Source organism: Schistosoma haematobium, chromosome 2 (genome assembly GCF_000699445.3).
Source record: "Schistosoma haematobium chromosome 2, whole genome shotgun sequence".
NCBI classification, from domain to species: Eukaryota; Metazoa; Platyhelminthes; class Trematoda; order Strigeidida; family Schistosomatidae; genus Schistosoma; species Schistosoma haematobium.
Genome location: NC_067197.1, coordinates 16,219,796 through 16,363,974, shown reverse-complemented (window position 1 = coordinate 16,363,974; position 144,179 = coordinate 16,219,796). Strand labels below are relative to the sequence as shown.

General features: G+C 37.2%; 7 protein-coding genes across 14 annotated transcripts; 4 read left to right on the top strand and 3 right to left on the bottom strand.

Annotated features, from left to right (window-relative positions):
* The first annotated feature begins 4,964 nt into the window (after positions 1 to 4,964).
* On the top strand, positions 4,965 to 17,310 carry MS3_00006329 (uncharacterized protein). The gene is made up of 7 exons (XM_051214458.1): positions 4,965 to 5,398; positions 6,390 to 6,611; positions 6,969 to 7,148; positions 8,536 to 8,757; positions 9,676 to 9,762; positions 11,369 to 15,036; positions 16,598 to 17,310. The coding sequence occupies exons 1-6, from the start codon at positions 5,393 to 5,395 to the stop codon at positions 11,774 to 11,776; spliced, it is 1,125 nt and encodes a 374-aa protein (XP_051067635.1). The 5' UTR covers positions 4,965 to 5,392; the 3' UTR covers positions 11,777 to 15,036; positions 16,598 to 17,310.
* A 4,693-nt stretch (positions 17,311 to 22,003) lies between these two features.
* On the top strand, positions 22,004 to 28,846 carry MS3_00006327 (uncharacterized protein). Its single transcript, XM_035732306.2, has 6 exons — positions 22,004 to 22,437; positions 23,429 to 23,650; positions 24,007 to 24,186; positions 25,575 to 25,796; positions 26,715 to 26,801; positions 28,408 to 28,846. The coding sequence occupies exons 1-6, from the start codon at positions 22,432 to 22,434 to the stop codon at positions 28,492 to 28,494; spliced, it is 804 nt and encodes a 267-aa protein (XP_035587614.2). The 5' UTR covers positions 22,004 to 22,431; the 3' UTR covers positions 28,495 to 28,846.
* A 5,422-nt stretch (positions 28,847 to 34,268) lies between these two features.
* Positions 34,269 to 69,616, bottom strand: MS3_00006326 (uncharacterized protein). Of its 2 annotated transcripts, XM_035732307.2 has the most exons (21): positions 69,357 to 69,615; positions 64,756 to 64,877; positions 63,722 to 63,924; positions 62,390 to 62,657; positions 60,814 to 61,049; positions 60,525 to 60,617; positions 59,762 to 59,817; positions 57,410 to 57,488; positions 57,275 to 57,354; positions 51,820 to 51,989; positions 50,984 to 51,192; positions 49,502 to 49,597; positions 48,829 to 48,920; positions 44,400 to 44,499; positions 42,340 to 42,448; positions 41,349 to 41,454; positions 39,068 to 39,161; positions 38,343 to 38,456; positions 37,685 to 37,740; positions 36,756 to 36,831; positions 34,269 to 35,248 (listed from the first exon to the last, which is right to left on the bottom strand). In XM_035732307.2, the coding sequence occupies exons 3-21, from the start codon at positions 63,914 to 63,916 to the stop codon at positions 34,895 to 34,897; spliced, it is 2,583 nt and encodes an 860-aa protein (XP_035587615.2). In that variant the 5' UTR covers positions 63,917 to 63,924; positions 64,756 to 64,877; positions 69,357 to 69,615; the 3' UTR covers positions 34,269 to 34,894. The 2 variants fall into 2 exon arrangements, with proteins under 2 accessions (XP_035587615.2, XP_051067634.1); XM_051214455.1 differs by having other exon boundaries at positions 62,390 to 63,924; positions 69,357 to 69,616.
* An 11,079-nt stretch (positions 69,617 to 80,695) lies between these two features.
* On the top strand, positions 80,696 to 104,911 carry BRMS1L (Breast cancer metastasis-suppressor 1-like protein). Its single transcript, XM_051214454.1, has 5 exons — positions 80,696 to 80,852; positions 96,648 to 97,126; positions 98,760 to 98,949; positions 101,461 to 101,636; positions 103,385 to 104,911. Exons 2-5 carry the CDS (start codon positions 96,800 to 96,802, stop codon positions 103,436 to 103,438), a joined length of 747 nt encoding a protein of 248 aa, XP_051067633.1. The 5' UTR covers positions 80,696 to 80,852; positions 96,648 to 96,799; the 3' UTR covers positions 103,439 to 104,911.
* A 3,390-nt stretch (positions 104,912 to 108,301) lies between these two features.
* Positions 108,302 to 113,633, bottom strand: ESCO1_1 (Establishment of cohesion 1). Of its 2 annotated transcripts, XM_051214453.1 has the most exons (5): positions 113,392 to 113,633; positions 113,309 to 113,354; positions 113,185 to 113,269; positions 111,942 to 112,146; positions 108,302 to 109,407 (listed from the first exon to the last, which is right to left on the bottom strand). In XM_051214453.1, exons 4-5 carry the CDS (start codon positions 112,110 to 112,112, stop codon positions 108,775 to 108,777), a joined length of 804 nt encoding a protein of 267 aa, XP_051067632.1. In that variant the 5' UTR covers positions 112,113 to 112,146; positions 113,185 to 113,269; positions 113,309 to 113,354; positions 113,392 to 113,633; the 3' UTR covers positions 108,302 to 108,774. The 2 variants fall into 2 exon arrangements, with proteins under 2 accessions (XP_051067632.1, XP_051067631.1); XM_051214452.1 differs by lacking the exons at positions 113,185 to 113,269; positions 113,309 to 113,354 and having other exon boundaries at positions 108,302 to 112,146; positions 113,400 to 113,633.
* A 13,638-nt stretch (positions 113,634 to 127,271) lies between these two features.
* On the top strand, positions 127,272 to 134,277 carry MS3_00010769 (uncharacterized protein). 6 transcript variants are annotated; one of them, XM_051219168.1, is made up of 6 exons: positions 127,272 to 127,338; positions 130,471 to 130,621; positions 130,664 to 130,840; positions 130,883 to 131,103; positions 132,244 to 132,333; positions 133,891 to 134,277. In XM_051219168.1, the coding sequence occupies exons 2-6, from the start codon at positions 130,570 to 130,572 to the stop codon at positions 134,191 to 134,193; spliced, it is 843 nt and encodes a 280-aa protein (XP_051067627.1). In that variant the 5' UTR covers positions 127,272 to 127,338; positions 130,471 to 130,569; the 3' UTR covers positions 134,194 to 134,277. The 6 variants fall into 6 exon arrangements, with proteins under 6 accessions (XP_051067627.1, XP_051067628.1, XP_051067630.1 ...); XM_051219165.1 differs by adding an exon at positions 129,465 to 129,605 and having other exon boundaries at positions 130,471 to 130,840; XM_051219169.1 differs by having other exon boundaries at positions 130,471 to 130,840.
* A 284-nt stretch (positions 134,278 to 134,561) lies between these two features.
* LRRC51 (Leucine-rich repeat-containing protein 51) lies at positions 134,562 to 139,286 on the bottom strand. Its single transcript, XM_051214451.1, has 5 exons — positions 138,935 to 139,286; positions 138,790 to 138,881; positions 138,661 to 138,755; positions 138,408 to 138,622; positions 134,562 to 138,368 (listed from the first exon to the last, which is right to left on the bottom strand). Exons 2-5 carry the CDS (start codon positions 138,798 to 138,800, stop codon positions 138,096 to 138,098), a joined length of 594 nt encoding a protein of 197 aa, XP_051067624.1. The 5' UTR covers positions 138,801 to 138,881; positions 138,935 to 139,286; the 3' UTR covers positions 134,562 to 138,095.
* Between the last annotated feature and the right edge of the window lie 4,893 nt (positions 139,287 to 144,179).

The window sequence follows — 144,179 nt, the reverse complement described above, 5'->3', positions numbered from 1 at the left end:
GCTGGATTCCGTAAGGATCGGTCGTGCACAGACCAAATTGCGACACCACGGATCATCGTCGAACAATCACTTGAGTGGAACTCATCATCATACATCAACTTCATTGACTTTGAGAAGGCGTTTGACAGTGTAGATAGGAGAACGTTATGGAAACTTCTTCGACACTACAGAGTTCCTGGGAAGATTGTCAACATTATCCAGGACTCATACGACGGACTACAGTGCAAAGTCGTGCATGGAGGACAGCTGGCAGATGCATTCCAAGTAAGGACCGGAGTCAGACAAGGCTGTTTACTCTCTCCCTCCCTCTTTCTTCTGGTGGTCGACTGGATTATGAAGACCTCGACATCTGAGGGAAAACACAACATACAATGGACAGCTTAGAATCAATTAGACGATTTGGACTTCGCAGATGACCTAGCCATCCTATCCCATACACACGAACAAATGCAGGTGAAGATAACTAGTGTAGCAGCAGTCTCTTCATCAGTGGGCCTCAACATACACAAAGGAAAAACCAAGGTTCTCAAATACAACACCGAGAACACTAACCCAACCACACTTAGTGGTGAAATTCTGCAAGACGTGGAATCCTTCACGTACCTGGGAAGCATCATCGATGAACAATGGGGATCGGATGCAGACGTAAAGGCGAGGATTGGCAAAGCAAGGGCCGCATCCCTACAATTGAAGAACATATGGAACTCAAAACAACTTTCAACCAATATCAAAGTGAGAATTTTCAATACGAACGTCAAGGCAGTCCTACTGTATGGAGCTGAAACCTGGAGGACTACTACAGCCATCATCAAGAAAGTACAAGTATTTACAAATAGTTGTCTACGCAAGATACTCAACATCCATTGGCTGGATACTATCAGCAACAGCCTTCTGTGGAGAGAACAAACCAGCTTCCAGCTGAAGAGGAAATTAGGAAAAGACGATGGAAATGGATAGGACATACACTACGGAAATCACCAATCTGCATCACGAGGCAAGCCCTAACTTGGAATCCTAAAGGGAAGCGGAAAAGAGGAAGGCCAAAGAACACATTACGTCGGGAAACAGAAACAGATATGAAAAGGATAAATAGGAACTGGAAAGAGCTCGAAAGGATCGCCCAGGACAGGGTTTGATGGAGAATGCTGGTGAGCGGCCTATGCTCCTTCACGAGGGGTAACAGACGTAAGTAAGTATGTTAGTAAGTATTTCGGCTTAGAGAATTTGAGGATATAAAGCGGTGTTGCCAAGATTGAAGCTGCTTTCATTAGTATAGCAAGATGGACCATATCGGGAGCAGGAGATGTGTCCTTGTGTTGAGTGCTGCAGTTTCTGATACACGAAGTCGGAACTCAGGTTCTTTTTGAGTGTGCTGTCGAGTTGCAACAGGAAATCTTGTCGATTTAGTTAGTACGGAACGGCTGGAATGTCAAAAATAATGTTCTGAGTCACACTCGCTTATCGTTGGGCCATTATGACTTAACAACTTTGAAACTCAGAGTTGAGTTGTTGAAGTGACTCTGCATGATGGAATAAGCTTTCTCGATCGGGGACGAATTTATTGACTAACTTTACTTGACACTGAACCCTGTATTCCTTCACTGAATTTGTGTATTGGCTCTTCGCTTGTTTGCACTACATATTTGTATTATTCTTACCAGTTCGTTTACATTCCGCCCACTAGTGCACTTCGCGTCTTGGCAACCGAAGGGTGTGATCATTGATGACTGTATGTTCGTTGCAACTTTCAGGGACTGCTTTCTGGACAAACCGTTCTGTAGCACATAGGATCCTATGATGTAAGAAGTCTCAATGAACGTCCATATCATGTTGAGGGTGGACTTCCCAGTCCACATGTTGTAGGTTGATCTGTGCAGCTGACACATCCAACTGATTGTGACTCCAAAGTTGTTGTTAGTATTAGGTTTTAGCTCATTTTTACTGATGAACCTGTATTTCCTTGTCCAACTATTGCTCTTTCAAAACAAATCTATGATGGTTACAGTGACCAAGAAATGTACACTTACGTATCTTCGGCATGTGTGACTACATGGCTAAAATTCGGATTGATAGTTGTCATATTTAGACCTAAAGCATAAATTCATTTGAAATGGAGCATAGAAAATTGACTGAAGTCGTCTTCTTAGTCTAGATCATGGTGGTGATCTAGGTGTGTGGTTTCCGGAAAAATATTGGCCACTAATATTGAAATCTCGAAGGCAAGCGTCTGATTCCGATGCACTGCATTTTATGAGCGGGAAGTTTGTTTCTAACGTGACTCGCATTTCTTAGACTTTTGCTATGTCCTACCGCAACAAAAGAACCATCTTTGATACAAAGAATCTGTTCTAAGCCTTATGTTAGGCAGATTACTTTTCTTCTTGAGCGTTATCCGATTAACAGTAAACTGTGGTTTTGACTAAGTTCACTAATCGGTCTTTATAGTTCTCACTTCTAGGCTAGTCTTAGTACATCCTCACTTTTTGTACCACCTATTTTCATCTGTCTCGAGTGCATTGTTTTTTGTTTTACTGTCGTAAACTTTTGCTAGTATTTGTGGATTTATAGTCTTATTCGGTGTTAGTACTAATCTAATAATAGACCGCATCTCAAAATTTTAGATTTGTAATGGTATGACTACCTGATCTATAAGATCTTACATGGAAGTCACATCATTGTTTACACTGACTCATCGTATCGTGACATTTAACAACATGATACTTAGTACTTCTGATGAACACACTTGTGCTGAAGATAGAATAAAATATTTAATGTGAATAAAGACAAGTTATGCAGAATGACCATGTCTGTGGAGCTAAGGCCGTGTGGTGGGGAACCAATACCACTACAGATCTATCTAGCAATTCATACATCACTATAGCCATGAAAACCTACTGTAAGTAATCTGGATGCCGTTTCACTCTTACCAGTGGTATGCATTGTGGCAAATGCAAAGGTTGGTTTCACGGGGCATGCTGAAATCTTATAGCGACTGCCTACAACAGATCTTGTAGGTCAGATCACAGGTGAGTGTGAGGTACATACAATACAAATACTCAGGATTCACTAAGCAACATCACCGTTCTATTAAAATTTCTGAGAAAATAATTGTCAGCAACCTTGAAAAAGGCAGCCCTGTAACGGATGAATAAGGACGAGCAATGAAGTATAGAAGAGTGTCTTCGACAATATTAGCATCAGTGGAACACGTATCGACACTAGTGAGAATATGTCACAACATAACGCCGCCATAACATCGACGGTGTTAGACTCTCGACAAACTTGTGTCTCCCAGCACAGGATCCATAGATGCAACCGTGTTTCCCGAAAATTCTGCAGGCTACTATATCCCCGTCATTAGGGTTAAAAAGTGAGGCCAAGTCATGTGAGAAAATCAACTAGTGAATTGGTGAAACTGAGCACGCAAAGGAATAATCAAATAAACGTAAGGTTTATTACACTGTAGTTATTATTTACAACAATATGAAAATAAACTCCATATTGAGTATGCAGATTTTGGATACGTAATAATGTTTTGTGATAACATTACAATTTTTCGTTAAGTAAACGGAACTAACTTCATGAAGTTACCAAGAGTCTGCTATAAAGGTTAAAAACGGTTAGTTAAATAATTTAATGAACATGCAAATGAAAGTGGACACACGATTCCTGTTTCCTTGACTGATATTTACTTCATAAACCCTTGTATTACAGAGAAGAAGGTGTTCACAAGTCTAATATTTTATAGGGATTTCAATGGTGAAGCGGTGACCTTTGATTTGTTCATGATTAGTTCATACAACTGAAATCCATATCTGACAATCAATCTGATTGTATACCTAATAGCGTTTCCTCCAAGCGTCATTCTCAATGCGCTTAGTGTTTTCATGTCAAAACTCATTTATTCTTGAGCTTTTAATTTTAACAAACACCTTTGAAGTCTGTTTTTCCTCCATTGGTTCATGCTAGCAAATCAACCTTGAGCTTACCTGGGATGAATGCACATCAATTTGTGTGTCGAGGGGGCGAGCACCGGTTGGTACCTCTCTAGTATACTTGAAGATAAAACAGATATTCGAAGCTTGATAACGCTTTTACACTTAACACCTTTGCAGTTGGAGTATTCCAACGCAGTCAAGTCAGAAACGAAAGAATTCAAAGATATATTTGAAAGGCTATCAATATATCGGGAAGCATTTGAACCACGATGGCTAGTTGTAGCAAGGGATGTGTTACGTATCGTACTCATGATCTTATGTGGATGCGTGACTGAGTCCTTTTAGCTAGGTGTGTGCAGTAAAACCAATAAGGTCAGCATCAAGTGTCGAAGACTTACAGAACTATTCATTTCGCGGATTTATTCACAACTACACGCTTGTTATTATAACTTTTAGAATCGCTTGTCATTGCAATAGTTTCGGATAGCAAGCTGTTTGCGTCTCAACAGCATTGCTGACATAATTACGCGCATCCATTTTATTAAACCTTTTGAAACCCGCTAGCTTCAGATTTGTGCATAATTCATGGTACAGCCTATTGCACTCATCGCACTACATGATCCTTTCCAAAGGGTGTTGACAGCCCGGTCGTTGAATTTCTTTTTTCCACTGAAGATGTCACAGGTATTTGTAGTTTGACAACACTTCAATCAGTAACACCTAATATGAATCGCACCCACCAAGTGAGATCAAAAGACAGAAGCGAGGAGGTTCGTAGATATATTTGATAGTCTGTCGCTATATCGAGGATCGTCTGATCTAATCTGGCTAGCGATTGCAGGGGATGTTGAGCACGGCGTTCCCACTCGTGATCTGGTGCAGATGCATGACCGAGCGCCTTCAGCTAGGTGAGTTCATTAAAACTAATGTGGTCAGTATCCAATGTCGAAGACTTTATCTTGAAGATTTATTTGCCGCTACACAAAAAGTGAAACCGCGAAGTGTCAGGTTCACAAGTGCAACAGACAAAAAGCGAATGTACTAAAAAAGTACATGAACTTTCATAAGAAAAGGCGGTACTCTTGATGTTACTCCAACTGAAGTAACCTTAGTCAAAGCTAGAAACAGTGGTCTAGACTCTTGATAAACAATCAAAACCTTAAATTTGACTCAGAGAGGAAAAATACCACTATCCTTTTAAGTGGCGCTCGAGATTTAGCATCTTGTTTGCTACTCAAACAGCGGAGGGTATCAGACATAATGCGTCTGAACTCAAATCAAATTTCAGTTTGTCTTGACCCAGTTGCTTCTGGAAAAGCTTACAAACTATCAAGGTGACTCACCAATCGTATTACGACAGTTTGACCTTCAAGTGCTCAGAGGTATTCAGCGGCGGACGATGCTAATAAATCGTTACCGGACCACGGGTATCCGATGCTGTGGCTACCTTGAGGATGGAAGTATGTTTCATATTGTATCCCGAGTAATTGATATTAGCGTTTCAATCAGGGAATCCACCTTATTCATTTTATGAAACCATTTACTATACAGGTTATACTGACGTGATACTAAATACATACTAAATATGAGTAGTTACGCGTCTAACTATAGTATGATTCTTAAACTCAAGTATTATATTAATTTCGGCAAAAATATAAGCTACTTGCGAACTTGAACTACTTATCTGCTCGAAAAGATGTTTACTTAAATGAGGATTAATAAAGCGTTATAAATTCTGAGGATCCTCAGAGCTGTCTTTTCGAGTCGACGATCATTTAGCCTTCGGCTGAAATTTGTGAGTGATAGTTGTGGTTTGTAATTGAATTTTAAGAGTTAGCATTAAGGTCTTAATCATCAACTGAGATCAGCTGTAACTCAAGGATTCTCTAAAACCATATATATGGTTCACATGAAACGAGTTTCCTAATGGTTGCAAGAAGTATTTGTTAAATTTGTCCGTAAATTTTAGTTCCCTTACACAAACACTACTAAGCCCTGCAGAACAACAAGTGTGCTGAATGACATGAAGGGACAGAAAAGCATTCCGCCTCACCAAGGAAACTGGCATTGAAAAGAACAGCTGTTAGTAAAGGTCTCTCAGAAAATGATAGAATCGTTATCCTCCTCATCTAGAGGGTTATTTCAATGTATAGAACACTAAGGAATAGCTCAACTTTCCCTGAGTTACCCCTTATCTTCCTAGATGTGAAATTAACATAAGTACTCCAACTATTGATGAGATCGAAAAGAGTATAGCTGATATAAAGAAATGGAAGGTGGTGGACACATAGGTTAACACTAGTAATCTGGTTTGGATGGTACTTTAGTATACCCCAAATTTATACTCCATGTGTGCTTCAATCTACTTTGTAAATATATGTATATATGTTTTAAGTTAAAATACTAGATTTGTTGCTTATTCATTTGCTTTTTCTCATCACCTTGTTTCAGGAAAAGAATCACTCTCAGGTTTATTGTCATGATGACCGACCTCCTGGTTTCGTAGACGCTGTTCTTAAACCATGTACTAGTTTGCCAGAAGGTGTTCATCTTCAAGTAAAGGGATATGATTTTAACGCTGGTCTAAATTACGATGCTTTGTTCTCATCTTTTGAATGTATTGGATTTCAGGCAACTCATTTTGCAAAGGCTGAACATGTTCTGAATGAAATGGTAGATATTTCGAAGTTTTTATAGTTAGTTTCATTGTATATTAAGTACAATACTTTGTGAGATATTTAAAATTCATAAAAATAATTATGTGTAGTGGTGTCTATTGTCTTTTGACAAATAATAAAATTTCTACTGAAACCAATATTCATGTTTAATTATCACAAACCTCTTTATGCTTTTAATTGTGCTTATATATTGTTTGTTGATGTTTAACACATAATTTTTCTAAATTATACATACCTTTCCTTTTCATTCACTTAGTCTTTTGATTTGTCAACTAGTCTGAACTTTTTTCAAATGTTTTCCTAAATATGCCCATTTATTATGATAAAGTTACTTTCCAATCATTTTCAACAGATTAATAAACGGAATTTAAAACCTACTTCACGCGAAGAAATTGAATTAGCTCAAGTTTTACAAGACTTTCATCCTTTAAATAGACCTTTATCAGAATGTACTATATTTTTGGCTTATACATCAAATATGGTGAGCTCTGGTGTTCGAGAAGTTATACGTTTTCTGGCCGAACATAACATGGTAAGATTTAGTAAATTCTACCAAAGTCTCATTTTGTCTTTCAAATTTTATCTTTAACCAAAGTAAAGATATGTTTTACTCTTATTTGGATTAAATATATCATTATTGGTGTCTTTTGTCTTAATTCATGTGTTATGGGGTGGAATTGTCAGTCTAGATCTTTCCGTGAAGTGTATCAAATAGGAGGACATGGTTTCAATGTAGTAAAAAATTGTCGAATTGATTAGACTATGAAGGTCCATGATATACTAATTAGTTTTCTGTCCACCTGACTGTACTTTTATGGTTTAACGAAGTGGTTTACTGATAGTTTGACAACTTGAAATATCTGTCTGTCTATAATTTCATTTGATTCAAGGCTGATAAGTTCACACACTGTAATGTTAATGGACTATTTACAGAAGTAGTATCATCCGACCCCATTTAATAAACTTCTAGTTGCAACTTGAAACCTCGCTTCCATTTGCCAAACAAAAATGAGTATTGGGGAACATGAGTTGAGATTAATTAGTGAAGTGAATTGAATTTGACCAAATCATCAAAACAAGGTTTATTATTTTTATTTAACTTATTAAGATCACTCATACATGAATTAACTTGCATGTATGCAAAATGCTTTTCCATTTTGTTTGCTAAATTAGAGCTACCGCTTACGAACTGTTATCACAATACGTCGTTTGAATGAATAATTCAAAATATGTTTTGAATTTGTTGTCGGATATTAGATTTTGTTTTTCATATCATGAGACTCACGAAATTCATGTCATTTTCGTCTGCCCCACCGTTACAAATGTGGAAAGGTTGGAGGTATACGTGAGTCTTGTGAAATCAATTCTTTCGTCACTAAGGTGTCTAATGGTTTGGAGTAGAAATCAAGTGATTTGATCTAGGAAGTGCATTCAGTATCACTTAGTACTGCCTGAAACTATACTTCAAATCTGACCTATAAGTTAATTACTAGCTCGGGCAAATCTCACAGATTTGCTGTTGGAACTGGTAGCATTGGGTCTAATATTTTTCTTTATTAGAATGAACAGCTAAAACTGCATAGAATCCTTGACCTGTAACGTGTAAATCGTAGCAACGTGCTCATGTCTATTATTGTGACCGATTTTTAGACTCGCATTATGCTTTAGTTATTATTTGCTCATATTCCAGATGCCCATAATAAATAATTAAATGTGGTCTTAGTTTTCTCAGAGAAAAGACGCATTGAGCGCCATGCTGCAAACACCACAAATTTTAGGTATTTTTCCGTCAGCCCTTAATAAAGCTACAATGAGAGTATCTCTAATCAAGTAACTCAAACGGATTTATTATAGTATCATTCGTCATATCGGCTGGTTTTTGTGTCAATATTTTTCAACGAACATTTTTCCATCAACAGGTTGATGTGATAGTCACTTCTGCTGGTGGTGTAGAAGAAGACTTTATCAAATGTCTGGCTCCTTCATATATAGGAGATTTTGAAAGATGGCGTGGTCATGAATTAAGAGAAATCGGTGTAAATCGTATTGGCAATCTACTTGTGCCAAATAATAATTACGTTAAATTTGAACAATGGCTTCTACCCATTCTAGATGAAGTTTTAGAAGAGCAAAATTCCCAGGTATGTTTATTTTGAAATTCAATTATTATGAGTGTTGATATTATGTGTATCCGGCGTATGATACTTCATGGTGTATAATTTTCTCATTTATAGATTTATGTATTTTAGCTTGTGGATTTAAGGATACTAACTTCGAAATGTCTATTCGATTTCCTTATCAGTTAGCTTGTTTCCAATTTTTCTAAAGTAATTTCTTGTTCATAGAGACAGTTTCAACTTTCTGATAAGGCTTACAAACAGAACCAATTTCAAACTAATGTAAATTGTTGGTTTTTATAAAAGATTCCTGAATTCTGAGTATCTTTTCAGTCTTCGTATTCATTATTCTATATTTGAGTCAGACTTTTATATTATCCAACACACAGCAACGTAAGCTTCGCAATTTAGCAATCGTGGCCATAGAACCCTATATCAATAATATCTATGCCTTGCTTAGTAGTCAGATAGTTGGAAACAATATATCCCACTGTCCTATTCAACACAATCAAAGTAGTAATGACAGTTGTGCTTCCTGTATTTTAGAATAGAACTATTGAATCAACATTTATTAAGATAATACAAATGTTCACTAATAACTTGAATGAACACATGATACCGAAAATCTAATTTGATCCACACAACCGACTACAATCTCATTTTCTCGACTCATGGTGGTTATATTTAATATCCTTGAAACAGGACAAATATTTTGTTCATGCAACTCGAGGTCAGTTTACTTGGTGTTAACGTCACCCATAGAGAGGAAGAAAAACTAGTACTGTCTTATCTGTTTAGTTTTGAAAGGGTATCTTGGTTACAGTTATTTTACACATAATAATGAATAGGTTTTTATAAGGATTTTCATCACTCAGTAGATAAAAGTATTTCCGTTATTCAGTAGTACATATAAAACTCACACTGTTTTCGTATGTTATTTAGAATATAAATTGGACCCCGTCTAAGTTGATCAATCGTCTAGGTAAAGAAATCAACCATAAAGACTCCATATATTATTGGTGCTATAAAGTAAGTGATTGTATTCTTTTGACACTACACCTATTCTCATCGATAACAAGTTTGGGCTTTGTTTGCCATTTTGTAAAGAGTATTACGTTTCCATTCTCAAACTGCTAGTTAAAATTAGTGTGTTAGGTGACTGAACCCACACGAATGAATATGGTATTTATTGAAATGATTCTGTTAGAACCGTTTGATTTTCATCATCTCACATTAAAGTGCGACTCAGTTTCTGAATGCCATCCTTGAAAGCATGTGGATTCATACTATCAGATTCTTTCAAACAGTCACACTTTTTCAGTTTACGTAAGGGGTGGTGAAGCAATATCAATGTCCCATTCAGACTACAGACGGGTTGTAGCTGACGAAATATTTCATCCAACTTTCGAACTAAATCCTCCAAACTGTTATCAATAGCCTACCTTGTGCTATATCCTCACTATTCATTTTTTCCCGGCATCTTCAATAAAGTTGCAGAATTACTGAGTTACCCACTTTTAGTGTCTTTTCTATTCTGCAACATACTTCGTCTGTTTTCTGCGACTTGTAACTGCTGTAAACCATTGTGTAAACTCTTAGGTAGTTGGGTGTTCACCTGCTTTTACTCCACATTGCGTGAGGATATAATCAGAATGTGTTTATTATTAAGCATAATATGGCAATCGCCAAGTTAAGCAGTCTCTTTCGATATGTTCAAAGTTAGCATCAGAGTAAGTTGGAGCAACGTTACAAATGATCACTGTTATTGATTTGTCGAAATAGCGTTTCTTGAGATACTTGGTAGTGATGTGTTCTGTGGTAATTATGAATAGTTTTGTATGCGTGACATTTTTGAGTAATGTTCTCGACAAAACTATTCCTTGATGCCGTCTCTCTATTGGTGTAAAGACAATTATTTCAAGTCCTTGAAAAACTTTTTGGATGACTATCAGATCGTATTCACTCAAGAAGTATGTTGTTCGTTCTATAATTTCATGCCACATCTACATTTGGAAGTCCATAAAATTCAGTATCTGAGTCTCTAAGAATCCTTGAAACCAATTACTCTAACTTAGAGTAAGCTTAATTCCTCAACCGTCCTCCATAACAAATTAATTTAGAGAACAAGCGTTCCAGTTTGTGTAAAATTGACCGGATTCTCACTATGGACAAACCAGACCATCACTTTGATCTTAAAGTTTTTTATCAGAGAGCCATAAATCCAAGATATGTCCCATTAGCCATGGATATTATTGTTTACTATCACAAAATGGTTGAGACTTACTTGTATTGATATACTGTTTGGAGTCAATTTGTAGATTACCATGTTATTTATTGGATCACAGGTATTCGGAGTACGGTTTGTTGTTTCTAAGTAATACTATGTTGAGATGAAATGAAAGCCAACTTCTTTCTGGTTAAGTACAACGGGTTGATTCGTTTTCTTGATGGGGTCGGCAATTCAGTCCGATTCCTCGATTTTAATTACTATACTCCCGGAAATTCATGTGCTTAAAACACATCTGTAAACAGTATCACTGATTGTCTATCAGCCTATCATTATATTGTTGTTCCATTAATTGCATGTTCATTCTTTCTAACTTTCATTCTGTTCATCCTATTAATTTTACATCAGAATAAAATTCCGGTATTTTGTCCCGGTTTAACCGATGGTTCGCTGGGTGATGTCCTTTTTAGTCACACTTATCGATCCCCTGGTTTAAAAATAGATCTAGTTGAAGATATTCGAAATATCAATTTACTGGCAATTAATGCTCGTGCTACAGGAATGATAGTACTAGGTGGTGGTCTTATAAAACATCACACATTCAATGCAAATTTGATGCGAAATGGAGCTGATTATTGTGTACTTATCAACACAGGACAAGAATTTGATGGTAGTGACGCCGGTGCTAGACCAGATGAAGCTGTAAGTTGGGGAAAAATTAAAGGTTTAGCTGAACCGGTTAAGATTAATGCCGATGCATCTTTAATATTCCCAATTTTAGTTGCACGGACATTTGTTAAACAAGTTCAGACATAATCTTTTGAAATAAACAGATTTCGTTATGAAAATGACTAGTTTTTTTAACTGTTGCAATTTTTTTAGAACTTAAACGTTAAAATTCCGTCAAAAGTAAAATCAGGAAGGGGTTTTGTAGAGATTTTAGTAATTTAATATTTGAATTCATGAGTCAATTAAAGCTAGACCATCATGGAAAAACTCCGCCTGTAGCTCTTCTAGAGTTACTGCCGGTCCCAAGCCTGGGCAAAGGAGGAGGGTTGGGCATGGGGTTAGGGAGCTCATCCCGTAGAAAATTAACTCGCTAAATAAACGCTAACCAGAAAAATTAATTCAAACCATTTAAACTCTGCCCTGGGAGTTAGAAGTTCTTCGCTTAGAAGAGTTATGACGCGTCATGGTGAAAGCCGAGCTCCTTCGGAAATCACGAGGTCGATGCCTCTTCTAACAACCAGAGCAACAATTTTTATAGATACACGGAACGTCCGGACAATGGGAAACCGAGAAGACCAGACAAATACCAACGGAAATGAGGAGATACAATTTGGCAGCGAAACTCATTGGACCTAAGTTGAACAGAAAAAGCTAGATGCGGGAGAGATGCCGCTCTACTCCGGTCACGAAGAAGAAAATGCTCCACACACTCAGGGAGTTGCTCTAATGCTGTCCAAGGAAGCACGAAATGCACTTGCAGGATGGGAATCTCACGGATCCAAAATCATCAAAGCCTCATTAAAAACAAAGATGGAGGAAATTACAATGAATGTTATCCAGTGTTATGCACCCACCGATGATAGCAACGACGACATTAAAGACCAATTCTACGAGCGGCTGCAATCAATCATAGAGAAGTGCCCAAGAAACAACCTCACCATTTTGATGGGAGATCTAAACGCCAATGTCGGAATAGACAACACCGGACATGAAGATATCATGGGACGACATGGACTGGGAGAGAGAAACGAAAATGGGGAGAGATTTGCAAATCTGTGTGCATTCAACAAATTGGTCATAGGAGGCACAATATTTCCACACAAAGCTACATGGATCTCACCGAAACACACTACAGAGAACCAGATAGATCATATTTGGATCCATAAAAATTCCGAAGGACAATGGAAGATGTGAGAACCAGGAGAGGAGCTGACGTAGCTTCGAATCATCACTTGGTTGTGGCCAATTTAAAACTGAAGCTAAAGAAGAATTGGACAACTGGACAAACAGCAATACAAATGTTCAATACAGCCTTCCTTTGAGATACTGACAAACTCGATGAATTCAAGATAGCTCTCAGCAACAGGTTCCAAGCCTCACAAGATCTACTGAAGGAAGAATAAACTACTATGGAGGACAACTAGAAAGGTATCAAAGAAGCATTAACTTCAACGTGTCAAGAGGTTCTGGGTTTCAAGAAGCATCATCATAAGGAATGGATCTTCATAGAAACACTGGACAAGATCAAAGAAAGGAAGAACAAGAATACAGCAATTAACAACAGCCGAACACGAACAGAGAAAGTCCAAGCACAAGCTGAATACACAGAAGCAAACAAGCAAGTGAAGAGGAGCATTAGAGCCAACAAGAAGGAATATGTGGAAGAACTAGCAACGACGGTGAAAAAGCTGCAAGGGGAGGGAATATGAAACGACTTTACAATACAATGAAGAAACTAGCAGGGAAATACAGTAAACCAGAGAGACCGGTCAAAGACAAAGAAGGCGGCCCAATCAGGAACAGAGGAGCAGGTGGGTAGAATAATTCGAGGAATTCTTGAATAGACCAGCTCCATTGAATCTACCGGACAATGAAGCAGCACACACAGATCTCCCTTTAGATGTCGATCCACCAACGACGGAAGAAATCAGAATGGCCATCAGACAAATCAAGAGCGGGAAAGCAGCAGGACCTGACAGTATACCAGCTGAAGCACTGAATTCAGACATCGAGCCACAAACATGCTTTACCTTTTATTCAAGAAGAATAAGGAAGAAGGACTAGTGCTGACGGACTGGAAAGAAGGACACCTCATCAAAATTCCAAAGGAGATCTGAGCAAATATGAAAACTACAGAGGCATCACACTACTGTCAATACCAGGGAAAGTCTTTAACAGAGTGTTGCTGAACTAGATGAAAGACGCCCAATTTCGAGATCAACAGGCTGGATTCCGTAAGGATCGGTCGTGCACAGACCAAATTGCGACACCACGGATCATCGTCGAACAATCACTTGAGTGGAACTCATCATCATACATCAACTTCATTGACTTTGAGAAGGCGTTTGACAGTGTAGATAGGAGAATGTTATGGCAACTTCTTCGACTGAGCTTAAGTAAATATTTAAGGGAATGACTAGAGGTGCTTAGGACTCTATATGTCATTAGAAAGTCACCTCTACGACTTCTGTACTCTAGATAGTGAATGTTCAGTGAAGCTCTTTATAAGACTTAAATTTCGGTCCCTCAACTGATTTCGTGGCTCACTGTTGAATATGTTCCAATGTGTCTTTATCCCTTTGGAATGAGGGAGGAAACACTTTGTTTCCATATGTAGACGGTGTCGAACAAAACTGCTGAAGATTAGGTGGAAATTTTTTGAGTTAAAATAATCGAAAATGCGGCCCAACGTTATCACTGCAATGTTTGCTCGAGAAAGCATTTTTGTCGCAGTTAGCGTAAGATTCGAGATCATAGGGTACCAATATTCCTAGATCATTTTTTAACATGAGATACCTCCGGTAACGAGTTACCTACGTTGTATGCGTAATCTGCAACATGTTTCAGGTGGACTACTTTGCACTTTGAAGTGTTAAATGTAAGCGCGTTATTGTTTGCTCAGCTTTGAAGTCAAGTCAGATCCTCCAGAAGTCCCAGATCCTTTACGCAAGTTGAGAAAAGAAGGGGTTCTAGTACCGAACCTTTGGGGACCCCACTAAGAGATTCCATGGCCTGAAAGAAAGTGAAGTTAACCCTGACTTTTAAGTGTCGATGTTCTAGATACAAAGTAAGCTAATCAATTAGAGGTGATTTGATACCTAATCGTTTAAGCATATTGATAAGACATATTTTGTTGGCCCTATTAAAAGCTTATGATAATTCGAGATATATGAAATCAACTTTGACATTTAGATCAAGAATGACTGCCCATTTTTCCACTGAGGTCAGTAGGTTAGTTATACGAGAATGACTTTTTCTGAAACCACGCTGTTTGGGTGAAAAAGAGTTTATGGGGAATAAATAGTCGTGTTTACCATCGCGTAACATGAAATCAAAAATCTCTGAAGGTCGTTGGAGGAGTGCCACCATTGGTTAGCTTGAACGTTCGCTGCGTCGACTCACTCCGAAAACTGGTGCAATGCGGTCTAGCTTCCAACTTTTTGCAAGCGTATCTCCCTATAGATGTTAATCCACCAACGACGGAAGAAATCAGAATGGCCATCAGACAAATCAAGAGCGGGAAAGCAGCAGGACCTGACAGTATACCAGCTGAAGCACTGAATTCAGACATCGAGCCACAAACATGCTTTACCTTTTATTCAAGAAGAATAAGGAAGAAGGACTAGTGCTGACGGACTGGAAAGAAGGACACCTCATCAAAATTCCAAAGGAGATCTGAGCAAATATGAAAACTACAGAGGCATCACACTACTGTCAATACCAGGGAAAGTCTTTAACAGAGTGTTGCTGAACTAGATGAAAGACGCCCAATTTCGAGATCAACAGGCTGGATTCCGTAAGGATCGGTCGTGCACAGACCAAATTGCGACACCACGGATCATCGTCGAACAATCACTTGAGTGGAACTCATCATCATACATCAACTTCATTGACTTTGAGAAGGCGTTTGACAGTGTAGATAGGAGAATGTTATGGCAACTTCTTCGACTGAGCTTAAGTAAATATTTAAGGGAATGACTAGAGGTGCTTAGGACTCTATATGTCATTAGAAAGTCACCTCTACGACTTCTGTACTCTAGATAGTGAATGTTCAGTGAAGCTCTTTATAAGACTTAAATTTCGGTCCCTCAACTGATTTCGTGGCTCACTGTTGAATATGTTCCAATGTGTCTTTATCCCTTTGGAATGAGGGAGGAAACACTTTGTTTCCATATGTAGACGGTGTCGAACAAAACTGCTGAAGATTAGGTGGAAATTTTTGAGTTAAAATAATCGAAAATGCGGCCCAACGTTATCACTGCAATGTTTGCTCGAGAAAGCATTTTTGTCGCAGTTAGCGTAAGATTCGAGATCATAGGGTACCAATATTCCTAGATCATTTTTTAACATGAGATACCTCCGGTAACGAGTTACCTACGTTGTATGCGTAATCTGCAACATGTTTCAGGTGGACTACTTTGCACTTTGAAGTGTTAAATGTAAGCGCGTTATTGTTTGCTCAGCTTTGAAGTCAAGTCAGATCCTCCAGAAGTCCCAGATCCTTTACGCAAGTTGAGAAAAGAAGGGGTTCTAGTACCGAACCTTTGGGGACCCCACTAAGAGATTCCATGGCCTGAAAGAAAGTGAAGTTAACCCTGACTTTTAAGTGTCGATGTTCTAGATACAAAGTAAGCTAATCAATTAGAGGTGATTTGATACCTAATCGTTTAAGCATATTGATAAGACATATTTTGTTGGCCCTATTAAAAGCTTATGATAATTCGAGATATATGAAATCAACTTTGACATTTAGATCAAGAATGACTGCCCATTTTTCCACTGAGGTCAGTAGGTTAGTTATACGAGAATGACTTTTTCTGAAACCACGCTGTTTGGGTGAAAAAGAGTTTATGGGGAATAAATAGTCGTGTTTACCATCGCGTAACATGAAATCAAAAATCTCTGAAGGTCGTTGGAGGAGTGCCACCATTGGTTAGCTTGAACGTTCGCTGCGTCGACTCACTCCGAAAACTGGTGCAATGCGGTCTAGCTTCCAACTTTTTGCAAGCGTATCTCCCTATAGATGTTAATCCACCAACGACGGAAGAAATCAGAATGGCCATCAGACAAATCAAGAGCGGGAAAGCAGCAGGACCTGACAGTATACCAGCTGAAGCACTGAATTCAGACATCGAGCCACAAACATGCTTTACCTTTTATTCAAGAAGAATAAGGAAGAAGGACTAGTGCTGACGGACTGGAAAGAAGGACACCTCATCAAAATTCCAAAGGAGATCTGAGCAAATATGAAAACTACAGAGGCATCACACTACTGTCAATACCAGGGAAAGTCTTTAACAGAGTGTTGCTGAACTAGATGAAAGACGCCCAATTTCGAGATCAACAGGCTGGATTCCGTAAGGATCGGTCGTGCACAGACCAAATTGCGACACCACGGATCATCGTCGAACAATCACTTGAGTGGAACTCATCATCATACATCAACTTCATTGACTTTGAGAAGGCGTTTGACAGTGTAGATAGGAGAACGTTATGGAAACTTCTTCGACACTACAGAGTTCCTGGGAAGATTGTCAACATTATCCAGGACTCATACGACGGACTACAGTGCAAAGTCGTGCATGGAGGACAGCTGGCAGATGCATTCCAAGTAAGGACCGGAGTCAGACAAGGCTGTTTACTCTCTCCCTCCCTCTTTCTTCTGGTGGTCGACTGGATTATGAAGACCTCGACATCTGAGGGAAAACACAACATACAATGGACAGCTTAGAATCAATTAGACGATTTGGACTTCGCAGATGACCTAGCCATCCTATCCCATACACACGAACAAATGCAGGTGAAGATAACTAGTGTAGCAGCAGTCTCTTCATCAGTGGGCCTCAACATACACAAAGGAAAAACCAAGGTTCTCAAATACAACACCGAGAACACTAACCCAACCACACTTAGTGGTGAAATTCTGCAAGACGTGGAATCCTTCACGTACCTGGGAAGCATCATCGATGAACAATGGGGATCGGATGCAGACGTAAAGGCGAGGATTGGCAAAGCAAGGGCCGCATCCCTACAATTGAAGAACATATGGAACTCAAAACAACTTTCAACCAATATCAAAGTGAGAATTTTCAATACGAACGTCAAGGCAGTCCTACTGTATGGAGCTGAAACCTGGAGGACTACTACAGCCATCATCAAGAAAGTACAAGTATTTACAAATAGTTGTCTACGCAAGATACTCAACATCCATTGGCTGGATACTATCAGCAACAGCCTTCTGTGGGAGAGAACAAACCAGCTTCCAGCTGAAGAGGAAATTAGGAAAAGACGATGGAAATGGATAGGACATACACTACGGAAATCACCAATCTGCATCACGAGGCAAGCCCTAACTTGGAATCCTAAAGGGAAGCGGAAAAGAGGAAGGCCAAAGAACACATTACGTCGGGAAACAGAAACAGATATGAAAAGGATAAATAGGAACTGGAAAGAGCTCGAAAGGATCGCCCAGGACAGGGTTTGATGGAGAATGCTGGTGAGCGGCCTATGCTCCTTCACGAGGGGTAACAGACGTAAGTAAGTATGTTAGTAAGTATTTCGGCTTAGAGAATTTGAGGATATAAAGCGGTGTTGCCAAGATTGAAGCTGCTTTCATTAGTATAGCAAGATGGACCATATCGGGAGCAGGAGATGTGTCCTTGTGTTGAGTGCTGCAGTTTCTGATACACGAAGTCGGAACTCAGGTTCTTTTTGAGTGTGCTGTCGAGTTGCAACAGGAAATCTTGTCGATTTAGTTAGTACGGAACGGCTGGAATGTCAAAAATAATGTTCTGAGTCACACTCGCTTATCGTTGGGCCATTATGACTTAACAACTTTGAAACTCAGAGTTGAGTTGTTGAAGTGACTCTGCATGATGGAATAAGCTTTCTCGATCGGGGACGAATTTATTGACTAACTTTACTTGACACTGAACCCTGTATTCCTTCACTGAATTTGTGTATTGGCTCTTCGCTTGTTTGCACTACATATTTGTATTATTCTTACCAGTTCGTTTACATTCCGCCCACTAGTGCACTTCGCGTCTTGGCAACCGAAGGGTGTGATCATTGATGACTGTATGTTCGTTGCAACTTTCAGGGACTGCTTTCTGGACAAACCGTTCTGTAGCACATAGGATCCTATGATGTAAGAAGTCTCAATGAACGTCCATATCATGTTGAGGGTGGACTTCCCAGTCCACATGTTGTAGGTTGATCTGTGCAGCTGACACATCCAACTGATTGTGACTCCAAAGTTGTTGTTAGTATTAGGTTTTAGCTCATTTTTACTGATGAACCTGTATTTCCTTGTCCAACTATTGCTCTTTCAAAACAAATCTATGATGGTTACAGTGACCAAGAAATGTACACTTACGTATCTTCGGCATGTGTGACTACATGGCTAAAATTCGGATTGATAGTTGTCATATTTAGACCTAAAGCATAAATTCATTTGAAATGGAGCATAGAAAATTGACTGAAGTCGTCTTCTTAGTCTAGATCATGGTGGTGATCTAGGTGTGTGGTTTCCGGAAAAATATTGGCCACTAATATTGAAATCTCGAAGGCAAGCGTCTGATTCCGATGCACTGCATTTTATGAGCGGGAAGTTTGTTTCTAACGTGACTCGCATTTCTTAGACTTTTGCTATGTCCTACCGCAACAAAAGAACCATCTTTGATACAAAGAATCTGTTCTAAGCCTTATGTTAGGCAGATTACTTTTCTTCTTGAGCGTTATCCGATTAACAGTAAACTGTGGTTTTGACTAAGTTCACTAATCGGTCTTTATAGTTCTCACTTCTAGGCTAGTCTTAGTACATCCTCACTTTTTGTACCACCTATTTTCATCTGTCTCGAGTGCATTGTTTTTTGTTTTACTGTCGTAAACTTTTGCTAGTATTTGTGGATTTATAGTCTTATTCGGTGTTAGTACTAATCTAATAATAGACCGCATCTCAAAATTTTAGATTTGTAATGGTATGACTACCTGATCTATAAGATCTTACATGGAAGTCACATCATTGTTTACACTGACTCATCGTATCGTGACATTTAACAACATGATACTTAGTACTTCTGATGAACACACTTGTGCTGAAGATAGAATAAAATATTTAATGTGAATAAAGACAAGTTATGCAGAATGACCATGTCTGTGGAGCTAAGGCCGTGTGGTGGGGAACCAATACCACTACAGATCTATCTAGCAATTCATACATCACTATAGCCATGAAAACCTACTGTAAGTAATCTGGATGCCGTTTCACTCTTACCAGTGGTATGCATTGTGGCAAATGCAAAGGTTGGTTTCACGGGGCATGCTGAAATCTTATAGCGACTGCCTACAACAGATCTTGTAGGTCAGATCACAGGTGAGTGTGAGGTACATACAATACAAATACTCAGGATTCACTAAGCAACATCACCGTTCTATTAAAATTTCTGAGAAAATAATTGTCAGCAACCTTGAAAAAAGGCAGCCCTGTAACGGATGAATAAGGACGAGCAATGAAGTATAGAAGAGTGTCTTCGACAATATTAGCATCAGTGGAACACGTATCGACACTAGTGAGAATATGTCACAACATAACGCCGCCATAACATCGACGGTGTTAGACTCTCGACAAACTTGTGTCTCCCAGCACAGGATCCATAGATGCAACCGTGTTTCCCGAAAATTCTGCAGGCTACTATATCCCCGTCATTAGGGTTAAAAAGTGAGGCCAAGTCATGTGAGAAAATCAACTAGTGAATTGGTGAAACTGAGCACGCAAAGGAATAATCAAATAAACGTAAGGTTTATTACACTGTAGTTATTATTTACAACAATATGAAAATAAACTCCATATTGAGTATGCAGATTTTGGATACGTAATAATGTTTTGTGATAACATTACAATTTTTCGTTAAGTAAACGGAACTAACTTCATGAAGTTACCAAGAGTCTGCTATAAAGGTTAAAAACGGTTAGTTAAATAATTTAATGAACATGCAAATGAAAGTGGACACACGATTCCTGTTTCCTTGACTGATATTTACTTCATAAACCCTTGTATTACAGAGAAGAAGGTGTTCACAAGTCTAATATTTTATAGGGATTTCAATGGTGAAGCGGTGACCTTTGATTTGTTCATGATTAGTTCATACAACTGAAATCCATATCTGACAATCAATCTGATTGTATACCTAATAGCGTTTCCTCCAAGCGTCATTCTCAATGCGCTTAGTGTTTTCATGTCAAAACTCATTTATTCTTGAGCTTTTAATTTTAACAAACACCTTTGAAGTCTGTTTTTCCTCCATTGGTTCATGCTAGCAAATCAACCTTGAGCTTACCTGGGATGAATGCACATCAATTTGTGTGTCGAGGGGGCGAGCACCGGTTGGTACCTCTCTAGTATACTTGAAGATAAAACAGATATTCGAAGCTTGATAACGCTTTTACACTTAACACCTTTGCAGTTGGAGTATTCCAACGCAGTCAAGTCAGAAACGAAAGAATTCAAAGATATATTTGAAAGGCTATCAATATATCGGGAAGCATTTGAACCACGATGGCTAGTTGTAGCAAGGGATGTGTTACGTATCGTACTCATGATCTTATGTGGATGCGTGACTGAGTCCTTTTAGCTAGGTGTGTGCAGTAAAACCAATAAGGTCAGCATCAAGTGTCGAAGACTTACAGAACTATTCATTTCGCGGATTTATTCACAACTACACGCTTGTTATTATAACTTTTAGAATCGCTTGTCATTGCAATAGTTTCGGATAGCAAGCTGTTTGCGTCTCAACAGCATTGCTGACATAATTACGCGCATCCATTTTATTAAACCTTTTGAAACCCGCTAGCTTCAGATTTGTGCATAATTCATGGTACAGCCTATTGCACTCATCGCACTACATGATCCTTTCCAAAGGGTGTTGACAGCCCGGTCGTTGAATTTCTTTTTTCCACTGAAGATGTCACAGGTATTTGTAGTTTGACAACACTTCAATCAGTAACACCTAATATGAATCGCACCCACCAAGTGAGATCAAAAGACAGAAGCGAGGAGGTTCGTAGATATATTTGATAGTCTGTCGCTATATCGAGGATCGTCTGATCTAATCTGGCTAGCGATTGCAGGGGATGTTGAGCACGGCGTTCCCACTCGTGATCTGGTGCAGATGCATGACCGAGCGCCTTCAGCTAGGTGAGTTCATTAAAACTAATGTGGTCAGTATCCAATGTCGAAGACTTTATCTTGAAGATTTATTTGCCGCTACACAAAAAAGTGAAACCGCGAAGTGTCAGGTTCACAAGTGCAACAGACAAAAAGCGAATGTACTAAAAAAGTACATGAACTTTCATAAGAAAAGGCGGTACTCTTGATGTTACTCCAACTGAAGTAACCTTAGTCAAAGCTAGAAACAGTGGTCTAGACTCTTGATAAACAATCAAAACCTTAAATTTGACTCAGAGAGGAAAAATACCACTATCCTTTTAAGTGGCGCTCGAGATTTAGCATCTTGTTTGCTACTCAAACAGCGGAGGGTATCAGACATAATGCGTCTGAACTCAAATCAAATTTCAGTTTGTCTTGACCCAGTTGCTTCTGGAAAAGCTTACAAACTATCAAGGTGACTCACCAATCGTATTACGACAGTTTGACCTTCAAGTGCTCAGAGGTATTCAGCGGCGGACGATGCTAATAAATCGTTACCGGACCACGGGTATCCGATGCTGTGGCTACCTTGAGGATGGAAGTATGTTTCATATTGTATCCCGAGTAATTGATATTAGCGTTTCAATCAGGGAATCCACCTTATTCATTTTATGAAACCATTTACTATACAGGTTATACTGACGTGATACTAAATACATACTAAATATGAGTAGTTACGCGTCTAACTATAGTATGATTCTTAAACTCAAGTATTATATTAATTTCGGCAAAAATATAAGCTACTTGCGAACTTGAACTACTTATCTGCTCGAAAAGATGTTTACTTAAATGAGGATTAATAAAGCGTTATAAATTCTGAGGATCCTCAGAGCTGTCTTTTCGAGTCGACGATCATTTAGCCTTCGGCTGAAATTTGTGAGTGATAGTTGTGGTTTGTAATTGAATTTTAAGAGTTAGCATTAAGGTCTTAATCATCAACTGAGATCAGCTGTAACTCAAGGATTCTCTAAAACCATATATATGGTTCACATGAAACGAGTTTCCTAATGGTTGCAAGAAGTATTTGTTAAATTTGTCCGTAAATTTTAGTTCCCTTACACAAACACTACTAAGCCCTGCAGAACAACAAGTGTGCTGAATGACATGAAGGGACAGAAAAGCATTCCGCCTCACCAAGGAAACTGGCATTGAAAAGAACAGCTGTTAGTAAAGGTCTCTCAGAAAATGATAGAATCGTTATCCTCCTCATCTAGAGGGTTATTTCAATGTATAGAACACTAAGGAATAGCTCAACTTTCCCTGAGTTACCCCTTATCTTCCTAGATGTGAAATTAACATAAGTACTCCAACTATTGATGAGATCGAAAAGAGTATAGCTGATATAAAGAAATGGAAGGTGGTGGACACATAGGTTAACACTAGTAATCTGGTTTGGATGGTACTTTAGTATACCCCAAATTTATACTCCATGTGTGCTTCAATCTACTTTGTAAATATATGTATATATGTTTTAAGTTAAAATACTAGATTTGTTGCTTATTCATTTGCTTTTTCTCATCACCTTGTTTCAGGAAAAGAATCACTCTCAGGTTTATTGTCATGATGACCGACCTCCTGGTTTCGTAGACGCTGTTCTTAAACCATGTACTAGTTTGCCAGAAGGTGTTCATCTTCAAGTAAAGGGATATGATTTTAACGCTGGTCTAAATTACGATGCTTTGTTCTCATCTTTTGAATGTATTGGATTTCAGGCAACTCATTTTGCAAAGGCTGAACATGTTCTGAATGAAATGGTAGATATTTCGAAGTTTTTATAGTTAGTTTCATTGTATATTAAGTACAATACTTTGTGAGATATTTAAAATTCATAAAAATAATTATGTGTAGTGGTGTCTATTGTCTTTTGACAAATAATAAAATTTCTACTGAAACCAATATTCATGTTTAATTATCACAAACCTCTTTATGCTTTTAATTGTGCTTATATATTGTTTGTTGATGTTTAACACATAATTTTTCTAAATTATACATACCTTTCCTTTTCATTCACTTAGTCTTTTGATTTGTCAACTAGTCTGAACTTTTTCAAATGTTTTCCTAAATATGCCCATTTATTATGATAAAGTTACTTTCCAATCATTTTCAACAGATTAATAAACGGAATTTAAAACCTACTTCACGCGAAGAAATTGAATTAGCTCAAGTTTTACAAGACTTTCATCCTTTAAATAGACCTTTATCAGAATGTACTATATTTTTGGCTTATACATCAAATATGGTGAGCTCTGGTGTTCGAGAAGTTATACGTTTTCTGGCCGAACATAACATGGTAAGATTTAGTAAATTCTACCAAAGTCTCATTTTGTCTTTCAAATTTTATCTTTAACCAAAGTAAAGATATGTTTTACTCTTATTTGGATTAAATATATCATTATTGGTGTCTTTTTGTCTTAATTCATGTGTTATGGGGTGGAATTGTCAGTCTAGATCTTTCCGTGAAGTGTATCAAATAGGAGGACATGGTTTCAATGTAGTAAAAAATTGTCGAATTGATTAGACTATGAAGGTCCATGATATACTAATTAGTTTTCTGTCCACCTGACTGTACTTTTATGGTTTAACGAAGTGGTTTACTGATAGTTTGACAACTTGAAATATCTGTCTGTCTATAATTTCATTTGATCCAAGGCTGATAAGTTCACACACTGTAATGTTAATGGACTATTTACAGAAGTAGTATCATCCGACCCCATTTAATAAACTTCTAGTTGCAACTTGAAACCTCGCTTCCATTTGCCAAACAAAAATGAGTATTGGGGAACATGAGTTGAGATTAATTAGTGAAGTGAATTGAATTTGACCAAATCATCAAAACAAGGTTTATTATTTTTATTTAACTTATTAAGATCACTCATACATGAATTAACTTGCATGTATGCAAAATGCTTTTCCATTTTGTTTGCTAAATTAGAGCTACCGCTTACGAACTGTTATCACAATACGTCGTTTGAATGAATAATTCAAAATATGTTTTGAATTTGTTGTCGGATATTAGATTTTGTTTTTCATATCATGAGACTCACGAAATTCATGTCATTTTCGTCTGCCCCACCGTTACAAATGTGGAAAGGTTGGAGGTATACGTGAGTCTTGTGAAATCAATTCTTTCGTCACTAAGGTGTCTAATGGTTTGGAGTAGAAATCAAGTGATTTGATCTAGGAAGTGCATTCAGTATCACTTAGTACTGCCTGAAACTATACTTCAAATCTGACCTATAAGTTAATTACTAGCTCGGGCAAATCTCACAGATTTGCTGTTGGAACTGGTAGCATTGGGTCTAATATTTTTCTTTATTAGAATGAACAGCTAAAACTGCATAGAATCCTTGACCTGTAACGTGTAAATCGTAGCAACGTGCTCATGTCTATTATTGTGACCGATTTTTAGACTCGCATTATGCTTTAGTTATTATTTGCTCATATTCCAGATGCCCATAATAAATAATTAAATGTGGTCTTAGTTTTCTCAGAGAAAAGACGCATTGAGCGCCATGCTGCAAACACCACAAATTTTAGGTATTTTTCCGTCAGCCCTTAATAAAGCTACAATGAGAGTATCTCTAATCAAGTAACTCAAACGGATTTATTATAGTATCATTCGTCATATCGGCTGGTTTTTGTGTCAATATTTTTCAACGAACATTTTTCCATCAACAGGTTGATGTGATAGTCACTTCTGCTGGTGGTGTAGAAGAAGACTTTATCAAATGTCTGGCTCCTTCATATATAGGAGATTTTGAAAGATGGCGTGGTCATGAATTAAGAGAAATCGGTGTAAATCGTATTGGCAATCTACTTGTGCCAAATAATAATTACGTTAAATTTGAACAATGGCTTCTACCCATTCTAGATGAAGTTTTAGAAGAGCAAAATTCCCAGGTATGTTTATTTTGAAATTCAATTATTATGAGTGTTGATATTATGTGTATCCGGCGTATGATACTTCATGGTGTATAATTTTCTCATTTATAGATTTATGTATTTTAGCTTGTGGATTTAAGGATACTAACTTCGAAATGTCTATTCGATTTCCTTATCAGTTAGCTTGTTTCCAATTTTTCTAAAGTAATTTCTTGTTCATAGAGACAGTTTCAACTTTCTGATAAGGCTTACAAACAGAACCAATTTCAAACTAATGTAAATTGTTGGTTTTTATAAAAGATTCCTGAATTCTGAGTATCTTTTCAGTCTTCGTATTCATTATTCTATATTTGAGTCAGACTTTTATATTATCCAACACACAGCAACGTAAGCTTCGCAATTTAGCAATCGTGGCCATAGAACCCTATATCAATAATATCTATGCCTTGCTTAGTAGTCAGATAGTTGGAAACAATATATCCCACTGTCCTATTCAACACAATCAAAGTAGTAATGACAGTTGTGCTTCCTGTATTTTAGAATAGAACTATTGAATCAACATTTATTAAGATAATACAAATGTTCACTAATAACTTGAATGAACACATGATACCGAAAATCTAATTTGATCCACACAACCGACTACAATCTCATTTTCTCGACTCATGGTGGTTATATTTAATATCCTTGAAACAGGACAAATATTTTGTTCATGCAACTCGAGGTCAGTTTACTTGGTGTTAACGTCACCCATAGAGAGGAAGAAAAACTAGTACTGTCTTATCTGTTTAGTTTTGAAAGGGTATCTTGGTTACAGTTATTTTACACATAATAATGAATAGGTTTTTATAAGGATTTTCATCACTCAGTAGATAAAAGTATTTCCGTTATTCAGTAGTACATATAAAACTCACACTGTTTTCGTATGTTATTTAGAATATAAATTGGACCCCGTCTAAGTTGATCAATCGTCTAGGTAAAGAAATCAACCATAAAGACTCCATATATTATTGGTGCTATAAAGTAAGTGATTGTATTCTTTTGACACTACACCTATTCTCATCGATAACAAGTTTGGGCTTTGTTTGCCATTTTGTAAAGAGTATTACGTTTCCATTCTCAAACTGCTAGTTAAAATTAGTGTGTTAGGTGACTGAACCCACACGAATGAATATGGTATTTATTGAAATGATTCTGTTAGAACCGTTTGATTTTCATCATCTCACATTAAAGTGCGACTCAGTTTCTGAATGCCATCCTTGAAAGCATGTGGATTCATACTATCAGATTCTTTCAAACAGTCACACTTTTTCAGTTTACGTAAGGGGTGGTGAAGCAATATCAATGTCCCATTCAGACTACAGACGGGTTGTAGCTGACGAAATATTTCATCCAACTTTCGAACTAAATCCTCCAAACTGTTATCAATAGCCTACCTTGTGCTATATCCTCACTATTCATTTTTTCCCGGCATCTTCAATAAAGTTGCAGAATTACTGAGTTACCCACTTTTAGTGTCTTTTCTATTCTGCAACATACTTCGTCTGTTTTCTGCGACTTGTAACTGCTGTAAACCATTGTGTAAACTCTTAGGTAGTTGGGTGTTCACCTGCTTTTACTCCACATTGCGTGAGGATATAATCAGAATGTGTTTATTATTAAGCATAATATGGCAATCGCCAAGTTAAGCAGTCTCTTTCGATATGTTCAAAGTTAGCATCAGAGTAAGTTGGAGCAACGTTACAAATGATCACTGTTATTGATTTGTCGAAATAGCGTTTCTTGAGATACTTGGTAGTGATGTGTTCTGTGGTAATTATGAATAGTTTTGTATGCGTGACATTTTTGAGTAATGTTCTCGACAAAACTATTCCTTGATGCCGTCTCTCTATTGGTGTAAAGACAATTATTTCAAGTCCTTGAAAAACTTTTTGGATGACTATCAGATCGTATTCACTCAAGAAGTATGTTGTTCGTTCTATAATTTCATGCCACATCTACATTTGGAAGTCCATAAAATTCAGTATCTGAGTCTCTAAGAATCCTTGAAACCAATTACTCTAACTTAGAGTAAGCTTAATTCCTCAACCGTCCTCCATAACAAATTAATTTAGAGAACAAGCGTTCCAGTTTGTGTAAAATTGACCGGATTCTCACTATGGACAAACCAGACCATCACTTTGATCTTAAAGTTTTTTATCAGAGAGCCATAAATCCAAGATATGTCCCATTAGCCATGGATATTATTGTTTACTATCACAAAATGGTTGAGACTTACTTGTATTGATATACTGTTTGGAGTCAATTTGTAGATTACCATGTTATTTATTGGATCACAGGTATTCGGAGTACGGTTTGTTGTTTCTAAGTAATACTATGTTGAGATGAAATGAAAGCCAACTTCTTTCTGGTTAAGTACAACGGGTTGATTCGTTTTCTTGATGGGGTCGGCAATTCAGTCCGATTCCTCGATTTTAATTACTATACTTCCGGAAATTCATGTGCTTAAAACACATCTGTAAACAGTATCACTGATTGTCTATCAGCCTATCATTATATTGTTGTTCCATTAATTGCATGTTCATTCTTTCTAACTTTCATTCTGTTCATCCTATTAATTTTACATCAGAATAAAATTCCGGTATTTTGTCCCGGTTTAACCGATGGTTCGCTGGGTGATGTCCTTTTAGTCACACTTATCGATCCCCTGGTTTAAAAATAGATCTAGTTGAAGATATTCGAAATATCAATTTACTGGCAATTAATGCTCGTGCTACAGGAATGATAGTACTAGGTGGTGGTCTTATAAAACATCACACATTCAATGCAAATTTGATGCGAAATGGAGCTGATTATTGTGTACTTATCAACACAGGACAAGAATTTGATGGTAGTGACGCCGGTGCTAGACCAGATGAAGCTGTAAGTTGGGGAAAAATTAAAGGTTTAGCTGAACCGGTTAAGATTAATGCCGATGCATCTTTAATATTCCCAATTTTAGTTGCACGGACATTTGTTAAACAAGTTCAGACATAATCTTTTGAAATAAACAGATTTCGTTATGAAAATGACTAGTTTTTTTAACTGTTGCAATTTTTTTAGAACTTAAACGTTAAAATTCCGTCAAAAGTAAAATCAGGAAGGGGTTTTGTAGAGATTTTAGTAATTTAATATTTGAATTCATGAGTCAATTAAAGCTAGACCATCATGGAAAAACTCCGCCTGTAGCTCTTCTAGAGTTACTGCCGGTCCCAAGCCTGGGCAAAGGAGGAGGGTTGGGCATGGGGTTAGGGAGCTCATCCCGTAGAAAATTAACTCGCTAAATAAACGCTAACCAGAAAAATTAATTCAAACCATTTAAACTCTGCCCTGGGAGTTAGAAGTTCTTCGCTTAGAAGAGTTATGACGCGTCATGGTGAAAGCCGAGCTCCTTCGGAAATCACGAGGTCGATGCCTCTTCTAACAACCAGAGCAACAATTTTTATAGATACACGGAACGTCCGGACAATGGGAAACCGAGAAGACCAGACAAATACCAACGGAAATGAGGAGATACAATTTGGCAGCGAAACTCATTGGACCTAAGTTGAACAGAAAAAGCTAGATGCGGGAGAGATGCCGCTCTACTCCGGTCACGAAGAAGAAAATGCTCCACACACTCAGGGAGTTGCTCTAATGCTGTCCAAGGAAGCACGAAATGCACTTGCAGGATGGGAATCTCACGGATCCAAAATCATCAAAGCCTCATTAAAAACAAAGATGGAGGAAATTACAATGAATGTTATCCAGTGTTATGCACCCACCGATGATAGCAACGACGACATTAAAGACCAATTCTACGAGCGGCTGCAATCAATCATAGAGAAGTGCCCAAGAAACAACCTCACCATTTTGATGGGAGATCTAAACGCCAATGTCGGAATAGACAACACCGGACATGAAGATATCATGGGACGACATGGACTGGGAGAGAGAAACGAAAATGGGGAGAGATTTGCAAATCTGTGTGCATTCAACAAATTGGTCATAGGAGGCACAATATTTCCACACAAAGCTACATGGATCTCACCGAAACACACTACAGAGAACCAGATAGATCATATTTGGATCCATAAAAATTCCGAAGGACAATGGAAGATGTGAGAACCAGGAGAGGAGCTGACGTAGCTTCGAATCATCACTTGGTTGTGGCCAATTTAAAACTGAAGCTAAAGAAGAATTGGACAACTGGACAAACAGCAATACAAATGTTCAATACAGCCTTCCTTTGAGATACTGACAAACTCGATGAATTCAAGATAGCTCTCAGCAACAGGTTCCAAGCCTCACAAGATCTACTGAAGGAAGAATAAACTACTATGGAGGACAACTAGAAAGGTATCAAAGAAGCATTAACTTCAACGTGTCAAGAGGTTCTGGGTTTCAAGAAGCATCATCATAAGGAATGGATCTTCATAGAAACACTGGACAAGATCAAAGAAAGGAAGAACAAGAATACAGCAATTAACAACAGCCGAACACGAACAGAGAAAGTCCAAGCACAAGCTGAATACACAGAAGCAAACAAGCAAGTGAAGAGGAGCATTAGAGCCAACAAGAAGGAATATGTGGAAGAACTAGCAACGACGGTGAAAAAGCTGCAAGGGGAGGGAATATGAAACGACTTTACAATACAATGAAGAAACTAGCAGGGAAATACAGTAAACCAGAGAGACCGGTCAAAGACAAAGAAGGCGGCCCAATCAAGAACAGAGGAGCAGGTGGGTAGAATAATTCGAGGAATTCTTGAATAGACCAGCTCCATTGAATCTACCGGACAATGAAGCAGCACACACAGATCTCCCTTTAGATGTCGATCCACCAACGACGGAAGAAATCAGAATGGCCATCAGACAAATCAAGAGCGGGAAAGCAGCAGGACCTGACAGTATACCAGCTGAAGCACTGAATTCAGACATCGAGCCACAAACATGCTTTACCTTTTATTCAAGAAGAATAAGGAAGAAGGACTAGTGCTGACGGACTGGAAAGAAGGACACCTCATCAAAATTCCAAAGGAGATCTGAGCAAATATGAAAACTACAGAGGCATCACACTACTGTCAATACCAGGGAAAGTCTTTAACAGAGTGTTGCTGAACTAGATGAAAGACGCCCAATTTCGAGATCAACAGGCTGGATTCCGTAAGGATCGGTCGTGCACAGACCAAATTGCGACACCACGGATCATCGTCGAACAATCACTTGAGTGGAACTCATCATCATACATCAACTTCATTGACTTTGAGAAGGCGTTTGACAGTGTAGATAGGAGAATGTTATGGCAACTTCTTCGACTGAGCTTAAGTAAATATTTAAGGGAATGACTAGAGGTGCTTAGGACTCTATATGTCATTAGAAAGTCACCTCTACGACTTCTGTACTCTAGATAGTGAATGTTCAGTGAAGCTCTTTATAAGACTTAAATTTCGGTCCCTCAACTGATTTCGTGGCTCACTGTTGAATATGTTCCAATGTGTCTTTATCCCTTTGGAATGAGGGAGGAAACACTTTGTTTCCATATGTAGACGGTGTCGAACAAAACTGCTGAAGATTAGGTGGAAATTTTTTGAGTTAAAATAATCGAAAATGCGGCCCAACGTTATCACTGCAATGTTTGCTCGAGAAAGCATTTTTGTCGCAGTTAGCGTAAGATTCGAGATCATAGGGTACCAATATTCCTAGATCATTTTTTAACATGAGATACCTCCGGTAACGAGTTACCTACGTTGTATGCGTAATCTGCAACATGTTTCAGGTGGACTACTTTGCACTTTGAAGTGTTAAATGTAAGCGCGTTATTGTTTGCTCAGCTTTGAAGTCAAGTCAGATCCTCCAGAAGTCCCAGATCCTTTACGCAAGTTGAGAAAAGAAGGGGTTCTAGTACCGAACCTTTGGGGACCCCACTAAGAGATTCCATGGCCTGAAAGAAAGTGAAGTTAACCCTGACTTTTAAGTGTCGATGTTCTAGATACAAAGTAAGCTAATCAATTAGAGGTGATTTGATACCTAATCGTTTAAGCATATTGATAAGACATATTTTGTTGGCCCTATTAAAAGCTTATGATAATTCGAGATATATGAAATCAACTTTGACATTTAGATCAAGAATGACTGCCCATTTTTCCACTGAGGTCAGTAGGTTAGTTATACGAGAATGACTTTTTCTGAAACCACGCTGTTTGGGTGAAAAAGAGTTTATGGGGAATAAATAGTCGTGTTTACCATCGCGTAACATGAAATCAAAAATCTCTGAAGGTCGTTGGAGGAGTGCCACCATTGGTTAGCTTGAACGTTCGCTGCGTCGACTCACTCCGAAAACTGGTGCAATGCGGTCTAGCTTCCAACTTTTTGCAAGCGTATCTCCCTATAGATGTTAATCCACCAACGACGGAAGAAATCAGAATGGCCATCAGACAAATCAAGAGCGGGAAAGCAGCAGGACCTGACAGTATACCAGCTGAAGCACTGAATTCAGACATCGAGCCACAAACATGCTTTACCTTTTATTCAAGAAGAATAAGGAAGAAGGACTAGTGCTGACGGACTGGAAAGAAGGACACCTCATCAAAATTCCAAAGGAGATCTGAGCAAATATGAAAACTACAGAGGCATCACACTACTGTCAATACCAGGGAAAGTCTTTAACAGAGTGTTGCTGAACTAGATGAAAGACGCCCAATTTCGAGATCAACAGGCTGGATTCCGTAAGGATCGGTCGTGCACAGACCAAATTGCGACACCACGGATCATCGTCGAACAATCACTTGAGTGGAACTCATCATCATACATCAACTTCATTGACTTTGAGAAGGCGTTTGACAGTGTAGATAGGAGAACGTTATGGAAACTTCTTCGACACTACAGAGTTCCTGGGAAGATTGTCAACATTATCCAGGACTCATACGACGGACTACAGTGCAAAGTCGTGCATGGAGGACAGCTGGCAGATGCATTCCAAGTAAGGACCGGAGTCAGACAAGGCTGTTTACTCTCTCCCTCCCTCTTTCTTCTGGTGGTCGACTGGATTATGAAGACCTCGACATCTGAGGGAAAACACAACATACAATGGACAGCTTAGAATCAATTAGACGATTTGGACTTCGCAGATGACCTAGCCATCCTATCCCATACACACGAACAAATGCAGGTGAAGATAACTAGTGTAGCAGCAGTCTCTTCATCAGTGGGCCTCAACATACACAAAGGAAAAACCAAGGTTCTCAAATACAACACCGAGAACACTAACCCAACCACACTTAGTGGTGAAATTCTGCAAGACGTGGAATCCTTCACGTACCTGGGAAGCATCATCGATGAACAATGGGGATCGGATGCAGACGTAAAGGCGAGGATTGGCAAAGCAAGGGCCGCATCCCTACAATTGAAGAACATATGGAACTCAAAACAACTTTCAACCAATATCAAAGTGAGAATTTTCAATACGAACGTCAAGGCAGTCCTACTGTATGGAGCTGAAACCTGGAGGACTACTACAGCCATCATCAAGAAAGTACAAGTATTTACAAATAGTTGTCTACGCAAGATACTCAACATCCATTGGCTGGATACTATCAGCAACAGCCTTCTGTGGGAGAGAACAAACCAGCTTCCAGCTGAAGAGGAAATTAGGAAAAGACGATGGAAATGGATAGGACATACACTACGGAAATCACCAATCTGCATCACGAGGCAAGCCCTAACTTGGAATCCTAAAGGGAAGCGGAAAAGAGGAAGGCCAAAGAACACATTACGTCGGGAAACAGAAACAGATATGAAAAGGATAAATAGGAACTGGAAAGAGCTCGAAAGGATCACCCAGGACAGGGTTTGATGGAGAATGCTGGTGAGCGGCCTATGCTCCTTCACGAGGAGTAATGGACGTAAGTAAGTAGTCATGGAAAACCTAGAAGCACCGGACGGCCATTACGTTCCAGTATGTGACTCCTCAGCATTGCGCGTCCACGATCCAGCTCGCGGGATTTTAACCCAGGACCTATCGGTCCTGCGCGCGAACAGTTCGTAACGGTTGAACGTTGATTTATATCCCGTCTTAAATTTTTACTTTATCTAAACCAACCTATGCATGTTATATACGTTGTAAAAATAAAGCTCATAAGGATACTCTGAACACCAGTATTATTGAATTCAATCAGCAACTAATAGTTATTTTATTTGAATGCTGATGACAAATTGATAACCTTCAAGCCTTTCTTTCCTCAGTTCCATATTGCTAATCCTTAGGATTCTAATCGACACGTCCTTTTAAATTAAAGCTTGTAGTTTTGAGGATATCACTGTCTTTAAGTTTCGCGATGTAATAATCATTAGGTGTGACTACAATAATAATTCATCCGACAGTTGAGGCAAAATGAATGATAGATAAGGCGATATTGTTAGATTATCACCATCTGCTCTTCAATCAACGATATATTACTGTATCATTTTAAAACAATAATCAAGAGTTCTTAGACTTATGCCCCACCTGTTGACTAAAAGTCGAATTCCCTAATGAATAAGTCGCTGCTTCACTTAGTTTCTACACTAATCATATAAACTAGTGAATACTCAGTGTTTTTGTTACTACCAGTACTAAAAAAATAACACTTAGATATGGCTGTACACTCTCAGGTCTTGTCAAACCAGGATACACTAATGGAAAAAAGAAGTAATTAAAATTTAATGTGTCATTAAACGATAATCGAATTGTGACTAGTTTGTGGCTTCAGCTCTCGCCTTCAAATTATGTTCTTACTACTCCGATTTGAGTGGTATTTCTGATTTTTATGAAACAAATACATGTACCTACATCTGCTTGTTCAGTCGGATTATTAATTTCTATTAGACATTACTTACTCATTAACGTATTTATTCCCTCTGCTGTCATTGATCATATCGTATAACGTAAGGTATATCTTTACAATTAAGGGCATTGAGTTGAGTAGAACATTTGTCTATTAATATCACTTTTATTTTAGATTTAAGTAGCTTTCCATGTACAATAAAAAGTCAAACAAAACGTAGCCAAAGTTCAACACGTTAAAGGATAATTACAACATATAATCAGAAAGGTGGTTATTATACATGTTTATTAGATACTTTCAACAGCTTTTGATGTATGTTAGAACTCACTGAAAAACTTAACATTTCCTTTCCCAATAATGTGAAAAGAAATCCAGCTAGACTAATAGACATAGCAATAACGTAATGACTAATACTAGTCCCTATATCTAACCAACTACCTTCATCTTTCAACCAAACAAAAAAGTGGATAGCTATTAGGTTAGATAGTACTGCAGTCAAACCAGTTTGCGCTAAAATAGAATGATATCCTCTTTTCGATTTTTGATTGTTGATAGACGATGAGTAATTGCCATTATGCGACTGGATAGCTGCATAGATCACACCCAAAAAGAGCATAGGACACATTACCTAGATGAGGGAAAATTAGATTTTATAATAATGATTATGACATTTTAAATACCAGAATTAAACAAAACAGCAATCCATATTTAGTATGGCAATAAAATATAGTACGATCGTCTGGCGACTAAATTGGAATTCACATATTGTTTTGTAAGTATTATCTATGATAGTTAAATGCATATCCGTAACAACCCAATTAGTTATAAATGATCAGATATATAATTATTGGACATAATGCCGAGCTGTTACTTTAAAAGCTATATGAAAACACATTCCAGTTTATCCTTTAGGATGACAAACAAACAATCAATGAGGGATTTCTCCAGTTCATCACTGCGAATGACATTGCTATCCGATCAGTAGATTTTCCAGTACTTACTGTAATGCAGATGATGTTATAGACAGGTAGGTTATGAATTAAGCATAGATATCACAAAGAATAATTCAAATATAATCGAACCTTAATATATTTTAGAAGCGTTCACAAACAGATAGTAGACAATTCTTCGACTCTGTTCGAAACAAATAAATAAAACATTCAAAATTTAGTCACATCTACTACCCTAGTGAATGTCATCCTCCAAATATCGTTTGACTTTGGAGCTTTATTTTAACACAATGAACAAACCAAAGCAAGACGATCATTGTGAAACAGTAAGTGCGAATTGAGTGGAAGTGTCACTACTTCTGGTAGTGATGAGGAACCCTGGACTTAGGTTTCTCAGTCCAACAAGAAATTAATAGCAACCTGGATAACAATGAGAAAAGTAAAATTTTTTTCCTAAAACTGCAAGGTATGCCTTGTTGACAAGTACCAGCTAGAACGATGCTTACATCTAGGATTATTTGTTGACTATCTCCAACAGCAAAACATAGTTTTTGGTAAAGTCTAATCAGGAAACTTTCGTTGTCATTGTGGTCAACGGGATTAGCATTTCTAATAGAAGCACGCATGATGTTCAGTCACTTAAACTAGTGACACATACTGAACCTTGGTCGATAAAATATAACCAGCATTAAGGTCTAGAGAAACGTGAAATTGATCGCTATTTAATGACCAGTCAATGTGAATACAAAACCTTTAGTCACTTTCAGCAAACATGTTTAAACATGATGTTGCAGCCGCTACCTATCTGATTCAATTTGTTTTTTTGTTTACCATTTAAGTTTGTACTTATTTGTATAATTTATTTGCTCACTGAAAAAGCGAATCACACAATGCTATGGAACAATCGAAATTCATTTATTTATTTCCGAATGCTGACAATATAAGCTCCCCCACATGTTTCAGGTATTCGGCCCCAGTTGTATTAAAAATACTGCTTGCGTATAATGCAACCACTGAATATGACATTGGTTACTCAAATTAGTCTTTCGTAGCCATTATGCACAAACGTTTTTGTTTTCATTTGTCTTCCCTTCTAAATGACCGGAATAATCTCAGCTGGGAAGAACACTCAAAATGATCAAATTGATTAACAAATATGAGTATATAAGGAACATATAAAATTACCTTAATTAGCAAAAGAATCGCCATCAGGGCAGGATTTAATATTGTTGTGAAGCAAAATGTTGAACGTGGGTCAAAACTAAAACGATCGGAAAACATGATTGATTTTACTGAAGAAAAATTGGAAAAAATTCGTTATTTGACACTCAGATGCTAACTGGGGAGAAAAAGATCACTGATTATTGATCATGTATTTTTACACAAGTTATTATCACTCAAAATAGTGAAGTTCAAACAATTCAAATGACCTATATAGGAATGAAATTGCTAAAAGTATAACATAACTGTTATTGTTTCATTCAAATTGTTGAAAATCATAATATACTAACAGAAAAATGTTTGGAAATATCGTCCGTAAACAAATTAGAACTGAAAAAAAGTTCAATATAAATGACTAATGTGATAGTGCAACATATATGTACATGCGAAACAGATACAGAGACAAAAATTAATGTACTCTACTTTGATTCATAATTTTAATGTGAGAATTAATAACACTATGCAATTATTCATGCGGATTTCGCAAAACGGGCTTTTGAATTTACAATTCAACAATATAAAACAAATAGCTTTAATTATTAGGTCACTGACCTTCACTGTTGATAAACTGCCTAAGTATATAATACAAAATGCTCTCAACATGAGTCAATTTAAAGTTTGATACTGGCTACCAGTGGAATCCCGAGAACACCTTTCGTCCTATTTGAGGTTTATCAAGTGGAAGAACCCACATTACATTTCACTTCGAACGCCAACGCCTTATCCATTGAGTTAAGATAATCACTAGGTTGTGCAATGAAGGGTGCATGCGTCAGAACAAACTGATCATTTAAAATCCTAAACATTATCATTAGAAAAGTATGAACCCTTACAAATGCATTAAGTTACTAGAAAATGAGCTTTAATATCTTTACAAACTTCCATTCACCTACCTGTTTATACTAGCAATATTCCCGGTACCGAAAAATCCAATTATCAAAAGAAATATCTAATTTACATATTATTAAGAAAATAACTCAGATTGTAGGATGATGGAGAAATGGTCAAAATAGAAACGGTGTTGTAGTGCAATGTGTGTTACTGATGTCGACAGATATAAGTAGTATGTATCATCAATCGGAAATGAAATACAGCAGAAGGTTAAGAAGCTCGAAGAGGACGAGAACAGAGTGATTGGTGTGGAAACAGTCAAGTTTGAGATAATCGATTAACATTTTGCAGATGAACTATTTACTGTATAGTTCTCAGATTTTACTAAGAGATTCCGTAATTTTGTGTTCAATCACATTCGGTTGTACCCGCCTGTGTCCTCGTTCACTACAGTAGGACTGGTTAATAACCGGTTTATGGTCATTTTCATTAAATTACTGTCATTGTAAACTTTCATTCAATTCACTCAGTGTTGCGATGTCCTCAAACGATGAGTAAGTCAGTGTATAAGTGACTATTGAGTTGTATCACAATAGTAATAATAAACATCTAAATAGAAGTGATGCCATAAAATAGTATTTTTTTTACACTATCTCTATTAGGTGTATTCGAGTAAGTGTAAGTGTAAACTAGTAAATTTTTCCTGTAGAAAAAGGATACAAAGAAAAGTGATTGACGAAATCTCTTCAGGTTTAACGGACTTTCACTGTACGGATATTGATTCTGGATAGCTGAATGAATGCTGTCGTCAGTTGATGTCTCAAGATCCCAAACCTAATAATCATGAAAAAATATAAAACAAGAAATTAAATCAAAATTCATCATCTAACTAGTGTAATGACCGAGTTAATAATGTATGAGGAGTGTTATTTTCTTTTAGCTGCAGTTTGATAGTGAAGCTTTAAGCCTTATTAGTACATACTTCACAAAGAAGCGAATTTTTGGAAGTTTTTTAAAGTATGTCCTACTTGTTAGCAAGAGCTCGAATCTTTTATTCAAACTCTGACAACTAATATGAACAAATAAAGTTTATCGTGATTGATTTGCCTTGTAGATAACGCTGTCGTGTGCGAAACAATCTATGTTCGATTGAGAATTTAACTCTGAAATAAAAATACACAGCTGAGAATTTCCGATTGGCAAGAAACACCTGTCTTCGACTTTAGTATTAACCACGATCCAAAAATATAAAAATTGCTACATCTTCGGGTAAGAGATGAATATTCAAAACACAAAATAATTTGTATAAAAAGAAGTGTGAGATAGACTCCAAAAAGAGGAGAGCTAATCAGTGTACTTACATTCATCCAGTTTTTTTTAAATTACCAACAGAAGATTAATATAGATAATGCTGAACGAAATTTGATAAGATGGACCAAACTCACCCTGATATTATCCTTTAAAATTAGTGTTTTCGTTTCTATATAAAACCATAGATAGGTGACTACAGCGAATACGGCAAAGAATGAAACTTCATAACTAGTGAAATTGATTGGAAGTTAAGTAATAGTATACGAACAGACAATATAACTCATTAAAAGTTTCCAAAAAGTGATCTTTTATCATTACTAGGGTGAAAATTCCTGAATTAGGATGATTGTCTTACATTGTAAGTAAAGAAACAAAAAATAATCACTACACACCTAGCATTAACATGAGGCCAGTGTGTTATTTTGGTACATTGATAATCGATAAACAATAAGTATAAGTCATAACTTGTGAAAATTATATTTGAAATAATCTCAGCGACTGAAATTTAAATAATCTCAACGTTTCGTCCAGCAAACTTGTCTGGACTTCTTTAGGGTAAGTATAAGTGTTGATAGTATGTGATAATAGATATAACTACTAAGATAAAATCAATGTTAGAAAAAATTCGATGTTTGGAATAACGTTATTAAAAACTTCTCGACTTAAGAACAGCAAGAATGAAGTTTATTGAAATTTGAATGGGTCCTTAAAGTTTACATCTGAAGAACTAGTGATGAGAGGAGAAAGATAATAGACAAATAAAAACTAATCTTGAAGTAGAGCATTACTATTCATTAAACAGAAGTAATATTTGATAGATAAAGTATTTTTATGCAAGCTATCTCTTGATTACACAATTTATGTTGTGATACAAACACATTACATTCAAAAGAATATTAAACTTTAGATTTATACACTAACCCTATTAATGGGATTGCTCGCAAGGAGTGAAATTAAAATATCGCAAACACTTCTGATAAACAGATGTTTTAAAGCGACTTATGATTGGAAACAACATTTTTTCTATACTCAGAAACATATTTGAATGGCAGTCTATTGAGAAATTGATCAGAGAAAATAAGTCGTAAAACATTTGTATCGTATCATATTTGGTTATTATCAAACCTAACTTTTGTCTGACTCAATTTTTAATATACTGATTCTTAACATCCTTCCAAAAAGCATCGATTTATAGAATGTTTCTTAGGTCTAATATTTAATGGTATTATAAATTGATGTAATTTCTTGGTCTGGTGATCCTGTTCTACACTAGCAAACAAAATGTTGGAGTATCTGTAACAAATGAACTAACTATTCTAGTTAAGAAAGGTTAGTAATAATCAATAAATCTATGTTGAATTGTACAGGAAATCTCTACTATGGTAAGGTGTATTAAAATGTGTTATGTCCTAGCGAAGATTAAATTACGCGTAACTTCTGAGACAGATTAATGGACTAATTGGTGACAGCAACTCCAAATTTTGTTGTGACTTTAAGTCCGGCTAGTTATCATGTAATTTATTCGCCAATCAAAATACGACTTATTCGCTCGTGTATTGTACGTCCGACCGGTCTGATCAGTCTAGTGTCCTATTGGTCCTCTACTCGCCTAGCCCGTCCAGTTGAGTCCAGAACACCAATAACAGCTTCTACTATGTCAATCATCTATTTCAAACATACTTGGTTTATATATCAGCCAAACAGACCGCATCGCACCATAAAATATGCAATAACATTTATACACAATAGAGCCAAAACGTGGGAAACAGTAATTAATAAACTAAGTATAATTTGAGAACAGTAAATCGTATAATAATAATAATCTACAGGTCAAAATGTAACTTATAATAAGAGGAGTATAAATATACATAATCTAGTTACTGAACAGTTATACAATAGGATTATATCTATAATATTAGTCCATTAATAGGTCTTAGAAATTACTCGTAATTTAATCTTTACTAGGATATAACAAAATGTTTTATTTTCTAAACTTTAAAAGTAAGGTTTACAACGTCTGTAAAATTTTTAAATCGAAATTACTATAGGCAACTAGAGATCAGTTTAAGTGGGAAAAAAGGTTGGAGAATAGTATTGTGACCCTACTAAATACAAGTCAAATAAAAGTATCCAGTGAGTGATATATTTGTTATCGATGATATTTTTCATCATTGCTCTTACATGGCTAATTAGTTGCAACTGGGGTTTTTGAAGATTTGGTTTCCACTCGGTGTTAAAAATAATAGGATTTTATTCAACATATTGCCTTTGCATGTCAACGTGATGATCATTGTTTCTTATTTATGTACTTACATGAGATTGAGTTATATACCATTCAATTTAGGTATAAATTATATCATATAAAATGGAACAAATAATTTCTTTTCTTAAACCTGCAATTTAGATAAAGGATACTAAGTGCTCATTAGTAAAAGTGGGACAAGGTAAACGATTGTCCATCCAATCATTCGAGGTCCAAGACGTGTTGGAACTAGAAGGATAACTGACACCGGTAGAAGTACTAGAATGAATAAAAACATAATCAAGAAGAATGACTTCATTGGGTGACAAAGGTATCCGCTAAAAACATTTATTAAGAGTGGAATTAATACTGCATTTTAAACACCAAATACTCGCCTAAAAATTATAAAAACAACGTAACTTGCATTTGACACAGTTCACACCGTGAAAAATACACTTTAAACGTGAATCCTGAAACATTTTTGTACCTACTCTACTCACACAAACTTCAAGTTGATACTTTGGGGGAAAATGAATAAGCGTTGATTTAGATTATTGGGAGAGGAGTAAGTGAAGTTGTTTTACGATCCAACTACAAGAAATTTATACCAAACGTTTTAAATGTGTAAATTCACATCAGATATAATCATATATTCGCTTTTTGTCAACGTTATAGTATTGAATTCGACTATAAGTTTAAGGTCTTATTACATCGTTTTGAGATATATTTAGTGAATGTGGGGAAATGTTGAGTAATTAATAAACTATCACTAGTGTTTTTACGTAAGCTTAAAGTGGGAGCGAGGAGCCTAAAAGTGAAGACATAGAATCAATCCATAAAAAATCGTATATGCAATCAGCTGGAGGCTTTTGCAATAAATGCTAGACACTTGCAATTGAAGATCTTAAATAGTATTGTGAAAAATACATTTCATTACTACACTTTCATATGCTGTCATCTATTTGTTAGACTTTTCCCTTTAAAAGTATTTTCAATGAAATCGATTTCCGTTTAATCGATACGTTTTCAATGAAATATTGTTCTACACTTCGTTATGATCTTGTTTCATATTGTTTAATAAAAAAGAGTATCCATTTGCATTTGTGTATAAAATACACAAAAAATGTGCAATAAAACAGTCAATTCGAGTAAATAAAAACTTACTAATCACAGACCAACTAAATATATGGATAATAATCTTCAATATCCCAGTACGTATCACTGAGAAACTCATTGCATAAACAGCAAAACTTGAAAGACAAATTACAAAACCCTATATACATATTGAAAGAAAGAAAATGAAACAATTATTATTATATATATATATAATTAGACAAAATTAACCAATATATTTAAATAATCTAAAGATGACTACTTACCATTGAATCCCAGTAATAAAAAGAAAGAAAGCAAATTTCACCATTCAGTGATATTTTATGATATACTAATAGTGTAAAATTTTTAGTCAGTTGGTCGGAACAGCTTGTCTTTTTGCATTATGAAATGATAACAATAAAAAATTTAACAAACACAATCCAATTTTTGTTATATCCATTTGAAATTTATCTTTAGGTAATACTTAACATGTTTACATCAAGTTGGTCACGGAGTTAGGTATAAATATATAGAAAAGGTATTAAATAGTCGCCCTAATATTGAAAGGTATGCAACTTCGAACTTTGCAGAGAAGAAACAGTGAAACGTCAGCCCATTATGATCCGTGTTTGAGTTTCGAATAGTGATAAAAATGTCTTAACAAGTATATGTGTGATCAGATTGTTCGAAATATATTGCGCAAATATATCACATAATTCTGATGACCCTGGTCTTCTCGTTGCATTATCGAAATTCACCAAAGGGATATTATTATTTTTCCCTTGAAAAAGCTTGGACCAGATTGCCAGGCGAAACGCTGGATTTACTTAAAATTCATTCGCTGAGATTTTACAAATATATTCTTCTTTTTAATATCTCAAATTAACTCGGCGCCCAAATATTGTGAAACTATTCGTTCAAATTTAGACGAAAGTTCTTATTTATTAAAGGGAATAATTGTTTTAAATTTTGGTTTCAAGCAATTCCTTGCTATTATATAATATCCTTCTGATTGTCTTAGTATACTTTTACTCAAACACTTGACTTTGATGAGTTCCATATTGCTTGTTCTTGTTTGATTGTTGCTGGTTGAATTGGTTGAGTCGATTTATCGTTTGACAATCGATATATATATATAACACTAATTACATGGTGAGGCGTCATGTGTACTGCATTGCTAGACGATAAATCTTAGGAACATAGGAAACAGATAATCAAAATTGACTCGTTTTATGAACAATACACTAGTAATGGGAAAATATGCAAACAATAGGGATAAAATATCCGGTCTGTTATGCTTGAAGACATTTATGAAATGAGTTCTGAGGATCTAACATCCCCAACACATTCACAGTATTAGAAACCTAGTTTCTAAGTGAAAGATAGAAATCTAATTGTTTGCACTTATCAAGTGCCAGTTGTATAACTAAATGTACTTTTAAACGCAATTCAAAATGATCTGAAGAGTGGGACAACAATTTATGGACGACCTTTGAGCGACGTTGAGAATATCCATCTAATAACTATGACAAAATAAGGGTTATAAACCAGTGCGAGAAATCAGAATTATGATTTACAGTTGATGGTTAGGGTTAGGAATTAGATTTAGGGTTTTCATCACAAACTGACATCAGCTAAAATGCCAAAACGCCATTTATCTAAATGTATGAATGAATTCTGCGCCAAAATCCAAGACCTGTTATCTTATATCTGATTAGTTCGTCCATAAATTATAGTCTCGTCATCTGAAGTAGATAAGATAAATGATTGACTGATTAATGTTCATCAGACTTGGTGAAATAATTTTTGTTGGTGAACTGATGATCTAAATGTTAAGAATGATAACTGAAATTTAAAATGGAATACCACTACCTAAAACACTGGTTCAATAATTTCTTTAAATTTTTCTGTGCACGCCTTCATTTATCTACACACATGTTCGTTTCCTTTGTTATACGGTGAATATTTAATTTCGTGCCCAGTTGTACCAATATTTATGTGAATCAAATAAATAAAAAAATTACCACTAGTTTAACACTAACATTTGTACAGGATAGTGTAAGCACTTTTGGCTGTTCACAATATTCTGTCTAAGACATAGCAAATTGGCAAACAAAGGTTACACTTACGAACAGATAACCAAGCCATATAAAAAGATGATTTTGAGAACTTGATACAAACCGAAAGGATATAGTTGACATTGGTGTAAGAATAAGACCAGTTATAAATCTAAAAAATGGGAATATATTTTATATAAGATAAAACAGTTACAACTATACCTCTCATATAGTGGGCACTGATATTTAAAAAAATGATAAAAAACCAAACTGTCAAAATGGTAGATTACACTACTTTACTTTAAATTTCAAATGAGATTTTGCTAACAGAACTACTGTGTTCTCCACGTTTACGCATGTTATCAACAACTATTCACAGTTTTGTTCCTCCCTCACTGAGCCATTAATACACTCATTTGATACGAAAGCGTTGATTCCTTTACTTTGGGTTACTCTCCAACGATTGACAATGCAAAACCCAGGTTTCCAGCTTAATAACGTTTACAGTCAACGAATCAACAATGAACGTTTTGAACAATTAACATACCCAAAACAACATGACAATCAGTTTCCCTAAACCAGTGAGTGACAAAAATAAGCCTAAATAACATTAATTGGCATTTGTTAATGTGCTATTTTACATATCGCTATTATCATTATCAATAATACAAATAAATAAAAGCTATCAAGTCGAATTCAATTAATGATACATACAAGTATGAGATTACTAGTAAAGGCTGGGTTGCGGTTTTTTTGTTGAATTTAGAGATCCGTATTACAAGCTAAAATTTAGTTACCTGAGCATTGAAAACCAAGCACGGATGGGCATCTAGTTCGTATTTATGACTTCACTGCATGTTGTATTCACGACCCCATCAAGGACAGAACTTAAGACATGTAGGCCTACTGATGAATTTGTAACTTCAATACTGTTGACGTGGCATCTGACGTTTTATATCGTTAACTTCAGTCACTTCGTTATACTGTGCAATCATCATTAGCTATCATCTGTTATGCCTCTATCATGCTTGACATGGTTGAACTGCACTGGTTTCAATTCAAAATTGGAAATTTTGCAATGAGTTGATCATTTACAAAATTCCCACTTTTCATTCATATTAAATAGTACATCAACTATACGTTAGACAGTAGTTCATTACACAAGCAAATTAAGCTCCATTCTATTACAATACAACTAAAGATGTGACCAGTGAGGTTCCTCCATGTCTGGCGCGATATGTGTCACCAAGATCTATTAAAAATAGTCATGAAATAGCGTGAATTGAGACTTTGGGTACTAATTAAGTAGTTTGAAGATATTGCGTTCAGTCCTTGATAGAGTTGTGAATAAGCACTGCAAAAAGTACCATACTGCGACAAAATGGCTATCCAGAGTGATAAAATGTATGCAATCACTGAGTGAGTGATTCTCAACCTCTGTAAATTTCAAAACTTGTCAGAAGTTTAACAAAGAATAAAAAGTAGCTATTTGATACTTTCTGTTTTCTAGTAGATATAGACTTATGTTTTAAACAATTTTAGACTGATAAGTTAGGTTGTGTTGTGAGCAATTTATTTACCTACAAAGGTGACAGTCTGATAAACAGAGTTCAAAAACTCGTCACAGAACCGATAGATAAGGAAAATAGGTTGAGCTTATTAATGTCCAATCTGATGATAAATCATTTTTCCAGGAACATTTTAGAAAAAATCATTAAGAAGGGAAGTGGAAATTATAAAAGAAAAAAGAAATCAAAAGAATGGATTCACCTGATGGCGATCCAATAACACAAAGAAACTTCGAGAGGAATCAGAAGGAACCTAAACCATAACAATGAAAGAGTATTATCCAGAACGAACAGTGCCATATATATGGGTGTAATATTACTGCAGATGAATATGACAGTGAAAGAACATACTTTGTTCAAAGCATATTCCTAAATCCTCAGGGGACCTCAAAAAAGTTTTAAAACAAGTCAACCATGCCATTACATTCAATAGAATCTAGACATGAAATTGACATCAATGGAGCAATAATCCTTCTGACAGGTTTCGGTTCATACAAATAAAGAATGACAGCTGAAGTTCGACATACAAGAGAAAACTCAAAAAATATACACAGAAGAGATATAGTACACTTAGCTGTATCATGCCAACTAATAAATTACTAGGTGAATCTGGATTTCATTTTACTACTTCTAATTCGTCTAATGTTTTGTGAAAAATACCGGATTGTCCTCGTCAATAGCACATACACAAGATTTGAATCTACACAAATTTATCTCACTAAAGTAAGTTTACGTTTACCATTCAGGTGGAAAAAGAGTCGAAATGTTTCAAATGAGATATTGTACAGGTAACTTATCAATTAAACGCGATAAATGTATCCACCGAAGAACATCCCATATAATGGATATTCGACATAATATATTATGCCAGTGTTATGTCCCGATAAGCATAATGAATGGTAACTTTTTGGATCAATTTATGGACCAGTGCTATGCATATATTTTTATCGTATAATTGTTAAATAACTAAACTATTCACATTCGTATTTTTCTTATCATAAGCTTTATTTTGACCTATGAACTATTATTATACGATTTACCATACTTGAATTATGCCCTGTCTATTGATTACTACCTCCCACATTTGGCCAAATCTTGTACAAGTGTTTTTTCCTATTTTATTGGTACGATGTGGTCTGTTTGATTGGTATATAAACCCCGTATGCTTGAAGTGAATGATTCATATCACAGTGGCTGAGACTTGTGTTCTGGACTTAACTGGCTGGGCTAGGCAGGAAGCAGGACCAATAAGGACTCTAGACTGCTCGCACGGGTTTTACGCGTCATTGGTCCGATTGATAATTCACTGCTCCCTAATTGGCGGCATCGTTACGTTATACATTAACGGGGGGCACAGGTCATAAGTTGTAACAACCATTTCGGGAATTAGGTAGATAGTGCATGGATTATGGGAAGAATATCTCCCAAAACAATGTCTCTGAAGAGGACTAAGAACCCACCAATCAGCTCTGAGGTTTGTCTGACCAGAAATTCAGATGCTATTGACATAGGGACATTTAATTTTGCCATCTTGTACAGAGAGACATCCACTTTGTTTAACTTGTAGATACCATTAGTACCTGGGGCACTCGAAAGTCTGGGGAGGGGCATATTTTCGACCTGCTATTGAAAAAGTAGCACTCTAGACAACTGCTCTCTTCAAAATGCGTCCCAGTTCCACCTTCATGATTGATGTTATATGCAGCCAACGCCTCGAAATCACCTACTAAGTAAGGATTATGATCACGATTAGACTGGCCTAGAAGTTTTGATCGTTCGAATAAACTTCGTCGTATATAAAAAAACGTGGGCGGTTGCTTTCCAACTGTTTCACATACAGAATCAATGACAACAAAAGCTACAGCTCCAAATATTAATAAAGGGCGAATCATATTCTTCTGATTCAGTGTCAAGCGATGAAACCGAGTACCTTTCTCATAAGTGAGACTCAACAAATGGTGTTTATGGCCTATTGGCCAACTAGATACTGTGTAAAAGCTTTCTATCGGCCGAACAAATAAATAGGGTTCATAAACATTATCACCAGGTATTCTATGTCACTGGATAAGGAAATTACTGGGGAATAAACATTCGTATCGCTTGAGAAGTTCTCGGTCGCTGGGGTTGACCCTTCATTTTGTGTAAATTTTATAGAAAAATAATTTGGATTATGAAATGGGAGAAAATCACATTCCTTTAAGCTTTGAGCTATTCCAGTTCTGCTTCTATTGGAAATCCTACACATCAACAAATATCTATTTCAAAACCATACCAGCCTCACCATCCGAGACAAACATGGCGCGCAGCAACGCTGACAACCCAAATTCACTACTTTTATGGGTGAGATAACAGGCATTTAATTGGTCGGTTAAAACAACGCATTTGATTGATGGAACAAGGGTATAGGTGAATTTTAAGGAGAGGATATTGAAATAAATTTCATACCCTTAAAAGATTATTTCCGTTTGGAATATGATATTCTCACAACGAGTTCCACATTCAGAATCGTTAACGTAGTTGGACGGTTTGTTTGATACACAGTTAGTTATTGTACCATGTATTTATATACGATAAATTTGATGTTTGATAATTTCCCTCGAAAAAGCTTGGGCCAGACTGCCGAGAAGGACTTCAGATTTATTTCAATTACAATCGATGAGACTTTCACAAACATAACTTTATTTTTTAGTGACTGAACTCCAACCTAATAACTGAGTGTTATGAAGTTCACTATGTAAGATTTGCAGGTCATAGGTCCTGTTTTCAGTCATGACTTTCCGCAGCTGAGTCCTAAACTAGGCCGAAACAGCTGTCTAGTACTCTCTTTCTTTTTAAGGCTACGCAGTTAACATCATTTCATAATGCAAATTACCTAGAAATTTCTAATCATTGTTATTATGATTTTCACTAACATTAGGTATATGTATACTTACACAATTGTTGGACACATATTTGATCCAATGGCAGGTAATAGAGGAAATATACCCAAACCACAACACGAAATGTGCCACAAAGAAAGAATTGACTGTGTTAGAGAAAAATAAAAATCCAAACGTGTAATAATAATAATAATCAATATAAAATGTGAGCAGATAAAAAACTATTGACTTTTTCCAAAAGAAAACTGCATTAATCACTTGTTTGCATTGTTTACTTGTTAAATTTTATTGGCAGAAATATATACTCTAGTTCAATATTCTTTCTGTGAACTAAAACAACCATAGATAATATGATAAAACATCATAGTACTACTTTCAAAAGCATTCTAGTGAATCTGGTTACTGAAGAAGAATTGGAAAACAATGTGATTTTTAGTACTGACAAAGCATGTCATACGTTCGTAAGCAATGACTGGACTTAGTAAAATCTCTAAGACATCGAACGAAACCAGATCATAAACAAAATGGTATGAGTCTGAAATCGTAGAATTATCAAACTTTTACTAGACTCGTCTTGAACAATCTACTTACTAATTACGATGATGACTTGCGAAATAATAACCCTTTTGAATTGACATATCACTACTATCAAGTTGATTCGAATTGACCGACATTAATGTATGAATAATTATAAGTCAGTGGATTAATAATGCCTACTATTGTTTACCTTTTCATGTGGTCTAAACGACTCATCTATGTAAGGCCATAAAGCAAACAATAAACATGCCAAAGATAGTAGATAACGGTGAAAAAATCCCCAGATCTGTTTTGAAGTAGGAAAAAGAGACAAAAACATAAGAAGATAATCATCAAATATTTAATATCATGTAGACTGCCAAGATTTGGAGAAAAAACGTAAGTAACTAGGAGGAAAAAGAATTGTTCCGATGTCAACCATTAGATACTAACAAGATTATTAACGTTTTAATGTTTTATTCTACTGAACAATATTAGGAAAAAAGGAACTATATCTCTGTAGATATTCAGTAATGTAAATTAATTAATCACTGAGGCAATGAAAAGTACCTCATGAATCCCACAAACGAACTTATCTCGTAGAATGAGGGACAAGTGCAGAAAGCTAGTGGTGTGGAGAATCAGAATCATTTATACGCTCCTGAACCTCGAACAAACAAAAAGGTCCGAAGTCCAATGAGGACATCATTTCAAATTTACACTATTTATACTTAAATTTAAACATCTATGTTTTAGTAAAAATAAAATGCCAAAATCAATAACTAACTATGGGTTCGGTCTAATCAGTTGTAATTTTCCGAAAACAATGTTCAGTTAGTCTATTACCATGGATATCAGTTCAATTTTCGCAAGAAGCAATACGTACAAAGAGAGAAGAAAACAAGAGACTAGTATTATGTAGTTTGTTTATTTTGTTATTAAGTGGTGTAACTTTCGATAGTCGTAACTTTAGATTCCACGGAACTAAGGCCGTATCAAACTTAGAAATGATAGAGAAATAGAATAAGCTTTTGCCACATTTTTTAACGATGTTGAAGAAAAGACAAAGAATTATCATAAAATATATATAGATTGAATGATCAGTATTAGAACAGGTTTGTAACTCTTCCTTTCTTGATATTGCATATGATAAAATCACTGTTGGTATTATGTGCATCCTGAGTGTGTGCCTCGATCTCACGTCTTAACATGAAACACGTATCCTCAATTACATTGCTAGTCACAATCAAGATTGAAATCAACTAGATAATAGGTAGTAAAGAGCTTAATGCGTAAGCGCCAAATTTTAATCTGATTAACTTATACTATGCTAACATTATACTAAAGTACTAAGTGTGAACTGAGAACATATAATGTGTACCTTCATAACGCTAGTCGATAATGGTCTACCAATTTACTGAATGATTTGTAGTAGTGTTGGTGGTTGTACATACTACTCTTCATTAAATTTACCTTCAACAATCATAAAATATGTCACCGATGCTCACATCATGAATATATGTTAGGTAGATATAGTATCTTGTCCTAACAAATCAAATAAAACTGGCTACTCAGTGACTATTTAAAATACGAATTACATATTCCATAATAAACAAAAAAATTTCAGCTAAAACATTTCAAATACTTAATATCTTGTAGAAAAATTCATATACAAACAAGGTGTAAAACTCACAAGCATTTCAAGTAAACAAATAGAAGCAAATGTAATTGAACAAACAGTATAAAGAGATGAAACTCCATAGTCTGTCGCGAACAATCCATTCCATAAATAATTAATCATGGTTAATAGTTGTTTTCGTCGAGTTCTTGAATAGTTTAATGATAACACTAGAATGAGTGGAACCAGTTGATATACAGTAGGTCCCAATGACCAAGAATTAGCTAAAAATGATGGAGAATTTTTAAAATAGTGATTATAAAATAAACAGTAAATTGTGTGATTGGAATATAGTTATGATATGACTCAAGGGATTAGATTAAATAACAAGATTCAACAACGATATACGATTTTTACTCCTGCATATTATGTCATCTTGAGCCACATGAATATTAGAATACAATCCTTTTTTTAAGTGCAAAAATCATTATTCAATGAAAGTATAAATCATTTTTATTAACATAAAACTAACTATATTGGGAAAGTGATTGAATAATTTGGAATGATGAATCTAACAATAAGATAAACCATTATTCAAAGAACATGGCAACATCAAACAAGTTTTAAAGCAGAGAGATTTCTATCTCATCAACTATTAACCAAAATTACTAATGTCTGATTTAAACGCTTTCTATGAGCTCAAAGTTTGATACACTTTTTATTCAATAATATTGAAACACACTTAACAATAGGTTTAATAAAATATCAAATTTATCCTATCTGATTGTTCCACTTAGACTACAGCATTTACTAAAATTATTATTTTGATTCTACACCAATTACATATGGTAATGATTTTAGGAGTTATTAAGTTGAAGAACAACAAAATACAAGTGTATAATACAACTAACCAAAAGTTAAAACTAATAGGCCGAATCCAATCACAATACAATTAATCAACGTCCAATAGAAACTATTTAAATAACTTGGATAGTTTCTACACTCTACATGATCACTTCGATTAAATAAACGACAAAGTATCACTAGACTCCATAAGCAGAATGTTGATGATACACAAAATCTACATTAAAAAAGGAAACACAAATAATTTCGAAATGAACTAAAATGAATTACAAGCTAGTACAGTTTAAACACTGAATTTTTTAACAAATCAAATTAGTTAATTAAATAATTGACGGAACTCAGTAATCAAGACCAGATACATGTACTTTGTTTTAAGATGAAGATATTTGTGTGAATGATTACTGATACTATTTAACCGATCAAACTGAAGTAGACAGATACAGATTTAATACTGTGACTCAACCAAGAACTTCAACTAAGTATCAGTCTAGTCATGGTGAATTTGAAAAATCGAGGCTACTAATATAACGGATAGTTTAAGATATTTTCTCGCTCTTAGGGATACTTCGATAATATGTTAATATGACTAGCCACGTTATATCAGATCCAGGATTCATGATACAAAGTAGAGAATCAGAGTATAGTTTACATAATATTTTTTTAAACACAATTACAAACAGTCAATCTCGGTGAGTTTGGAGTAGAAATCAATGACAGTAAGGGGAATCAAATATTTAATAGTCAGTAGGCTAAGTGACTGTTTTCCCAAACTCAGTGATCAATCATACTTCACTTTCACCACCATTTATCAGCTACGTAATATCGTACAAATTGTACAGTGACGTTTTAGTTTAGGGCTACATACCAGGGTTATGGATGGTCAGTTACATTCTATCTATAGGCGCAATGTTGGCTGGAGTAGGAATAGTTTAGACGAAAGTTAGAGGACCCGAATCGTGACATTATCAGTTTATAAACGCAATGACTATTGGAATGAGTCATACCGATAGGTGCAGGGTGTATTTATTTGGGGTGGTAACCACACTGAGTGGTTGGATACGTCAAGAAATACTGCTTGGAAACCCCAACAGTAGGTGCTACCTTGACGTAGTGGTCGCGATGACATAGCCAAGCTGTATTGGCTGGAACACATGTTTTTTAGGTCCTACCATGCCAGGGAGGTCGGTCGGAGTAAGTAAGGTGTTTCCCGTAGATAACTAGCACAACAGTGATGCTGCGTTCCCACAAAGGAAGGGTGGGGTTAGAAAAGGTCGACCCTAAAAATGTACACTTCGCCTTATCCCACAGAATTCCACCTCTGGTGGTAAGGCTTTTTAAAGTGTGGAGCCAACTCGTCAAAAACTTCAAATAAAAAGGTCGTGCACGACCGATCTCAAACAGTTGTCCCTTGGGTTCTACGGTCACACTTCCAAGTCACTAAGACCACCACTAATTCAGCTTCATTTTCAGGCCCCTCAAGAAGAAATATCGTTCCATGGTGTGGGCAACCAGGAAGTGACAACCACCCTCATACCTCTACCAGCACCCGAGATCATCTTGCTGACGATTGCATCACTGCCTCACCTCTTAACAATTCTTCCAACCTCAGGACCAACTTTTCTCATTTATCTTTAACAACACGCGCCACAAATGCTAATGATTTGAGTTCATGAAGTGCTACTCCTAGTCTCCTGAATTCACGTTCCACACTACATGTTGAAGCTTTTAATGTTCAAACCTTGTATTAGATAGGACAACAAGCTTCTTTAACTAGGAATCTAGAATCTCGCACCATCGACGTGTGTTGCAGCGCTGAAACGTACTTACAGGATCCAAGTAAGGTCATTGATTTGACCTCACTTTATCAATAAAAACAACCGGCACGATTTACCCTCCTAGTTTTCAAGAAACCCCACTGCCATTTTGCGAGGCCTCGCAGGTGAAGATATAGCATTAAGTTCTAAAACAGAACAGGATCTCCTAGACCGGATTCCAATAGATATTCGCTTGTGCGTTGTCCAATTAAACGGGCAGCAAAAACTCGAAAAGATAGGGATACACATCGTTGCTTTTTTGTTGTCTCTGCCTACGCTTCCATTGGTTGCACAGCTCGGATGAAGTTAAAGATAAATTTTATAGGAAGCTATCCAGCTCCCTTCAAAAAGCTAAACGCCCTGATGTAGTAATAGTAGCAAGTGATTTCAGTGCTCAATTAGATAAACTAAACCGAACCGAAAGACAGTTAGGCGGACCTTAAGGTGTTGCGGCTCAGCGAACAGATAATGCCAACCGTCTGTTGTAACTGTGCCCAGATAACCGTCTATCTCTGGCAAATAAGAATTTCAAAAACGTAAGGAGAAACATCGTCTCACGTGGTGACCTTCGCAATCGACTCATCAATGGACTCCAGTAGGTCACATTGCCGTTAGCTATCGTTGGAAGCGCTTGATAGAAGGCTGTCATTCATTCTGGAGCATATGCTTAGACTCAGATCATGTTCGAGTTCGAGCACGTATTTGTCTGCTTCTTACCGGACGTAGAAACGCCACAGCAAGAAAACCCATTAGAGTCCAACTAAATGATGAAAAAATTAAGAATATATTTCAAGAACAACTAGAGGAGTTAGTCAACCGTGGAAGTGATTTACACTATGAGGTAGCTTGGTATGATATTCAAAAGGCTGTGGAAACAGCAGTGATATCTATTAGTAACTTTAAAAAAAGGTTAGGAAACATCAGTGGATTTCAATGGCGTCTATAGAACTAATAGATTCGCGGAAACTCATCCTGTCTGGGTCTGAACACGATGAATGGCAGCAGCTTAAACTTAGACTGGTCAAAAGCCTACGTAATGAACGCGAGCAGTTGTAGGTAGTGAAGGCAAGAGAGATAGAAAAGGTAGCAGCGATATGTAACAGTAAACAACTGTTCAGACTTATCAAGGAAACAGGTATTTAAAATCCATCTGTTAGTGTAACTATCTATCTATCCATCCAACTATTTCAATTCAGAATATTCAACCGATGGGTAGAAAACTTTAGGGAACAGTCCAACTGGCCTACAGACACATTTATTTACCCACTATCTTCAAGCAACCTGAATGGTAAACTGACGCAAATCCTCTAGCTCTTAATGAAGTTGAAAAAGATATAAGTAGTCAAAAGCGAGAAGCAGGGCCTGATGGAATAGTCCCTAAGATTTTTAAGGATGGTTGTTTAGTCTTAGCAGTCAGATTAACTGAGGTCTTAGCTAAAATCTGGAAAATGAACGTAGTCCCATCTGACTGGTCTCGATCACTGGTTTTTCCAGTTTATGAGAAAGGACAAAAATCCTGTTGTGATAATCATAGAGGAATCAGTTTAACCAATATAGCGTCTAAAATATTAGCTTCGATAATACTTCGACGTCTAACTAGAGTTCATGAAGAGCAAATCCGAGGAAACCAGGCTGGTTTCAGATCTGAAGGTGGATGCATAGACCAAATATTCTCCCTTCAGCAGATTCTGGAACATAGACATACTTTTCGACATCCTACTATATTGTATTCCTTGACTTTAAGGCATCGTTCGAATCTGTTGATCATGAAGTTCTGTGGTAATGTCTGCCATTAAAAAACGTACCAAAGAAGTACACTAACCTTGTATAGGCTCTCTACTCAAACACTACCGGTCGACTCAGAGGTTATGGCGAACTCTCGTCGAAATTGGTTACTTCAAGTGATGTTCTTCAGGGTTGTCCATTTTCCCTACTTTTATTTAACTTTGTCACAGACATGCTTTTAGAGATAACACTTTCATCATCTGACTTTTCAGGTATTGATCTTCTACCAGGAGATTCACTTGTTGACTTAGAATACGCAAATGGCGTAGCTGTGCTTGGTGAAGACACTGACAAAACGTAGTCTTTTGGATACTTTAAGGAACAATGCACACATGTATGGGATGAAATTCTCTCCCTCCAAATGTAAAATGTAATTTCAGGATTGACTTGCGTCATCATCTGGATTAGTGATAAGGAGTGAGGTAGTTGAGTAGATCGACCGCTTCACTTATATTAAGAGTCTCATCACTACTGATGGGCTGGTGTCTGGTGAACTTTCGGCATGGATTTAGAAGGTTCGATTGGCTTTAGCGAACGTGCGCCAATAGTGGCAAAGGTAAGATCTTCGTCTTCCACCCAAAGGGCGAGTTTACCTTGCAGTAGTTCGCTCCGTTTTAATTTAAGGGTGTGAAACCTGACAATTAATAGTAGAGGATATTCGTAGGTTACCGGTATTCGATTATCGGTGTCTCCAAACCATTGCTTATGTATTTTGTGACCACGGAGTAAGCGATGTCTGGGTTAGAAATAGAGTACTAGGTAAAGATGGGAAATCAATTGATGAGGTAGTAAATCTTCATCAACTGAGGTGGTTGTGACATGTGTTACGTATGCCCAACCACCGCCTACATCGACGGTCGATGTTGTGTGGTGTAGGAGCAGGTTGGAAGAAGTTTAGGGGCGGTTAGATCAAGATATCCCAACGATCTATGAAGTCAATGACAATTGGACTGAACCATTTTAGGAGCTACAGACTATCTGGTTAGGATCCGCGTGATTATCGTAATCAATGGTTCGAAACTTCAAATGACATGGCTCAAAATCCTTTGCAATAGCGCAAGTGCATCCATACTTCGTCCCCTCTCAAATCCTGAGATTCTAGATTCCTTGCAACGTTTTTGTCTTTATATCGCTAATTTATATTTGCTTTTCGAGTCGTATCTACGATGCCTAATCTTCCCTATTACCACTGATTCTGTTCCTACCTCTTCTACTGAGATTTAGCCAGACAGCTTGATCTCACTGTGCTAAAGGGGTATGGCAACTTGAATCTATGTAAATAAGTACAGTTTCTACGCTGACTGACTGACGTACTGACTGCTTAGAATCGATTACAGTGGAGCAAATTCACTCACTCTCCATCTTCCGTTAGGTTTTAGGTTTCAATAATATCTCATACATTGTATCCTCTAACTTCATCCCTTCTTCTTGTACCATACTAACCAATGGTTAAACTTTTCCAATATCAACGATATTACTACTATTTAAACACTCGTTACTCCTCTCGTTTATTTGATCTTATAATGTGTTCTAGAATCTCAATTTGTTGATTATAACTTAATAAATGACTCCACGAACATGATACAACATAGGATCGAATACAAGGTTTTCAGGTGAGTAAGAAAATGATCGATTTCCCATAAGCCATATTTCCAACTACTATTTATAAGCGGTATAGTACGACTATCATCCAGCTTCGATCATAAGTGAATATCTCAGTGTCCATTTGGTCGATACTAGAAGTCGTAGCTTCCAATTAGGAGTTCAGGAAACCCGTCGTAAAGATGTTCATCAGTGCAGAATTCACTGATAAAGCATCCTAGAGACCTTTTGTTTATCATTAAAAGGCAAGTTACAAAAATTGTCAATGAAACACATAAAACCAAAACAAAAATATACTTACCCTAAGTATAATCTATCATATTTATGATAATAGTTCAGTCCGTTTAAAGCCAAACTGGTTAAGTGTTTGTACTTTTGAATCTAGAAAAAAAGTTATGCATTATGTTAATACAATGAGAATTTTCTATCAACTTACTGCTTCATGATATTTTCCAGAAGAAATAAGAGATTCACAAACATTTTCCATATTATTAATATCTGACATTTTTAAAGATCTGTGTGTGGAGAAATAAAGAAATCCAAATTAAGGGCAATATGTAATTTGAACAGATGACTTTAGTGTTAGAGATAAGTTATTGTGATTATTAATGTACAACCCACAAAGGCCCTGGTACGACCGAGAGTGGGGAGAGTCCGCTCACCCTCTCGAAATGCTCTCACATGACCACGTGCAGACAGCCACTGCCACGGAAGTCCTACTCACTGCCTTCTCGCACCACGGGTGAATATCTGAACATTCTAGTAACGCCATAGTGTGTAGGTAGCGATCTGATTAGCATTATAGAACACAAAAATCTAATTGTATTTCCATTAGAACCAAATGCCTTGTTAGATTTTAATTTCTGTGTCTTCTAGAAACAATGTCATAAAGAGATTAATTAGTTCTATGATACATCAGACCATAATATAAGTACAGCTGATGAATAATACATAAGGACCTTTACAAAATTCTAGTTACATCAAACTTACATCTTCAAGTTGATGTATGTTGAGAGACAATAAGCATTATTAGGTGGTATTTGGGGGCGATACCAAATGCCCTGGTATGGCCGAGAGTAGGGTCGGCCCACCCTTCCTCTCGAAATCCTCTCACATGGCCACTTGCACACAGCCACTGCCACTGAAGTCCTACTCACTGCCTTCTCGCACCACGGGTGTTGTTGGCGAAAATGAGAGGACGGAAAGCAAATGTCCGGCGCTTTAACAGGATCCCAAACCAAATCAGTGGTGCACGTGGGCTCCAGTATCCTTCGGGAACAAATGGCGTATGAACCAATCGTTGGTCACAGGTTACCATGGGACTGAATCTCCTCACGGTGCTCCACTGCCTTGTGATCAGACCTTCAGGTCGAATGCTCGGGGTGTGGCCCCCTAAGAAAACCACCTGCTTCGGTTTGAGCACCCGTGCAGTATCACAGCCCTCATACAAATCAAATGAGAGTTGTGTAGCGCATATGTATCTGGTGCCCCCTTGTACCAGTATTTATGTGTTCAAATAAATAAATATATAATTATCTTAGTTGAGAAATGTAGGAAGTTAATTCTACTTAACGGGATTCATAATTTCTTTGATTTCTCTTCAGTACAGCAGTGGCTTTGTGATTAACACACTTATTTTTCAACCAGTAGGTCGCAGATTTGAACCGCACTTCACTTAGTCGTGTTTCGGCAACTAGGCAGTATCATTAGCCATGAAAAAAGCACTGTAACAAGAAAGTAGTAGGTGTTTTTTGACCCTAAATCTAGATAGAGACATACAGGAATGATATACGACCTATTATCCGTTTGTAACGAAGTGATAATCATACTAAAGCACCAGTATCCATTTATGAAAAGTGAAAATGATAAGAGTATCAAAAATATAAATGGTGGTTCAATTGCGGAACAAAACACGTAATAATAAGAAGTATAAGACAAAAGATATCATGATTTTCAAGATTCAGAAGAAAAATAAGAAGATGAAGAATGAATCTTTTTTAAGATAATTAAGTCCTTTGGCCATCAATTTTGAAGTCAAGAAAGTGAATTTTGTACATAACAATTGGCTTAGATTTATTTCCTAGTACACTCACTTGATATATGCATTGCTCACTCAGTGGTTTCATTGCACTTAAGCGATGCTTGAAGGATATTTCTGACTAGAAACAATAAACTTTGGATGTTCATCGACTTCAATTGTTGCTACATAACCGTAAAGTCATAAGGACAGAAGCTCTTTACACCATCACAGGTTATATTTCAGAACTATCAACTCTTATGCTAACTACAGTTTAAAAACCTAATATAAAATAAATAACAGCACGACATTAAAAAACAACAAGATTTTCGAAGCTTAGAATTTCAACAAAACATGAGTATAACGGATATTAACATCATTGTAACTGCATAAACATGTACAGAGTTGATGCATAAAATTAGTGTAATCGGTTATGTCACACTTTAAGAATACGGAATAAAGATTTATCTGTTTGTTTTTACCGCTATAGATTTAGAAACTGGAAAGTGATGATTGAAATTTGAGTAGTTAAATCACTAAATTATTGTTATACGAGTCCTACTTCCAATCATCAGCCGTACACACTGATTTCATGTAAAATCGTTGGAAATTATCAAAACCATTCATCTGTGATGAAAAGTAGACCAACCAAGTTAAGCGAATGAATGAAGTGCATTGATAAAACAAAAGTTACCATTTTCGATTTAACAAAACGGAGAAGCTTTTATATAACTGACTAAACAAAACGGCATATAAAAAACAGATACTTACGGGAATTCTCGGAACAAAATACTGAAGTGAGATTTCTTTTTTTCAGAGTACTTAATCTGTGATAATTCATAAAAATATGCAGATATTTCTGTTTCGAATTTAATAAGGCACAAACGTATCAAAATATGAGCTCCAAGGGAGATACAATAAATAAATTAATATAACAAAACCATTATTAGAGAAAGAAGAGGACAAATGATGATAAAAATCTTAATTGGAGATACACTTAAAAAACATACATTCAATTAGCTTATATTACTACAAAATTCGTGTTCATTATATTTACTTGGCAATGGTTTTTACGAGAAGATTAAAAAATTAAAGTAGGTATCTAGTGCTTAAAGTAGAAGAATAAGAAGGTGTCCTGCAGCCAAACTGGTTACCTTGTATGAAATAAAATGTTCTGTAACGTAATTAAAGATTGATAGGTATTCTTTTCATATTACCGTCGACTAAATGCATAAATTAACATGTATCTTCTACATCAGTTACATCGATGGAACACAAGTAAAGGCCTATGTTCGTTTCTATGATCACGTTCCAAGACGCCTTCGACTAAACGGAATAAAAACTTTGAGTGCTGCTTTTTTAAGATATCTCTTTGATACATGGCGGAGTGTTAATACCTTGGAAATCTACTAGTTTAAAGCAACGTAATGGGGAGACTCAAAACTCGTAGAATTCATCTTAGCATAAGAAACTAAATACTATGAGGTTTAGACAAGAAATGTTAACAATTTGTGAAATTCTTAAAAAAAGGTACCTTAAGTTGCCCATATATTTGAAGCCAGTTCGCACGTGTTAGCTTCGCTTTATCATATTCAGGAATCTTCAAAAATTCAACAGGAACTTGACCCTAAGAGCAAAAGATAAAAATCTTAGAAATTAAGCAATATCAATAAAAGGTCATCTGGAAGACACACACAAAAAAGTGTAATAATTAAACCATTTAAAGGAGGAAAATCATAGTTTAGCTTATTACACGTACATGTTTCAGCAAGCTATAAACTAGAACGCACGTAAAATGTCATTAACTCTTTTGATTGACCTACTATAGAATTGACTGGGATTGGGATACCCAAAAGACTAGCCATTAATGGGCATAAATCAGCCTGTTGAATTTCACGTCGAAGACGTCCATAGTTATGTACTGGTAAACCATACATGTCTATTTTATCCTCCGATAAATCATTCACATTGGTCTCTATTTCCACTGGACTAACAATACCAGAACCCCAGATTAACAAGGGTGTTACTGTTTCATGAAAAGAACCGGCCCCATGACTTCCTGTGAAATGAAAATAATCACGAAGAAAAATACCATTTTTTATTTAGTAACATGTCGCTCATATGAAATGTGTGTGAAATATTTGTGTACATCAGTTAGCTAACGCTTCCAAAATACAATTGAAAATTCCACAATGATAAAAAAGATAACCAACGTTATTTAGCGACTCCATGAAGAAATTGTGGAATAATAACACATTGGATGTTTGATAGAAGGTAAGCATGTAAAATCAAGATTACCATTATGTTAGCTAAAAGAAACTGAAAAACTTTCAATCTTAGTTCAAGAGATAGTTGGCAGGTGATCGAACCTGAAAAAATAGACATGGTGATTTAGGTTATGGCACTGACCAGCCAGATTTTATGCACTGTATATTTATTAATCACGGTCTTATTTAAAATGATAGAATACAGAATGAGGATAACGAGATCCACTAAACTTAAACACTAATTATTAAAAAGTCTGATGACTCCTCAAAATATTAAAACTTTGTTGTCCCAAGTTCGTAATTTTTGCCGCCTATAAATTAACTTGAGAAATTAATCATGATTTTCAATAATTAACTAAACATTGTAACAATTACAAGCATTTCATTATATCCGAATCGTTCAGGGTGACAATATATACAAGCAGGTAATGAATTTATATTATTATTATTGAGAAAAATTTCACATTTTTTCAATAAATATCAACAAACCTAAAGTATTTGCTGTCAACCTCCGCAGACTAGTTATTCATGCAAATAGTGATGTTCAAGTAAACTCTTATTTCCATACTTGGTAACTTTGACTTTTAAAGATTTCCAGAGTGTTAGGTAAATAGCAAGAATCACATAAATGAAACCGTAAACTAGCACCTATTGAAGTATCGAGGCATGTTTAAGTCCATTTTGTATCGCTATGCGTTAAAGCAAGCTGATTGAGAGGAGAATGAAACAAACTTTAAAGTGGTCATAAAACAGCATAGTACTGGACGGTGAAAACTTTGATGCATAGTCACAGCCACATTATGAACTGGAAAATTTACGGGTTAGGATAGTAGAAACCAATAAAATCAGTTGCCAGATGCTTAAAACGATATAACACAAACAGTAGCAATTGGGAGGGAACATTTATCTATTACGTCATAAATAGAGAATATTTGGTAATCCTTATATATCTCGCTTCCCGAATTCTCTCCACCTTTTAACCCTTCTAGTCTTTTACTATATATAAAGTCTAGCACATCCTTGTGGCAGTGTTATATACTGTTTTCACCACCTTAAAGATCGAACTACAAAGCGTCTGACTTATATTATTACATTTATTGACTGACCAAAAAAATAAATCATCACTACTAACCCCATTCAGTCATTCCATGATCAGAAGTTAAGATATAAGCAATATGTGAATCGGTTCCACGAGACTTTTCAGTTAACTTGTGATAAACTTGAAAGACTACATTGTCCAAATTACGAAGAACTTCAGTGTATTCATGTGAATTAGGTTTAAAAGAATGACCAACCATATCAGCTGCATCCAAGTGTAAGAATATCATTCGACCTTGACGGTAGTCACTAGATGTTGCATTAAGGTTATCAAAAAAGTCACCCGAATAATCAACAAAATCCTACAAATATATGCAAAATATTTGTAGTTGTTTAAACTGGATATATTTTGCAATAAATGAACGGAAACTTAGTCTTAAACTGTGACTGTTCGACTATGAATACACATTGAAACAGACATAAAAACTGAGAAAACACATAGACAAGAACTAAATACTCGTTTGTACGCTTACGACTGTCTACGATTAAGTGGGAAATAAAGACATGTCAACTAAAAGCGATGTAGTACGCTATGATCAGTCTACCAAGATTAGATCTCATACTATTTCAAGATATCATGAAAATATTCTGTAATACTGCAAAACAGCAATGCGGAGCATAACTACTTTTATCACCATGCACGGGTGTATTTTGGACTTTATATATTTCATGCTTCTAATGAGTCCACTAATTATTTGACCATTAGATCTAATCCAAAATATTCAAGTAAACAAACTTCATAGAAAAACATTTTCGTGTGGACTTTGATCTTTTCTTGTTGATGATAAGAACTTCCTGTTACCATTCCCTTTTTATTACTTTCTAGTAGTATATGGGCAGTTTAAGTTCAGTGCTTGGGTTTTCTCCAGATTTTTCGGTCACGAGGATTTCGTTTATTTTACTTCTCCGTTTGACGCATCCTTTAGCCCTGGTTTCTCTAATAATCTGGAAACATATGAAACTCTTAGGTCAATGTATAACGAAATATTCTACCTAAATCATATGATCAAACAAAACCAAAATGCTTTATTCATTAAATCTCCTTTACATAAAATGACAATACGAATTAAAGTATAAAGTAGTCATTTGATCCCAAAGCTCCTCACCCACCGTAAATAGCTTAAATTCGCAATCAATAATTGGATTAGGCGTGAAAGATTGATATATTTTGGTTAGTGAGGCTAAAACAAACGCTAAAAATAAGACAGTAAACTTAAAATCAATACACAAAAGAACCGTTACACATTGCTTCATATTAATGAATACTTATATGTGGAGAACTTAGCCTGTAGTGTCTAGTGAACTGATACGTGTTCGGATACCCTGTCCTTTCATTCACTGGGAAAAGAATCCAAAAGTAACATACCAGAAACTGATTGACAACCCATCGATCGATTTCAGTCGGATTTGTTTTAGCCAGGTCACTTAATTCATCAGGACAAGGAGTGGCTTTAACATGATTTGTAGAAGGAGGAACAAATGACATGACAACTTCTTTGTAACCCCATATCCAGGCTAGGAAAGAACGGTTTAGTACAGAATCGAATTCCACAGGATTCATTTTCCATCCTGAAGGTTAAAAGCAGTTAAAAATATAAATTGATATTTATAGAGAAAAGTCGGGAACAGGATTATTCTGACAAATTTGATGATTTCCTTTGGTTTCGACAGTATGCTCATCACAACTTAGTTTTCTAATTTGCGTAAATATTGGGAATACTGCGTTTAGAACTAATTCTTAATAAAAACTGTATTTTTAAAATTAAGGTGAACTTCACTCAATAGTTGCATTTACTTTGAATTTAATATTGTGCAAGGAAGCGTATGTTTTAATAAAAATTCAAACGGATTCTGTCGGCTATTTTTTTCTCCCTCGAATATCAATTTGTTTAAGCACCTTGACAATAATTTGCTATTCATGAGAGACTACCACTTGGGCATACCACAATGACGAACAACCGAACTAAAACTAAATGCATCTCCCCTCTACAACAGTGTTCATAACGTATGCAAACCTGAGACGTATGAAAATTGTACGTTGTTTTCTACGGTTGAAATTAGAGTATTGACAAACTAAGGACAAACATTTCACCAATATTGAAGGTTTTTCACTTCTAAATTTTACCAACACCTCATCTCTCCCTTTAGCCCAATCATTCGTAAACGATTAACCCTTAAACATATCAATCAACGTAACAGAAATACTACATCCACAAACTATGCTCTAAAGAACGTACGTTTAAGAATAACTGGAACGACAAACATTTACAAGACTAACCACGATTTGTTGGGCAATTTTAATCCACAATTTACCGCTTAAGTTCCTTAACTAAAACGTTTTATGATTCTCAGATATTTCCAAACACGAATTAAGAAAGTAAAGAAACGTTGAAAAACAACCTTTAGTTATAGAAGCCACATCTTCGTTGAATCCTCCCAACATAGCCACATGTGCAGGTCTCGACTCAGTTGGAACTCTTGTATGCGAAACACCCCACAAACCACGGTGTAGGAGGATATCTCTGTATAGACAAAATATCAAAAAAGGAATTTCGTAACTCAGGTGAATATCTGAACATTCTAGTAACGCCATAGTGTGTAGGTAGCGATCTGATTAGCATTATAGAACACAAAAATCTAATTGTATTTCCATTAGAACCAAATGCCTTGTTAGATTTTAATTTCTGTGTCTTCTAGAAACAATGTCATAAAGAGATTAATTAGTTCTATGATACATCAGACCATAATATAAGTACAGCTGATGAATAATACATAAGGACCTTTACAAAATTCTAGTTACATCAAACTTACATCTTCAAGTTGATGTATGTTGAGAGACAATAAGCATTATTAGGTGGTATTTGGGGGCGATACCAAATGCCCTGGTATGGCCGAGAGTAGGGTCGGCCCACCCTTCCTCTCGAAATCCTCTCACATGGCCACTTGCACACAGCCACTGCCACTGAAGTCCTACTCACTGCCTTCTCGCACCACGGGTGTTGTTGGCGAAAATGAGAGGACGGAAAGCAAATGTCCGGCGCTTTAACAGGATCCCAAACCAAATCAGTGGTGCACGTGGGCTCCAGTATCCTTCGGGAACAAATGGCGTATGAACCAATCGTTGGTCACAGGTTACCATGGGACTGAATCTCCTCACGGTGCTCCACTGCCTTGTGATCAGACCTTCAGGTCGAATGCTCGGGGTGTGGCCCCCTAAGAAAACCAACTGCTTTGGTTTGAGCACCCGTGCAGTATCACAGCCCATACACAAATATAATGAAAATGATGGTATTTACTGAAAACTCTATTCTCGCTTCGATTTACAGTTAAAAAATTCACATTATTATTATTATTATTATTATTATTTATTACGTCATTTATTTACTCTCTTTTATTCCCACTTTATGTATCCTTATTTTTCGACTTATACGGCAGCTCGCCTACGGTGGAAACTCGGTTCTATCTAAACGTTTTCGAGTCACTGACTGGTTGAAAATTGAATGCTACCACCAAATACGAATACTGAAGCAGTTTTTCTGGAACCACGTGCACCATTCAAACTGGCTGCCTTCAACGTCCGCACACTTATGCAGGTCGGACAACAGATAGGGCTGACTATGTCTTTGGAAAGTCTTCATATCGATGTTTGCTGTCTATCCGAAACCCGTATTCTAGACTCTGGTGAAGTACTACAAATTCGATCTCCATCTGTCGCTTCGAAAAGCTTGTTTTACGTGCGCTTATCCAGGGACCCTGTGGCATCTTCGTCTGGTATTGCTGGCGTTGGTGTCGCACTAAGCGCTGGAGCCGAGGCAGCATTAATCGATTGGATCCCCATTAACAGTCGCTTCTGTGCTGTTAGATTAAAAAGTTCCATCAGAGTGAGAAAAGATGTCTTTTCGTCATCTCAGCCTATACCCCGACAGATTGCAGCCCGTATGCAATCAAGGGTGAGTTTTACCACCAGTTAACTGTTCTTCTCCAGAAAGTGCGTTTGACAGATATTGTAGTACTAGCCGGAAACTTGAATGCTCAGGTCGGGCGTCTGAGCACAAAAGAGAATCGTTTACGTGGCCGATGGGGACTTGTTGGTCGCAGGTCAGATAACGGGGACCGTCTACTGCAACTATGCACAGACCACAACCTGTTTCTGGCTAGCACTAACTTTCGACAGTCATCGCCGATGTGCCACCTGGCGTCCTCCCTCTGCATCTCAAGCCTGGACTCGGATTGATCACATCGCGATCAGCTACCGCTGGCGTGGTTGTGTATAAGACTGCCGCTCATTTTGGAGTACCTATCTGGACTCTGATCATGCCTTGGTCTGTGCCAATCTTACCTTACTTTTCAGCGGCCAACGAAGTAACCGCCACCAACGGATTGATGCTAGCAAGCTGGTTGCAACTTCTGTTCCAAGTAAGTATCGAACCGTGCTAGCTTCTGGGCTAGCTACCATTCCACCGAAAAGTATAGATGAGCATTGGTTGCAATCGCATGACGCCATCAAAATGACGAGTAAAGCCGCTTGCGGTTTCGCGAAACGTCCCGCTTTTAAGCACTGAGTTTCTTCTGGTTTCTTATAACTCATTGAAGCTCGTCGGTCTACTCCGGGTGATCGTGAGTTTGACCACAAACGACGACTATTACGTAATGAAATTGAGCAAAGCTTATGTAAGGAGCGAGAAATTTGGTGGTCGGAGCGTGCTAATGAGCTGGAAGCAGCAGCTGCATCCGGAAGCTCTTCCAACTCATCCGGGCCACCGGAAGCAATAGGTCTGGTGTGAGCGAAACAATCTGCGAGGATGACGGAATGCCAATCACTAACATCCATCGACGTCTCGGACGATGGACAGAATTCTTCGAAGGGCAGTTCAACTGACCTGCTGCTTCGGCAACATCGGTCAGACTGTCCTTCCCTCCATGGCTGGTGACGAATGATCCACCAAATGAGGCGGAAGTCTGCAAGGAACTCCAATTCTTGAAGCGCTACAAATCACCGGGTCCAGATGACTTACCTCCGGCCTTTCTTAGAGATGGTAGTGACTTTCGGGCTAAGGAACTGACTGTGTTGTTTACAAAAAACTGGGAACTAGAGAGCGTACCAACGGCATGGAATGAGTCGATAGTTGTCTTTAAAAAGGGTTCACGTCGTTCCTGTAACAACTATCGGGGGATAAGTCTACTTCCTATTTTGTCCAAATTATCGGCTTCCGTCATACTTCGCACGTTGTTCAAAACTCCAGAAAGATTGACTCGTGAGGATCGGGCTGGTTTTTGTTCCGGTCGAGGATGTATTGATCATATCTTCACCCTCCGCCAAATCTTAGAACACCGTCATACTTATCACAGGCCAACAATCGTAATGTTTCTTGACATCAGGGCTGCCTTCGATTCGTTGGACAGGACTGTTTTCTGGGATTGTCTATTGAACAAGGGTGCACCTGAGAAGTTTATTAACATCCTAAAGGCCCTATATACAAACACCTCAGGTAGAGTGAGGGCATACAACCATATTTCTTCATTGTTCCATTCAAGCAGTGGGGTTAGACAGGGTTGCCCAATCTCACCATTCCTCTTCAACTTTGCCATCGACGACATTCTGGAAACTGCTCTGACGGATGTAAGTAATGGTGGTGTGGATCTGTTGCCTGGAGAAAGACTTCTCGACCTTGAGTTCGCGGATGATATTGTCTTACTGTGCGATAATGCCCAAGGCATGCAATCCGCACTTAAACAGTTGGTAATCAATGTCCGTAGGTACGACATGTGCTTTGCACCTTCGGAGTGCAAAGTACTTCTACAAGACTGTCAGGATTCTAATCCTGTACTCACGTATATATTTGGTGCCCCCTTGTAACAATATTTGTGTGTTCAAACAAATAAATAAATAATTAATTAGGTGGTATAGGCGGGAACCTTTTGCATAAATGACCAAAAACTATAAAATATGAAAATTCTTAGAAAGAGATAAGTAAGCGATAGAAGTCCTTTCAGCTTGTTCTGGCTTCGTACGAACAGGGTTTTAGTATGACAAAAAACATATGTAGTGGTAAAATTTTCACTGTTATAAATAAAAGAGAAAGTATGGTAGTTATCTGATTTCGCATGTTTACACGATAACGGTATTGATATTTTCATTCTCAAGATGCTTATATATTTATGAAATTTCCTAAGTGAAAGAACTATTTTAGGACAAACTAGTAGAAATAATAACAAAATACTACAAAACCTGTCAATGGGAAATGATAAGCAGTTTCAATAAATATGTAGAATTGATGCTTTGAAAGAAAGCACACATGATGAAGTTAATTTATAGCGATTAATGGACATCTTGAGAATCAAACGTCCGGAAGATTCATCAACGTTGGTAGACAGTTTGTGTTGAAAGTGAGAAGTGGATGTAAAAAACCAACTGGCTTTTAGCAATATACTTCCTCTTGACACTAAGCAATTGCTTCAACCGAAACTAAATGAAAACCGTCGTAACCGAGAGAGTTGAAAGGTGGCTTTTGGATGCAAAATGCACAAATGGGATCTTAAGACTGTCTCGATGACGAATTTCAAAAGGATGAGCTACGTTTCGGATTATTACGGATCCACCAATGCAACCATAAATCTGAGTTTCTCAAATCTAAGCATGGGAACACGTTTATAGCATTAAAAAGTAATTCAAGCTTATGTGGGTCACAATATCCTTTCAGTAAGGATTCTCGAAACTAAACTAAATTATAGGTATAAGAAACATTTTTTTGTTTAAAGTTAGTTACAGTCGTGCGTATATTCACAGGCTACACTCCATTAAGCTTAATTAAGAATTGAGTAAACCAATTTTAACTCGTTTCTTGAACCATTCGGTTACTTCTTGACCAATAGTTCCTGTACTGACCAGGAATATATTCCTGCTCAGTACACCAACAAAAATGCATTATTAATAAGAATGTCAAACGATTTGAAGGAAAGTCTATAAGTTAGTTAAGATTTTAAAAGAGTCACCAGATTACCTTAAAAAAGGAGTGTATTTCATATCTTGACTGAATATTTTGTCTGCTCGAAGCCCATCAGAAACCATGAAAATGACGTGAGTCGTGGGAGCACTAATATTCAACGGGATGACATTCATACCGTTTGTAAGTGGAGATGTATAATATATGTCGAAAATGGAATAGAACTGTACTAAATTCACGACAATAATGCCTAAAACCTCGAAAATCCGAGGCATGACCTTCGGCACGAATCGCCGCCTTGTTTTTTCACAATTTTGGACACGGCAAAAGCGTGATGTCAAATGGTTCAAATGGTTGTGGACGGAATAGAAGAAGCTTTCACTTAACAGCCTTCCGTGTCTAGTAGCAGAAGATCACCAAAACCTCCAGGCAGGGACCTCGGTATGTTAACAATAAAAGAGGAAAAGAAATTGGTAAATCATAGTGTGATGCTGTCCTTGGTCCTTAAGAATAGGTCAAGTTGTCTCTTAAAGGACTCCTGGGAAGTTGGTTGGACTAGCTCGCTCGGCAACGAATTCCAGCATTTGACAACTCTTAAGGAGTAGAAGTTGTGTTTACAGTCCGTTCTGCTGTGTTGTCTCCAGTTTTCGGGTGTTACCCCTTAGGTTAGTGTTGGAACTAAGCTTAAAGAGGGGTGTTTGAGAAGATGTCCAGAAGTGCTAAGTATACTGTAAGCTATCAAAAGGAAGGTCACCTCTAAGACGTCTATACTCTAATGGATAAAGGTTAAGTGAATGGAGGCGCTCTTCGTAAGGTTGAAATTTGAGTCCTCGAACTGATTTCGTGGCTCGCCGTTGGATACGCTCCAGGGTGTCCTTATCCTTTTGAAGTGAGGGAGGAAATACTATGTTTCCGTACTCTAAATGGGGACGGATAAAACTATTGAAGATTATATAGAAAGTTCTTCCGTCAAACTGGCCAAAAATGCGCTTTAATGTTACTAGTGCAAGGTTTGGTCGGAAGGCATTTTTGTCACAGTTAACATAAGACTTTAAATCGTAGGGCACCAGGACTCCTAAATCTTTTTCGACTTTAGATACTACTAGAGAGGAGTTTCCTAAGTTATAACTGTAGTCTGCGACATGTCGCAGATGGACTACTTTACACTTTCAAGTGTTAAAGGTAAGTCCGTTTCACGTCGTCGGCAAAAAGTAATAAGTATGACGTTACCTGTTGAGGAAGATCATTTATGTAGATCAAGAAGAGTAGAGGCCCTGTTACTGAGCCCTGGAGGACCCCACTATGACATTCCATAGCCTGAGATAAAGTTAAATTAACCCTAACCTTAAAATGTCGATTTTTCAGGTATGAAGTGAGCCAATCGATTAGAGGTGGTCTGATACCCAATCGTCTGAGCTTATTGATAAGACATGTATGGCTAACCTTATCAAAAGCTTTTGAGAAATCTAGGTAGATGATATCAATCTTCCTCTTGTGATCGAGGATGCTTGTCCATCTGTCCGCCGCAGTCAGCAGGTTGGTTATACAAGAGTAGCCCTTCCTGAAACCATGCTGTTGGGGTGAGAAGAAATTTAAGGACAGTAAATAGTCATTTATACCATCACATACCAGGGACCCCAGGATTTTTGAAGGTAGTGAGAGAAGAGCCACCGGTCGGTAACTTCGAGGTTCGCTGAGTCGACCTCCTTTGAAAATTGGTGTGATGTGAGCCAGCCTCCAATTTTCCGGTAGTTTTCCTCGGCTTAGCGAGTGTGAGAACATCACGCTAAGCCGTGTTTCCAGAGGTGAGGCTGCTTCCCTCAGTATGGCAGAATGAACCATATCCGGGCCAGGAGAAGTGTCAATTCTTAAGTCCTGCAGTTTTGGGAACACCAAGTCAGCGCTCAGGTTCACTTCGGAATGTCCTTTGGAGTTGCAGATGGAGCTTTCGTCAGCATAGTTTATTTGGGTCGGTTGAAATGTCCGAGATTATTGTTCAGCCAAAAGGTTAGCGTCGTCGTTTGTCGGGCCGTTAAGACCTAGCAGTTGGGGAACTCCAGTTTCGGCTTGATGAAGAGAGGCTGCATAACGGAATAAGGTTTTCGGATCAGAGACAAATTTGTCCATAAGCTTTGTCTGGTACTGAAGCCTGTCTTCTCTTATAGCCTTCGTGCATATGTTCCTTATATGTTTGTATTGCCTGTACACTCCATTGTTGTCAGTTCGTTTGTACTCTGCCCAACAGTGTCTTTTGCGGCTTAGCGGGCAAAGAGTGCGGTTCCTGATGATTGTGGGTTGCTGATAGCTATGAGGGACCGTTTGAGGAACTGAATGATTTGTAGCACATATGAGCGTGTGCAATAGGAAGTCACAATGAGCATCCACGTCGAGTTGAGGATGAACATCCCGATCTACCTGTTGTAGATAGTCCTGTAGAGCTGACACATTCAACCGTTTGAAGTTCCAGCGCAAGTTGTTAGTGGGATATATTAGCTCAGTTTTGCTGACGAAACTGAAGGCTATAACGGCGTGATCGCTTTTTCCCAGGGGAACCAGGATCGAGAGGTTGTAGAATTATGGTCTACTATGATATTAGTACTGTGTTAATAATAGACCTAATCCTAAAATTGTAGATTTGTCATGATTTAACTGCCTAATCTATAAGATCTTACGTGGAAGTCGCACCATCGACTACACCAACTCACTGTATCGTATCAATTACCAATACGTGATGTAGAACAAGGTTGGGCTAGAGAAAGAACAATATATTTAATATGAATAGAAGATATAAGGTAACATTCAGCAGGGTCCACGCCTGCATGGCCGAGCCATGACATTCGATCAACTCTAATTTCTTCAATTCCTTGTTCGCGCCTTCTCCATCGTTAGGCATTTCTCCGCGTTAAATATTGAATATCTATTTTCCGAGTAATCTCGTATTCAGCTTTGAGAATTGTGTGGTTATGGTCCAATGCCACTACAAGGTTGTCAACTAGGAATTCTTCGTTTGTAAATACACAGTCTAAGCGCGATGGTGTCTGACTGTTCCTCCAACGAGTTGCCGACTTTACGTTTTCGTATAATCCCAAGTCCTCAATGAGGTTGAAGAACCGAGCTTCGGTTGAGTTTTTACCTCCAATGTACGTATGTTCCGCGAAGTTGACTCTAGGGAGATTGAAGTCCCTTAGAATAAGGATATGAGTGAAACCGAGACGAGTAGAGCGGGATAGTCCTTCCAGCATACGACTGTCATACTCGATGTCGACAGTAGGCTTCCTATAGATAACCCCGACTAGGCACCTCAAAGTAGTGGACAATCTTACATAGCACCATACAGATTCATCAAGATGGTTAGACTCATAGTTGTGAACTTGGTGTACCTCCAAGTGAGATCGTATGTATACGGCTACTTCCCCCAATTCCTGTTTTTCTGTCGTTGCGAAACAAAGACACCCCAGGTACTGCTAACTCATGGTCCGAGAACTGAGAAGACATCCAAGTTTCAGTTATTCCTATCGGATGAACCTTATTAGTATTGTTAAGTTCACGTAGCTCATTCATTTTGTTTGGTAGACTCGCGGCGTTCATGTACAAGCAGTTTAGGCTTTCAATTTGGAACGCGTGAGCTTCTTCCTGTTTGTCTGTATGAGCCTTGCGTGAATGGACAGGTAGCCCACCTATATGATGTTTGCCGAGGTGGTGGGCCCTGTCCTTTACACGTTTTTTATCATTGAGACAGTCCACAAGTGGAATAGTCAGCTCCAACTTGCTTTTCTGCTTGGTCCTAGCTTCGTATGGTTTATCCGGGTGCATGTGGATTCCAGCTGGCAACCGACGTCTGTTGGCACGAAAGGCCTCCAGAGTTGAGGCCGCCATGTGGGAGGATGGTAAAGTTATCTTCATTAGCCGGGGTCTGAAATCACCGTCCTTCTTGGCTAGTCTCGTCACGTGCTGAGTCAGCATGTTTATGAGCCTCAAGGACTGTTTGATGAATTTCCATTCCCTGATATCAGAGTTTGCTTGATTAGGGTCCGTGTTTTGCGGTACCTCTTGCACAATTATATTCCTTCTGTGGAAAAACGTCTCGCGAGATTCTTTGGGGATGTTCCTGGTGAGATTGCGCTCAGAGTACGGTATGTCGGGCAGTATTCTTACATTACCATCTGATTTCGGCAAATGACTCGCCAGCAAGACATCCTCTACGTCGGCAGCATTCATAATTGTTACACGAAGTAGCCTCGGGTGATTTTGATGCTTAGGTTCCTTTCCCCGAGTGAGCTGTGTGACCATCAAAGGCTCTATTCTTGAAAGTTCAAGTTTCTTGTTCAATTCTCCCCAGAGCATCCTGTCATTTTTGTCCTGCAAACTGAGAGGTTGGTCAGGGTTGTTTTTGAGGTTCATGATTATGAGAGAGTCATCATGAACCGTTATTGTCGTCCCAGGTTTTCCGGTGCGTTCAGGTTTAGCACCTTGTTGTTTGGAGGTCGAAGCACGTTTATCAACCCTAGGCTCTTTGATGACAAAAGTGAAATACATATAATGTTTGAGACATTTCGGTTCATTAAGTACATATATATGTTAAACATAGGTATATCCTTCTCGTTGAGGGTTTCAGTTAGGTTATCTGGATCTATTCACATATATCTTCGGCAAACACATCATTGTAGCACATCTCAACTAACTGGATTTAAAAGTAAATAAAGTGAAATTTTGAGTTTGAAGAGAAATCCTTAGTGAAACCTGTGCTTGTATGTGCAATACTTAATCAGCAAATGATCAGAGAAACCCGAAAAAATTCTGAATACACCACCCCTTTAGCCCATCGAAAACTGGATGCAATACAAATTCACGGCCATACATTACGTCCATATTTGCCTTAAAAGTCAACTCCACTTGTTTCCGTAAATTTCGCGTTATCTTGTTTATTTAAATCGTTATAAAAAAGCAGTGGAGTTCGTGTGCATTTTATTACAGATAACGTTCACATAATTCACTTTACTATTGCATTACAAAGGCACATGTGTTAATCACGACACCAAAATTTTCCGTCTGCCTACAATTTTCAAAATACCTAAAAACTAGTGAGCAAACATTTACACATAACTTACACTTAACTAGACGTCGCTCCTAAATGTCGGAGCCTGTGTTAGTGTATGTTATGAGACTAAGTGACATTCCATGTTGATGTTTTACGTTTGCTGATTGCTTCTGAATCTGCCAATGATGTCCATGCGTATCAGACATGTTACAGGAAAACCAAGTTTTTAGCTATCTCTTCGGGGTTCGTTCATTCTCATTCTGAGTAAATTCGGTGGCAAACTGGCTTCCCGATCTTTGGAACCCTCAACTGCTTCAAAGTCAGAACGTCGCGTTTTATATAGAAACTACCACGACGATCTTAGAACATCAATATTACTTCAAGCGGGCATATTTCCAAGTGATGTTTATTGTCACTTGAGGTTTGCAAGTGGGTGAACTATGAGGCTTGTCACTCTATATGGAAAACAGAACCCTCTACCCTCAGCTTCAAAACGCGATCATGAGGTGATATTACTAGCTGTAGGCCCGTTAACGTGGTCTCCATGCTTTAAGAATCACAACCAGTTACCATCGTTTCTGGGTACCATAGGTATATGGCTAAACGCCCAAGCGAAGAGATATTGATCATCCGGTGATAATTCTATAATTCAATCAGAGCTAGGCCCCCGACATTGTCTCACACAGCCTTCTTGGCCTTTTTTCATTTGACACAAGAAATTCTTTTTCATCCTGGTCTAAATCCTTTTTATCATAACATAGTCAAATCATTCTCTTTGGATCATGCTTCTCTATGCCTCAGAATATAACCACTGAGGTTATACAAGGAAGTGTGGATGGTCCATTACTCTTTCTCCATCTCATCAGTGACGTGAGCTCACTCTTTCAACACTGAGAACCTTTCCCGTTTGCTGATGACCTAGAAGTGGTCCATTCATTCTCGTCTCTTACCAAAGAAAGCTTTATTTCAGCGGTGATCTAAGAAGACATAAACAAGTTGTGCAAACGGACTGTTTCTCAGAATCTGTTAATGAATGTCGATGAAAGTGGATTTGTTTACATTAATCACAATTCACAACAGGAAACCCTGGACCCGGGTTTCGTGCTACTTGGCACTCGTCAGTAAGGTGTACCTGTAATCTTGAGGGAACTGGTGCTTCCTGACGGATTCCTGTTGACTACCTCCAACTACCATCTAAATATCAATACATAGTGCCCGCAGTGTCGAGTCACGTAGACTGGTGGCCACATTGCAACATGATCGATAGCATTCGATCTGCACTAATAAGGACTAAACAAGCATGAGATTGATCACCACCCAGTGATCAATCAATTGTGATTACATCTCAGTCCTACAGGAGGTCAGTCGCGGCTCGGATAGCTCAGTGGTAACGTCTCTGACTGTGACGCTGGGTGACACGAGATCGAATCCGCCAGGGAGCACCAGTTCCCTCAAGATTACAGGTACACCTTGCTGACGAGTGCCAAGTAGCACGAAACCCGGGTCCAGGGTTTCCTGTTGACTACCTCCAACTACCATCTAAACGAAATACTTTCACTGTTATTAATCATGAACCGCTATTTCTCTTACAAAATAACAATACGTTTCAGAAAGTAGGTTGATTACTGAAGTCTATCTCTTATCAAATAATGATAAACAACAAGGTAACTTTAAATTTTGGGCCTCTTTGTGTTCTTAGTGAAAACCATGTTATATATTCCTCACCTGAACTACCCAATCAAGGTGGACGAACATACGTCAGTGGTCATACTACAACAACTGTGTTGATATGCAATCAAATAATTAGACAGTTTGGAGGAAATATAGTTGCCAAATGCTGTAAGGCAAAGTCAGGGAAATAAACTCGGCCCGATTGTGTTCCCGTCAGATTAGAGCTCAGTTACCCAAGAGGAAACGGTATGTGGCGGTTAGTTGAAGACTTAAATTGGCCTTCAGTTCTAGATACTGATGGCACGAAATTTTGTCGTAGGGTATGAGAGAGTGATTGTAACAGGAGGATTCCAATGTAATCAAGTGGTTTTCAGTTGTTATATAATTTCTTCGTTGAGACTGTGACGCATTTGTTTTGCTTTTTAATTGTTTGTTCATCATTTACCTGAACCATGAACAGTTTCAGTTTCACACTGTTTTGGTTTGGTAGTTCCAAAGTTTTTCTTTGAAAACCTAGAGACCGAAAGCTTGCTGTGAGATCTGTTATAATTATCACGAGAACAATATACTTAGGTTATTTTTTCGCAATTTAAGCATAAAGTTCTGGTATTGGAATCGGGATTCGGTTTTCTTGTTATTTGGGTCGTAAGTTAGGAGCATATTAGTCAGCCGTGCTCCAGGAACCGACCGGAATATAACTTCGAAGTAACAGTAACCGAACACTAAAAACACTAATCTTGAAGTAAATTTGTACTTTGATTAAATCATCTTAGACTGTTTCCAAGCTAGACAGCGCGAACAAAGGATGTAACTCTTCTTATTTGAGTACACACTACGTCTTAATCCGCCATTTTTACTGTATTCAGCAGTCCAAATTAAAAGATATGTAGATGCTTTCCTGGAGGATATTGTTGGATGACCACTGATTGCTAGGACAAAACTATTTTTCTTCCTACTAACAAACCAGGACAGACGACCACTCCAAACACCTGAATATTTGTTCGAAATTACTGATATTCTTTCGTAAACATGAATAAATAATAATTAACGTGTCAAACGACACCTTGATGACTAACCTACCTTGCCTACTCATCTGTAGCTTTTCTAAAGAATTAAAGTGAAACAAACATAGCATTCTATGGATCGCTTAATAATCACCACTGAGAAAGTTTGAGTAAAATATACCTTTCAGACAACAATTATTATTTTAAAGTGATATACTTGGATTGAATATAGTTCGCGACACCTAAAGTGACTTCACAAACAGATAAAAACTAAAGGTTAACAAAGACAACGTCACAGTTAGAGGAAAATTGTTTGGTTCTTGTGCCAGCACTAAGCACAATGATAGTATGGCACCCAGTAAGATAGAATGAAGCAACTTTTTATGATAAACACTTCTAAAGCTCTCAACACAATAAACTCAGTAACATTTAATCGCGATCGATAGTAAACAGGAATTTAATCAATCTCGGACGAAATAGAACAACAAACATAAGTGCTGTATTAATAAAGACACCTACGTCGTGTTGAACACAAGGAGCTGAAACGAAGTTATAAATTCATCAAAACAGGATACAGAACGAATCAGGATCCATAAGGGCCCACAGAAATGATTCATGCTGTTCACTTGTCAGCTGGTTTGCGATCAGTTTAAGAGTGCGCTGTGCTTGGGGAGCAAAGAACTGAGTATGTTAGAAGATCATTCGGAGAATGAGACAACATAAGTGAGTCGGCTACTTAGTAAGCATACAGATATTTGTATGAAATGGCAAAATCAATCTACTACGTTTAGCAATAACAAATGTAAAACTTGGTGTAACATAGGAGACTATAATTTAAAGAACAGGAGTCTGAATATGCTACAGGAGAATGTAGTGTATATCCGACCATTCACACATAACTTGGATTCTTCGCTGGGTAAGTGGGGCCCATACTGGGCTAGAGGAACAAAGCTGCTATCAGTCACCACTCATAAAGTTGTGCCCTCAATAATAAGTCGTTATCAGGATATGGCTCCTCATTGTCACTCATTTGCTATTAAGGATTTTGGATCAATTAGAGGATTGAAAAACTTTGAAAAGCTGTAATACAGTTTATCTACCCATATTTATGCAATTCTGGAAGGACATAAGCCAAGTTATTGTGTACACGCTGTGATCCAATGATCTCTATTAACACGATATCAATAAACCGTGACAACAAGCTGTCGTTACAATTTATATGAGTATCAGCAGAAGAAACGCAAATTCAAAAGCAACTGGTAGACAATGATCAGGATAAATCGCGTCATTAAGATGAGGGATTGAATAAGTCTCTAGGAATTCGTAATGCATCTGCGATTCAGTGTAAAATATGTGTCCAGTTCAGTGAGTAAATGTTATATGAGGAAATGGCCCTCACTCAGGATCTCATCTTAAACTGCAACGTTTACCTTTCTTTGCTTCTTCATCCAGCAAGCTCGAATGCATTATAGGGGAATGTTCACAAGAGAAAAAAACAGCGTATCTAGAAACAATAAAAATGAATACTTTGGTTAAAGTTACACTCATATATGAAGAACTGACACACTAAATGGACATAAAATCACTCGAAAATGCTAAATATGGAATCTATACTAAACACCGAAAGAGGATGGTCATTATCACAAAAGATCCCGCAAGCGAACTGGCGAACTTTTTACTGTAACCTTTAAATATGAAGAATCGATCTTTCTCTAATTGACCTTAAGAACGGCGAATAATTCTGTGAATGCTGCTTAAGTATCCTGTCTTTAGACCGTTTTGTAAAACAAAATTATAAGTAATTAGTAATTCCAACTATGATTGCTATAATCCGAGATGTGTTTACAGATCAAGCATGTATTGAAGATATTGGTATGATCCGTAAACTTAGCAAATATACTGGAGTTATTTTATTATAACAGCGGGTGATTGAGAACAAGAAACATGTGTGTGCAGCAGTGTACTTGTGAGGGATAAGCAATATGTTGTGCTATGTGTTCAAAAACGGAATGGTCAAGGATAATGGTTTTCCAAACAACAATTTTACAGTCTATAATTTTAATTGCATAAATTATAAGAATTAACGAAAAGTGTAGATCACAGCAAAAATTAGTTACGAAGTAAGTCAGTGTTAAATGTGAACAGTTTGTTTGGCCGGAGTTAGGGAAGTGAACAAAGAAGTATTTAAAAAACCACTTGGAAGGGAAATACTTCATATACACGTTGTGGATCACCAACCTAGATTATCTATGTCGAATGATTGGAGGCCTACTCGAGTTAGACGAGAATAGTGTGAAGAACCAGCTAACTTCGAAGTCACACCTCGTGGTCACCACCTTACGTGGACTACCTCAGTGATGTATCAAAGTACCATAGATGCCTTAAAGATTGTACAACGGAGAGGACGAAAGTAAGACCGCTACCGTATGGGCCAGTCCATGGCGTACGATTAACTGATGCACGTTGGTTGTCCTTGGCCTTGATGAGGATCGATGATTTGTTCGATATTCAGTGACCCAACTGTCGGATGATTTGGCTAGGGCTCAGTGGAATTTCACTGGCCCTACAACGCTCTTTGATATTTGAGTAGTAGTTGGCTAGCTGTCTAGAAGTAATAAAGTCCTTAAGGACTAGCAAGACCTAGGGCAATACCAAAGTTCTACATTGCCGTTTCTTATGTGTATATATTCGCAGCTACGACTTACAGTTCTCATCGACATGGAATTTAATTAAATTTGATTTTTCTTGAAAAATAAGATTCACCAGCTAGTTTTTGTAATGTGGCGGATCCCAGCAGCGAACTTGTTCAAAGTTTCCAAGAGCATGACAAAAATATATTGATAGCATAAACTGAAGTGACGGGTAGCATTTTTAACGAACTGGGGTATCAATTAACAAAAAGAGATAACCGTTGTTACGGAATGAACGTTACTCGTAAGATTTTTCTGACACAATAACCACAAATGTGTCCACTTGATGAACAAAGGTTCCTCTGAAGGTTGGTAAGTGTTGTGGCCAAATTTATTTTTTCGAAAACATCATCAATTTTATAAGTTTGAACCAACTGCTTCATCTGGCGTAATCACTGATACCATGTTCGTTACCTAGTTCGCACTCATGTAGTAATTTCTGCAACTTTTATCCGATAGTGAGGCACATTGAATAATAGCAATTTTTAACTGACCATACGCTTCCGACGCAGGAACACTGTCTATAAGCTCGGATACCCCATATGCTTCTTCGGTCGACAGAATTCCAAGTGCGAAAGAGTATTTCAAACCCTGTGAACGTACGTTACCACATGTGCAAGCCAAATACGTGGGTTCAGTCTACTGAATGGCAGCACATTTATCAGGTTTAAGTTATGCAACTCCACTGAGTCGTCACACTGAATTACTCCTCCAGGCCCAGATAAACACATGCCGAATATGCCAAGAAATCACTACCAACAGGAAAAGAAACGTTGAAATGTTTGTGTGTTAACTAAACATTATAGTTTCGTAGAAAAATGAAGGTTTTTGGTCCCATACAGACAAATAATAGTTGTTGGACATAAATATGCTTACACACAAGGAGTCACAAACAAAAAAAGAGAATCCGTTCTTAACCTTTATCGTTACAAAAATCGTTTGATATACATATCATAGCTCATTAAAACTGAAACGATGATATGGCTTGGAAAAGCTCATTGGATAATTTATTAGGTCTTAAAAAGTTTCTTGACATAAAAATTGAAGGCTATAGTAAACACATGGTTAATATTTGCTCGTGAAAAATATATTGGATATTGCATGTCATGAGCCGGGTATTTAAAGCTTTTCTACACACCTTGATGTTCAGGTAAGCTATCTGCCCAGATCTTCTAGTAAGTAGGTTGTTTGATGCCCAATAATTTTCAGCATAAGAGAATCATAACAGTACCTTTCTGGTCGCCCTTAAAGCTAAATATAGTCTAACATGCTAGGTGATCCTGTGATCATCTCATCAAAATTTCAGTCTTCAGTAATAGGGATAGTAGGTTGGTGAACCTGTATTAATCCTGACACATTGCTTTCCAGTGAAGGTCCAGCTTCTCCTTGAAAGTATTCACTGATGGGGCCGATACCACTTGTTCGGGTAAGGCGTTCCAATCATTGACTACTCGATGAGAAAAACGGGACCCCACTTTAAGTTTATTAGATCGTGGTTTATGAACCTTCTTGCTATGATCTCGGAGATTATTAGTGCTGAAGAGAGCAAAAAGATAAGACATATTAGTACCGAAATCATAATTAAAGATACGGAATGCCAGTATAAGGTCAGCTGGTGTCCTACGATACGACAAGGGAAAAAGATTTAGGCGTTTTAAACGCTCATCGTAAGGGAGTCTAGAAAGACCCTTCACTAATTTCGTTCCTACACGCTGGACACGCTCAATGGAGTTAGTATCATTTACCAGACATGGGCTAGCTGCTTGGATACAGTACTCTAAATGTGGTCTAACATATATGGGATATAAAATTCGAAACGTTTCCTCGTCAAATGATTTGAACGCTCGGTGAAGTGACCATAACACACGAAAACCTTTGACAGCGGCTGCTTTGCAATGCGTAGTTGTTTCTAAATCATGACTTAATACTACTCCTAAGTCTTTATGCTCTTGAACGCAAGGAAGAGGTTTACCCTCAATAGTGTAACAGTAACTATTATCGTGACCGATGTGCATTAGTACACTCTTCCTAGCATTGATTTCTAAGCCCCACTCTCGAGCCCATCTAACTAAATCGTCTAAGTCAGCTTGAAGATCCAGATGATCAACCTCACTTTTTATTGTTCTCCAGATTTTTACATCATCCTCAAACAATAATGTCGACGACCTAAGTAACAGCGGTAACTCGTTAACCTAGAGAAGGAAGAACAGAGGGCCTAAGATAGTGCCTTGGGGTACACCACTTCTGGCCAGCTTCCAATCGGATAGCGTTCCATTGACCCTCACTCTCTGTCTGCGGTCACATAAGAAATTTCGGCGAGACTCTAATTTAGCGACGAGCCAATCAGAAGCGTTTGAGCAATTTCAAGGTCACGGAGCCAAGTTCAACACGCGATGCTAACATACGGTCGGTTCACAGCGGATTTTAGAGAGGAGGTGATTAATGAGAGGTTAAAACAGATGGGACGGCGAAACTCTAATTTAGAGACGAGCCAGTGAGAAGCGTTTGAGCAATTTCAATTATTAGCCAATCAGGAGACAGTATAAAGTAAAAATATATTACAAGAAAGTAATGAATTACAGTGGATATTCTTCTTTTACATGAGTTAAAAACTTGTTGAGGTTTGATAAAGGCTCAGAAGTTCTGAATTCATAATGCATATTGTATAGAAACTCGTCCATAGGGTTAGGGTTTGGGGTTAAGGGTTAGGTTAAGGTTAGGATTAGGGTTAGATTAGGGTTTAGGGCTAAGGTTAGGGTTTAGGGTTAGATTAGGGTTAGGTTAAGGTTAGGGTTTAGGTTTATGGTTAGGGTCAGGTTAGGGTTAGGGTTAGATTAGGGTTTAGGGTTAGGTTAGGGTTAGGGTGCTAACATGCGCTCGGTTTACATCGGATTTTAGAGAAGAGATGTCTATTGACAGGCTACAACCCTAACCACTAACCCTATGGACGAGTTTCTATACAATATGCATTATGAATTGAGAGCTTCTGAACCTTCATCAAACCTTAACAAGTTTTTAAATCATGTAAAAGAAGAATATCCACTGTAATTCATTACTTACTTACAATATATTCTCACTTTATACTAACTGTCTTCTGATTGGCTAATAATTGTCAAGGTCATTTAAGATTCGTTCAAAGGTCGTCGCTAAATTAGAGTCTTGCCGAAATTTCCTATTCACTCATGTACAGTACCTATTATTCCGAAGCTCGTGAGCTTCTGCATAAGACCTACGTGTGAAACCTTGTCAAATGCTTTGCTAAAATCTACGAATATCACATCGACAGACAGACCGTTATCTAGGGCTGCTGTCCAATCCTCCCTCGCAATAAGCAAGTTAGTCAAGCATAAACGCTTGTTACGAAATCCGTGTTGCTCAGGAGCTAACAGATTGTGTAAATCTGTGTGGCTTAGCAACCTAACCCGAATTATTTTTTCAAGTAACTTAACGGCTATGCTAGTTAGACTGACAGGTCGGCAGTTAGATACTATCTGTCGCTGACCGTCCTTAAATATAGGACTAACTATAGCGTCCTTCCAATCTCTGGAGAGTTAAGCGAGTGAAAGGGACATGTTGAAGAGTGTCGCGAGCGGTTTTGAAATAATGTCCGCAAGAGATGACAGCAACTGTGGATGTAACCCGTCAGGGCCGGGTATCTTACCAGGTTTGAGGTTAGTTATCAACGGAAGGACAGTTTCCTCACTCACCTATACAGATTCAATGGTTGGTATCTCAGTGTGAGTGGGACAAGTATTTGTTACAATAAACATAGAGAAGACTTCGCTAAAATAGTCTGAAAAAGTCTCAGCTTCTGCTCGATCTGATTCAGCTAGTGATTCTGAATTTTCGTGTAACAGTAACGGGGGAATACCATCACTACGTTTCATTCGCTGTATAACATAGGAAAACAATCGTTTCGGACAAGTACGGCTATCATATACTAACTGTCGTTCGTAAGTGGTACGATATTTGGCTATGGTTTTCTTACAGATATTACGGAATTTTTGGTACTCGCGCTTAAATGGTGCATGATCTGTCAACAAGAATAAGTCCCAGAAATGTTTCTTAAGCTTTAACAGCTTCCGGGTTTCCTTATTAATCCATGGAGGGCAATGTGATAGCTTACGTGCTGACCATGGGATAAACGGCGACGTTACGAACTCGAATGTAGCCTTAAACTTATTCCATTCATCTTCGATCTATCCATCCGCGTCGACCGACCAATCAGTCGAGATAGCACAGTTTCTGATTGCCGGAATATTGGCTCACCAGATATTAGGACGGGGTGGGGCAGTTCCGAATTGTATACCATGTGTCCTAAACTTAAAGTGAATTACAACGTGATCACTGTTCACTAATGGGGGAAGGTGCTGAATATCAAAAACATCCTCACAGTGGTGGGTGAGGGCAAGGTCCAGCAGTGACGGATCATGATTGAAATTAATATGTGTCGGTTTTGTGATACATTGTACAAGTGCAAACTGAATAACGGTAGATAAAAGGTCGCTATCGAAACCAATACCTGGAGCTTTAAGTTCTATCCAGTTGATATGCGGTGCGTTGAAGTCCCCGATAATGAGACAACATTCTGCCACACTCCAAGAACAGATGTGTCTTAGGATAAAGTCGTCAGCAAGACAAAACGAACTACGGTATATTCCCCCTATAGTCACTAACCCATTTCTAGATTTAATCTTACAACATGCTACCTCATATGTGCCACTGATATGAGCCTCCGATATGGTTGATTGTATACGGAAGTGATTCCTAGCGTATAATATTATACCTCCCCCCTTGCGACTTAAAACTCTGTCACTTCTAGTACAGATATAGCCTGCAATGATGGGAGAACAATCTATTTCTACAGTGAACCAAGTTTCTGTAACAACGATTATATCGGGACATAATTCATCCACCATCAGACTTAGCTCGGACGTTTTGTTTCTAAGACTACGAGCGTTCGTGTAGCACACACTTAAGGTGTTTTGACAATCAATCGTTCTACCCACACAGGCCTCGGAAGCATTGGCTTCCAAGACCTGACTACTCGGAAACCCTTAATGGTAAGGTTATTTTCGCCATTTAACTTGCGAGTTCTCAATTCTGTAAGAGCATTCTTCCACTTGATTCAATCCTCAAGCGGCCAATCTGGTCGAATACGGATATTTGAGTCACGAGTTTTTGGTGCGTTTTTCAATAATATGTCTCTTTCTTCAAAACTCCCGAGAACCAGCTTCAGGATTCTTCTTGGTTGGGTCTCGCCTCCAACCCATTTACCAAGTCGTATTACTTTTGTAATATGTACCCCTGAAACCTCTTCAGGTAGTACATTCCTTACCACAGAATCCACTAACTGCAGGTCATGTGCATGTCTTCTAGCAGCGTCGTTGTCTTTCGACTCCTCTAGATTCCAAATAATTAAACTAGGGAGGGGTTTAGCTTCTTTTGAAACTGTGTTCACAGCTTTCGACCGTGACGTTAGATCCTGTGTTTTAACTACTGGTATCTTACGATTAGTTTTTATTGTCGAGCCATGTTGGTAGATGCATACTACTTGGTTGGGGTCCGCGTGACTATCGTAACCAATGGTTGGAGACTCTTGGTGACAATGTTCAGAATCGGTCACAATGGCGTCGGTGTATACACTCTCTGTCTTCTCTTAAACTAAGAGATTAAAATCGCTTCGTATCTTTCTTTCTACGAACTAATTCTTTCTTCCTGTACTATATCCTTATTGCAATCTTTCTTTTATATATTACCACCTCTGAATTAACCACTTATATGAATCCGGTGTCCATTTTGTGTTAATGAGGTATGGCAACTTGGACCGATGCATATATGTGCCTGGTCCTACGTTGTGGCTGACTGACTGACTGATTGTCGAGCGAGTGACTCACAACAATGTTAGACGAAGCTTTACTATGGGACTTTGGCGGGGTGGTCTGAGAGTCCACCAAGGACTTATCAAGTAAACGGTCATTAGTTTTAGCTGTCTTTCCTACTCTCCTGCGTTTCCGTGTCATCCATATTCCATCAGTCGTAGCATCCACATTAGAACCACTCGGGACAGTAATTGTTTTATCTGGGTCACCGGTTGCTGCTGTAGCAACATGGTCACCAATATCTAATGAGGTGTCACTCATTGGGACTAATTGCTTCCTGGATAAGCAATGTTTTGCTCGAGCAACAAAAACTACAAAGCCAATGAGAGTTGGGCTTTGAGCACCTTTTATATGCAGTGGGGCTTAATCGGGTGCACATCTTATGGAACCACTTATTACACTCATCACATTGCATCCCTTCCTCCACGGGAAATAAACAATATGGTTGTCCACATTTATGAGCAGATCTAGCCATCTTGAAAATCAACTAGAACGGTGACAAAAACAGGATATGTAAAAGGATTCTCAAACCTTAACTAAATAAATCAAGTAAAAGTCGACCAAGTATGCTTCGATGCAATAAATACACAAAAGCAAAGTCGAAACACTCAATACAATATCACTTTAACTGGGGTAGATGCAGTTAAATTGTAAGCAGTAGTTTTGATGCGTAATTTACGATTAAAACAATTAATTAACTCAACGAGAAACAATACCACTGTCCTTTTAAATAGAGCGCTAAAAATGATGGGTTTTATGCTAGAAATCTTAACATATTATACACATTGTGTATCTATCAGTTATTTTTAACCCGTCCTACGAATTTTGTGTTGTGCAATCGTGACCGCTCACATATAAGTATACTTACGCCTGTTACTCACAATGCAGCGTAGGCCACCGACCAACATTCTCGTTCAAAATTTTCCAAAACCATCATTTTTAAGGTAAAAATCAACAACTTTTTAAAAAACTTAGAAAATTTTCCGTAAATTATTGAGGGGCAGCATTAATGGGGCTCGATATTTGTCCTAGAGCTATGTATAAGGATGTCCTTACAAAATTTACGATGTTGAGATTCACTTCATAGTCAAAATTTATTTACTTACATGAAATTGTAGCTCACGACTTATATGCCTAACTGATTGGTTGTATTTAGGGGTTGCGATCGGACGTACGGCTATCAACTCAGATTCATGTACCTGTAAATTAATGATTTTGCATTTTGTATAACAATGAGAATTCAGCGACTCTACTTGTCATCTGCTCCTGTATTTCCAGCGAATAGGTCTTACTTGTCCGAGTTGAGATGATCGGGAATAAGAAAGTACTTAAACACACAAAACATTTGGTGAAGGATGTTCTGATAAATAAACAGTATGGAAATATGTGGTGGGTAAAAGTTTGCTACCCTCACATTTAAAATAGCAACCTCCAATGTCGAAACTACTCTGACCTTCCCAAACTCAGGCTTTAGGTTGCGTATTCTTGATTTTAAATAAAAATGATCAAACCATTTCTAGTTATACGCTTTAATACTTACGGAGATCCGTCTGTAGCTACTAATACTGCTATTACCTCTACTATGTGTTCTGCCCTGATTATTTCTCCTGCCTAAGCTGATGAAGTTTAGCAACTTAAACTGGTGTGCATATGTACCAAGTCATATATATTTATTTGAACACAAATATTGGTACAAATGGGCACCGAATACATATGCGCCACACAAGTCAGTTGATTTGTGTGTGGGCGTCCAGGTCGAAGTAGGTGGTTTTTATAGTGGGCCACGCTGGAGACTTCAACCTAAAGTCCTAATCCAAAGGCATTGAAGCAACGTCATGAGATACAGTCCTATGGTAGCCGGTGACCAACGATTGGTTCATACGCCATTTGTTCCTTCAGGATACTGGAGCCCATGCGCACCATTGGTTTGGAATCAGGGGTTTCAAACTCCCTAGGTGGACTCTCCGTGTCCACCAACCCGGGTAAAGCGCCGGACACTCGCTTTTCGTTTTCTCAATTTCGTAAACAACACCCGTAGTGCGAGAAGGCAGTGAGTAGGACTTCCCTGGTAGTGGTTGTGTGCAAGCATTTTGTGAGAGAGGGAGAGGGCTGACTCTCCCCACTCTCGACCGTACTAGGGTATCTAGGTTTGACTGACATAAAGCAAGCAGTAATTTCAAAGTTACCACATTACTTATTGCTTTTACCCTTTTCATCTATTGCTTTCTCTGCCCGCCAGCATTCGTAATCAATAAGTAAAATTTTCGTTTGGCTACGCATGAGTTCTTGTCGGCTTTTACCATTATCTAGTCCCTCTGGACAGCTTTATAAACAGCTGTCAATCCAGTAGGTGCTACTGATATATACTGGTCCTTCATAAACTTTCGATTTAAGCTGTTGGCAGATATTACTGCTTTATTTACAGTTGTTTAAAAATCATGCCAAGTTGTCTCTTCATAAATCCCCGTTTGTGGACCGACTGGGTGCTTCGTTAGTCTTTCCCTAACTTCGTTCGTGACTTTTTCACCTTCAAATTTAGCTTCAAGTGGCTGTCCTGTTGTTGCTTTTTTCATCCGGTAAGATTCGTGGAAGCGCAGTTTCAAGAAGCCTGTTTCAGCATTTTACAAACTCAGTTCGTTAATACTGGTAACCCGTTTGCAAGAGATGGAAGATACAGAATGGTCGACAATGGAAATCGAGGAATACTGAGAAACGAAAAGCAGATTATTAGTGGTCTGAAAGACCATATATATATATTCGGTCACTGGCTACCACGTAATTTCACCTCCCTACATTGCCCAGCTGCCTTAACTTTTCTCTTTTTGATCTCCTCTTGTCCAACTAACAGGCCTATTATGTTAAGACTTCAAAAAAATTTCACCCAGTGTTTTATCGGGTGGTTACGATTGACAAAAGTAATCATGTATAATTTTTATACACCATATATAGTAGGCGACAGTCTTCAAAATACTTCGGATTTAAATTTAGTCTTAGTTGATATTCAGGAGGCAAGTCTGCGATGTTACGATGTCAGTCACTCATTTACAACGTAGGATCAGGCACAAATATGCATCCATCCAAGTTGCCATACCTCATTAGCACATCAAGATGAACACTGGATTCATAGAAGTAGTAAATTCAATGGTGGTAATATATAAAAGAAAGATTGCATATAAGGATATAGTACAGGCAGAAAGAGTTAGTTGGTAGAAAGAAAGATACAAAGCAATTTTAATCTTAGTTTAAGAGAGGACAAAGAGTGTATACACTTACACTATTGTGATCCATTCTCAGCCATGTCACCAAGAGTCTCCAACCATTGGTTACGATAGTCACGCGGACCCCAACCAAGTGGTCTGCATCTACAGACATGACTAAGACTAGAAGTTAGTGACTTCAAGCACTGGTGCCATGCTTTGGTTTGGCCGCCCCTACACTAGTCAGCATGCGCGTCGTGGTAATCAGTGTTCATGTATACATAACCCAACCATCTCAGTCGATGAAGATTCACAACCTCGTCAACTTATTTACCATCACTCCCTAATACCCTGCGTCTAGCTTCACTATTACTTACCCGGTGATCCCCGCAGATGCGAGCAATATTTCTAATGCATCTGTGGTCAAATACTAGTAACTTACGATTATCTTCAACTCTTAATGGTCACTTTTCGCAGCTGTAAAGCAGAATAGAACGAACTGTCGCGCAGTATACTTGTCCCTTAATTGATAGACGGACATCTCGCATTCGCCATAGGTGACGTATGTTGGCAGAAGCTGAAGGAGCTTTCCGAATACGTGCTGAGATTTCGTCAGACATGAGCCTATTATGGCTGATCAGACTTCCAAGATAAGTGAGGTTGTCAACGCGTTCGATTACTTCACTCTATATCTTTAGTTTAGGTGTTGATGCAGGCCAGTCTTGGAGCAAAAATTTGCATTTAGAGGAACAGAAACGCATTCCAAACATTTCGGCATTGTTACTCAGTGCTACCAAAGAACTGCATTTTAATGAACGAAATACACCCATTATGACATTAAATAAGAAGGAAAGATTAGTTCAGCGAAGAGTTCTCTTTTCGGCGAATTCATTTTCAAAGCTGTACAATCGCAAATATATATATTTATTTTTACAGGGTGATAATAATACTAATAATAAACTTCTGTTATACATGGTGACAGTGAGGTTAAATAAACAAAGGTATTAGAAAAATTTTTTTAAAACAAGGAAAGTTTAATAATCGTTTGATAGTTAATGGCTTAAGTATTCATCGGGTAAGGATGGCTCAGCATGATAAAATAAAATGTTGAAACAGAGATGAAATGTAATCGGAATGGTCGTGGAAATAAAAACAAACCGGTTGGGAGTAGAAGATTTGAAGGGAAGATGGAAGGTGAAGCAGGTGGCTGTAAGGGAACAAGAGTATGAAGAAAGAGAAGAATTTTAATACACTAAGACCATGGTAGAAGAAGAGGTTGTACCAGTCTCTTTTGTACACATAATTCTGGTTTTTCAAAGTGTATGGCTATTGCCTCGGCAATGCAAAGAAGATGCAGTCCAATTGTCTTAGGAAGACTTCTACTTACCTTGTAGGTGACTTTGAACGCAGAGTCTGTCTTGATTGGGTGACCTGTGTTCACAAGGTGTTCGATTATAGAACTTCTTATTGAGCCATTGCCTCCTCTTTTTAGCCACGCCGGACAATGTTCTTGAATTCTTTTGGATAAAGTACGCATCGAACGACCTATATACCTAGTTCTACAAGAGCAGGTAAATTGGTAAATGCACAATGAGTTGGTCAGATGCGATAATTTATCTTTCAGATTATTGGTGAACAGTGATCGGCTGGAGAATAATATTCGCAATGTTGCTGCGAAGAATGTTCTCTTTAAAGAATCCGAAATTCTCCTCTTTAAGATATATGCGGCTCTATCACCTTTGAAGTCGATGTTCATGTATAAAATTTTCTTTTCTACTGTAGTTGTTTGTGGTTTTGGCATTTTCGGCTTCATGTTCTTATCAATGAATATAGAAGGATATCCGTTTTTGATAAGTATCTCTTTTAAAAGGCTCAATTCTCCCTCTACGACCTCGGGGCTACATATTCTTCGTATTCTTGTGGCGAGAGTTATTATTAATTTTCTTTTTCGGCTGATGAGAACCCAACTGTGGAGATTTGATAGTTGACCATTCCACATAGGTTTCCTGTAGATAGCTCTTTTTAAAGTACCATCTTGTTTTCTTGTCATATCTACATCAAGGAAGTGAATATTTTGTTTGCTTTCAACTTCAAGTGTGAATTTTATTGATGGGTGACAATTATTAAATGTCTCTTGGTCCATTACTGGCAGATTGCTTCATGGCCAGTTTAGAAAACAGCCAACTCAAAAGAATTATAGAAAACCTCAACTTGTATAATAGGTATGTGGATGATATCTTTATCATTTGTGACAACAAATGTAACTTAAGTGATCTCCTAGAGACATTTAATAATTGTCACCCATCAATAAAATTCACACTTGAAGTTGAAAGCAAACAAAATATTCACTTCCTTGATGTAGATATGACAAGAAAACAAGATGGTACTTTAAAAAGAGCTATCTACAGGAAACCTATGTGGAATGGTCAACTATCAAATCTCCACAGTTGGGTTCTCATCAGCCGAAAAAGAAAATTAATAATAACTCTCGCCACAAGAATACGAAGAATATGTAGCCCCGAGGTCGTAGAGGGAGAATTGAGCCTTTTAAAAGAGATACTTATCAAAAACGGATATCCTTCTATATTCATTGATAAGAACATGAAGCCGAAAATGCCAAAACCACAAACAACTACAGTAGAAAAGAAAATTTTATACATGAACATCGACTTCAAAGGTGATAGAGCCGCATATATCTTAAAGAGGAGAATTTCGGATTCTTTAAAGAGAACATTCTTCGCAGCAACATTGCGAATATTATTCTCCAGCCGATCACTGTTCACCAATAATCTGAAAGATAAATTATCGCATCTGACCAACTCATTGTGCATTTACCAATTTACCTGCTCTTGTAGAACTAGGTATATAGGTCGTTCGATGCGTACTTTATCCAAAAGAATTCAAGAACATTGTCCGGCGTGGCTAAAAAGAGGAGGCAATGGCTCAATAAGAAGTTCTATAATCGAACACCTTGTGAACACAGGTCACCCAATCAAGACAGACTCTGCGTTCAAAGTCACCTACAAGGTAAGTAGAAGTCTTCCTAAGACAATTGGACTGCATCTTCTTTGCATTGCCGAGGCAATAGCCATACACTTTGAAAAACCAGAATTATGTGTACAAAAGAGACTGGTACAACCTCTTCTTCTACCATGGTCTTAGTGTATTAAAATTCTTCTCTTTCTTCATACTCTTGTTCCCTTACAGCCACCTGCTTCACCTTCCATCTTCCCTTCAAATCTTCTACTCCCAACCGGTTTGTTTTTATTTCCACGACCATTCCGATTACATTTCATCTCTGTTTCAACATTTTATTTTATCATGCTGAGCCATCCTTACCCGATGAATACTTAAGCCATTAACTATCAAACGATTATTAAACTTTCCTTGTTTTAAAAAATTTTTCTAATACCTTTGTTTATTTAACCTCACTGTCACCATGTATAACAGAAGTTTATTATTAGTATTATTATCACCCTGTAAAAATAAATATATATATTTGCGATTGTACAGCTTTGAAAATGAATTCGCCGAAAAGAGAACTCTCCGCTGAACTCTGCATTTTATCAGCGTCTTCACGAAACATGACTAATATAATTTGCGTATTCTTATTCGATAAGTGGACCTCCTGGTACGGATCAATGCACGAGAATTTAGTCGACGAGAGCGTTATTTCCACCAGTATGTTTATGATGAAGTTGATCAAAAATGGAGATAGTGGACAGCCTTGACGGATACCACTTAAGGTTGCAAAATCAGATGACCGTTGACCATAAGCTCTGATTCGACTAGTGGTGTTCGAGTAAAAAGCCTTTACAAGGTTTGTGTACTTCTGAGGTACGTCTTTTAATGACAGAAACTGTCACAGAATCTCGCGGTCTACAGAGTCAAATGCTGCTTTTAGTTCTAAAAAGACCTCCATTGTCGTTCAGCGATAAGTATGCTTGTGTTCTAGAACCTGACGACTGGTGAATATGTAGTCGATGCAGCCACGACCAAGTCTGAAACCAGCTTAATTTTCTCGTGTTTGCAGTTCACGAGTCTTAGTGAGGCGACCGATAATTATTGACTCTAGTAATTTAGATGTTAGTCAAACTAGTCCCATTATTGTTGTCACAGGATGATTTTGACCCTTTCTTATACATTGGGATGATCAGTGATTGTGACCAGTCAGATGGGATTACGTCCAACTCCCAGATTTTAGCTAAAATATTGGTCAACCTAATCTGTAAAATTGGACAACCATCCTCAAAGTCATCTGGATCAGCTGCCCTTCCTCGTTGCAGATTAACTATAGCCTTTTGAACTTCAGCTAGATTTGGGGGACCTTCTTCAATGTCCCACTCACACTATCTGGGAATGATGGGTATTTGTAGAGTAGCTGAAGGCCAGATAAACTGTTCTCTAAAATGTTCCGCCCGTCGTTCTAAACGTCTGGACTTGGAGTAGATGAGAGTGTCATCTTTTTCCGAGATAGTCTCACTTACACTTGACTTATTAGTTCCAGTTTCTTTTATTAGTCTGTAAAGCTGTCTTGTGTTCCCTATAGTCGCCGCCTTTTCCATCTCTTTTGCTTTCGCTGCCCACCACTGCTCACAGTCGTTCCTTAGAGTTTTGGTTAACCTAGATCTGATTTGTTTACGTTCTTCATGGTGTTCAAAGCCTGATGGGATGAGTTTACGAGAATCCATCAGTGCAATACACCTTGAAGAAATCTATTGATTCTTTGTAACCCTATGGTTTAAATCACTAATAGATGTCATTGCTGTTTCCACAGCTGATTGTATATCTTTCCAAGCAACATCTGGGTCAGCCTCGTTTTCAGAACTACCTCAGTTGTTCCTGGAACCTACTTTTGGTTTTCTCGCTACTCAATTCAGTTCTAATGGGTCTTATTGATGTGGCTTTTTTGCGTCCTGTGAGGCGCAAGCAGATGCGTGCCCGTATTGGAGCATAGCTGGAGTCCAAGCAGGTACTCCAGAATGAGCGACAATCTTCCTTTGACCCTCTCCAACGATGGCAGTTGGCAATATGGTCTATTTGAGTTCATCGTTGGTTTGGTGCAGGGGTCTCCATTTTAGACGATGTCTCTCTTTATACTTATTGCTGTCATGTTGGTTGTCTGAAGGAAACAACTTACTACTGTCACACCTCTGTGCAGTCAGCAGTACGACTTCGCCTTCGGACCTTGGGTTTGTTGCTTTACGTTTTACCGCCCTTCAAACGACCTGTCTGGCATGGTAGGACTTTAAGGAACGGCTGTTCCAGCCAGTATAGCTGGATTGGTTCATCGCGATAGGCAAGCCCGACCACCACGTCAAGGTAGCGACAACAGTTGGGAAGACGGAGTTGGAAAAAATGAGATAAGACTCATTGTACTGTGCCTCCTCCACGGAAATCCGCAAATGAGGAGACACCAGAGTCAAGATGACTGATGCTTCAACTGTCAATTCACTTATATTGGTAGCCTCATCAACTTAAACGATAAAGTGTGATCAGTATGAAAGTCTAAACACCATAGTATTGGTTAATATTAGGCGGTCGTTAGTGTCAAATGATATGTCCCAAAATGCCCTGGCACAGCCGAGAGTGGGAAGAGTCAGCCCTCTCCCTCTCTCACAAAATGCTTGCACACAACCACTACCAGGGAAGTCCTACTCACTGCCTTCTCGCACTACGGGTGTTGTTTACGAAATTGAGAAAACGAAAAGCGAGTGTCCGGCGCTTTACCCGGGTTGGTGGACACGGAGAGTCCACCTAGGGAGTTTGAAACCCCTGATTCCAAACCAATGGTGCGCATGGGCTCCAGTATCCTGAAGGAACAAATGGCGTATGAACCAATCGTTGGTCACCGGCTACCATAGGACTGTATCTCATGACGTTGCTTCAATGCCTTTGGATTAGGACTTTAGGTTGAAGTCTCCAGCGTGGCCCACTATAAAAACCACCTACTTCGGTTTGGACGCCCGGGCAGTATCCCAGCCTTCACACAAATCGAATTATTTATGTGATGTATATCTATTTGGTGCCTCCTTGCACCAATGATTGTGTTTAAATAAATAAATAAGCGTTAGATGTTAAGCTACACTTGATCTACGATAGCTAAAAATGAATCCTGATTATTTAATACGAATATGCGGTAAGAGATTCCAAGTGACAACCTATCGAGAGAACCGATGTATATTTATTCCTGGTCCTACGTTGTAACATCGTAAGAAAATAATAATGGCATTATAAAACTGTTCACATCCTCTTACAAAGGAAGGTTTCACATATTTCCTTTGGGCAACAATCGTCAGTGTTGTCATATTCGTGCTTTATACATATCTTTTTTCTACCTTCCCTCTAACTGGGGTAACTTATTCCATATCGAAATGTCTTCCAAAATCATATACAAAGTTCGATGAAACGATTCCAAATAAGTGCAAATTAAATATTTGTAAACACTTGAAATATTAACGATCTAGAGTTCTGAGGTATTCGAGTATCGGAATCTGAATTATTTCAAGATTGTAGGTGCCTCATGTTTATAACTGCCACATTGCTCGGAACTAAGGTACAGGGCTTCCTGAATACTACCTCCAACCACCTGATACAAAGCTACTCTTGACTGTTGGTTCTTAATATTCATTTGTAAAGATCACTCAATGATTTACTATTACTTCTACGTACCAGGTCAACTGGAACTAGCGACCACAGAATGGATCATACCGATCCATTTTATTAGCCAGGTAGGTTGAGTAAGTAGTCCTCATGTTCCGTAAACACATATATTTGTTGCTGAGTACACTAAAATTCTAAACAATATATTCAATCTGGTTTGGCTTAACTTTCGAGTGTTTAGAACCCTGATACTCAATTGAAAGTATACTTTTACGAGGCTAGCAATAAGGATTTGTGTAATCGAATAATTAATAAGGGCTTTAGGGTAATAACTTTTAGTACGATTTTCCTTTTTGAAAAATATAATGAAGACAGAAATGTATGTAAATGGATGGAACTACTGTTCATGAGAATCTTTATGCTGACAAGTGATACATACTGGTTGCTTTTAACTTAGAAGTTAGTATCTCAAAACACGTAAAAAATGTTAACTCGGTGCAACCGCACAACCTAAAAGACGTGTCGAATTTCGGAGGGTTAGATCCGTTCTTCAAAAGTCTAACAGTCTCAAAATATTGTGGAACTTAAATACTTTAATATTCACCTTTTAGAGTTGTCTTTTCAAAATGGAAGTGTTACGTCCCCGAATTCGCTTATTATCATACACAAGCTCGGCCGGAATGTTATTACAGTAGTTATCATCAAGGGTCTTGTTTACACCAAATTATTTAGATTACTTGCTTGCTAGGAGTTGTGTGTTCTATGATTCACTCTATGATTTCTGTTTGTCATCTGATATTCACTCCATTCAGAAAGTGTAACTATATTTGATTCTCCTTTTTTGCTTCAGCACCATAAACAAATTCACTATCCTGGCCAACCTTTGTTTTAATTTAGATAGGTATGTTACGTGCTGACAGTCACTTAACAAAATTTAGAATAACGACCAATTTTTCAGACTTGAAGTGCATCAGATCAAGTTGTCACATTCTTCAAAAGTAGGTAGATAAAAAGTCAATAATAGTGAGTGAGCGATAAGAATATAGGTCAAGAATAGAGAGTAAGTTATAAAGTAACATAATATTCAAGACTTAAAAGATGCATTCTGAGCTATTTCACGTAGGATCTACTATTGCTGTTTGTTGTAGCCTACCTTGTCGCTAGTATTTTGATATATTTGCTACAATCTTAGTGTGTAAATTCACGAGAACTGTTTTTAGACTAAAGTTGATTGATGTTATCTGTCGAATTTTGTATTAACAGTCACAAGAATTTCTGGTCAATGGATTATTGTTCATTGGGACGGTAACATCAGCTGTAAAACAGCTGTTTCCATTTTAGCTGTTATTTTGTGTTCTACACAACTATCAATTAACAGTCATAAATAAACATTTTCAAGGTATTTTTACCTTGTGATGGCTGATGAAGGGTTGAAGGATTCTAAAGCTAATGATGGCCAGATAGATGACGATCGTTTAAATGAAGAAGATTACCAGGAACCGGATTGTCGTAGTGAAAACATATCTGAAGATATCACAGATACAGAGATCGAGTGTTTGAAAAAGGAACTGCAATCTGAGATTTCAGAGTTGGAGTGGGAATTCAAACAAGCAAAAGAGTCACTATACAATGAACGTATAATGCAAGTAGAGAATAAATTAAATCAAGCGAAAATGGGTACTGCACCTGAATTTCTTCATGTTTTATCCTTGGTTGAAGAAACGTATAAAATTCGATTACAGGTTTGTTATCTTCACTTTACTAATCATTCCTAAAACTATATCAAGATATGATAACAATCTTCACAAATAAAGACTAATTGGTCAAAGATAGTGAAGAGCTTTTCATTCCATTCTGACAATAATTAGTGTTATGTTTTATGAACTCTTTAATGAATTCAAAAATTTGATTGTCCACTGATAATCAATCTTATAAATAGTATATTTTAATACTATAACTAAGTTTATCGACCTCCGCTAATCTTATCGCCTCCTACAAAAGCTATCATATTGCACCGACGAAAGAGATCAACAGATGTTTTGGTTTCGTGTTTGTGTGATCTAACTGCCAATTTCCATTCTCAAATAAACTGATTATTTTCTCACTCATCTAATCTCGCTACATTTTTCAAACGTGATATATTTTTGCATTATATGCAACTGATAGATTAGAGTACACAAAAGTCATTATCATCACTAAGACACATAGTTTGATGGCTTTTGTAATAAGCAGTTTTATGCGTATTTCAAAACTTTATGTTATTATTTGATTCTTTTGCATTACATTCTTCATAATCTGTACATAAATAGAGGTGGTTGCAATGAAAATTTGCCATATATGTTTAGTAAGTGTATCTTTCCAATGCTCGACCCACGTGAGAAAAGTATTTCCACTTTCGGAGTCATTGTTGGACTCTGGAACGCTGCTAGCAACTACATCACAAGAACTACTTGAAATAGCGTGTGAACTCGCGTAGTGGGTGTTTAGCTGCTGCGTCAGTCTCCAATAATCGCATTTATGCATCGAGTTGTGCTTGCTATTGTTGGAGTATTCATATGAGCTGGTCATCTGATATCGGTATCTTGAATGTATTTTCATGTTATAATTTCTCTTATTACGACCCAGCTTCTCTTATTGCTTAGTATTCTTGGATACTACTTCACTCGACAAGCCTCCAAATCAGAACACGGTTGAACAGGAATGAAATTATATTCCAAATAACAAGGGTAGATGGAATTAGGAATTTCAATAAGGAAAACCTTAGTACATTTATAGTTTATAGAGTCTTCTCCAGTTATCCACTAGCGCTGATTAGATAAGAAATAGCCAGTCAGCGTGCCCCAGTATAATCCTACACGGAACGTGCTTTAATTCAATCTATATTCCGCTAACAGCGTAAATTATCCTTGTCGTTTTTCAAGTAGAAAACTATCGTCTGTCCAAAATTACACTGTTTCGAAAGTGTCATGGTTGGGATTTCATTGCTTGTAGGTTGTGCTAATTTGGGATTGGGAACTAACTAAAGTAGTAGTGTAGGTATTCGTTTAAACTAGTCAGATAATACTTTACGTCACCAAATTTTTGTATCTTACTAGATGTATTTTCGAAATAAAATAGGTCAACAAATGTAGTTGTACATTTAATTTGATCATTCAGAAGGGTAACTATTGTAAGTACCATATATGTCCTTGCATATTTTACAATTGTTATATGTGTATATCCGTGGAATAAGACTGAATCGCATCATCTATGTTCAATCAGATTTTCACATACTTTTTCAAATATTTCACAGTTTAAGGATAGAACGAACTTTTTTACGTTTCTAAAGGTGTCTTATTATGTTTTGACAGTATTCCCTAAAACAATCTTTTTAAGGTGGCAAAACATAGAATGCAATTCGCTTTGGAAATAACTAACAAAGAGTTGGATAACGAGTTACAAATCATTCAGTGTGACGTTAATGAGCGATTATTAGCAGCAGAAGAACAAATTCGATTAAGTCTTCAAGAGAGTTTATGTAAACTTCAATATGAACGAGCTGCTCACCAAAGAAAAGCTTCTAAAGGTGAGAGTATCGATCTGATTTACTCTATGGTGTATATATTTTGGAAACAATATTATTTAGCCATTTGTCAAAAAGTACTTAAAGTGTATTAAATGAACTGCACACTTCACCTCATTTAGTTTTCTTCTTAAACCCCGTCCAAATTATCATAACTTTTCAACGTTTACAGTCTCTCGCCAGTTAGTGGATATATTTGTAATACAAGTGACAGCATTTCTCGGTAGCAATTTACTTCACTATCAAACTAATAATAAACTGTATTTCGAATAGGTTATTATTTATTTGTTTGTTTTCATAGTACTTCTTATCCTGCCGTTATTTGGTATGGTAAGAATTTCGTAATGCCCTGATCCATATTTAGCCAATTACCATCGATGTCATTGGATTGTAGATAAAGAATATGTTTATATTATTTTGTAACAGCTAGTAATAAAACCGAAAAAAATTGTTGCGTTCTACCTTGGACTCTGCAAATAATTATGTTTACAATTAAGTTATTACTTTGCTTAAATTATTTCCTATAAGTTAGTAAAGAGTTGATCAGTCAGTCACTTGCTACGTTGGATTTAGGACATATGTGGGTCAGTTAAAGCTACTATACCCCCTTAGCAAAGTAAGATCGAGTTATCAGGACAAAACCCAGAGTAGTAGAAGTAAAGTGATAATGTCTTTTTAATATCTTTCTATTTGTCTTAAACGGTTTTAAAAGACATCATAACTAAGACACTTTTCTATTCAAACTATGTCAAACTGATTTCAAAATCAGTTTAACATTTCCGAAAAGTGGCATTAATAATTATCATTCGTTACTGGATCACAATGGATGTGACAACTCAGTATAAAATACACCATTAACTCCCCACTTCGTGTAATATAACGTTCTGCGAAGTTTGATGTATCTCAGCTTCAAGAATTAGGTGTTTAGGATTGTCATAATTGTCTGTGTAATCCTTTAATTTTTAATGCATTAAAATTGCGATTCAATTTTATTATGTAACGTTTTGTTGTCGGTCGTTGGGCATACGTAACACGTGTCCCAGCCATCTCAACTGATGAAGTTTCACTACTTCATCAATTGATTTGCCATCCTTACCTAGTACCCGTTTCCTAACAACTGTGTTACTTACTCGATGGTCCCATGATATAAGAGCAATGTTTGGAGGACACCTATGATCAAATACTAGTAACCTACGAATATCCTCTACTCTTACCGGCCATGTTTCACTGCCATAAAGTAGGACGGGACGAACTGCTGCGCAGTAAACGCGTCCTTTGGTTGATAGACGGATATCTCGCCTACTCCATAAATGACGCAAGTTGGTAAAAGCTAGTCGAGCCTTCTGTATCCGTGCTGAGGTTTCGTCACACACCAGACCACAAGGGCTGATGAGACTTCCAAGATAAGTGAAGCGGTCGACACACTCAACTACTTCACACCCTATCACTAGTTCTACGTTGTTACTGACTGACTGACTGATATAAATATAGGAAGGGATTGGTAAATCTGACGACAATAACTTTCATTTAGGTTCCAATCACATCGAAGTTTGATCGGAAGCAAAATCATATGTATCTTAAAGAGAGTAAGAACGAAGATTAGTGCAGAATAATATGAATTCGTTTTATTTCGTCAGGTTCTCATCAGCTGCTTACAACCTATAATATTTAAAGTCAACGTTATTACAGATATTGACATGCTTATAAATATGAGGGTGATTAGAGATGAATATGTATATCATGATGTAGCGAAATTGGAATCTTCACTTTTAGATCTTACACTAGATAAATCCAATGCTAACCATACAAACAAAGTGTCGAAGAGATGAAAAAAAAACTATAAAATGTCATCCTTGACCAAAAATTATTTAAGGGTTTGATTAGTGCACGTCATGGGTTATTTAATCAACATTTGCCAATGAAAGGGATGTGGCAAACCTTGTGAACTACAATATAGCACAAAACACGTCGAATCGTGTGGATTACCGCAAATTGTCAATATATTAAGGGACTAAAAAGCTTTAACTTGCTATTTTTCTGTTAGCTGAAGCCATAAAACATCACAGTTATACAACTCAGCGTTTAAACGAGAGAAAAATGACTACTATCCATACTGTCAGTAAAATATTTACTCAGTAATAAAATTGGGGAAAAATTGTCGAGTAGACTGTTATACTATGTATATTGATCGATTAAGACCATCTGCTGGATCAAAAACTTGACACCATGATATTGCCTACCTTGTAATGTTCGTTTTGTCATATGTATAAAATATACACATTTTTATTGGCACAATTTAGATTCGATTTTGTGTGAGGTAGATTAGTGGTGAGGTTATGCCTTACAATATTAAAGCATTTCTTGCACGGTATTAATATTGTAAGATTATCTTGCGACACAAGTTCTTGGATTGTAGGATTACATCTGAAATATTTTTCAGCTCTAATAATCCATCTGTACTCTAATGATGCACTTTATTTTAAATTAAGATATTTCTATTCATGTATAATTTAGATTCAGAAAAAGAATATACCAAGTCTTTTGATCAATATGATAATTATCTTCCTAGTCCAAATCTTGAACCTCGAAAGAAACCGGTTACACTATCCCCATCTACTCCAAGACTTATATATCAAATACCTGACAAAGATATTCGTTCAGATGTTGAATTAATTTTAGCAGCTGTAAAGGTAAGTTAAAATAAAGCTTTGTAAGATTTGAAAGTGTAAACTTTTTGAAATGATACTTATAGATAATAGATTTGTAAACAAAGATAAGTGTTCGAAGTTTTCTGAGCCTTGGTATTTATTATTATCATGTATATAAGTTCTTTTAATTGAAAAAAGCTAAGATGTTGCTCGAAATATTTTAACTTGATGGTATACATGTCGCACTCATCTAATTGATCCATTCCGACCAGTCTTATTGATCAGTACTTTAAAGCGATTTCTATCTTATAGTCAGTTTTGTTGTATGATTTGGCTTTACGGAATCTAAGATACAAGAAAACCCTTCAAATTTCAAAGATCCCAGTGTTAAGTACTTTACAAATCCCTGCGAAAACCTAATAACCTCTTAATGTTGTTCCGTCTTTTAATCAGTACAAATGCAAACTTTCGGTTGGTTAAGTGTGACTAAACTGGGTTGATTTCTTGGCAATTCGGTCTACGTATCTTGTTCAACCTAACCTTTCCTTTTATTATTTCCGTGGGTTAGAATAGTGTTCTTGTCAGCCCTTATAGTTGAAGTTCTAAACAGAACCAGATGTAAACACACATGGTTATCAATTGAACCTCTTGTTTATCTTTGAATTCCCTTGTACATTGATATCACTTGCTTAGGTTTTAACGTTTTTGTGTTTAATTTTCAGTAAAGAGCATAACAGCTCTCTGTTGAGCCCACTCTCATATTTTTTACTAATTTTCTCTATGGTGAATTGAAGTGTAGCAATTTAGACCGATTCATATTGAGACTAGCTTCGTGTTGCTTATTATTAGCTGACATCTGAGTTTTTAGTTTCTTATGTTTATCTTAAAAAATAATCTGAAAACAAGAAAGGTTCCGTCGCATCCCGCTCTCAGGCGTACAGTTGTCAGGAAATCTTGCCTATGGTACAGATAGAGCTTTTTCGTATGTCGAAGAGTAAGTACAGCGTACAGTCGTCTGTCCTTTCTTACTTGATGGATGTAAAATATCCGTTTCAGAGCAAGATGAAATCTAACTGATTTGGTTTAAAATAGGTCAATCCAACAACTTTTATTTTTAAATGCCATATTTCACAACCGAAAAGGAATAAAAATAGGCTATTGGTTATCATACTCACTCTTTACCAGAAGAATAAACATCTCACGTTCGCCAGCAATTGTGAAGGTTAACAAAAACTGAGTGGGTTTTATACTCATTAGGAGTAGTCGTCAGCACTAACCCATCAACAAAAAAGGGTTAGTAGTTGAGTCACACAACTTAAAATCAATGGGTTACGGGATTTACCCTGTTCCACCTATGTCACTGTAGAATCACTGGTAATCTTAATAACCCCCACATAAATGGAATTACCGTAGTAAAAGTTCAAGAACTTGTAATTGGTTAATGAGTTATATTAGATTTAATCAAAAATGTAGTCAATTCACCAGGATCAATGAGAAAGCAATGAAGCGCGGTTGAACTCCACTGGTCACAATTTCTCACTAGAACTCCGCGAATTCCATTTTAAACGTAGTCTTTAGTGAGCTCATGATTTTAGGCTTCCAATAGTTGTCTAGCTTAGATCGCTTCGTGATCTCAATAATAGTCACATTTTTTGTTACCTTTCTGTTTACTCAAATTGCTCAGTAATACTAAGTTTTCTGTAACTTATTTGAATAATGTACCGCAAGTAGTTTTGTTTTATACTTAGTATATTTTATTTTGTTGATATTTTTTCCGATTTTTTGTATAGAAATATAAATTAGCCTTTGCTATGTCACAGCTCAAAAACGAAAAGATAAAGTAAATACCAACGCTTATGTAAAGATGTAAATACTTTTTATCTCTCAGTATATTTTTCTTTCTGTAAGTTATGTAGTTTATGATGTGTGTGTATAATAAAAAAAGACTCAAAATAAAATGAACAAGTTTATACATCAATTTTTTTTCCTTTTATAAACATTATCTGGTTAACATTTACGGGTGACTACTGCTCACCAGTCAATTGTTTATGAAAACAGCACAAAATGAACATTATTTGATTTGAATACTTTTGTTGTGAATCTGTTTCATTTTTTGTGTTGCTCGTCAGTCGTTTGACACATAGCTGCTGTTACTATTGTGAATTATACCCACAACCGAGTAACTACTATTGATCATCGTTCATTATTTGCCTAAAAAGACTGTTTATAGTTGCGCAGGTCAATCCCATATAACTTTTAAAGTGGTCGTAGCTGACAAAGCAACTAATAGAAAGTTTACCAAAGCTACTTAGTAAGAACTTAAACAAAATAAAAATAACAGTACTTACAAAATACGATGAATTCATTGTACCTCGTCTGTTGTTCAGCTTATAAGTTTAGGTATTTCTAACTATTAACATTATGTTGAATTAGAAAGAGAGTTGTCAATCAACAACAAATAAGTTATTTGCAATGTAGAAGAAGTTAAAAATCGAAGTTTTATCAGGGTTTTCGGTGATAGTTGTAGAATATTCAAGATGGTTTTATTAGGAAATATGAAGGAAGTTTAGAAATAAGAAACATGATGTGTGAATTAAATTCACTAGATTGTTTGTATAAAGAACAAAATCGTGACAGAATAACATGAATCTAATCATTTCGTGGGTTCGTAGCTGCTTAAAACCTGAAAACAATAGTACTACTCATTAAAAACGAAACAAGTACACAAACTTTATATTGGAAATTGCTTAAATAAAATTGTTTAACATTTAATACAATAATTGTGTAAGAACTAAGATTTAATCAAACGTTTGTCTATTTGCAGTTTCAATGTATAATATTCGAGAAGAGCATGAAAACAGAACTTTTTCTAGAAACTCAAGATTTATGCTATAGCTTATGTAGTATTTATAAAGTATAAATTAGCTAAGTCTCAGAAGTAAAACAGAGAATATTAGGAATTGTAATTAAGGTCACGGGAAAGAATCCTACGTAACAATCTCATAAAAACGATGACAGCAAAGAAAAACAATGATGACTGTTTCTTTTTGGACGCATAAATTCAGTTTAAATCGTTTTATTGCTAAAACACGAAGTTTAGGGAAGAGATCTCTTTTCAACGAATTTATCTTCAAGCTATACCATCCTATATATACATATAATTTCAACCCTTTCTGAAGTTTGATTACAGCACTGTCATTTTTCTTCCATTCATAAGTGACTGATTTCAATTCATATCTTTCTTTATTACCATTAATCTAATATTCGTTGCTTCATTATACAATCATTTAATGTTTATTAACTCAATGAATTATAGTCAGTATTTCAATGTTCTTGAACTTTCCCTCTCAATCTTTATTTATCTGAAACAAGATATTTATTCGTTTAAAGATCCCCATCATATTAAAAGACTAATTTTCTATGACCTTATTAACTTTATCGGAATATTCGCTACGTCATGATACACATATTCATCTCTAATCACCCTTGTATGTATAAGTATGTCAGTATCTGTAATAACGTTGATTTTAAATATTATAGGTTGTAAGCAGCTGATGAGAACCTGACGAAATAAAATGAATCCATATTATCTTCGTTCTTGTTCGCTTTAAGTATATGTATATGAAATTTTTTATGTTGAAGTATTAGTTTCGTGAGGATATATGAACAAGAAATGACCGTGATAATACAGTCGAAAGGTTATAACACTAGGTTACGCAATATGAATAATAACAATGGACTTAATAAGCTAGTAAAGAACTGTAATGTGAATGAGGTAAAATGTTTTGTCACAATAATTAGAGGTAATAGATGTGCAAAAATAAATGAATTGATTTCATGAGCAATTATGAATAAAATCATGAGAATCTGAGACATAAGTAAGGGGAGAAATGCAATAATAATTATTATGTTTTTTATTGTCAAATAGGCAATTATATGTCGATTAAAGCGTAATACGCTGGAAGTTCCTTGTTTATTGATTATTTTGAAGGGTCTTGAATTATTAACATTATTTTCACTCTTGGGAATTTGTCCGTTTAGCCGTCAATTTGGGGGATATGTTCGAATATGCAGACACTAACTCTCCATTCTGTCCTTCCCATAGATACACTCTGGTACGTTCATATAAACTGATGAACGTAATTAGAGGTAACATAAGTTGCGAATTTGTTCACATTTGATTTTCCCAATAAGAAATTCGTTCAGTATAAAATCCAGTTTGATATACACCAATGGAGACTAATCAGATTCGTCCTTCAGTAAGGAAAATAGTTCAGTTACATTGAATTGGAGAGAAAAAGTTCAAAACATTTGGTTCGCTTCCGGTTTATTTATTTAAACGCATAAACATTGGTACAAGAAATTACCAAATATATATACTCCACACAAACTATTTGATTTGTCTGAGGGCTGGAATGCTGCTCGGGCGATTCTGGTTACCAAAGCAGTTCCAAAACCACATCCAGCTGTTTGAGCATAAAGGTCGGCTCTAAAACTTCTTAATTGTCATGCCTCCCGCGAATATTGATAAAGTACAATTGCACTAGAAATACTGTCATCCTCTTTTTCATCTACATTTGTAGACGACGACCTAAAAGCAGCATTTGACTCTGTAGACCGCGAGATTCTGTGGCAGTGTCTGTCATTGAAAGGCGTACCCCAGAAGTACACAAACCTTGTGAAAGCTTTTTACTCGAACACCACTAGTCGAATCAGAGCTTATGGTCAACGGTCATCTGATTTTGCAACCTTAAGTGGTATCCGTCAAGGCTGTCCACTATCTCCATTTTTGATCAACTTCATCATAAACATACTGGTGGAAATAACGCTCTCGTCGACTAAATTCTCGTGCATTGATCTCCTACCAGGAGGTCAACCTATCGAATAAGAATATGCAGATGATATAGTCATGTTTCGTGAAGACGCTGATAAAATGCAGTCTTTTGGTGGCTCTGAGCAACAATACTAGAATGTTTGGAATGCGTTTCTGTTCCTCTAAATGCAAATTTTTGCTCCAGGACTGGCCTGCATTAACACCTAAACTAAAGATATAGAGTGAAGTAATCGAACGCGTTGACAACCTCACTTATCTTGGAAGTCTGATCAGCCATAATAGGCTCATGTCTGACGAAATCTCAGCACGTATTCGGAAAGCTCCTTCAGCTTCTGCCAACATACGTCACCTATGGCGAGTGCGAGATGTCCGTCTATCAATTAAGGGACAAGTATACTGCGCGACAGTTCGTTCTATTCTGCTTTACAGCTGCGAAAAGTGACCATTAAGAGTTGAAGATAATCGTAAGTTACTAGTATTTGACCACAGATGCATTAGAAATATTGCTCGCATCTGCGGGGATCACCGGGTAAGTAATAGTGAAGCTAGACGCAGGGTATTAGGGAGTGATGGTAAATAAGTTGACGAGGTTGTGAATCTTCATCGACTGAGATGGTTGGGTTATGTATACATGAACACTGATTACCACGACGCGCATGCTGACTAGTGTAGGGGCGGCCAGACCAAAGCATGGCACCAGTGCTTGAAGTCACTAACTTCTAGTCTTAGTCATGTCTGTAGATGCAGACCACTTGGTTGGGGTCCGCGTGACTATCGTAACCAATGGTTGGAGACTCTTGGTGACATGGCTGAGAATGGATCACAATAGTGTAAGTGTATACACTCTTTGTCCTCTCTTAAACTGTGAGATTAAAATTGCTTTGTATCTCTCTTTCTGCCTGTACTATATCCTTATATGCAATCTTTCTTTTATATATTACCACCATTGAATTTACTACTTCTATGAATCCAGTGTTCATCTTGATGTGCTAATGAGGTATGGCAACTTGGATGGATGCACATATGTCCCTGACCTTAGGTTGTAGCTGACTGACTGTAGAGGCAAGCAAGTACATCGAACTACTAAAGATTGTTTTAGGTTTTACTATTTGCCAATTAAATGTGAGTAATGAAGTACTTAGAGTCGACTAGAGCAGCTTTACTACTCTAGAATATATTACAAATATGTTCAAAATTCCTAATCATTGTAGGCTATGAATGACTTTAGGATTTTACCTTGTGAAAGACTAAATATTACTCAATATGATTTAAGGCTTTCTCCGTAGATCATTTAAAAGCTAGTAAAGATTTTAAACCGAAAGGAGATATTCTTGATAGTATGCACATCACGAACGGACCGCTTTTTAAGCTAAAAGTTGTGTAAATAATTTTCCAACACACTATTAAGTGTAATTTGATCTTGCCTACGCCGCGATACTGTATCTGGTGAAACCAGTAACCTACACTGAATTCATCTTCTCCCGACCCTCCAATTAAAACATCAGCTGATTATCCTGTTTTAGACTGAGTCAAGCACTTGAATCTGTTCAGATACTAGTAATACTATCTAACTACCAACGAAATTTGGGGTTTCGAACCTACAAACTAGTGCTTGAGTTGAGCATTATTAACCACCATTGTGATATTCAATTATCTGAAGTAGCTCACCTCTTTTAGCACTCTTATTCCAATAATAAGTGATTTTTGCCTCTCTATAACAAAAGAGCACATTGTTCTCACCACATTATTGTTGATAAATATCCGTTAAGTGTTCGCTGACTACGCGTTAGTATGGTAAAGCAGTCTTTGAAGTTTTTTTAACAATACACAGGACTTCTCCATTGCATGAGTTTAGGGTTCTTTTGGTACAGTTTTGTTTTGTATGTCAGTTGTTTACCTTTAGGTTCAACATATATGGGGCGGTGGCTTAGTGATTAACAGATCCTGCTCACAACTAGTAGGTTTTGTATTCAACTCTACTTTAATTTGTGTAGACGTATGATATTTATAACCTTCATACCTAAGGCATGACTAGACCGAGTACGAAATCTGTGCCTGACAAATGATTCTTTAAAAAGATATAGATAAAATGTCCCACAAGTTTTGTTTATCTGATGAATGAACATGTAAAACCAAAGTTAGACTACTAAGTTAGCAAGTCAAGTGCAACTAGTTTAACGGTAACAGGTTCATCATGATTCTGTGAACGAAGTAAATTGTGCGATTTACCAATGGCATGTGCTTTTTCCTGGTTCAAAATAACTGAATACAGTGAATATATAATTTACTCTATAAATTTAGAATAAATAACTGCAAGTGCTCAGTTTTCATTATAAAAATATAAAATCAGTATATTAAGAAGTCTTCTCGGCCTATGTAAGATACAGCAAAATCTGCGCCATTTGCAGTTGGTTCGGAAAAAGCTGCTTGTGTACGAGAGAGTGGTAAACCATATATTAAGTTTTGTAGCACAGCATCTAATAAACTTGTGGCTATTCCCTTCCGACGATATTTACGTTCTACCCATATTCGCCGAATGCCACAAATTGGTCCGTCAATGTTTACACAAGAGAGGCCGGGATTTGAGGAAATTAAATCACATTGATCGCCATTTCGGTCGACACTCTGAATACTCCAAGATAAGAGACTTTTCCGTCCACCAATCAGTCTGTTCAGTTTGTAACCCTTTTCTGATATCTTCTTTGCAGTTAATTCCTCAACAATGCAACAACCCACGACTAATTGTGTTCGATCCTTTACGTAGACGAAAACACGCCAGTCGGGATGTAAGGTATTAGACAACTTAACATGATGGGGGTTACTGTCTTCTGATGGTAGATCGTAACCAAGGTCAAGGCTTATCAGTGTTGATATTCGTTCGTAAAAGGATATTCCAAGTCGAAGAGTAGTAAGTATTTCCGTCACTCGAGAACCATCGAAATTTTCCATGATGATATTTTCATGGCGTCCTCTTGGTAGCTAAAAGAAACCATACAAAAAAGTTAGATTGTATGCTGCTAGTATCAACAATTAATTACTTTTTACACCAAGCTATCGCTTTCCCTTGATCACTGAACATCTGGAGAAACAAGTGTCATATATTTCTTGAAAATAAGATAAAGTAAAAGGTCAACGACCTTAGTATATTATCCATCAACAACATAGTTCGTTTTGAAAATTAGACATTGTTTTAGATCACCTTGGTCCAGTCTGTATGTTTCTGGACTTTTTCCTTTATAATAGTGTACGATATACTTAGACAAACAAGGAAAATATGAAAATGGTCAAGATTTCACTGATAAAAGGTGAGTTATTCTACCTCAGATCTCCAATGAATAGTTTCTGTTGACGTAAGATTCCTAATCCACATGTCTGGTACTCATCATACGATTTAAACCAACAGTAAGTGGTGCTACAGATGGCTCTCACGTCTCGATCTAATTATCATCGGGATTTTCAAATAGATTTCCCAGCCAGTACTGCATATTGAGATGGATTTTAGCTTAAATGAAGTGTTTTAATGTTGGTGTAGTTTGTGAGTTTGGTGGTTTAATCTTGAAGTTTTTATTGTTTATCACTGTATAAGCACCAACTGGTGCTGATGATGTACTCGAATCTATATGGAAACTAATTTTTAGTATGTAACAGCTCTTGGACTTTAGCTAGTGAACTTAATATTTCAGAAACATACCAATTTACTCCTAGACTGTGGCTTGACGGACGGATTTTCTGTCATTTACTTTAGATAGACAACAGACGTTTCATATAAAAGACCAGTTTTGATTTCTTACACGCGTAGGTAAGGAACCAAAGGTCATATTCTATTCATGTAACTCACTTTTGGATACGGTCTTATACTTAACGACTGAAGAATAAATAATATATTTTCATTTCCTAATCAGAGGCTGAGCGAAGCTAGTGAAAGTTAAACAAAATATTTCGATATCAAACTGACTAAAAATCCTTTGTCGAGTTACAAGCGTCAGATTAGCTAGAAATGCACATCCGATATCTGACTGCTGAGTTAGTTATGTTTATTGACAGGCATTTTGCAACGTGACAAATCAACGATTATGGAACTCTGGATAGTACAGAATGACGAGCACATATTCGATAGGCTTCATTGTAATCGCGCTTGCTTTTCTTGATAATTTGGATTACGTAGGCCGTCCCTCACTGATCTTTGGTTACCTGCTGGATGGTGGAAGTCATATTTATTTATTTAAACACATAAACATTGGTACAAGGAGGCACCGAATACATATGCGCCACACAAATCGAATGATTTATGTGAGGGCTAGGATACTGCCCGGGCGCACAAACCGAAGCATGTGAATGGTGGATTGGCTAAAAATATAAACCGAGATGTTGGAAAAAGGGAAGCTTATTCCTGTGGAACATTAGGATAAATTATACTTGAACTAAACGAAGTGACTCTGTTTTCATAACAGCGTGCCTGTTCAATACTTTCTTCGACTAGTGTTTCGTGTTGTGTTCGGAGACGTAATTTGTAGCAATCAATGCATAGAAATATGACAACACATGAGATTAACATCCAGCTGGAATCTCGGACGCGTCAGTTTCCATGATAAGTAGGTTACTTGGGTCTAACAGCTGAGGCTCCTTTAGTTTTAAGAAAAGCCTTTATAGGCTTAGATCGACACTACTTATCACTACCTAAGACGCTTTTGAAAAACTAGAAACGACCAAGAGTAATGAATAAAGTTAGAGAACGAGAGGTAGAGAACAGTAAGGTGTTCAAAAATGAAAGTAAGGAGAAGAATGAATGTATTTGATATGATGGAAAAAGGCCTTGGTTGGATTGTCCCCAATCACCTACGATATTTAGTTGTGCGATTTTCATGTCGATGGTATATAAACATGTTACTAATCGGACGAATTATGTTCTACTAGCCAGCCATCTTAATATTTATACAACTGGGGGCTCATGTCTATAGTTTTGTCTCATGGGCAGCTATCATTTAGCCATGTCATATTGTTGTATTTTATCTATCGATCAGAATTCTGTTCATTCGTTTTAACAATCCAAAATCCGTCCGCATCATGAAACTTCGCCCTCTTGACAGCATTGTGCCACATCAGTCGATTTCGGGTTATATTTTCTATTCCTTAATGTTATTTTGATTAGCATCAGAGAACTTCGTAATATCTGATGAGGTTCAGACCAACAGTCGACGATATCATGCACTGATTTCATGATTTGATCTGAATGCTACTAGTTTGTTTTACCTTAGTCCTATAAGATTCGAATAAATTGTGTAAAACCCATATTGCGGCATCCAACTAACTATCAGGCAACAAGCAAAAACTTTTATCTTCAAAGGTTTGAAAAGCTAGGTCGTGTTATCTTTTTATAAAAGATATGGCGTATAATCTACTGTACAGACCAGTGAGTCATTCTTGATTATTTAGTTACATATTATAGTGAACTCACGGAGAAAACGACACCATCTACTACACAGTAATTTATCTATGTCAATTATATATCTTACCCGGACGGTTGGAAATAATTTTATTTGGTGATACTCTTTATGAGCTTTGATATCTTCTTTATCACCAACTGTGTATACCATATGGCATTGATGGCACCTAGTGCTGCCAATCTCCTTCTGTCCGCAATCGAGAGTCAGTTGGATCTTCTTCTCTTGACTGAAAAATCTCATTACACGATTAAATTATCGTACAAATGATTAAACACTGAAAAATGAAATAGACGATTTAATTCTGAGAAAGGGTAGTAAGCACGTTAAAGCTTAATGCTCACGTTGAAAAAAGCAAAAGAATATTTGTGATTTGGCACATGTGTACATCAGTTGCCACACTCCATTAGCACGCGGTGATACTTGGTGTGTTACTAACTGTAACCATAGTTTTTATGGGCACTATGACCCTGTCTGGGTGCCTAAACAAGAGCTGGTAGTAAATAGAGAAAGCTTCTCTAATCTAAAAGCTAGTGGAGTAACGTCTGGATAACAATCTGCATGATATTCAGTGGTTTGTGTAGGTCCAAAAGTCATTAACGTTTTCAGGATCTTGGGGCTTACTATCATCAATGATTAGTGTTCTTAGAATACTTCGATGAACCACAACCGTTCACTTTAATGGGAATCTTGTTAGAATATAAAGACAATGAAGATTATAGTGGTGGAGGCTGTGAATGTACACTTAGGATGAAGCATTTCAAACAGGGATTTGTGAATCGCATTGTACCAAGGAATCTGGAGTCACTCATGTGAAAACTATTTGCCATTGTTACGAAAAATGCAGCCGGTTTAGCACCTTTAACTCAGTTACTAAGCAGTACTAAATGGTAATGTCGTAAAGGGATAATTATATTTGACAGGATGAAAATGTTAATAATGATCTTGGAAAGACACGAATTTTTCATAAATAGAGAGCTCAGTGGTTATTAAGTACTGGACGTGAGGGATGTACTAGAAGAACCCGTGTCAATAACACCATCCTTAATGGACTCGGTGTGACGCAGCATGAGGAATAGGTATTCTGCTGTTTTATGTATAATTGACAAACTTTTACACTTGGCACTTCATACTCGAAGATCCTCTAGAAATTTGTCGTGGACCATTTAGATGGGTATATATCATCCTAATATTAGAATAGGATAGATATCTTCATATGAAGAGATCTTAATTTGTACCGTAATGAGAAACTCGAACAGCTCCCTGGAATTTCCCTAGGAGAAAATACCCTCATGAGATGCGCATAAATTCTCACCTCAACAATCTTTACCTGTAACTGCCCAACTATAAGTAGCGACTCAACCAATCAATAATTTTTTAATCGAAGGACGTTGTTAATGCTACAGTACTATTACTACGTGGTATGTGTAGCGACATACCTTAGAAATGAGAAGGAAAATAAGTATGATTGTGCGAAAATATTTACTAAGTTAGAGAGTAATTTTTTCAAAAGAGTATTTACTCAATTACTTCGGTACAGTAAACTGGCATAAAATTCATAAACACCGCATTCTTAAAATTTAGGGGTTTACGTTCTTCGACATTTAGTAACATAACAAAGCAAATGGTCTGAATTTAAAAAAAAGTGTTTTTTTACTTGAAAATAGGTATAATTAAAGCATATAAATAAACTAAAATGATTCATGTGCGAAATTTATTCTTGGTTCATAGTTCAAATGTTTCCAACCGGAATAGAAGAATCCTTTGCATAACGGGCTTCTGTATCTAGTAGCCTCATAGTGAGAACCCACTCATGTCAACGATGAAAGAGGAAAATTCAAAAAAATGGTAAATCATAGCAATATATTGTCCTTAGTCCTTAAGAACATATCAGGTTTTCTCTTAAAGTAATCCTGGGAGGTCGCTTGTACTAACCCAGACGGCAGCGAATTCCAACATTTGACTACTCTTGTGGAGAAAGTGCGACTACGGTCCGTTATTCTGTGTTGTTTCTCACTTTCTGGGTGTTACCACTAAGGTTTGTGTTGGGGCTAAGCCTAAGTAGGTGTGTAAGGGGATGTGCAGAAGCGTTGAGGATGTTGTAGGTCACAACAAGACCAGCTTTAAGTCGATGTTAGCTGGGAATGAAAATCCTAATAATTCATGTCTATACATTTTTTATTCGCAATGCATGAAGCTGGAGTAGTCGTTGCTTACAAATAATTTTTGTCTATGAAATCCTTTGTGTACATTATGCTAAAGTGTTTTTAAGACATCTCCGAAACACATCGTGGTTATAAAGCAGTTCAAATAATTCAGAACATGTAATTACATATGGAGGTGAGCATACGATACGAAACTACAGTACACATTTTAAAAAATATGTGAATATTGCATATTTGCGCACATAAGTAGACATGTTCGCATGTGATTATGAGAAAATTTATAAGTGTGTAAAAGAGATACTTTCATAACGTGAATGCGGAGGCAGTGAAATAGTATATTCACATGAATAGTTCACATTAATATGAAAACAGTGTGATAAACAGTCTATAATTTATGAGTATAACAACTTAATATATCGTTGGAATAAATAGGGCTGAATAATAATTTGAATTATGTGCAAGGGCAACAAAATAAAAGGATAGCGAATATGTATTGACGTGTTTCAGAGCCTCCTGAATCAAATGAACGGAAGCTCCTGCGAAAGCAAGATTCGTAAACTGTAAAACTAAGAGGCTGCGGATATATGACTGATGTTTATCTGAAATTCTCATCGAATATGAAGAGTGGCGATTTCTGGGTGCAAGTGTAATAAGTGATCATAAGATGAATATCAAGAACAAAGTTTGCTACTTCCATGAATATGACTTCAAACTTATGTCCACGTCAGCATTGCTAACTGTTTCCAGCCCTTGAATAGTTTAAATCATGTTATTATCAGGAGTTAGAAAGTTCGCTTAGGAAAGGCTTACTTTAGGAAGACGTACAATTCATGTTTAGAAAAGCTTCGCTAAACAGCCATTTTATTAAGCAGATGACAAGTTACTCGGTGTGATAACAAATGCGTTGTGAACGCCAGATACGAGGTAAAAAAATACTACCACAAACAGACGATTATGAATAATTATGATCCTATTGAACCATTGTTTTGATAGATGGCCCAGACGTAATAAAAACAGTCTGTCTTACTAAGATCGATGGCTTTTCAGGCGTATAACAAAGTTCTAAATCGGAGGAAAAAATGCGTCTGCTATGCAATAACACTAAAGGGACTCTGGATGAGTGAATGAGAATGCACGAATATGGAGTGAAATGAAATGTGATAATGAAACGCACTCGCTTAATGGGGGAGAAATTTTATGTTATGAAGTTAACGCTATAACTTTTGGGTCGAAAAGTCTAGCCCACCAATTCTGCACCTACTGTCTGACTGTCAATTGGTTGAACGTCGGTGATAGAAATAAAATACATATCACACCTGATTTTGTATATATTTGTCAATTTAATTCACTTTAGTGAATAATGGTATAAAGTAAGTGAAACACGACAAAGATTCTCAATATGTTCACTTCATATATCCGAGGACAGTTAAAAAGACAGGTTCACTTAAAACCGCTCGTCATTTCGTTCCAATGATCTTAAACAACCCAGCATGAGGCGGTCATTCCACATTTCAGTTGTTATAAGTTTATTGGGTGTCCGTTAGGTTGCATGAATTTTCAGTGTTCTCATATTTAAGTAGTCTTTTTCTGCAATAAAACCACAAAATCATTGAGAAAAACAATTATTTAACTTTCTCTGTTTTGTAGTTTAAACGTTGGCTCGATTATTGCCTCTTAACTTGATCTGGGATACCAATCACTCCACTGAACATCACCGCCTTTGCCTAAAGCCTTATAAGATTCAGAAGGCAGCGCAATAAATATTTTTAAACAGATATAGATACACGAACTTTTGTTAGATTGCTATTTTACGCAGAGTTTGGGACGAAATGTCAGATAACCGTTAAATTTTAAGATTACACCCTAAATGTCCTTAATAATTCCGGCAGTTATTAAAGTATTATTGCATGTATTATTCGCTTGTTTTGTTTTGTAATTACTCAGTACTGATTGTAGTGCTTCATGTTCAAGAAATATCTCAGCCAGTCGTTTCAACTTATAATACTAATCAGGTGTTTCGGAAGTTGTACTGAATTCCATAGTGCGCTAAACAGATTCTATAAAGTAGGTAATAGTAATTTTATCCCTTCTCAGACTCCCCATTTCCATTACATCCATGTCGAAAAACGTGAGGTTCAAATACATGTTTGTGATATTTCAGTGCACATTTGGTCGTAAGCGTAAACCAAAAGGTCAAGCAGTGAATCGAAAGCCGTGAGACCTTTAAATAACGTGATGTTTATGCTTTACATCTCTGAATTGCCAGTCAAAGTATCATGTAACTTTGGACAGTGAAGAATATATTTTAAAATCATTCGACATGCTTCACAATCATCCTTGTAGTAGCCCATTGATGGTTTGTAACTCATGAAACAGAACACTGTCCTCACAAGATGAAGAATGTTTTGGGGCGATGACGCTGCAATCGTCAATGGATGAAGTAGTAGAAGGTATTAGGGATCAACCAGCTAAGACGGTCACTGCTGCTGATGTGAAGACTAAGATAGCTCAGATCTTCACAGGTGAATATATATAAGTACAATTCAGGTTGTTCCATAATAACAAAGTAATTTCATTCACCAGGCAAATTAAACAGTATGTACGAATCCAACGAATCCGAAAAGTGCGCAAACAACAGATTCTTTGGAAATATGGTGAGCGTCTCGCAATGCTAGTGGAGAGAAAAGTCAACAATTTTTACCTAAGAATTACCAATAGGCTAGACTCTAGCTTCTTTAATCTTTATCATTGCATCGTCTTCTTTATAATTAAAAACATTGTTCGGACTATGCTAAAGTGTGGAGACGTGATAGGAACTGTCTACTATGAGAAGTTCTTTATGACTGTTTTTTTAGCTTAACTATAAATACTACATGTAAAATTATTTTTCTGCGTCAGATGTGATTCTTGCCATACCATTGATAACAATGCATCAATAAACTTTTGCCCAATTTCCATTTTCGTCTTCGTAGTTTCGTGGGGAGGTACATCGATAATCTTAACGGGTAACTGTTTGTCGACATTAGAAACAACTAGATGTGCCTTATAATTACCCGTTTGGACATGAAAACTTGTAGCACTGCATCAGTTTGGAAGTTACGCCAAGACATTGCTTTGTGTATATATATATATATATATTTCTCCACTATGATAGCATATTAGAATGAATACCAGGAGGATTTATGGTTCAAACGAATACGAACTTTCGCCAAACACTCACGAGATCTGAAACGCTACGAATGTAAATACCGCGTACAGTTGTTATAGATAAATTCGAATATTTCATTAGATGAATAAACGCGACAGTAGGCAAGGCGGAATACAGTTATCCCCAACTTGTAAATTGCTTGTCCAAGTAACTTTCCATATCCAGAAATTCGTTAGATTGTTGGCCGGTATATACTAAATTATTAGGACGGTTTGAGCCTTTCAGTCAGTTGGCAAAATCCATAAGCTGGATATCAGGAAACGTATCAGTAGGTTCCCAACTTAGTGCATTTTCGAAAAACAACGAAACAAAGAGTTTAATTCCGTTATGAATATCACTTTCGATAAGTAAATGGGATAAAAGCTCAGAGAATGTAATTATAAGTGTCTTACTTGTTGTAAACAAAGTTCTTTATTTTCTAACCATCCTAGAATTTCATCTAGGTACTCAGCATTTGCAAAGGAATAACAGGCTTTAAATAAAAAGGAATCAGAAACTTCAAATAGTGCTACGAAATTTGAGAAAAATTTGATTCGAAACCTTATAACACCATCAGCAATTCACAGTTAACATACAATAGCTGCATCATTGGAAAGCAATATTTAGATATTACTCGACAATATGCGTGTGGTCTTTGTCTATAATTTGGTCAGTGATTGCGGATTCTGTCTACAGAAATCCGCTAGCGTTCTCTATAACAGATACATCACAAATTGGTGTTCACTAAAAACGTAGTTGATTTATCATGCCTGAAACAAACATACATCGTTATACTTATGAAGAATACTTGACGAATTATTATAATACCCATAGTGATGTTATGTACAGTTCCTGTATATGCTCAGAAAGCGGGAAGAAAAGGTTATCGTGTCAATTATTACTCATAATTTTTCGTCATCGGATATGTTATGTATCTGTGGAACTATGGTCTACTATGATATTAGTACTGCTCGAATAATAGATCTAATCCTAAAATTGTAGATTTGTCATGATATAACTGCCTAATCTATAAGATCTTACGTGGAAGTTACATCATCGTCTACACCAACTCATTGCATCATAACAATTACCAATACATGATGGAGAACAAGCTTAGGCTAGAGATAGGACAATATATTTGATATGGTTAAAAGATATAAGATAACGCGGACCACGCCTGCATAGACGAGCCATGCCATTCAATCAACCCCAAGTCATTCAACCCATTCTTCCCGCCTTCTGCATCGTTAGGTGTTTATCCGCGTTAAATATTGAATACCTATTTTCCGAATAGTCTCGTATTGAGCTTTGAGGATTGTGTGGTTATGGTCCAACGCTACTACATATTAATATGTAAGTTTCGTCAAAAATTGTTACTTGTAATGGTTAGAGTTGTTCATGGTTGTATGCCAGCAATTAATATAATGTTCAGAATTGCTTAAACCTGCATCCAATAAGCAACTATCACACATCCAAGTTCATCAATACTCTTTAGGATGGCGAATCAAATGTTAAGGGTTTTAAAGCTCATTTTTCCTTGAAAAAATCTGATTATTGTCGATCTTTGACTTTATGAATAGCGAATTGCACTTGCTTGAAATTACGTTGTTACGAATAACCACATTAAGTTGCCTTAACATTCAACAGCTAATAATAAACACTTGTACCGTATTGATGATGGCTTTCGCAGTTCACCAGGTTTCCGCCCCATACAGTAGAACACTCTTGACATTTGTATTGAAAACTCTGACCTTGGTGTGGGTTGACAATTGCTTTGAGTTCTAGATGTTCTTCAGTTGTAAATATGCTGCCCTTGTTTTGCCGATCCGCGCCTTCACATCTGCATCAAATCCACCGTGTTCATCAATGATACTGCCCAAATATGTAAAGGTTTTTACATCTTCCAAATCTTCTCCGTCAAGTGTGATTCGATTAGTGCATTCTGTGTTGTATCGGAGAATCTTGCTTCTCCCTTTGTGTATATTAAGACCTACTGCTGCTGAGGCTGCTGCCACACTGGTCGTCTTCTCCTGCATTTGTTGCTGCGTTTGCGATAGAAGGGCCAGGTCATCTGCGAATTCTAGCTGTCCATTGTATCCCATGCTTTCCTTCAGATGCTGACGTCTTCATGATCCAGTCGATCACCAGGATAAATAGAAAGGGTGAGAGTAAGCATCCTTGCCTGACACCGATCTTAACTTCGAAGGAGTTTGTCAACTGTCCTACATGCACGATTTTGCAACTTGATCTATCACAGGAATTCCGTATGGTATTGACTATCTTCTCAGGCACGCCGTAGTGTCGAAGAAGCTTCTATAGTGTTGTTCTGTCTACGCCATCAAATGCTTTTTCGTAGTCAATGAATTTGATGCAGAGTGATGAGTTCCATTCAACTGATTGTTCCACAATGATCCGTAGAGTTGCGATTTGGTCTGTACACGATTTATCCTTACGGAATCCAGCCTGCTGGTCCCGAAGTTGGAGTCCTTCATTCTGTTTACCAATACCCTGTTTAAGACTTTTCCTGGTATTGAGAGAAGAGTAGGTTGGATATGTATTACCCTATTATTATACAGCTAAATTAGAGTCAGATCAAAGACACATTAAAAGCTCATTTTTACTCTTTTCCCTAGACTGATGTTTCAGGAGACATTTTAAAAAATACCTGAGTTGACAAAATGACTGCTGACATGTTGATCACACTTTGGACGAAGTAAATCAACCGTGTAAGTTCTATAGAGCGATTGTTCATTCCATTGAGGCCAGCTTGAATATCTGGGCCATCTGTTCCTGACATCCAGATATTTCAACAAGTTATCTGTTTCTTGTTTGTTTTGAAAGATAGTGTATTAAGGCGCGTTTGCATGACGTTTACAACCTTTTGCTGTGCAAATCACATAAGGGTACGATCACAGAAATCGTGGTAGCTGGCAATATGCATTGGAAGGAATGAACATTATTCGGATGTCGATTCCCAAACTTTCAATATCCAACTGGCGTCACTTAATATTTATCGTCCAGATCGGTCAGTAAATAAGGAAAGGAAACCTGTTGAAATACTTTGTGCTGAGAATTCCATATAGTACCAAAACAACGCTGAATAAGGCGATTTATAGTAATAATAATATTGAATGTAGACAACTAGACGTTGGAGTTGCATGTAATCTGCGAAGCTTTGAAATGTGGAATACAGAGGATCGACACTTGTTCGTCCAGTAGCTGGTTATCAAGAAAATATGTGATAAAGGGACCAGTTATACCTTTGAAATGTGTCACTTTACCTCATTTAGAGTGGAGTGCACAATAGTCAGAATCATATTTTTGATAGAATCTACTTTCGAAACCAGTCTTCTCGAAAAAATCCATAGGAGTCAATCTCCACAAGTACCGTCAAGTATATTCTGAGTGGCTTGGTATCTAGAGATGCAACCAGTGTAAACGTGTTTATTGATAAATGCCTTGATAGCCAGTGTGTTTTAAGGGTGGCGTAGTGTAAGTGACCAAAGAGGCATGATGAGCCACCCGTTTATAAGACTAACACAAAGCTGAAGTTCTCCGTACGCAACGAAGGACCTCACATCTGCTCTCGCACAGGCGCATATAGTTATCACTGAGAATCTTTGTCACCCTAATTTTTCTGTCTTCAGTATCAATTGTTTCATATCATATCATACCCTTTGGTACATGTATGATTGTAAACAACTGGTGAGAAACCACAGAATATGGTGAATGCATATTATTCTGCCTCAGTTGTCTTTCTGACTTTATTCACACTCACAAAAGGGGCCCATTACGTATGGTACTGCGAAACAGTCTGTGCTGCAACCGATGTTTGTCCAGGATTCCAATTGGTACAAGTTGCCGCGAGGTGCTGGATGGTTGACGAAATTGGTCAGGTATCTGAAGAAAATTTAATGATCCAAGAACGTTCTCAGCCCATACGTGTGACCACTGAAGACTAAGGGACTGCGAAGTGCAAAGTGATTTGTTTCTAAGGCTACTCGGTGGGAACCATGGAGAATTCGAAAACCAATAATAGTCCAGATTATTCGGATCTTAAAAATGCATCAAGTGACTTAATCAAATGGTTGTAGGGGCAATAGTTGGAGTAGAGGACGTTATAACCCTGGTGGAATACACAGGTACTGTATATCCAGCCTTGAAGTGCAAGTAGTTATGATCTAGTTATACTTGACTGTTACCACTCAGAATGTAAAAAAGGAGGCGGTGTAAAATCCTTTATGTGTGTTTTCCAATGAATGGGCTTGAAAATTCCCCCACCTATATCCTTCATGTAGCAATAACACTTTATTGTAAACTTAAGTGCAAACTTATTATTTTTGGTAACCTTGTTTGTGTATTCCTTTATTTTAAAATTTTTATCATTTATTTCACTTATATCTTTAGTTTCACATGGGTCGCCGTACTTACTGTTTTCTTATAGAATATGTTGGTTTTGTTTCACTTTTCATCCATATTTGCTGGAGGTAATGATGCTTCTTTGTGCATTGATTTCTTGTTACATCAAGTGATCAAATTAATCTACCATTTAGCAAAAGTGACTTTTGTTGGTTGCCAAAGATGTCTTATTTTCCGGAAAGCCAGCTAGTTTATTTCCTAACTGCTTGATGTTCTCAGCCCATGATTGCAGAGACCCTCCTCCCAACTGTCAGTTGCACGTCTCAACGCTACCTTCATAAAGCATGCCAACTATCGCACTGACAATACGGATCTTACTAATATTATTTGCACTTACATGTAAGAAGTATTATCCCCCCTACTTTTATGACCAGTGTACCTCATAGAATATCAAACTGACTAACCCACCTCAGTGAAGACTGTATCTCCTGTAACAAGTTGATCATGCCTGTAAACTGGTATGTCTCATGTAACAGACTCTTACTTGAGAATAAATTATTATTAACTTACAAACAGTTTTTAGCTGTTTCTTTTTAAAAAAAGGCTGTTTTTTTTAGCCGATAGATTTAAAGACCTAGTTTATCGGGAACCCATCTCTGCCTTGACAAGCAAGGACTTTGGAGTCGTCTGGCAGTTATACGAACGAAGGATGTTCTTTTCGATAATTCCTCATCAGGTTCTACAATTATAACTCTAAATTAGTAATCCATAAAATTGGCCAGTTTCAAGGCAGAATACATCATTTAAATCGCAACATGTGAATCAAGAAGTGTTGTTTGTAATACAAAATCAAATCAAATACTTAATGTTGAGGTTGACTAATATGAAGTGTTAACTTGGGTCAGTTTATAAGCGAAATGAAATTTTAAGATAAATCATCAGAATAAATATGGCCAATTTGGGGGTTGAGAGAAAATAATGGAATAAAAATCAGAAATTGCGTGACATGTAGAATAATATGAGTTAGGTCAGATATAGTAGATAGGGGTGGATTCTGAATAAATATCTCAAAATGGTTATCAAGTGTAATAATAATAACAACAATGGTGAAGATAATAATAATAATGACAAGATAAATTTGGTACATAAAAATGAACATTATTAAAATTACGCCACAATATTATAAAATTGATTATTAACTAGTTGGTCACGAAGTTGGCCAGGGTAAATGAGCGGCTGGACATATTTCTTTTGGATGCAAAGCTCTGACTTTTTGATACGAATAACAGTTGATTCGGCCGTCTGCAAGATTCTCAGTCTGACGGAATCAGGTAGACTGCTGTTAACACGATATATCATTGCGAAAGATTGCTCCATGTTGTCTGCATGTCCAGTCTGAACTAAATGGGTTAAAATGGAGCTGTTAACTGTTTCGACTAAACCTTTGCTTAGCCAAACTGGTAGGTGCTTACATGCCTGAATGTACAAATTCCTAGAACATCCCTCAATATAAATTGCTCCACAGGTGCAGTTGTGTCGATAAATACAGGAAGAGGTGGCGACTCTAGGCAATTTATCGTCCAACCTCGGAGTGATTATTGGACGTGTGGAAAACATTAATTGAAATTTACCTGCATTAAAAGTCTTTTGAATTGATCTGCTTGAGCTCAATGTTAGCATTTCACTCGATACATCGCCCCTGAATTGTAAGCGTATATACAGAGGCTTTTTATTCACAGTTAGGCATTCTCTTTGCTCTCTGTTGTTGGCTATGTTTTTATTTATAAATTTCGAGGGACATCCATTTTCTTTCAGAGTTGTGTATAATGCCTTTGTTTCGTCTTCGACCGTATCTAGAGGGCATATGGTCTTGATTCTACGATGCATTGTCTTAATAAGGTTCCTTTTGCATTGTTATCCCGTCCTAGTCACCTACTACATTACACTCTTATTCCTAATACAATTTGGGGTTCACATCCTATATTCTACAGTCCAAATAATACGTTATTTAATTCTTATACACTGCCTATCACTACACAAATATCCCCATCAGTTTTTGCTTCAACTCCACAACATGTCACTTAACCACCAGTAGTATCACTGATATAGAACTTTATATCTATCTCATACCACAACCTAATTAAACGTAGTACGATTCAAGATTATTCAAGTGGAAACTCTTGAAATACTCAGCAACTGTCAACAAGAAACATTATCAACCTTAACACAATGTGTGCTCCTTGTTTATTTCCGTTCAGTTTTTCGCGCTTAACACATGTTTTCACCCGTCGTCTGTAAAGTACTACATTCCCAGAATGTGTTTTATGAGGTCATAATTTGAACAAACCCCCTTTTCTCTGATAGTTCATGATAACTTTAAACTCATTACACAATTATATCACGCAAAACTATATGTTAATCACGTTCGTGTTCATGAATATTTAGTTGCATGACTCCACTAATTTTGTTTACTTATTAATCCATCTTGCATTAAATTTTAATTCTGAAGTCACATAAATTTTTGATCATCCCCATGGTGATGGAGTGGATATGCTATGCTGAAAACAAATAAATTGACCAATAATTGAAACGAATCAAAATATCAGCCAAATAAGACTGGACAAAGGCAACAATAGAGGAAAAATATATATTGAGAAAAAAAGTAAAATAATCGCCTGAAATATTTGAATGTGGAGACTTTTAGACATGATTAAACAGAAACACAGAAAATGGAACCCACATTTGATTCTAAGAATATTACTCCTAAATCCGTTGCATACTATTCTGTCGAGATTACATGCTTTGGTTCCCTTTAGACAATTGCGACAGGCCGTAAGCCAGTCCGAATCCTGCATGTTCCCCACTGTAAATAAACTCAAGGACCTAAGCTTTCTATGTACACCAACCAACTCTACATTCCATGTGAATAATGTTGGAACGATTTTCGAGAAGCATGATGAAGCATCCAGAGGGTCTAAAGGAACCAAAGTGTTTCTGTTTAATCGGAACCTGATAGAGCTTTCTAGAATATCAACGAGGTAAGGAAACGGACGAGAAATGGAAAGAACAAAAAGCGGCCGGACTGTACGGCAAATGAGCAGGTTTCCTCAATTGAGACCGAGGAATGAAACTTTGATCGTTGTAGCTGGTCAGTTATCCTCGACAGAGCTGAGGAGGGCAGAAGCTCCGAGTCCCAGACTAGTTCTGAAACGACAATTTAGTCAAAGAGTTTGGGTAGGGTTTTGTGTCCAGACCCATATGGTTTGTTCCTGAATATTTCATTATTTTCCTGGAAAATATCCACAACCCAAAATTAATGTAGTGGCAAACTATTGGATTTTTTCAAGTATAACTGACTGCTTTTCATGTAGTCTTGATCCGAAACGGTTATTATTAAACTTTATACAGTCAAAAATGAATGTATTAAGATGTCTCTAGGTCACATTACGAAATTTTATAGATTAAGCAGCTAGGTATTGGGCTTGGAGGAAGATCGAAATGCTTAAGATAGTGATTAAATACACGAATGGCTTGGATTAGGCTTAATGAAATAGAAACAAAATGAAATCCGAAATTTCTGTCCCGAAGACCTATCACCTTCTGGAAATAAAAAATCTACCAACGAACCTAAAGTAGGAACCCAATATCAAACGAAAAGTGCTCAGGGATTCAAATTTTCGGGCTCGTGAGGCGTCAGGTGCAAGCGATGTCAAAACCACTTTTTGTAGCATCACGAAGATATTTTAGTGGTATTCGAAAACAGAGCTTCCTTAATACATAATTAGAGCTATATGCATATGATAAGGTCATGAAAAAAGTAACTAGCCCAGTCTCTAGGCAATAGGGTGTAGTGATCTGCTTTTAACAAGAGAACGCGACTTGTTTAATGGGAACAATTATTATTATTATAACCAATCATACCAGTGACTGTTTAACCGTACTTGTTTGTTTAACTGTACCAAAGACATTCTTCCTTCCGTTGATTGTGACCTTGCACAGGCTCACGTTTGCTCAGTGATTCCGCTTGTACTCTTTTGGCACGATCTCTGTATTCTTTTGATACCACGAGATCGCCAACACGTATATTTCGCCACAACCTCCAGTCGCCTTCTGATATCTGGTACGCAACCTTATTGTAGTGGTGATCATAGTCAACCGCGACTAGACGCCACACTACAAGGGAACTAAATTTTGTAAATCTCTTACAAGTAATCGCTTGAAAGGTTCAGAAAAGCACCTACTGTAGACAAGGATATTTTGAGAACTATTTAACCGAAAACGTCCGAAAACGTCTAGCCAACGTGAGTGTTAAAGTGGCCTAATTGAGCACGAAAGACTCGATTTGATGCGACCAAAATTAATGTTGCCAAATCATATATTGCTCAGCTAAGAGGACGAGGTTGCACATGTCGACTGTAATTCACCTCCAAAAAAGATTGGCTACACAGCCCCCGTTTTTGACTTTCAAGTTGTTGTCAACAATGATATGCTAGCTCAAATCAAACCAAAAGGCTGGACGGGAAACATACAAGAAATTATACAAGCACTATCCGCTTCAAATCAAAAGACAGAAAATATATTTTATAAGAAGGATCGAATAGATTTACAATAACTTTCACGTAGAGGCTGCCACCTTATATTTGCCCCGAATAGTAGGGTAGGGCTAGAAAACCCTCCACCCTGGCACAGTACTGGGATTACTACATCTCTCTATGAAAGAAAACAAACGTGGGGGGTGAAGGTTACACCACTAGACACTGACGGGACCAACTTTCTATATCGGGAAGCTAGAAATATTTGTAACCCTACGCTATATAAGTCTAGTTGTAAGTAGGGTAGAGAGATTGGCAATAATTCTTAAGCATACTTAAACGTCTACATTCTCAAATGCACTGGAAAATGTTGAGCAGGGCGTTATCTCATCTACAAAGAGAGCGTTAGACACGTACATAGAGGAGACACAGAAGAGGATTTCCAGAACTCTTGCACTACCTACTGTTAGCAAAACAACGCAACTACACTATGTGAGATTTATTATTATTATCATTCACGAAACTCCCATTCATATATAAGTATTCAAGCCAATCATTTCGGATATAACCACAAAATGCTATTGTACAGTTATTTCAACAGTGTTTATATGATATTTACGATCTTCTAATGGGTTCTGTATAGCTCAGGGGAAAATAAGAGTGACGTCAAGACGTAGGTATTAATATGTTATATAACCAACCTGCCGACTGCGGTGGACAGATGGACAACCTTTCTTGATCGCACGGGGAAGTCTGATGTCATTTACCTTGACTTCTCAAAAGCTTTTGATCGGGCCAACCAAGTATGTCTTATCAATAAACCCAAACGGTTAGGTATAAAATCATCTGTAATTGGTTGGTTGGTCCCTCAGGGTTTCATCACTAGGACCTCTTCTTTTCTTGATTTATATAAACGATCTCCCGCAGATTTGTCGCTTTTCGCTGACGAGGTGAAACTCTGGAGGGAACTGCGAAACCGAGAGGACTAGGAGTAAGGACAATATATTACTATGATTTAACAACTTTTTTCACTCTCCTCGTTTATCGATAATATACCTAGGTTCCTGCCCGGGGGGTATTGGTGATCCACTGCTACTAGATATGAAAGCCCGTTGAGCGAAAGTATTTTATATTCCGTCCAGAACGTTTGAACCACTTCAACCATTTGAGTAACGCGCTACCTGATCTACGAAAGCGTGACTGCGGTGACATAAGGCGATTCGTTTGTAAGTTTAGCTTTCTTCCCGAAAGCTTATCTCAGGCTTTATATCAGATGGACAAATTATTTAATCCGATTCAAATTTATTTGACCTGTTGCCTCCTTTACTTACATCTTCAAAAAGTGCTATGATTTCAAATTTCTCAATCAACCAATGATTATTGGTTAATTTATTCTTCCTTCAAAGAGAAAACAAAGGGGAAAGTGCGTCAGAAAACAACAGAGAAATTATAGGGAAACGCGCAGAAATGTCTGCTCTTTCGCCTTTCCGGAAGGAGTAATATGGATTCTCCCCTTTATGTCGGTCTGTTTTAAACGTTGCTGAGTTGTTTACTTGTCGCAAAAATGTACACCGACTCGTCTGCTTGTAGCCAAAACACACGCTGAATTGTCTACTTGTCGCCTTAATACTAGCCGATTTATCTGATTTTGCTTCAATTTTTGACACACCTTTTACTTAATCCCAAACATTTTCGGTGTTCGCTTTTGTCCCCATAACACGCAACACCTCAACTGTTGACGTTAAAAATAGTACATGTTTAAATAAATTTTTTAAAAAGAAAACGTCATATTGTACAACGTTATGGGTAGTTGATGGATGCTGGGGCATCGATTGTTATGTATTTTAATCGTAATTGCCAAGTCTTATTGAAATTTGAAAAATCTGCGGAAGAAAGAACAGCTGACGTTGATTAGGCACGTGTTCTTAATTGCAAGTGCATTCAAAATCAAACAGGTTTTCTCAACACTTAGTCAAAACGTTTCCCATGCAAGTAAGAAAGTAAGCTCATATTTAAAAAATGTTTACTTTAAACCAAGTTTAACATAAAAAATATTCCACTGGTTATTTATTTTCGTAACTCCTGTTCGGCTATTGAGGATCAAAATAATCTTGTGAATTCTGGAACGGAAAGAACAAAATAGTTTACAACGATATCTAAATAACGTTTTTTTTTAATACTAGCTACGTGAAGTGTTACTTGCGGTTATGTTTGTTAACACTGAAGACTGTACCTATAAAACAGTAGGGAATAGTTACCACTTTAACTTAGTACATCCATGTTCTTGTTTTCTTCGATGACGCTTTTGTAATTTGTCTCGTGAAAATAACCTTGCGCAGCGATGTTATGCAGTTTCGCAAAATGTTTTTCGTTGACAGGTGGTGACAGGAATAGACTAGTTAATGCACCTGAAGTTTAAAGAGCATATACTACTTCGTATGCAGCCGTAAAACCTGCACTTCTGAAGATCTTTTTTCGATAAAGTGCCAAGTAGCGTGACTTCAGGTGTCATGACGTATGACAAAATATATCGCATTGACATTTTAGGATTACCATAAATTAACTGCGTCTACATGCCCATCTGTAATAAAAACAAAATAATTTTATTGACTTACAAATTTCTCCCTTATGTCTTCCTCCTGAAGACAAGCGTCCAACGTTCCCAGTTTCTCTTCAGATTATAACGGGAACTGCCGACTTGACAGTCCGCAATCGAGTTTTCGCGGATGTTCACGCCCACCAGACTTCGGCAGTAGCTTCTTCATATTGGCACTCGAGTTAAAAATACAGGAATATATGTTCTGTAATACAGTATACAATCTATCAAGTCTCAAAAACTTAACTCAATCGGACACGTGACCTATTCGGCCGCTAACGCACTGCCTACACGCCTGAACTCGAACGTTGATGGCGACGTGTCCAACTGTGTCGATCTAGTTAATTAACATATTAAAAGTAAACAAGCCTACTTGGCGATCAGCGAGACAATACTGTCGAACAACCGACGTTTGTGATATTCGACATGGCTATTTCCAGCCTGCGTCTCCGCCACATCCATCTCAACGGAATTGTAAAGAAACCTTTCTTTACGTATCAATGCATCTCTACAAAATACTAGTAAGATTATTGTACTGTCCTCGTCGGCTTCTCATTATTTATTGGCAGGGTGTTTTCGTCCTTAGAACTGTTGATGCAGCAAACATCTAGTTTTTTGAAGGGAACCAACAACTCCTTTGTAGCCTGAAGGCTATCTGTAGGAAATGCTTGTTTCCATGTTTGTAACTCACGCATTCGTGAATGACCTTACACCTCAGGACTGACCAATTTTCATCTGGTTGTCACTGTTTTGCAGGTGCATATCAACAAGCTCCGATGGATAGCGACAAATCCCTTTTCCCACAATCCACTGTTTAGCTGCAGTCATAAGCTGCCTCTTGCTTGGTGCGTCTACAATTACGTATTGTTTGTAAGCCGGCTAAATAGGACATAAGAGGTAAGGAAATGGTTTATGGTAATACCATCAGCAAAAATGAAACGCAGTACATTCACATAAACGTATGTAGCAATGGAACAACCACTAAATAATTGACACAATCAAGGGCAATACATTTACAGTCAATATCCTTGACGTGAACCCATGTGTGCTCATGACTAACTACCGAGCACATAAACGTTCCCATGTCACTAGAATGAAAAGGATCTTCGAAGTAGTTGCGTTCGTCTGTGAGTGACCTAAGTTTCATTAATCCATGGTCCTCTACATCGGTTGATCAGACCAGGCTTTCCGTGTACTAGTAACATATTATCTTGCTAAAATGAAGTTATTTTAATATTCTTAAGCATAATTACTTGTTTGTGTGAGTCTACCTTACTGGTTATTTGTGTACGATCAGTCGAAATGCTAGCTTGAAGCCTATCACGGAAAGACATCTCAACATAACGCTGAACTGCTTGCCTGGCTACGGCATACCCGCTATGCATTGATTTCCTAATTTCTCAAATGGAAATGCTGAGAAACAATCTCTAGGTCTATGTGCACGAATAAATAATAAATTCTAGTTTAGGTGTATAGTGTTAATATCGTATAGAGCATATCAAACCAATGGAATAATCGCTGTCGTACTGCCTCAGGGACTCCATGATTTAGCATGCGTACCCTCAAGTATATCAATAGACCAGTTATACAATTTAGTACTGATAATTTCCAAACAATGCTCTCGATAAATATTTGTTTTTATTGGATAGGTTCAGCGTAAGTGATCACTTACCTATCAGCTAATTTTCGATATACTGGCAGTATTATATTTTTGCAGTTGATGTCAGCACTTGACAGGTACATTTTACCGTTGCTCTTTCAGGTACCGATACTTGCAAATAAAATTTGATTCAATGAATCCTTATCCCCAAAACATCTGGTGAATTTTGAATTTCTGGACAGCACTATTCCTTTTATCGAAATGGATCTTGTTTACAAGCTTTACAAAAATCAGGAATCCTCATATCTTCCACGTAAAATCCTCCAATCCCTAACATACTCTTTCATGGGATTAGCTTCAAAGATAGCTTTGTCACGTCATCAGCTAAACGTTGTCGGTTCGGAACGCCTTTTATTGGCCATTGACAAAAGACCTAGTAATCAGCCTTTGATTACAGTCAGCAATCACCATTCGTGTCTTGACGATTTTTTCTTGTGTGGTTCGTTGCTTAAACTTAGGCATTTTGCTAATGGTATGTAGTATCACGACATTCGAGCATTATGAAAATATTTAGTAACCGTATGTCGTTGGTGCTTGACAGCTGTAGATATATGTTATACAACTTCGCTTCATACCAACTTCTTCTTCTGGTTCAGAGGAGTTCCTATATGGCGAAGGGTTCGTGATCCGCTATCTGGTAAAATAACTCACTTTGGTGGGGGGGTTTATCAACCTAGTATGGATTTTTGCATCAATTTACTAAATTCTGGCCAATGGGTACATGTATTTTCCCAGGTTTGTAAACATGATTAAGTTTAAAATATCTGGTAATTAATATTTACGATACCACAGCTGTGAGTTTAGTCGTTTTTAAAGTAGTTGCCTTTTTTAGTATGCTAATTTTTTTAGTTCATGTTGTACTAATTATATTCTTGCCAAAATTAATGATTTCACTTTATTTCTAGCATAATTCCATACTAATCTTTGCTTGATTTCATTTTCCAACTATTTTACATCATTTTTATTTCCTTTCTCTCTTTCCAACTTTAGTAGTGTAGATTGTGATATTGTTCAGAATAGTTCCTAGTGGTCAAGGTTCATTCACTCTTTATCTTCCTCTCGATCTTGAATCCAATTACTCCTTCATACTTACCCTTCCACTGTTTTTACGAGCTATATTTCAAATGTTCATTTGTCTTCATTATAACTGTTACTACATTTTTTTCGGCCTCTTGTGTAGTTTATCATATAGATTTCATCTTTTATGGTATGTCAACTGGAGCCAACACAGCCCTTTATCCGGCTCTATGTTGATAATGATTTGGTAATTTAACAATCTTCATGTGTTAATCAATCAATGCTTAGGGAAAATATCACTTTACGTACACTTTTAAGCATGGTAAAAGTATAATGAAAACGTAACTCGATAGTTCGTTATGATAAGTTTAGCAAAAGGTATTGTCCTTCAAGTTACCACCATATAACAGCACATTTTAAAATATTGACCAGTGACCTGAAGTATTCATTATTGCTTGACGGCCTTCCTGTCACTCACTCCACTTACTTTAAAACATAGCAATCTCACTACGTTCAGATATTTGAAAATGTTTTACAGCACTGATTCCGTCGGATGCTTCTACTAAGCCGTAGTACTCAAAATTGTCTAAACCCACTAAGTCAGAGTGTTTATGACTCCCACCGTTTGGACCTAAGGAAGAATTTCCACAAAAATTCACTAGTTAGTCTATATTCAATTTTTTATGGGATCATCTAGAATAAGTGCCATTTACCTTTTGTTGTTGCGAATAAAACATTTGCTAGGAAATTACCAGTTTGTTAAGGCCCTTTTAAAATAAATCTTTGCTTTATAAGGTCGGCAAATGTAGATATATTATGAGTGAAGCCCTAATCATCATTATAATTGTTATACTTTAGGGGAGAATTATTCAACCTCATGAACGTGGTTCTGAAAAAAATATTCGCCTGCGTTGGGGAATCGGACGATTGATAGCCGAATCAAAAGAAGTAAGCTTTCGTAAGTCCTAGGTTTATAGTCTCACCTCACATACATTTTGCTCGTTCGTAAGCAATTTCTATAAAGTTTTGATAGCAGTATAGATTGTCAAAATATTTCATAAATATTGATAGTTAGGAAAATAACAGACGTTTGATATCTATCATATCTTCAGATATCAGCGCATTTAAAACGAATTTTATGTAGTCCCAACACGTATCGCACTATTCTAGTTCTGGCTTTGGGGGAAATAATCAAAGTAGCTATAAAAATATGAGGTTGGGAATTTTAGTAACATAATACTTATGATTGTGTTATTTGCTATGAAATAGATTCGGATTGGAGTATGAAATAAGATGCAATATGTGTACGTTCTAATAAAGATGGACAACTCATTGGTGTGATAATGTGTTAGCATTTATGTTAATTATTTGCAATCGCGAAACGAGACTTAGATCAGAATGAAAAGGAAGGAACTGAATTGATGTGGAAGTCATCAGGAACATAGTTGTTTTAATTAATCTACAAAATACTTCTCAGAAATGTTAGAAGGAAATACCAATTCGAAGTAGTCAAATAAATGTTTATTGCTTCAGATAACATCAAGTTTTAGACAAAAATGAGAATAGTAGTTTCCAATAATGTTTAACTTTTATTTATCAGTTTTTTAGTAGTGTCTGATTAGGTTTCTACAGAATCTTGTTTCGTTTTCACACCTCATTTCTTGTAAATGGAATATTATTGTAGATCTTTTTAGGGAACACTGAAGAATCCTGACATTTGTTTCATACTCCACTTTTTCGATTGAGCCTTAAGTTCAAGATGGTTTCACAATTCCTCTCAGTTTTATGTTTTCAGCTACCATTGCTTATATGTGCAAAGATCAACTTACATTTTAAATTCTGATTTATCTATAGCACAATATAACCATGGTACTTGTCGTTTGTATCATTTTTACTACTGACAAATCGTTTTGGGTAATTAGTTGCTTCAAACGCGAACAACTTGTTCTGCCTCTGTTACGAGAAAAAAAAGCTTTTTTAATAAATTCTCAGCAGCTATTAATCTACTAGTTAATACGTATACTGCATTGATATATAAATATATCCCTATATCAGTCAGCCACAAACAATGTAGGACTTCAAATGTCTCTGCACTGTCTTTCAGAAAATATTACTCTTCATCGTTCTGTTTCTCACTGAACCAACTGTCAAACAAATTTCATTTTGTAACTATCAAATTCAAATTTCCTAGATAAATGTAATTCTATCTTGTTTAAATATCTAAAAAACCTCTTATCAAAATAACGATGTGATATCTACGCACCCCAACCATATTCTTAATAAACTGGTGCATTCTAGCATTTACCCGTATGTATCCGTTTTTGATCTAATAGACTTTTTATCGATGTGTTGACTAAAGTTAATCTGACGCACATAAGCTCATACCACTTAAAAACTTGATTACAGACTATCTAATCAACCTTATGAAATGAAAGTGCGTCTGTCATAAGTTGATTGAATAAACAGACTTCTTAAACGTCAAAATATTCGTTCTTCTTCCCTCAGGATCCACTTGTAATTCCTGTTTGGCATTGCGGTCTAGATCAACTAAATCCTTCTGAGGTTCCGAATACGTCTACTACGCTGTCATGTATATTTGGAAAACCGCGTCAGCTGATTGTTGTAGTAGGTAAACCAATCGATACCCATGGTTTACGTGAAGAATTAAAGAATAATTCATCTGAATATTTGGCCTCATCAGAATTTCGTTCACATATTCACTCTATGTATACTCAGGTTGTCCAAGAACAGCTATATAAACTCAAAGAAGAAGCCGAATGTGAGCATCAAAGACTAAATCTGATCTAAAAACTGTGAATAGCTTTATTAGACGTCTACTTTTTTACCTTATATTTTTAGAATTGTCATAATGAATAAAAAGTTCTTCCTACGTGTTTTCGCGTCCTGATTGGCACATGTTCACTGAAACCTACCGATCTTTGCGGACTAGACAACTCGTTTTTCGTCCGATTATATCGTTTTTCATTTAAAATCTAGTAATCGGTAAACCAATTTCGCCACACCCTATCTATTTAGATAGATAGTTTTTTCAGTTGTCTTTTTTATCACCAGAAGATTTAGGAGTAAGAATTGTGATAACAATCTTTTTGCCACAGGCTGAAGTACTTGTTTGTTCATTGGACTCGTTTATAACTTCTGTCAAGTTATACACTTATAAATACAATGAAAACTGGCCAGGATGTCTCCATACTGTTGACATAAATCTCTGGTTCTTTAGTTAAGTAGACTATCTTATCAGCGTCTTTGGAACTTATTTGCGAAAAAGCCGTTTTCCTTGCGATATACTTGGCTTTTTTGGATCTTGATTCAATTACACGTCCTTGCGCTTTGATGGATTCCAACTTGAAACGTTTACTTCAGTCAAAAAGTTGTAGATGCGTATTATGATGAGTTCCGTAAAAATTTCCTACTTTTTGAAGAGAGGAGTGTGCTTTTCGTGTGATGTGTATTAGGTGCGTTGTGTATATTTTTATATTTTATGCTTACAATCTGCTAAGGATATTATTAGTCACCAATTGGCCTCTTCAGATTTACCAACGTCGTAGAGTATCACTGTTATTGTAGACATGCCTTGCCGACTAGTCCAGGGTGTATTCTCTTCCATCACTCACTACTGTTTATCAGTACTTCAACTTGTCCACCTTGTTTTAACGACTATCTTTTTTTTCTGTGTAGCTTACTCGTAAATTAGATATCAGTATAAACATCTCGTTAACTTCCTTACCTATCTATCTCTTGGTGAAGCAGTGCCAATTAGTTTTTATTAGATACAATTATATCTCAGAATTTAGTTTTAGAAAACCTCATTTGATCTAACATCCACAGTAGCATAAGTCTTTCACTTTAACCAATCTATTCTGTTGTGATTTTAACAGATAAGATTAGCTCTGTTGTATTACACTAATTTGTCTTGAGTGTGAATATTAAAATGTTGTGAACTGTTGTGATCATGGATTTTGATACATCTCTTAAAATTAGTAGGAACTGAAGTAGAACAGTTGTTTAAAAATCGGTCTTGACAAGTAGTTTTAAGTGTTTCTGGGTGAGCTTCTCGTCATTTTACTATCTCAAGTAAACTTGATCATTTGAAACAACATGGAAGAGCCGATATGACGGGATTTAAAAGCAAGTTATATTCCGTTACCCATTGTTATTTTTGTCCAACATTACTTCAATTTTAATTCAGTGTGATGGTTACCCAGGGTAGTATTTGTTTCGTTTTCCAATATATTATATTCAGCATAACATCAAGTTATTTGAGTGTGGCGTTTGTTCAAGATACGGTATTCTTGTATTAAATTAACGTGAACTATACTCAGCATGACATGCAGCATGTAATTTGTTACAACTCTAGGTATTTTTCATATATGTGATTCCCTTCTAATTAATAATCAACATCTGTACAATTAATATGTGAGTGCATTTTCGACTAGGGTCGTCGTCGTGTTTTAGAGTTAATAAATCCTCATTTGTACCAGTCTTGATGTTCTTACTTCGCGTCGATGGAATTGCAGTGGTTCCTCGTTGTCCCGAGTATAAAAACAAGAGATTCAGGCATAGCATTCAACTATGGCCAGTCATAACATAAACCTTTTGAAAATTAACATACAACAAGGTTTATCACTATTTTCAGTTTAAATCATCATCTTGTGTAAGTTCTCGCGAATATCTCTTGCGTCAGTCAGTTACAACGTAGGGCCAGGCACATATGTGCATCGGTCCAAGTTGCCAAACCTCATTAGCACATCAAGATGAACACTGGATTCATAGAAGTAGTAAATTCAATGGTGGTAATATATAAAAGAAAGATTGCATATAAGGATATAGTACAGGCAGAAAGAGTTAGTTGGTAGGAAGAAAGATACAAAGCAATTTTAATCTCACAGTTTAAGAGAGGACAAAGAGTGTATACACTTACACTATTGTGATCCATTCTCAGCCATGTCACCAAGAGTCTCCAACCATTGGTTACGATAGTCACGCGGACCCCAACCAAGTGGTCTGCATCTACAGACATGACTAAGACTAGAAGTTAGTGACTTCAAGCACTGGTGCCATGCTTTGGTTTGGCCGCCCCTACACTAGTCAGCATGCGCGTCGTGGTAATCAGTGTTCATGTATACATAACCCAACCATCTCAGTCGATGAAGATTCACAACCTCGTCAACTTATTTACCATCACTCCCTAATACCCTGCGTCTAGCTTCACTATTACTTACCCGGTGATCCCCGCAGATGCGAGCAATATTTCTAATGCATCTGTGGTTAAATACTAGTAGCTTACGTGTATCTTCAACTCTTAATGGTCACATTTCGCAGCCGTAAAGCGGAATGGAACGAACTGTCGCGCAGTATACTTGTCCCTTAATTGATAGACGGATATCTCGCATTCACCATAGGTGACGTATGTTGGCAAAAAAGCCGAAGAAGCTTTCCGAATCCGTGCTGAGATTTTGTCGGACACGAACCCATTATGGCTGATCAGACTTCCAAGATAAGTGAGGTTGTCAACGCGTTCGACTACTTCACTCCCTATCTTTAGTTTGGGTGTTGATGCAGGCCAGTCCTGGAGCAACAATTTGCATTTAAAAGGAGAGAAGCGCACCCCAAACATTCTAGTATTGTTGCTCAGAGCCACCAAAAGACTGCATTTTATCAGCGTCTTCACGAAACATGACTATATCATCTGCGTATGTATCTTGCATGTAAAGCAAAATTAAGCTTTCGGTATTTCCGTATTCTCAAATTGTCATCAAAATGCGATTATTGTGTTATGCATTACTAGAATAATTCCAATTTTAAATGTATCATTATCAAAACAACTAGAAAAGTATAAGCTAAAAGGGATGAGGGTCTTTCGACAAAAAAGCAATTGGCAAAATATACTCTGTTTCATTGTCTTTAGCAGTTTTAGTTTTTCGTTTGGTACACTTCCAATGGTTATTTTAGAAACTGACGATGTGGAGAGATCCCCTCTTTCAATGTTTGTTCTGACCAGGACGTCTGATCAGTGCGGCAGTCTGTTTGTCCGCCTGCGAGATTCCAGTAAAATCGAGAGTTACTAGGTTTGGTAATATTGAGAGAACCGTGTGAAAGTAACCCTGCAGAAAGAAAAAAACATTGAACTGAATGAACTTTACTAAGTAAGATGTTGACAATCCTAAGGTTTATCGGATTCCAATAAAGGTTTCTTCACCACTGCAAACATGATGCTCCGATCATAAAAAATGCTGCCATTTTATTAATAATAATTTCCAAGTCGTATATCACATCACAAACATGCGAAGGGAATTTAGTTTGTTCTTCCTCTTATACTTTTAGGAAGTCTATGTCCATATCTACTATCATGTAATCCTCAAACTGCAATGTCAATTTTTAGTGTTTGTATCGTGCGTGTGTTTTAGTGAACGATTCTTTTGACCATGATCGTCGTCACAGTATATATGATGCCAAAAGGAGTTATCTCCACATTGTAACAAGTTTGTTGTGGTTTTCCTCAAGATAAGCCTGCCTACTCTATTTCTCAAGAGTAGGGAAAGCACAGCCCCTCTCAACTTACTGTATTTTTTAGTTCCCTCATTTCACACTTATGTAAACCACTCACAACAAGAATTTGTACTACGAAATTCAAGGGCTTGTTTCGAGCCCTTAGGTGTTTATAAGAGGCTATTTTTAGCATAGAAAATGTATCATGATACTTGGCCAAAAGCCACATAATTGGCTTGATGATGTCGCAATGAGAGTTGGGACGTATGTTCTTCTAAAAAACGGAACAGCATGGTCAACAGTAGCTGTTTCAGTGAACTGATATAAGTCATTACCTTCTCCTTCTCAATGGGGTTCCCATGTAACGTAAGTTTCGTGAGCTTCGGTAACTGTCTGAGTTTTATCACTTCCTGGAGTGTTGCTATTTTATTTCCATGCATATAGATGATTTTCAGGTGTTTAAGACTACTAAAAGACTGAGCTAAAATTGAAAGTGAAAACAAACTACAATTTACATTTGGAATACTGGGTATGTTGTTACAAGATATATCTAACCACGTTAAGCTGGACGTGTCTCCGAAAAGCTCATGAACCACAACAGGTAGTGTAGAAATGTCCTCTATTTGGTTGTTATTTATTTTCAGAGTCCGAGTAACCCATTTTTCATTTATATCCTTTTTAATGACCGAATTGCTACTAGGTATTATTCTCGGACAACACACAGTTAAATCTGTTGAAACGTGTAAGTGTTACTGACAATTGTAATACCTGATACGTTTTTTATATTCAGAAACGAATAATCCAAAGGCTGAAAAATACCTGGTCTCTCGCTTAATTGTGTTTCATCACATTTTTTGTCAGCCCTAACCTCAATTTACATGACAAAACTTTTCTTACAATTCAGTCATATCACCTCTAATATGTTTTTCTCTAGCTTTAACGTAATTTTTGTGGTGGTGAAATGTTAGGTGCAGTGATCCCTAGAGAACCTGGAAGAGAAAATGTGAGCAATTCGCCCAGTAAGTACGTAGAATGCACTTACGTTTAATGGGGTAATTAATTTAAAGCGGTCTGTAACAACACAAGTGTGAGATTATTACAATTTCTTAATCAAGACTATGAGTTGGTAGTGTAGTTTGGAATGGGCTGCCACAAAGTTACTCAAAGTGCGCTGGTGACGTTTCCTTGACAGAAATGAGTAAAACGTCTAATTTCCAATAATGTAATGGGTAGCTTGTATAAATATCCGGAGTATCTTATACAAGTTTTGAAGTTGCTATTGACTGGTTTTAGGATGTTATGGGTCACCGAGCCTCCACCTTTGAGCACCCTATGTTCTAGTAAGAATCGATCTACTGTTCTCAGATTTTTGTAATATCCATGAAAAGGCTACGAACTGATTTCAAGGTACATCTTTGGGAACACTACAAATTATAATCAACCTTCGTATATGAGGACGAGAGTCCGTCGTCAAAATGTTTCGTTCCAAATTAATTAAGGTTAACTTTTAAACCAATTGACGGTCAACGTCTGACTTTCCTTCATGCGAAGTTATGTAAGGTGTTATCAGTAAGCTTTTAGTAAACGACCTCAACTTGATGCCTTGTTATGCAAAGATGTTATGGATACGCACTGCTTTACGGCAGTGGTCGTAAGTGCTCACTTTGTTAGCGAATTCGAAAACCTGTAATGACCTACTTTTATCAAGAGAATGAGGTTGGTGTAATGGAAACAATTATTATAACCGATTGTACCAGGGCTTGTTTTACCGTACTTGTTTGTTTAACTGCAACAAATACATACATTCTTCCGTTGATCTGGCGCGTGTTTCAAAAAGGCAGTGGTTAATTACTTGTTGTGATTATCCTTGCTTTCGTGTAATTGTTGCATCGGAAGTATTCTTGGTCTATATCAAAGTACTTTAGTTAAGGATTGAAATCTTGCTAAAGTTTGTCTTATGGTTCCCTTTTACTCATTGACTGACACTTGTTTTCATACTGTGATCATATTGTGTTTTGCACCTCACTCTGACTAAAATGGTTGGTATTACTCACAAATGTGGACAACCAAACTGTTTGTACCCTGTGGAGAAAGGAATGCAATGAGATGAATGTAAAAAGTGGTTCCATAAGATGTGCATTCGTTTAACTGCCACCGCGTACAAAGGATGTTTGAATCCTAACTCATATTGGCCTTGCACGTTTTCCTGTGCAAATAAGACGTTACTAATACAGGAGGCCATGAGCCTATTAGCTTTGGCCTCCTGGGATCGGAGAAGCAACGGGATATCGTGTTAACTAGCGCTCGTTGTCACAACAATTACGACATTCGGGTTAGACCTGATATGTCTATCGAAGATAGAATAAAAAGGAAGAAAGGACCAGCTGAACTAGAAACCCGTCGGCAAAACGGTGAGGAAAATGTCAGGTTGGTGGAATTTCGGATAGTCAGGTCTTGGAGGCCAACGTTACCAAGGTCTGTGTGGATAGACTGTTCTGCCTAGGAGTTTTGCATGCCAACTCGCGTGGTCTAAGAAGTAAGTTCTATGAACTAGAAGCATTAGTGGTCAGATTAAAACCACTCATTGTAGCAGTGACAGAATCATGATTAGTCCATGACTTAGACATTACTCCAGAATTATCCAGATGCCATTACCCAAGGAGTGAGAGACATAGATGTAGAAAAGAGGGTGGCGTCCTGTTATATATAGCCAATAATATAAATATCCGCTCCTCTGCTAGCGAATCTCGTGATAGCGGTACAATATAGACCCAAATATTGTGAGATTAGGAGTGCCTGTAAAGCGTTAATAAGTAAGACTAGACGATATATAGAAAACAATTGGTTAGGGATTATTGATATAGTCCGAAACGGTAGTTCTCGTATATAAAAAGGCGAACTCAAAGAAGCGATGGAATTCCCTCACTTTTGATGCAAGAAAATCCGTTAATCTTGGTCAAAAATGATGCCAAAATGACTGAAGCTTTATCGGAATATTTTAGTAAAGTATTTTCTATCGGTAGTGAGGAACGACCAACGATTCATCGTGACCGTGACGGCTCGCTGATGGATCCTGTAGTCATTGAGAAAGGTACTGTTTTAAGGCTACGTCAGCATTTCAAACCTGATAAATCCAGTGGTCCTGATGATATTCATCCTAGGATTATGAAAGCTATATCAGATGAAGTTGCTGAACCATTAACGATACTATTTAACATGTCTCTGAGACAGTCCAGACTGCCTAGAGACTGGAAAGACACTATTATAAGTCCGGTGTATAGGGCTGGGAGTAGGGATTTAGTTAGCAACTATAGACCCGTTAGCTTAACTTGTGCAGTTGTAAAACTGATGGAAAAAATCATTCGGATATCTGTTATAAACTATGTTGAAGAGAATAATCTTTTCTCCAGGGAACAACATGGTTTTCGGAGAGGCCTATCATGCTTGACAAATTTTATTGCAGGAGAAGATTCGGCTGCTACAGAAGATCGGAATATTCCTGTGGATGTGATCTTCATAGATCTAGGTAAGGCCTTCGAAAAAATCTCCCGCCTTGGTCTTAAATTCAAACTGCAACGTTTTGGAATCCATTACACAATTGTAGATTGGATAAGTAACTTTCTTTATGACAGGAGACAAATAGTAAGGGTAAATGGGGTTCTCTCCTCATGGGTACCTGCAAAAAGTGGAGTTCCACAAGGTATAATCCTCGGTCCCGTTCTCTTTTTACTTTATGTAAGCGAATAACCACCTGTAGCAAAATCATATGTTCTACTCTTCGCTGATGACATAAAAATTTGGAGACCCATACACAGTATGTCGGATAGAATAATATTACAGAATGATCTTAGCTCATTGATGGCATGGTTGGACAGGTGGTCACTAGAAGTAAATCCTATTAAGAGTGTAGTGATGCAAATAAATAACTATGATGAGACGTATCACTACAAATAGGTGGATGATGAAATATTTGGATGATGAAATGTTTAGATCATTATGCCCGATTTATGTATGACCACATTTAGAATATGGGATCAAGGCAGCGAGTCCTTGTTTCAACTATAAAGCAGATATGCTGGAAGAGTCCAAAGACGAGGTACTAAGATGGTACAAGGTCTATCTGACCTAACTTGTGAAGACAGATGGAGACACCTTAACTCATTTCCGTTATCTTACCGTAGAATACGGGGTGATCTAATATTGGCTTATCGTATACTGAACGATGACCTTGGTCTTATCTTTTACTTCCGTCTAGGACTGACCATTTGAGAGGACATCCGAAGAAAGTTCAAAAACTGAGATCAAATCGTTTACGTCTGGAGTTTCGTTTTCCGCACCTAGTAGTGAATTACTGGAATTCTCTACCGTAACACGTGATATCAGCACCTTATGTTGATATATTCAAAACGAGATTGGACCTCCATAGTATAACAAAAAGCAAGGATTTATATAGGTCCATAGACCTCCTATCCTTATTACTGAAGACTGAGGACTGATTGTGTAAGGATAGAAAAAACACAGGCAACAGAATATCCAGCAATTATATTGTGGAGAAATAAGCTCAGTAAGTCTGGATAAATCTGCACTGAAATGAAGTCAATTTTAAACTGTACGAAGTGTCGAGTGGTCAGCGTGTCTTAAGCGTGTAAAAATGAATACAATAATGTAAACTGATTAACAGATAAATAAAAAGATAGATGAATATGTAGCCAAGTGAAGTAGTTTCGTAATGATTTACTTGTAAGGCATTCGAATTATTAAGACTGAATCCTGATGGCCAACTTGCTTGTGCGATCTGGTGAAGTATAAATTAACTTGGTATTGTTTATTTGAATCTTCCCATTGACGTTTAGGACTGTAATTGATCAGTCTCTTATTAGTATCTGGGCATACTGTGCGTATTTCCTAGATATAGCCTTAATTCGCAAGCATTATATACAAAGATGGATAGTGGCTGGCAGTGGGATACAGGGCACGCGTTTCTTTCTATTTTGGACTCGTCATTTGGATTTACATGCACCTCAGAGTTGATGTTCACTCTGAGACTCGAACTGAGTACCTTCCTCTTCAAACGCCATCTCATTATCCACTTAGCTACTGAGTTCTGCATATAATGCTTGTGAATTAAGGCTATATCAGTCAGTCAGTCAGTCAGTGACAACGTAGAACTTCGTACGTACATCAGTTCGAATTGCCACGCCACATTAGCACAGAGATGCAGTTGTCGATTCAAATCCTATAGTGGTAGAGGTGGTAAGAGTATAAGCAGGAATTGGAAAGATTAGGGTTTGAAGATGTTAGTGAAGGAGTATAATCCAGCGAAATAAATTTGGAAAGAAAATAAGGGACATGAAGAATTGAGAAGATTAGAATTTGAGAGAACACAAAGAATGGATGCACCTGCGCCATTGCGAACGATTTTGAGCCATGCCATTCAGGGTCTCTAACCATCGGTTGCTATCATCTCGCGGTCCCCAACCAGGTAGCCTACACCTACCAATATGACTCAGTCTACTTGTCAGTGACTTCATGGATTTGTGCCATGTTTTGGTCTGGCCGCCTCTAGCTTTCTTCCAATCTACTCCTATACAACAAAACATCGCTCGTCGGGGCAGTCGGTTGTTATGCATACGTAACACATGTCCCAGCCATCTCAACTGATGAAGTTTCACTACGTCATCAATTGATTTGCCATCCTTACCTAGTACCTGTTTCTTAACAACTGCATTACTTACTCGATGGTCCTACGATATACGAGCAATATTTCGAAGACACCTAAGACCAAATACTAGTAACCTACGGATATCCTCTACTCTTACCGGCCATGTTTCACTGCCATAAAGTAGGACGGAACGAACTGGTGCGCAGTAAACGCGTCCTTTGGTTGATAGACGGATATCTCGCCTACTCCATAAATGACGCAAGTTGGCAACAGCTAGTCGAGCCTTCTGTATCCGCGCTGAGATTTCGTCACACACTAAACCACAAGGGCTGATGAGACTTCCAAGATAAGTGAAGCGGTCGACACACTCAACTACTTCACTCCCTCTCATTAGTTCGGGTGTCGATGTAACCCAATCCTGAAGCAACATTTTGCATTTCGAGGGAGAGAATCGCATCCCGAACATGCTTGCATTGTTGCTTAGAGTGGTCAGAAGACTCTGCATTTTGTCAGCGTCTTCACCAAATAAAACTATGTCATCTGCATATTCTAAGTCAACAAGTGAACCTCTCGGTAAAAGTTCAACCCCTGGAAATTTAGATGAGGAGAGTGTTATCTCTAAAAG

Coding starts and splice junctions, on each gene's coding strand:
- BRMS1L (XM_051214454.1), top strand. CDS start 96,800: ATGGCTGATGAAGGGTTGAAGGATTCTAAAGCTAATGATGGCCAGATA. Junction 98,950..101,460: donor CCAAAGAAAAGCTTCTAAAG/GTGAGAGTATCG, acceptor TGTATAATTTAG/ATTCAGAAAAAGAATATACC. Junction 101,637..103,384: donor TAATTTTAGCAGCTGTAAAG/GTAAGTTAAAAT, acceptor TTTTTTGTATAG/AAATATAAATTAGCCTTTGC.
- ESCO1_1 (XM_051214453.1), bottom strand. CDS start 112,112: ATGAGATTTTTCAGTCAAGAGAAGAAGATCCAACTGACTCTCGATTGC. Junction 109,408..111,941: donor AATTATTTCCAACCGTCCGG/GTAAGATATATA, acceptor GGTTTCTTTTAG/CTACCAAGAGGACGCCATGA.
- MS3_00006329 (XM_051214458.1), top strand. Junction 6,612..6,968: donor AACATGTTCTGAATGAAATG/GTAGATATTTCG, acceptor CATTTTCAACAG/ATTAATAAACGGAATTTAAA. Junction 8,758..9,675: donor TAGAAGAGCAAAATTCCCAG/GTATGTTTATTT, acceptor TATGTTATTTAG/AATATAAATTGGACCCCGTC.
- MS3_00006327 (XM_035732306.2), top strand. Junction 24,187..25,574: donor TTCTGGCCGAACATAACATG/GTAAGATTTAGT, acceptor TTCCATCAACAG/GTTGATGTGATAGTCACTTC. Junction 25,797..26,714: donor TAGAAGAGCAAAATTCCCAG/GTATGTTTATTT, acceptor TATGTTATTTAG/AATATAAATTGGACCCCGTC.
- LRRC51 (XM_051214451.1), bottom strand. Junction 138,623..138,660: donor GAATATAAAAAACGTATCAG/GTATTACAATTG, acceptor ACGTTTCAACAG/ATTTAACTGTGTGTTGTCCG. Junction 138,369..138,407: donor ACATACCCAGTATTCCAAAT/GTAAATTGTAGT, acceptor ATTTTAGCTCAG/TCTTTTAGTAGTCTTAAACA.
- MS3_00010769 (XM_051219169.1), top strand. CDS start 130,570: ATGGATCTTGTTTACAAGCTTTACAAAAATCAGGAATCCTCATATCTT. Junction 131,104..132,243: donor GGGTACATGTATTTTCCCAG/GTTTGTAAACAT, acceptor GTTATACTTTAG/GGGAGAATTATTCAACCTCA. Junction 132,334..133,890: donor TGATAGCCGAATCAAAAGAA/GTAAGCTTTCGT, acceptor TTCTTCCCTCAG/GATCCACTTGTAATTCCTGT.
- MS3_00006326 (XM_035732307.2), bottom strand. CDS start 63,916: ATGAATCCTGTGGAATTCGATTCTGTACTAAACCGTTCTTTCCTAGCC. Junction 61,050..62,389: donor TCATGGAATGACTGAATGGG/GTTAGTAGTGAT, acceptor TTCATTTCACAG/GAAGTCATGGGGCCGGTTCT. Junction 39,162..41,348: donor CTTTTACTAATGAGCACTTA/GTATCCTTTATC, acceptor CAATTTCACTAG/TTATGAAGTTTCATTCTTTG.